The 135,671-nt window shown below is 40.3% G+C and overlaps 4 protein-coding genes and 1 long non-coding RNA gene across 7 annotated transcripts; 2 read left to right on the top strand and 3 right to left on the bottom strand.

The window, feature by feature from the left end:
- Positions 1–15,554: 15,554 nt before the first annotated feature.
- LOC113000197 (uncharacterized) lies at positions 15,555–60,084 on the top strand (the record flags this gene model as incomplete). Its single annotated transcript, XM_026126873.1, has 4 exons — positions 15,555–16,007; positions 58,770–58,925; positions 59,260–59,475; positions 59,968–60,084. Coding segments are annotated over 4 exons (942 nt in total), but the record flags the coding sequence as incomplete, so codon positions are not given.
- A 3,319-nt stretch (positions 60,085–63,403) lies between these two features.
- Positions 63,404–68,220, top strand: LOC100783814 (GTP cyclohydrolase 1). The gene is made up of 2 exons (XM_003552057.5): positions 63,404–63,971; positions 66,288–68,220. The coding sequence occupies exons 1-2, from the start codon at positions 63,761–63,763 to the stop codon at positions 67,478–67,480; spliced, it is 1,404 nt and encodes a 467-aa protein (XP_003552105.1). The 5' UTR covers positions 63,404–63,760; the 3' UTR covers positions 67,481–68,220.
- Positions 68,221–69,011: 791 nt separating this feature from the next.
- Positions 69,012–74,071, bottom strand: LOC100783278 (uncharacterized). Of its 3 annotated transcripts, none has more exons than XM_014771189.3 (9): positions 73,859–74,071; positions 73,652–73,721; positions 72,767–72,982; positions 71,859–72,040; positions 71,474–71,639; positions 71,184–71,395; positions 70,037–70,162; positions 69,830–69,933; positions 69,012–69,339 (listed from the first exon to the last, which is right to left on the bottom strand). In XM_014771189.3, exons 1-9 carry the CDS (start codon positions 73,884–73,886, stop codon positions 69,169–69,171), a joined length of 1,275 nt encoding a protein of 424 aa, XP_014626675.1. In that variant the 5' UTR covers positions 73,887–74,071; the 3' UTR covers positions 69,012–69,168. The 3 variants fall into 3 exon arrangements, with proteins under 3 accessions (XP_014626675.1, XP_006602478.1, XP_003552104.1); XM_006602415.4 differs by having other exon boundaries at positions 71,474–71,654; positions 73,652–73,715; positions 73,883–74,069; XM_003552056.5 differs by having other exon boundaries at positions 71,474–71,654; positions 73,859–74,068.
- A 9,888-nt stretch (positions 74,072–83,959) lies between these two features.
- Positions 83,960–96,303, bottom strand: LOC121173987 (uncharacterized). Its single transcript, XR_005889577.1, has 3 exons — positions 95,872–96,303; positions 95,680–95,785; positions 83,960–84,231 (listed from the first exon to the last, which is right to left on the bottom strand). It is a non-coding gene; the product is annotated as an uncharacterized lncRNA (long non-coding RNA).
- Positions 96,304–113,489: 17,186 nt separating this feature from the next.
- Positions 113,490–116,660, bottom strand: LOC100782744 (chloroplast envelope quinone oxidoreductase homolog). The gene is made up of 4 exons (XM_003552055.5): positions 116,460–116,660; positions 115,521–115,662; positions 114,845–114,936; positions 113,490–114,354 (listed from the first exon to the last, which is right to left on the bottom strand). Exons 1-4 carry the CDS (start codon positions 116,523–116,525, stop codon positions 113,665–113,667), a joined length of 990 nt encoding a protein of 329 aa, XP_003552103.1. The 5' UTR covers positions 116,526–116,660; the 3' UTR covers positions 113,490–113,664.
- Between the last annotated feature and the right edge of the window lie 19,011 nt (positions 116,661–135,671).

Genomic DNA, 135,671 nt, shown 5'->3' with positions numbered 1-135,671 from the left:
TCCGAAAAAGGGTGAGAATGGAGGATTTCCTTGAGGGTCCACACTTAGGCAATCATGAAACGCAACTCCAAACTCGAAAGTGGAGGACACATGAACAGCGCTAGGCAATAACATTCATGGGGCTCCTAAAAAGGGTGAGAATAGAGGGATTGCCTTGAGGGTCCGCACTTAGGCAATCATGAAACACAGCTCCAAACTCGAAAGTGGAGAACACATGATCAGCGCTAGGCAATGACATTCATGGGGCTTCGAAAAAGGGTGAGAATGGAGGATTGCCTTAAGGGTCTGCACTTTGGCAATCATGAAACACAGCTCCAAACTCGAAAGTGGAGGACACATGAACAGCGCTAGGCAATAACATTCTTGGGGCTCCTAAAAATGGTGAGAATAGAGGATTGGCTTGAGGGTCCGCACTTAGGCAATCATGAAACACAGCTACAAACTCGAAAGTGGAGAACACATGATCAGCGCTAGGCAATAACATTCATGGGGCTTCGAAAAAGGGTGAGAATGGAGGATTGCCTTGAGGGTCCGCACTTAGGCAATCATGAAACACAGCTCCAAACACGAAAATGCAGGACACATGAACAGCGCTAGGCAATAACATTCATGGGGCTCCGAAAAAGGGTGAGAATGGAGGATTAGCTTGAGGATCCACACTTAGGCAATCATGAAACACAGCTCCAAACTCGAAAGTGGAGGACACATGAACAGCCCTAGGCAATAACATTCATGGCGCTCCGAAAAAGGGTGAGAATGGAGGATTGCCTTGAGGGTCCGCACTTAGGCAATCATGAAACACAACTCCAAACTCGAAAGTGGAGGACACATGAACAGCGCTAGGCAATAACATTCATGGAGTTCCGAAAAAGGGTGAGAATGGAGGATTGCCTTGAGGGTCTGCACTTAGGCAATCATGAAACACAGCTCCTAAACTCGAAAGTTTAGGACACATGAACAGCGCTAGGCAATAACATTCATGGGGCTCCGAAAAAGGGTGAGAATGGAGGATTGCCTTGAGGGTCCGCACTTAGGCAATCATGAAACACAGCTCCAAACTCGAAAGTGGAGGACACATGAACAGCGCTTGGCATACATTCATGGGGCTCCGAAAAAGGTGAGATGGAGATTGCTGAGGATCCGCACTTAGGGAATTCATGAGACACAGCTCCAAACTCGAAAGGGGAGGACACATGAACAGCGCTAGGGAATAACATTCATGGGGCTTCGAAAAAGGGTGAGAATGGAGGATTGCCTTGAGGGTCTGCACTTAGGCAATCATGAAACACAACTCCAAACTCGAAAGTTTAGGACACATGAACAGCGCTAGGCAATAACATTCATGGGGCTCCGAAAAAGGGTGAGAATGGAGGATTGCCTTGAGGGTCTGCACTTAGGCAATCATGAAACACAACTCCAAACTCGAAAGTGGAGGACACATGAACAGCGCTAGGCAATAACATTCATGGGGCTCCGAAAAAGGGTGAGAATGGAGGATTGCCTTGAGGGTCCGCACTTAGGCAATCATGAAACACAGCTCCAAACTCGAAAGTGGAGGACACATGAACAGCGCTAGGCAATAACATTCATGGAGTTCCGAAAAAGGGTGAGAATGGAGGATTGCCTTGAGGGTCCACACTTAGGCAATCATGAAACACAGCTCCAAACTCGAAAGTGGAGGACACATGAACAGCGCTAGGCAATAACATTCATGGGGCTCCTAAAAAGGGTGAGAATAGAGGATTGGCTTGAGGGTCCGCACTTAGGCAATCATGAAACACAGCTACAAACTCGAAAGTGGAGAACACATGATCAGCGCTAGGCAATGACATTCATGGGGCTTCGAAAAAGGGTGAGAATGGAGGATTGCCTTAAGGGTCTGCACTTTGGCAATCATGAAACACAGCTCCAAACTCGAAAGTGGAGGACACATGAACAGCGCTAGGCAATAACATTCTTGGGGCTCCTAAAAATGGTGAGAATAGAGGATTGGCTTGAGGGTCCGCACTTAGGCAATCATGAAACACAGCTACAAACTCGAAAGTGGAGAACACATGATCAGCGCTAGGCAATAACATTCATGGGGCTTCGAAAATGGGTGAGATGGAGGATTGCCTTGAGGGTCCGCACTTTGGCAATCATGAAACACAGCTCCAAACTCGAAAGTGGAGGACACATGAACAGCGCTAGGCAATAACATTCATGGGGCTCCTAAAAAGGGTGAGAATGGAGGATTGGCTTGAGGATCCGCACTTATGCAATCATGAAACACAGCTCTAAACTCGAAAATGGAGGACACATGAACAGCGCTAGGCAATAACATTCATGGGGCTCCTAAAAAGGGTGAGAATGGAGGATTGCCTTGAGGGTTCGCACTTAGGCAATCATGAAACACAGCTCTAAACTCGAAAATGGAGGACACATGAATAGCGCTTGGCAATAACATTCATGGGGCTCCGAAAAATGGTGAGAATGGAGGATTGCCTTGAGGGTCCGCACTTAGGCAATCATGAAACACAGCTCCGAACTCTAAAGTGGAGGACACATGAACAGCGCTAGGCAATAACATTGATGGGGCTCCGAAAAAGGGTGAGAATGGAGGATTGGCTTGAGGGTCCGCACTTAGGCAATCATGAAACACAGCTCCAAACTTGAAAGTGGAGAACACATGAACAGCGCTAGGCAATAACATTCATGGGGCTCCGAAAAAGGGTGGTTGGCAGGACCAAACGGTCTACCGGGTTCTTCCACCTTAAAGGCAAACATGCTTTTTGTAAAGAAAAATAAATCATTCGCAAGAGCACCATATCTTAGAGAAACAATATACTTGTGCCACGGGTAATTTTCCTTGTAACCGAGAATGAAGGGTAGGATGTCAACTTTTAGCTTTTAAATGAACATGCAGGGGAAACATCGGGCTAAGCTTAAAATAAATCACTCATAGTGTATAAAACTCACAAGGCAAGTGTTTTATCCTATTCCTAAACCATAACTGCACCACGACTCTATTTTGCACACGACTTCCTATCAAATCAAAGATCAAACGTACGATCACGGACCAATAGGATTTTCTCGAGGGTGGTGTTTTTGGAGAGGAAGCTGGGTGTTTCAGTCTTTTCCTCTTTGTTCATGTGGGGTGGGATATTGCCAGTCGAGAATGATTTCGAGTGGCAATCTGGCTTGAAGAATTTCTTTCCTCTTTCTTTCATTAATTGAGAATTGCTTCTTTTCCCTTTTCACTTCCCTTCGACCTTCGACAGGGAATCTTTCCTCTTTTTTTTTGTTCTTTTCTTTATTTTCATCTTTTTTCTTTTTCTCTCTTTCCATTTCTTCCTTTTCTTTCTTTTCACTTCTCCTTCCCCATCCCTTTCTTTGGGAAATCGGGTTTTAGCATTCTATTCGCTCTCCCTTGAGGAGATTCCGCTGTCCTTTGCTTCGGGGGAAAGAATGAGGATTCCATTTTTTATAGGCCAAGGTTCAAAAAGGTCTAAGGTTGTCTTTCAATGGGGTCTTTTATCGTGTGAACCCAATCTAGATATCTGGGGCGAAACAAATTTGGGTGTCAAGGTGTCGATTTTGGGACGAGCTTCCATATTGTTCCATAAGGCACGCGTGACAATGATGATTTGAAAACAACGTGCAAAATTAGTCATGGCTACAGCCAGGTGGGCACTCAAGCATCCTGTTTATGGCATTGTGATACTACGGTTGGGAATTTACACAGACAGACCCAACGTTTCCAAGTTATGTTCTTTCATCAGTTCAATGAATTCATCCATCCTTATCTCGGTTCATTCCGGAAAATAAACTCTTAGCATCAGTCCCTTGTTTCCAGAAGATGCGTTTGCTCTTTACGAATGATTTATACTTCTTAACTATAACATGTCGACCTTCGCGGTCTTTCTTTCTTTTTCCTTTTTGTTTCATTTTTATATATGTTCACTAAAACTATACACCTATGGTCCTTTATGAGGAAAACCTTTCTTTGTGCATCTATATTTTTATACATGACAAACTTTTTCTGTACACGCATTAGAACTCTTCTCTTTACGTCACACGGTTTATATACAAACCCTATTTACATTCAAAGATTTTTTCATTTTTCCCAACACACACTTATAGTTCACACAAAAGTTTCTTCATATACACTCGTTGCTCACACACACAAGAATTCCTTTCCACGCATCATTTACACACAAAGACCTTCTATACACATTTTCCTTTTACATATATGTATAGATAAAAACCTTTTTTCTTTTCTTTATGAACATGACTTTTATTCACAACGCTTCTTTCTTTTTATTAGGATTTTTGGTTCATTTTATTTTTTAGGACGACATTCCTAAATGAAAAACTCTACACGGTTCCGGAATTCTAACAAACACTATTGATAACAATGAAACAAGTACCGACGTAACAACTCAAACGATATGTATGTACAAAACAAAAGTCAAAACATGAAACAAACGTTAGTCCCTTAGTCAAACAAAAATAAGATGATATGTAACAGAAAAAAACAAATGGAAACATAAAGAAATATGGATCAAGGAATCTCCCAATCATGTGGCCCCGCTCCCTCCTAAGAAATCAAGTAAATCGGTCATCTCCTCGTCCTCGCGAGCCTCATCTGCCTTGTCGGGAGCCTCTGCTGGTGCCTCTGCTGGCGCCTCTCCTGCCCGGGCCTTAGGCCAATCTCCAGGCCATGCGACCTCTGCCCTGAACTGGTCCGGAGTAAGGCACGGAAAAGAAGTAAGGCCCTGGCTCTACAGGCTAAGACTCATCTGATAAAGACAATCATGGGTCTGTACATGTGCCCGGTGGTTGGCCGCCTGCTGGCGAACCAAATGCCGCAAATACTGCTCCATATCAAACAATCCGGCTGGACTGGCCTGATGAGGTGGCGGCGCGTCTGAGGCCTGTGGAGCATCCCCCTGGACCTGTCTCTGCGTGCAATACTTCTCAATAAAAGCTCGGGTGATGGGCGGCCGAATCACCTTGCTAGGTGCGACGGGGACGCCGAACGACTGGCAGAGTCCTGTGATCAAGGCGGGAAATCTCAGGGCTCTATTGGACTTATCCGGGTCCAGAAGGTGCCTGGTAGGCGCCATACCTGCAAATATATAGATGGCATCAGCGATTAGCTGAGCCATGTGAATGCTCATCCGCGTCAGGATGGCGTACACCAGCTGACACTTCGGCAGGGGGAGGTCGGAATTATGGTCGCTGGGCTGGATGTTGCTGAGCAGCAAAGTCATCCAGATCTGAGTCAGGGGGGTCATGTTGGTGCGCATGATCCGCACCCGTCTCCCGGCAGCAGTCCGGGCAAAATCCTGCCCCGGTATACATAGCAACTGGGCGATGGCCTCCTCATCGAACCCATCGGACCGGTTCCTCCTCTGGCCATACTCGCACTCCTGGCCCTCTTCCAGCACTAAAGGGTATCCCAGGAACTGGCCGATAGCATCTGCATCAAACGGGATCCACTGACCCCTCACCCAGGACCTCATATCTCGCACGCCCTCCTCTGTAGGCCAAGCATTGGCATAAAATTCGAGGACTATGTCTGGATTGAACTTGGCCATGGGGGTGACCAGTGATGCCCACCGCCGGCGAACTATCTCCTCCTGGAAATCGGTATACTCATCGTCCCTGAGCTGGACGCGTCGCTCCCGGAGAAATGACCATCCCTTGATGGCCTCGAAGCTCTGCTGGTGTTCAGCGCTCCTAAAGCGGTGACTATCATACTCGGGAGTGGAACTAGTTCCTTCGGCCGCTTTATCCTTCCTGGATCTCTTTGAGGCAAGTTTCCTCGGGGCCATTTCCTGCGAGAACAAACATTTAAAAGTTAGTTTTACAAGATAACGCTTATCTTAACGCAAAAAGGTCGTGCTAATCCCTCTGATTTAGACCAAACTCATGTAATCCATTTATGCACACGTGTATGTGTAGAAAATATCCTATTACTCATGTCAACATGCAAGAACATCCAACATATTCTAACTGCCATACACCTATATACATTCTGAAAAAGAAAACACACTTTCATGCTCAAAGTGTTGCGTCAAACTTTACACCTAATTTATATCCTGAACATTTTCTATTTACAAACTACCTACATATGTTTGAAATATATATCATACAAATTTTTTTATTGTTTCATTCACATTTATCCATATTGACAAGCTATTTACATTATGCACACACTTGCATTCAAAAGGGAATTCCGTGCTATCATACATTCATTTAGGAAGACAATCATTCACACTTTGCTAGGAATTTCATGCTCCTTATATTTACCTATGTATACATACTATTGCAAGGCTTTTTCCACGCTACCTCTATGTAAAGTATCAAACATGGGGCAGCCCAAACTCGAGCAAAAATTCTCACAAGCAAGTCCTAATTTTCATGTTTTTCTAATTCTAAAACCAAATTTTGGATTCCTAGCCATAAGCATGTTTCCTTGCATTGAAGCTACATGTTTGGGTTCCTAAGCTTGTAATTGCATTTGGGCACCTACTTTGAATCTCCTATGTTGTACCTACATATAAGAAATAGTTCCATTCTCCCCATTTTACAAAATCATATTCATACATCATTGGGGCATTTCACCGAGCACTTGGTGGGCGCACGTTTCAACATAAATTGCAAGAGAATGGGGACAATGTGGCATGCCCCATTGCTTCAGAATACAGCATAGGCCTAAGGCCTTCTCATTCAAATCCTCAACTCAAGAAAACAAGCATAAAAACAAACCAAAAATGCCCCACAAATATATGCACATTCTCACAATTTGGAGCACCAAAAGATGAAGAAAATATACCAATGGGAAGCTAAAAACATCAAGGATTGAATACTTACTTGTTGGAGTGAATTATAACACCAAAAATGAAAGCAAAAGGCAACCAAAGGTGGCTTGAGGGAGCAAGAACCGCAAGCCTTCGTGTTCTTTCTTTTGAATGAGGGGGGGGGGAGTTTTTTTTATGCCAAAACGCTCCCCTCCCTCGTTTTTATATTTTGAATGCAGGGGTTGCTCGCCCAGGCGAGCTAACCTGCCATTCTTTTTTTTTTTTTTGGAGGGGAACATTAACCATGTCCCCTCCTTCCTTATGGGTTAGCGTTTGCCCACTTGAACCTACTTAAATTAGAATTAGGTGTCGATTACTTATTTAAAACAAACAATAGTAAAAGAAACTGCGAACGCAAAGGATACTGGGCTGCCTTGCAGCGACGTTCTCTGTTTGTTTAGCGCCGGGAAGGGGTGGCGCTTGGTCAGTCGCGATCCTATCCTTCATTCGCTTCCATCCCTAAGTACCTGCAAGTAAGAGCCAAATGATATGCGACCAGTCGTGACCGGTCATTGTCTTACCTTGGTTGATTTCTGCCATTGACTTGTCTTGACTTCTGACCGTGGCCTGAGACGATTCTGCTCCTTGCTATCACAAGATATGCATGTGCATGTATGAATGTTTCTAATGCGATGATTTAATTTTAGTGAAGGCTGGTTAGATTCAATTTTAAATAAGCGTTTGGGACACCCCATACACCGAGCGAAGAGGGCTCAAGCTATAACAAATCTAAAACACAAGGTATGAAACCAAAGGGAGGACTAAAACCTCACCCATCTTTTCTTTTCAAAGAAACGAGACAAATACAGTGAATGGGAATCCCTAGAGGAAACCAAAAGGAACGAGAATAACTCAGAAATAAAAAACATGCAACAGTCCTCTCGATTGCCCCAGATTTCAAGCGTAATATCGTTTAACTACATCGGAGTTCACGGGCGAGGGCAACTCCTCGCCATCCATGTGGGTGAGTATCAGAGCACCCCCAGAAAAAGCTCTTTTCACCATGAAAGGTCCTTCATAATTCGGGGCCCACTTGCCTCGATTATCTTTAACAGCGTGGGACATCTTCTTCAGCACGAGGTCCCCCTCGTTGAACTTGCACAGGCGTACCTTTTTGTCGAATGCGTTCTTTATCCTTCGTTGATACAAACGCCCATGGCTCATGGCGGCCAAACGCTTACCTTCAATAAGGTTAAGTTGGTCGTAGCGTGCTTGAGCCCATTCTGACTCTTCTAGGTCTGACTCCGCCATTATCCTCTGAGAAGGGACCTCTACCTCAAATGGGAGTACTTCCTCCATCCCATAAACCAAGGAATACGGCGTTGCCCCAGTAGAAGTTCGCACCGAGGTTCTGTATCTGTCATACCCTAATTTCGTCCGGGGACCTTTGCTTGATGACATGCGACCATTCTTTGGTCCTCGTGAGGTGCTTGGCACCCATCATTAGGCGATTTGTGAAATTCCAGGACATGCCGAAAAACCAAAAAAATATTGATGCAGAATCCGTAAGTTTCCGTGACACACCGGAAATCAAATGGAAGCATCGTTGCATAATTAAGTGAGGTTCCGTGTCGCCTTCTTAAAAACGTGCGTTGGGGCATTTTGCTACCCCTAGACGTCGTATCTAAGAAGGGGACAAATTCCCCGGACCCCCGCATTCCTAGATTGCATCTGTGTCATATGCATTCCATCATGCATTCATCCATCCCACCCATGAGATATCGGAGTTTTGATTTGCACCAGCTTTTGTCTCACTTTAGTAAGCATGGGAACAAATCAAACCAGCAAAAGGTTCTACCAAGTCAAGGTCAAAAGCCTAGATACCACCAGCATCAAGGAATTAGGGCGGTTGATGGAACCCCTCCAAATGCAAGCCTTCCGCAAGACTTACGGAAAGATCTTAGAGTTAACCATAGCAGAGGTGTCCATAGAAGCCATTGTATCACTTACCCAATACTACGACCAGCCTTTGAGGTGCTTCACATTCGGAGACTTCCAATTAGTACCGACCATTGAAGAATTTGAGGAAATTCTAGGATGTCCTCTCGGGGGAAGAAAACCATATCTTTCCTCCGGGTGTCTCCCCTCTTTGAGCAGAATTGCAACTGTGGTCAAGGATTCAGCAAGAGGTTTGGACCGCATAAAACAGACTCGGAACGGCATAGCGGGCCTACCACGGAAGTACCTAGAAGACAAGGCAAGGGGTATGGCCAATCAAGGAGACTGGGTCCCGTTTATGGATGTGTTAGCTTTGCTAATTTTCGGGGTTGTCCTCTTTCCAAACGTGGATGGTTTAGTAGACCTAGCAGCAATCGACGCTTTCCTTGCCTACCACCATAGCAAGGAAAGTCCGGTGGTAGCTGTCTTGGCAGATCTATTTGACACATTTGACCGAAGGTGCGAAAAGAGTAGCGCACGGATCATCTGTTTCTTACCCGCCCTCTGTGTTTGGTTGGTTTCGCACTTGTTCCAACAAGACACAAGACATCCGTGTCCGCTCCTGAGCCATCGCTCGTGTACTGAAAAGAGGAGAATAGATTGGGACCAGCTCTTGGCCGGGATAGGAGGTAGAACAATCAGTTGGTTCCCCCGATGGAAGGAAGGAAAAGAAGGAGTCCTTTTCTCATGTGGAGGATACCCAAACATTCCGCTCGTAGGAACGAGGGGTTGTATTAACTACAATCCCACGCTCGCTATAAGACAACTAGGGTACCCCATGAGGGGAGCACCGACGGAAGAAAGCATGTCTCCTTTCCTTGTGAGGGATCTCGGAGCACAAAATTCCAAGACTATACAAAGAATCCATAAGGCATGGGAAACCCCGTTAAGAAAAGATCAAGAGCTTAGAGGCATTCGTAATGGCATCATTGGTGGGTACCACGAATGGCTGAAAGTTCATATACGAGGTTTAGATTGGCTCGCCAAGTTAAAAGTCGTCAGCGAAGAGAGTTTTGAAGCACCGGAAGAGGACGAAGAAGTCCAAGCTCTCAAAAGCGAGTTAGGAGAGGCAAAACTTGCCAAGGAGAAGTTCAAGTTGGCCGCTACACACGTCCGGAAGGAGTGTGCCGGGTTACGGGAAGAGAATGCAATTACCGCAAGAGCCCTCGAACAAGAGACCAAGAGGGCTCGCAAGGAAGAGTATGGCCGGAACAAATTTCGCGGAGCTCTATGGGGTAGCAATAGTGAACTCAAGTTGCGGAGGGAAGAAAGAGACCAGTCGCGAGCCCATAGCATGGTTCTGAAAGAGGAGTTAATTGCTTGTTCAAGGTCCAAAAGAAGTTTGTCTCAGCGTTTATGCGAGACGGAGACCAACATGCTAGCTATCATCGCCAAGTACCAAGAAGAGTTAGATCTAGCCGCGGCCCACGAGCATAGGATTGCGGACGAATATGCCCAAGTATACGCGGAAAAAGAGGCTAGAGGAAGGGTGATCGACTCTTTACACCAAGAGGCAATCATGTGGATGGATCGGTTTGCTCTTACATTGAACGGGAGTCAAGAACTTCCCCGATTGTTAGCCAAGGCCAAAGCGATGGCAGACACCTACTCCGCCCCCGAAGAGATTCACGGGCTTCTCGGCTATTGTCAGCATATGATAGACTTAATGGCCCACATAATTAGAAATCGTTAGGAAACTTGTAAGGTCTCTTAGACCTTGACTAGATATGACTTCCTTTTTGAAATAAAATGAGTTGGTCCCATGTTTCTACTCCAAAAAGCTTGTGCAAATCAAATCACTCCTACATTTCATCTCTAGCATGCATTTTCTTTCTTTACCCACTCCTCACGTTTGGTTTTTTTAGGGAAAAACACCATAACTAAACGCGCCGCAAGGGATCCCTATCGCACCAGATCCAAATCTAGAACGATGGGTGATCAAGAGGAGACGCAGGAACAGATGAAAGCCGACATGTCGGCTCTGAAAGAACAAATGGCCTCCATGATGGAGGCCATGTTAAGTATGAAGCAGCTCATAGAGAAGAACGCGGCCACCGCCGCCGCTGTCAGTTCGGCTGCCGAAGCAGACCCGACTCTCTTGGCAACTACGCACCATCCTCCCTCAAACATAGTAGGACGGGGAAGGGACACACTGGGGCACGATGGCAGCCCTCACCTGGGATACAACCGAGCGGCTTACCCTTATGGATTGCCGCCCAACTATTCGCCACCCGTCTTGCAAGAAGATGCGGGCCACATTGCCTCTCCCGTCCATGAAAGAGAACCTCCTCAGCAGCCCGACGAAATCCATAAAGACCCTCAAGATTATGCTCGAAGGGATGTCGAGTTCTATCCCCCGATCCCCGAAGGGCCGGCACCAGGCACGTTGCCTCAACCCAACATCGCAGCTTCGCCAATAGTTTTGTCCATGGAAGGGCCGCCCCCGGCAACTGAAGAAAGGAGGAAGCTCGATCTCCTTGAGGAAAGATTGAGGACTGTGGAAGGATTTGGGGACTATCCGTTTGCAGACATGACGGATCTTTGCTTAGTACCCGATGTTGTTATTCCCCCGAAGTTCAAAGTGCCGGACTTCGACAAGTATAAAGGGACGACTTGTCCCAAAAACCATCTCAAAATGTACTGCCGTAAGATGGGCGCCCACTCTAAAGATGAAAAGCTGTTGATACACTTCTTTCAGGATAGCTTGGCCGGAGCTGCGGTAGTGTGGTACACTAATTTGGAAGCTTCCCGTATCCGTACTTGGAAGGATCTGATTATCGCCTTCCTAAGGCAGTATCAGTACAATTCTGATATGGCTCCTGACCGTACTCAACTGCAGAATATGTTCAAGAAAAAGGGTGAAACCTTTAAAGAATATGCGCAGCGATGGAGGGATTTGGCAGCACAAGTAGCTCCTCCCATGGTTGAAAGAGAGATGATCACCATGATGGTAGACACTCTGCCAGTATTCTACTATGAGAAGCTAGTGGGTTACATGCCGTCCAGCTTTGCGGATCTGGTGTTTGCCGGGGAAAGAATCGAGGTTGGATTGAAAAGAGGAAAGTTTGATTACGTTTCCTCTACAAACGCGAATGCCAAAAGAATCGGGGCAACAGGGGCAAAAAGGAAGGAAGGAGATGCCCATGCCGTCTCTTCAACACCCGCGTGGGTCAAACCCCAGCAAACATCTCATGGTACCCATCAGTACGCGCAACATCACCCAAGCTTCTCAGCTCATGCTGGGAACGCCTCTAGTTCAACACCCGTGCAGCCTAAGGCACCCACCCAGAGGGAAGCTCCCCAAGTTCCAACTCCGAACACGACTCGGCTGGCCGGTAATTCCAACACGACAAGGAACTTCCCTCCGAGGCCATTGCCGGAATTCACCCCGCTCCCAATGACGTACGAAGATCTTCTACCATCCCTCATCGCCAATCATTTGGCCGTGGTAACTCCCGGAAGGGTCCTCGAACCCCCTTTCCCGAAGTGGTATGACCCTAACGCAACTTGCAAGTACCATGGGGGTGTCCCGGGGCATTCTGTCGAAAAATGCTTGGCCCTTAAATACAAGGTCCAACATTTAATGGATGCCGGATGGCTGACTTTCCAAGAGGATCGGCCCAATGTAAGAACCAACCCGCTCGCCAATCATGGAGGGGGAGCGGTTAATGCAGTTGAGTCCGATAGGCCGCACAAGTCTAAACCTTTAAGGGATGTGGCAACCCCTAGGAGGTTTATCTTTGAGGCCCTACAAAAGGGAGGTGTGATTCCCCATAGTGGGTGTAAGGAGGATTCCTGTCTGCTGCATTCCGGCGAGATGCATGACATGGAGACGTGTTTGGAAGTAGAGGAATTGTTACAGCGGATGATAGATCAAGGTCGATTGGAAGTCGGCATTGAAGGAAAAGAAGAGCAGCATATATGCATGCAATCTACGGAGGGGAGCGGTGTTGCGAAGCCCAAACCTTTGGTGATATACTTCACTAAAAGCGCAACTTCGCAAAAGCCCGGACACCCCTTAATGGCCAAACCTGTTCCTTTCCCGTACCAAAATAGTCACGCGGTCCCATGGAGATATACACCTCCGGGGAAGAAGGAAGAAGAAGTCACTGACGTCAGCTCGCTGTCAGCTAAAGTAACAAATATCACTGGACTGAGTGGTGTGACCCGTAGTGGTCGTGTGTTCGCACCTCCGGACCTACCAGTCCAACCCGCCGACGTCAAGGGAAAGGGAAAAGTGGTGGAGGAACAAGATGGCGAAGCACCCCACGCTTCGAATAAAGATATTCCAGCAAAGGGGCCCCCAGAGAAAAAGGATGGTAGAAAGGAGGTGTCGCTAGAGGAAGCCAGTGAGTTCCTTCGGATAATTCAGCAGAGCGAATTCAAGGTTATCGAACAGCTCAACAAAACCCCGGCTAGGGTCTCGCTGTTGGAGTTACTTATGAGCTCCGAGCCTCATCGGGCTCTGCTAGTAAAAGTGCTGAACGAGGCTCACGTGGCCCAAGATATCTCGGTAGAAGGTTTCGGAGGGCTGGTCAACAATATCACTGCCAACAACTATCTTGCCTTCGCCGAAGAAGAAATCCCCACCGAGGGGAGAGGGCATAATAAGGCTTTACACGTATCAGTCAAGTGTATGGACCATATCGTAGCCAAGGTGCTCATCGATAATGGTTCCAGTTTAAACGTGATGCCTAAGAGCACTTTGGAGAAATTACCATTCAATGCTTCCCACTTAAAACCAAGTTCAATGGTGGTTCGGGCCTTCGACGGCACTCGCCGAGAGGTTAGGGGAGAGATCGATCTCCCAGTACAAATAGGCCCTCACACCTGTCAAGTCACCTTCCAAATAATGGATATTAACCCCCCCTACAGCTGCCTGTTGGGGCGCCCGTGGATCCACTCAGTGGGAGTTGTGCCTTCTACACTCCACCAAAAGCTGAAATTCGTAGTGGAGGGGAACTTGGTCATCGTGTCAGGCGAGGAAGATATTTTGGTAAGCTGCCCATCCTCCATGCCTTATGTGGAAGCCGCAGAAGAATCGTTAGAAACTGCTTTCCAGTCTTTTGAGGTGGTCAGCATTTCCTCCGTGGACTCCCTCTTTGGGCAGCCTTGTCTGTCCGATGCAGCGGTAATGATGGCCCGAGTTATGTTGGGGAACGGTTATGAACCCGGGATGGGTTTAGGAAAAAACAACGGTGGCATAACTAGCCTGATAAATACCCAAGGAAATCGTGGGAAGTATGGTTTAGGCTATAAGCCCACTCAGGCGGACATGAAAAGAAGCATCGCGGGAAGGAAGAACAATGGTCAAAGTTCGCGTTGGAGACAAGAAGGTGAAGGAAGCCCGCCCTGCCACATAAGTAGAAGCTTTATAAGCGCGGGTTCGGGAGACAAAGGTCAAGCGTTTGCGATATGCGAAGATGGTATTCCGAGTACTTTGGATTTGGTACGACCATGCCCTCCTGATTTCCAGCTGGGAAATTGGCGAGTGGAGGAACACCCCGGCATTTACGCAACAAGCATAATGTAAACCTTTACGGTTTTAAAAGCTCTATAGTTGGGCCTAGGCTTTAGAGTTTTTCCTTTTGTTAAGGCTTTGTGTCTTTTGTTTTTGAATTTATAATACAAGGATCTTTCTTCATCTGTTCCTGGTCTCTACCCATTCTCATTCATTTGCATGTTTACTTCTTTTTCTGAAACGGCAGATCCGATGACGAGTCCCCCGAAGGTACTAATACCTGGGACCCGTCTATCAACTTCGAGCAAGAAATGAATCAAACGGAAGATGAAGGAAATGAGGATGTGGGACTTCCCCCAGAACTAGAAAGAATGGTCGCCCATGAGGACCAAGAAATGGGGCCTCATCAAGAAGAAACAGAGCTAGTAGACTTAGGAATTGGCAGTGGGAAGAGGGAAGTAAAGATAGGTACAGGTATCACCGCACCTATCCGTGAAGAATTAATAATCCTGCTAAAAGACTACCAAGACATCTTTGCTTGGTCATACGAAGATATGCCCGGTCTGAGTTCTGACATTGTACAGCACCGATTACCTCTAAATCCCGAGTGTTCCCCGGTAAAACAGAAACTGAGGAGGATGAAGCCCGAAACATCCTTGAAGATAAAAGAAGAAGTGAAGAAGCAATTTGATGCTGGATTTCTGGCCGTCGCTCGGTATCCAGAATGGGTTGCCAACATCGTACCAGTTCCTAAAAAAGATGGGAAAGTACGAATGTGTGTAGATTATCGGGACCTGAATCGGGCCAGTCCCAAGGACAATTTTCCTTTACCACACATCGATATCCTCGTAGATAACACGGCCAATTTCGCTTTATTTTCCTTCATGGACGGTTTCTCTGGTTACAATCAGATAAAGATGGCGCCCGAGGATATGGAAAAGACCACTTTCGTCACCCTGTGGGGAACGTTCTGTTACAAGGTGATGTCCTTTGGACTCAAGAATGCTGGGGCAACTTATCAACGGGCCATGGTAGCTTTGTTCCATGATATGATGCATCAAGAGATCGAGGTCTACGTGGACGACATAATTGCTAAATCTAAATCCGAGGAAGAACACCTTGTCAACCTGCGGAAATTGTTCGAAAGGCTTAAGAAATATCAATTAAGGTTGAACCCCGCTAAGTGTACCTTTGGGGTCAAATCAGGGAAATTGCTTGGTTTCATTGTAAGCCAGAAAGGGATAGAGGTAGACCCCGAAAAAGTGAAGGCTATCCTTGAGATGCCAGAACCCCGTACAGAGAGGCAAGTCCGAGGTTTCCTGGGGCGCTTGAATTATATTGCCAGATTCATATCGCAGCTCACCGCCATTTGTGAGCCGTTGTTTAAACTCTTGCGCAAAAACCAAACTGATCGGTGGAATGAGGATTGCCAAGAGGCTTTTGGAAGGATCAAAAAGTGCCTAATGAATCCTCCCGTGCTTATGCCACCAGTACCTGGAAGGCCTCTCATTTTGTACATGACAATCTTGGACGAGTCAATGGGGTGTATGCTGGGGCAACATGACGAATCCGGGAAGAAAGAGCGCGCTGTTTACTACCTAAGTAAGAAGTTCACGACCTGTGAGATGAATTACTCCTTGCTCGAAAGAACGTGTTGTGCTTTAGTATGGGCATCCCATCGCCTAAGGCAGTACATGCTGAGCCATACTACCTGGTTGATATCCAAAATGGACCCGGTTAAGTACATCTTTGAAAAGCCAGCCCTCACAGGACGAATCGCCCGGTGGCAAGTCTTGCTATCTGAGTTTGATATAGTCTACGTCACCCAAAAGGCGATAAAAGGAAGCGCTTTGGCAGATTATTTGGCTCAACAGCCTCTTAACGACTACCAGCCCATGCATCCGGAATTCCCGGATGAGGACATCATGGCCTTGTTCGAGGAAAAGTTGGACGAAGATCGGGACAAATGGACCGTATGGTTTGACGGAGCGTCAAACATTCTAGGTCATGGCGTTGGGGCAGTGTTGGTCTCTCCGGACAATCAATGTGTACCTTTCACAGCCAGGTTAGGATTCGACTGCACCAACAACATGGCCGAATATGAAGCATGTGCCCTAGCCGTCCAGGCAGCAATTGACTCCAATGTCAAACTACTCAAGGTGTACGGCGACTCAGCGTTGGTAATCCATCAGCTGAGAGGGGAATGGGAAACTAGAGATCCCAAGCTGATACCCTACAAAGCCTATATCAAGGAATTGGCTAAGACTTTCGATGAGATCTCTTTCCATCATGTTCCCCGCGAGGAAAATCAAATGGCGGATGCACTTGCTACGTTGGCATCTATGTTCCAGCTAACACCGCACGGGGACCTACCCTACATTGAATTTCAGTGTCGTGGAAAACCCACACATTGTTGCCAAGTGGAAGAGGAACGGGACGGAAAGCCTTGGTATTACGACATCAAGCGATATGTCGTAAGCAAAGAATACCCGCCAGAGATTGCCGACAATGATAAAAGGACATTGAGGAGGTTGGCAGCCAGTTTCTTCATGAGCGGAAGCACACTGTATAAGAGAAATCACGACATGACACTCCTGCGGTGTGTGGATGCCAAGGAGGCAAATCACATGATCGAGGAAGTCCATGAGGGCTCGTTTGGAACGCACGCCAACGGGCATGCTATGGCCAGGAAGATCTTAAGAGCAGGTTATTACTGGCTTACCATGGAAAGTGATTGTTGTGTCCATGTGAGGAAGTGCCACAAATGTCAAGCATTCGCAGATAATGTCAATGCCCCACCACATCCTCTGAATGTCATGTCTGCCCCTTGGCCCTTCTCCATGTGGGGAATAGATGTCATCGGGGCCATTGAGCCCAAGGCCTCGAATGGTCATCGCTTCATCCTCGTAGCGATAGATTATTTCACCAAGTGGGTCGAGGCGGCTTCCTACACCAATGTCACGAGGAATGTGGTGGTCAGGTTCATTAAGAAGGAGATCATCTGCCGATATGGTTTGCCAAGGAAGATTATCACGGACAACGGCACCAACCTGAATAACAAGATGATGGGGGAAATGTGCGAGGAGTTTAAAATCCAGCATCACAATTCCACACCCTACCGGCCAAAGATGAATGGATCCGTGGAAGCAGCCAATAAGAATATCAAAAAGATTATCCAAAAGATGACTGTGTCATACAAGGATTGGCACGAGATGCTCCCATTCGCGTTACACGGTTACCGGACTTCAGTGCGAACGTCAACTGGGGCAACGCCGTTCTCATTGGTATATGGGATGGAGGCGGTGTTACCGTTTGAGGTAGAAGTCCCGTCATTAAGGATCTTGGCAGAATCCGGATTAAAGGAATCAGAGTGGGCTCAAACACGCTACGATCAGCTCAACCTCATTGAGGGTAAGCGCTTAACGGCCATGAGTCATGGGCGCTTATACCAGCAAAGAATGAAGAGTGCATTCGATAAGAAAGTACGCTTACGCAAGTTCCATGAGGGAGACCTTGTGCTAAAGAAAATGTCCCATGCTGTCAAGGACCATCGAGGGAAATGGGCCCCGAACTACGAGGGGCCTTTTGTTGTGAAGAGGGCTTTTTCCGGAGGAGCCCTGGTGCTTACCAACATGGATGGCGAAGAGCTACCTTCACCCGTGAACTCCGATGTCGTCAAACAATATTATGCTTAGAAGCTGGGGCAATTAAGGATGTCGCTGCATGTTCTTTATCTTTATGCATTTTCTGGATTTCCCCCAGGGATTTCCTGTCTGTTGTATCTCTCGTTACAATCTTTCAAAGGAATGAACATGGATTCAAGGCTTTTAGTCCTCACGTTAGTTTCACACCTTGCGTTAATCTGTGATCGCCTGAGCCCTTCCGCTCAGTTCATGGGATCCCCCAAGCGCTTAATTAGAATTGAACCTGAACCAACTTTCCCTAAATTTTCTGCGTTTGAAAAACATTCATGCATACGCATACGCATACGCATGTATATTGTTGTGGTAAAACAGGGGCAGGATCACCTTGGGCTACCTTCTGGAGTAGAGACAAAACATGAACGGCAGAAACCAATCAAGGTAGGGTAATGCCGCGGTCAAGATTGGCCATACCTGGTTGTTTATTACTTGCAGGTACTTAAGGACGAATGCGAGCGGGGATGGGGTCACGACCGACCGATCGTTGCCCTTCTCTGTGCGAAACAAGCAGAGAATGTCGCTGCAAGGCAGCCCCGTATCCTTTGTATTTTGCAGCTTTCTTTTACTATTTGTTTGTTTCAAAAAGAAAAAATATAATAATAAAATAAGTAATCAACGCCTAATTCTAACCTAAGTAAGTTCAAGTTAGGCAAGATGCTAATCCATGAGAAGGGAGGGGACATGGTTAATGTTCCCCTTAAAAAAAAAAAAAAAAAAAAAAAAAAAAAAAAAAGTGCAGGTTAGCTCGCCTGGGCGAGCCACCCCTGCACCAAATTATAAGAATGACGAAAGGGGGGCGTTTTTACATTCAAAAACTTCTTTTCCCCCCCTTTCAAAAGCCATACCCACGGGATTGACGAGTTTGCAGCCCCAGGGTCATCCTTCTTCGCATTTTTTTGATTCCGTTTTGCGCTTTTGTTCATCACCAACAAGTAAGTGTTCCATCCCTAAGCTTTCTAGCTTTTCATTGGTGTATTTTGATCTCCTTTTGGTGCTCTAAATTGTGGGAATGTGCTCAAATATATGGGGCAATTTTGGTTTGTTTTCTTGCTTGATTAGGTTGAATTAGGGGTTGGTATGGGATGGCCCTAGGCCTATAATGCATTTTGAAACAATGGGACATGCCACATTGTCCCCGTTCTCTTGCTATTGACGCCTAAATGCGCGCCCACCAAGTGTTCGGGGAAATGCCTCAATGGCATTAGCGCGTGACTTTTGTAAGGAAACAACCCATGGGGTATTTTGGTTTGTGCATATTTTCTATTTTTGGAATATGTATTCATTCCCGAAAAAGGCTAGAGTAATTGCCCCACATATACCCTAGGCCTAGAAACTAAAATTTTATGCAAAAAGAACACAAAAGGAGGTGCATATTGGGTAAAGTTACCCTTTTTGGCCAGCAATCAGCTATGGGCCACACTACAATAATTTCCCTACGCCTAGATGTTTGGGAATTTTGCTCGTCATGAATGTGTAGGTTTAGAATAGGTAGCAAAATACCTTTGGCAATTTACACTTTGGGTATGATAGCAAAATACTTGGATGTATGTGCATATAATTTTTGGTAGTCAAAATGTCTCACAAAAAATATACATAAATATGTTGCATGTTATGTAAAGAAAATACATTACAAAAAAATGTATACCCTTTAATTTGAATACAATTTTAGTCAGCAAAGGAAAATATACTTGAATTTGCATGCGGCTTTAGGTAGCAAAAACTTGAAAAGAGCATGGAATGTAGCACCTTATTGTGTAGATAGTCAAGATTCATCATGAAGTTTGTGTATGTATAGGTATTAGAAATACCAAGATGTGCACATGTGCAATTTTTGGTACCCCAAAATGCTTTGAGTATGCATGTATGTAAATTTAGCCAAGGAGATGTGTGTGATGTAAGTAACAAATACACCTTGGAAGTACGTGTAAATAATCTAGGTAACGAAGCTGCCTTGATTGTATATGGGTGCATTTTTCTTAGTTAATAGAATGTCTTGTACAAGAGAACGTTCGTAAGGAAATATGCGCATAAGCTTGCTCTAAATTTACATTGATGTTTGTATTTATGGGAGGAGGTTATATGCCATTTTTGCTTTAAGAGTAGTGTCCCACTGGTAAAATTAACTTTCCAAATGTTTGCCTTCGCAGGAATGGCCCCGAGGAAGCTTGCCTCAAAGAGGTCCAGGAAGGACAAGGCGGCCGAAGGAACTAGTTCCGCTCCGGAGTACGACAGTCACCGCTTTAGGAGCGCTGTACACCAGCAGCGCTTCGAAGCCATCAAGGGATGGTCGTTTCTCCGGGAGCGACGCGTCCAGCTCAGGGACGACGAGTATACTGATTTTCAGGAGGAAATAGGGCGCCGGCGGTGGGCACCACTGGTTACCCCTATGGCCAAGTTTGATCCAGAAATAGTCCTTGAGTTTTATGCCAATGCTTGGCCAACAGAGGAGGGCGTGCGTGACATGAGATCCTGGGTTAGGGGTCAGTGGATCCCGTTCGATGCCGACGCTATCAGCCAGCTCCTGGGATATCCGATGGTGTTGGAAGAGGGCCAGGAATGCGAGTATGGCCAGAGGAGGAACCGGTCTGATGGGTTCGATGAGGAGGCCATCGCCCAGCTGCTATGTATACCGGGGCAGGATTTTGCCCGGACTGCTGCAGGGAGGCGAGTGCGAATCATGCGCACCAACATGACCACCCTGACCCAGATATGGATGACGTTGCTCCTCAGCAACATCCTGCCCACCGATCATAATTCCGACCTCCCCATGCCTAAGTGCCAGCTGGTGTACGCCATCCTGACACGGATGAGCATCCATGTGGCTCAGTTGATCGCTGATGCCATCTATATTTTTGCAGGTATGGCGCCCACTAGGCACCCTTTGGACCCAGATAAGTCCAACAGGGCCCTGGGATTCCCCGCACTGATCACAGGACTCTGCCAGTCGTTCAGAGTCCCCGTTGCACCTACCAAGGTGATTCGGCCGCCCATCACCCGGGCTTTTATTGAGAAGTACTGTACCCAGAGACAGGCTCAGGGTGATGCTCCACAGGCCGCAGGCGCGCCCCCACCACCTCATCAGGCTGGCCAGGCTGGGGCATTTGACATGGAGCAGTATTTACGGCATTTGGTTCGCCAGCAGGCGGCCAACCACCGAGCACATGTACGGACCCATGATTGTCTGTACCAAATGAGCCTTAGCATGCAGAGCCAGGGCTTCGCTTCTTTTTCATGCCCTACTCCAGACCAGTTCAGGGCAGAGGTTGCATGGCCCGGAGATTGGCCCGAGGCCCAAGCAGGAGAGGCACCCCCAGAAGCTCCCGGCGATGGAGAAGAAACCCACGAGGATGAGGAGATGGCCGATTTGCTTGACTTCTTGGGAGGGAGTGGAGATATGTGACTGGGAGATCCCCAGATTCATGTTTTCTTTCATATTTCTTTTATCATTTTTATTCTATGACTTGAGAGACTAATGTTTGTTTTTGTTGTTTCGATTGTCATTTGTACAGCGCATACATTTTTGATTGTCATTTGTACAGCGCATACATTTTTGTTTAGATTGTTGCGTTAGTATTTATATATCATTACTATCGATGATGTTTGAAACATCGTCCAAAAGTATATATGTAAAATAAACAAAAAAAAATCATGATAAAAATAAAAATAGAAAAGAAAAGAAAATGAAATAAATAAAAATAGAAAAGAAAAGAAAATGAAATCAAAGAGAAAGCAAGTAAGGAAAAAAGGTAGAAAAAGAGAAAATAAGTTGTCTAGCTAAAAACCGACATGCTTTTGAAAAGAGATGATTTCCAACTCTTCTTCGAAAAAATTCATTGATCATAACCGATTTTTGAAGAGAAAAAAACGTGTCTACACCTGAAGGGTGAATGCTGTGAAATTTCCCCGGACGCCCGAAGTGGACCCGGATGAATGCACAAATTGATAAAAGAACATATTTTGGAAACGTTGGGTTGACTAAAATAGAGGAAATGAATCCTGAGCCCTAGCATCACATGACCATAAAAATTTGACACTTGAGTGTCCGCATAGGTGCATGCATGACCAGTTTTGCATAAAATTTCCAAATCATCATTTTTGCATTTGTGTCATGGAAATAATGTGGGGCATCCCTTTTTATCCTTGAACCAAACCAAACCCTGACATGTATCATGTCTAGCCATTCTACAAGCCTTGAGCCAAAATCCTGACTCACCATAAACCTTACCCTCGGAAGCAAAAAAAAAAAAGAAGGAAAGGGAATTTCCAATCAAAGAGAAAGCAAAAAAGGAAGGAAAGGAAATTCCCAATCAAAGAGAAAGCAAAAAAGGAAGGAAAGGAAATTCCCAATCAAAGAGTGGGAGAAAGAGAAAAAAGAAAAGAAAGGAGATTCCCAATCAAAGAGTGGGAGAAAGAAAAAAGAAAAGAAAGAAAATTCCCAACCAAAGAATGGGAGAAAGTAAAAAAGAAGGAAGCTCCTGGTCAAAGAAACCAGAAGAAATGTGCAGAGAGGTCTTTGGACCAGACAATATCTGAACAGTACAGAATTGTCACCAAATGAACAAAAAGAAGGAAAGGGAACCACGACCTAAAATAGTCTTCTCCCTTTGATTACCAACCAAAATCTCGTGCGCTAGCGACTTTTTTTCTCGCCCCGCACTAAACAAAAACAGGAAAAAAAAAGAGCCAGAAAAATCAAAAGCCAAAAAACACACAAAAGCCGAAAGAAGAACCCACCAAAAGAACCCATTCCCAAGGGAAGTCCTATTGATCCATGATCACGCATGTAATTTTTGATTTGATAGGAAATAATTTGCAAAGTCAATTCATGACATATCTATGGTTCGGAATTAGGATGAAACACTTACCTGTGCGAGATTGATACACTTTGAGTGGATTTCTTCTATTTTTTTCGAACCCTGTGTTTCCTCTAAATGGTCATTTAGAAACGAAATGCTAACATCCAAAATCTCATTTATGGTTATGGGAGATTTCATCAGCAGACTCTCCTTCCCCGGTAGACGCATTGTTTTTCACTCAAAAAAGCATATGCTGCTCTAAATCAGTTGGAATATTTGTCTCTTTGCTAAAGCATGTTTGCATTTTAGTGGAGAAAACACCGAGACTTTTCCCAGTCTCACAAGTTATCCAGAACTACGTAGGTCTGAGTTCCTCATTGGAGGATACGTAGGAGCAAGAGCCTCGCTTTTGTCGACCACACCGCCTTTTGTTGCCATGACTCAAGAGCTGGTAGCCCGCGGAGACACCTTACGGTTATCCGCACCTCGTCATTCAGTGACCCCAAGTGTGATTCACGAGCAGAGACCAATATGGTCATCTGCGCCCTTTCCGGAGATGTCAGCATTTTCCGATGGAGACTTTTCAAGTTTCACAAGTTATCCAGAACTACGTAGGTCTGAGTTCCTCATTGGAGGATACGTAGGAGCAAGAGCCTTGCTTTTGTCGGCCGCCCCATAATCTTTGTCATACTGACCATGAGGTCATGTGACGTACACCCTTGTATCATCCAGAGGCGGCGGGCCCGATGATATGCGGAGATACCTTACGGTTATCCGCACCCTTTTGTCATCCAGAGGCGGCGGGCCCGATGACAAGCAGAGACCAAGTTTGGTCATTCTGCACCCTTGTATCATCCAGAGGCGGCGGGCCCGATGATACGCGGAGATACCTTACGGTTATCCGCACCCTTTTGTCATCCAGAGGCGGCGGGCCCGATGACAAGCAGAGACCAAGTTTGGTCATTCTGCACCCTTGTATCATCCAGAGGCGGCGGGCCCGATGATACGCGGAGATACCTTACGGTTATCCGCACCCTTTTGTCATCCAGAGGCGGCGGGCCCGATGACAAGCAGAGACCAAGTTTGGTCATTCTGCACCCTTGTATCATCCAGAGGCGGCGGGCCCGATGATACGCGGAGATACCTTACGGTTATCCGCACCCTTGTATCATCCAGAGGCGGCGGGCCCGATGATACGCGGAGATACCTTACGGTTATCCGCACCCTTTTGTCATCCAGAGGCGGCGGGCCCGATGACAAGCAGAGACCATGTTTGGTCATTCTGCACCCTTGTATCATCCAGAGGCGGCGGGCCCGATGATACGCGGAGATACCTTACGGTTATCCGCACCCTTTTGTCATCCAGAGGCGGCGGGCCCGATGACAAGCAGAGACCAAGTTTGGTCATTCTGCACCCTTGTATCATCCAGAGGCGGCGGGCCCGATGATACGCGGAGATACCTTACGGTTATTCGCACCCTTTTGTCATCCAGAGGCGGCGGGCCCGATGACAAGCAGAGACCAAGTTTGGTCATTCTGCACCCTTGTATCATCCAGAGGCGGCGGGCCCGATGATACGCGGAGATACCTTACGGTTATTCGCACCCTTTTGTCATCCAGAGGCGGCGGGCCCGATGACAAGCAGAGACCAAGTTTGGTCATTCTGCACCCTTGTATCATCCAGAGGCGGCGGGCCCGATGATACGCGGAGATACCTTACGGTTATTCGCACCCTTTTGTCATCCAGAGGCGGCGGGCCCGATGACAAGCAGAGACCAAGTTTGGTCATTCTGCACCCTTGTATCATCCAGAGGCGGCGGGCCCGATGATACGCGGAAATACCCGAGTGGTTATCCGTATAAACATTCTTTTGCTATCTGTAAGACAGAACGCTTGATAGCATGCAGAGGCTGACATAGTCTTCTGCACCTTTTGTTCCTCCGGGAACAATAAGTCATTTACATGCGGAAATTTCATGGTCACCCGCGACTCTCGTCAACCGAGAGGAGCGAAATTAGTGTCATACACTGATTTTCGTCCGGGGACCTTTGCTTGATGACATGCGACCATTCTTTGGTCCTTGTGAGGTGCTTGGCATCCATCATTAGGCAATTTGTGAAATTCTAGGAGCGACAAGTCATGGTCACCCGCGACTCTCGTCAACCGAGAGGAGCGAAATTAGTGTCATACACTGATTTTCGTCCGGGGACCTTTGCTTGATGACATGCGACCATTCTTTGGTCCTTGTGAGGTGCTTGGCACCCATCATTAAGCAATTTGTGAAATTTTGGGAACAGCAAGTCATTTGCATGTGGAGATTTTATGGTCACCTGCGACTCTCGTTAAATCGAGAGGAACGAAATTAGTGTCTTATCTTTACTTTCCTTTTATCTCCAATAAAAGACAAGTAAAGAGGGGCAACTGTCATACCCTAATTTCGTCCGGGGACCTTTGCTTGATGACATGCGACCATTCTTTGGTCCTCGTGAGGTGCTTGGCACCCATCATTAGGCGATTTGTGAAATTCCAGGACATGCCGAAAAACCAAAAAAATATTGATGCAGAATCCGTAAGTTTCCGTGACACACCGGAAATCAAATGGAAGCATCGTTGCATAATTAAGTGAGGTTCCGTAACATTCCGTAAGTTAAAAAGGGGATGATTATGTAATCCGCAAGGTTCCGTAACATTACGGAAAGAAAACAAGTATCGTTACGAAATTCGTAAGTTTCCGTAACTTTACGAAAAAAGAATCACCAAAAAACAGCAGAAGGGGGTGTACTTAGTAAAAATGGGGGTGCAAATAGCACCCAGGCCCACTTGGGCCCTCCAGAATATTCCTCCAGAAGGCGGTTGCTTCTGGAGGAAGCAACCTGGCTCGCCTGGGCGAGCTGAGCTCGCCTGGGCGAGCTGGGCGGCAACCACCTCCCCTATTTTGCTATAAATAGGGGAGGAAGTGAAGAAGAAAAGGGTTCAGCCCCTTTGGCACTTCTCTCTCTTTCGAATTTGCTTGGAAAAATTGTTTCCGTGAAGAAAATCTAAGCCGAGGCGCTTCCGAAACGTTTCCGTAACGTTTTCCGTGAAGAATTTCGCAAAGGTTTCAACCGTTCTTCGACGTTCTTCATTCGTTCTTCATCGTTCTTCGATCTTCAACGGGTAAGTACCTCGAACCAAGCTTTTCGATTCATTCTATGTACCCGTAGTGGTCCACATTGTGTTTCGTGCATTTTTATTCTCGTTTTGTTTACTTTTTATACCCCCTGTTGACGTGCTTAAGCCATTTTACTTAAGTCATTTCTCGCTTAACTTAAAAATAAAATAAACTTCCACCGAACGTTTGAATTGTATTATCCGTTAACTTCGGTTAAAATAAATTCCGACCGTTCGGTCGTGCCGTAACCACATTGGAAATCAAAAAGAGGTAAAAAATAATATAATAATCAAAAAAAACATCTTTTAGCAAAATAAAGCGGAAAATCAATCGGACGTTTTCTCTTTGGGATTTCTCATTCTTAATCGAATTGATTAATAACTAAAGTGAAACTAAGGCTAAAATCAACTCGCCTAGTCAAGCTCGTCCATAAAAATAGGCTTTTGAAGTTTGGCATTTCATTTTCTCACTAAGTAAAATGGATCATTTTTAAGGTCCAACGCCTTAAAATGATCACCTCTTAAAGTAAAAAAGAATCACTTGATAAGAAAGAACTACGTAGGTTTGATTTTCTCATCCCAAATTGAGGAATACGTAGGAGCAAAGGGAAACACCCTTGTCGACCACAAAAAGAGAAAATATAAAAAGGGTATAAAGGATATAGAGACATAAAAAGGGAACATAAAAAATCAAAGTCATGTTTGCACATTCGATTAAAGGCTGCCGTCCCTTGGGGCGGACGTATGGGGTGCTAATACCTTCCCCGTGCGTAAAAACAACTCCCGAACCTTTCACTTAAAAGTTCGTAGATCGCGTCTTTTCCGGTTTTTCCGACGTTTTCCTCAAATAAACGTTGGTGGCGACTCCGCGCGTATTCCTTTCGTGGAACACGCATCCCGCGAGTCACGCGTCGCCCTCCCGCCGAAGGGTAGGTTGCGACAGTATCCATGTAGGGCGAAAGGCAACATCTCATGCCAATCTTTGTATGACACTGTCATCTTTTGAACAATCTTCTTAATATTCTTATTCGCAGCCTCTACAGCCCCATTCATCTTTGGCCGATAAGGGGTAGAGTTATGATGCTGGATCTTAAAGTCTTCGCACATCTCCTGCATCATCTTATTGTTCAAATTGGTGCCATTGTCAGTAATGATCTTCCTGGGGAGTCCGTATCGACAAATCAACTCCTTCTTTATGAATCTAACTACCACATTCCTTGTGACATTAGTATAAGAAGCTGCTTCGACCCATTTGGTGAAGTAATCTATCGCCACAAGAATGAAGCGGTGTCCATTCGACGCTTTGGGTTTGATGGCCCCAATGACATCTATTCCCCACATGGAAAAGGGCCAAGGGGCGAACATAACATTCAGAGGATGTGGCGGAACATTGACATTGTCCGCGTATGCCTGACATTTATGGCATTTCCTGACATGAGCACAGCAATCGCTTTCCATGGTGAGCCAATAATAGCCGGCCCTAAGAATTTTTCTGGCCATAGCATGCCCATTGGCATGTGTCCCAAAGGAACCCTCGTGGATCTCCTCAATCATGAAGTTCGCCTCTTTGGCATCTACGCATCGTAGGAGAGTCATGTCGTGGTTTCGTTTGTACAGGATGGTACCACTTACAAAGAAACCAGTAGCCAATCCCCTCAACGTCCTTTTGTCATTGTCAGAAGTCCCTGGCGGGTATTCCTTGTTCTCGACATACTGCTTGATGTCGAAATACCACGGTTTCCCATCCCGCTCTTCCTCTATTGCATAACAATATGCCGGCCTGCCTTGAGATTTGAATTCGATGTACGGCAGATCCCCGTGTGGGGCAAGTTGAAACATGGATGCTAGGGTGGCTAGTGCATCAGCCATTTGATTCTCTTCTCGAGGTATGTGGTGGAAGGAAATGTTGTCAAAGTACTTGGCTAACATCAAGATGTGAGTTTGATAGGGTATCAACTTCGAATCCCAAGTTTCCCATTCTCCTTTCAACTAGCGTATCACCAAAGCTGAGTCTCCATACACCTTGAGTAGTTTTACATCAAAATCAATGGCCGCCTGAACCCCGAGGGCGCATGCTTCGTACTCGGCCATATTGTTGGTACAATAAAAACCTAGCCTAGCCGTGAAAGGAATACACTGATCATCCGGGGATACAAGGACCGCTCCTACTCCGTGGCCCAAAGCATTGGATGCCCCATCGAAGCAAACAATCCATTTGTCTATGTCCTTGTGCGTCCGTTTTTCTTCAAACAGGGCCATGATATCTTCATCTGGGAACTCGGGGTGCATCAGTCGATAATCCTGGAGGGGTTGCTGGGCCAAATAATCTGCTAAGGCACTTCCTTTTACTGCTTTTTAGGTGACGTAAACGATATCGAATTCAGATAATAGTACCTGCCACCTAGCGATTCGTCCCGTGAGGGCCGGTTTTTCAAAGATGTATTTCACGGGATCCATTTTGGAAATAAGCCACGTGGTATGGCTGAGCATGTACTGCCTAAGCCGATGTGATGCCCATACCAGAGCACAACACGTCCTTTCCAGCATTGAGTAATTCATCTCACATGCGGTAAACTTCTTGCTCAGATAGTAGATGGCTTGCTCCTTTTTCCCATAATCATCATGCTGACCCAACACGCACCCCATAGACTCGCCCAACACGGTCATGTACAGGAAAATAGGTCTTCCTGTTACAGGTGGCATGAGCACCGGGGGATTCGCGAGACTCTGTTTGATCTTCTCGAAGGCCTCTTGGCAGTCGCTGTTCCATAGGACCGCCTGGTTCTTACGTAATAGCTTAAAAATGGGCTCACAGGTAGGGGTGAGTTGCGAGATAAATCTCGCGATATAATTCAACCTGCCTAAAAACCCCCGAACCTGCTTCTCCGTGCGTGGTTCTGGCATTTCAAGGATGGCCTTCACTTTCTCAGGATCTATCTCTATCCCTTTCTGACTTACGATAAATCCTAGCAACTTCCCCGACTTCACCCCAAAGGTGCATTTGGTTGGGTTTAGTTTTAATTGGTATTTCCGCAACCTTCCAAACAGCTTACGCAAATTGACAAGGTGTTCGTCCTCAGTCCGAGACTTAGCAATCATGTCATCTACGTAGACCTCTATTTCCTTATGCATCATATCATGGAACAATGCCACCATGGCACGCTGATAGGTTGCCCCAGCGTTTTTCAACCCAAAGGCCATCACTTTATAGCAGAATGTCCCCCATAGGGTCACGAAAGTGGTCTTCTCTACATCCTCGGGTGCCATCTTTATTTGATTATACCCCGAGAAACCATCCATAAAAGAGAAAAGGGCAAATTTGGCTGTATTATCTACCAATATGTCAATGTGTGGCAGGGGAAAATTGTCTTTAGGACTGGCTCGGTTTAAGTCCCGGTAGTCTACACACATTCGAACCTTGCCGTCCTTTTTCGGGACTGGGACAATGTTGGCCACCCATTCCGGGTACCGCGCCACGGCTAAGAAACCTGCATCAAACTGCTTCCTTACTTCTTCTTTAATTTTTAAAGACATCTCGGGTCTCATTCTTCGTAACTTTTGCTTAACCGGGGAAGACCCAGGATTCAAGGGCAACTTATGCTGCACAATGTCGGAATCCAGATCGGGCATGTCTTGATATGACCCCGCAAAGACATCTTGACACTCTTGAAGAAGGGTTATTAAGCCTTGACGGATAGGCGCGGTCATACCAGTTCCTACCTTCACTTCTTTCTTTTCCTCTGTGGTCCCCAAGTTTACCAATTCGGTTTCTTCTTGGTGAGGCTTCATTTCACGTTCTTCCTGAGCGACCAACCGCTCCAACTCTGGTGACAGGACGTCCTCTTCCTCTTCCTCGTTTATCGTTTGGCTTATATCTCGATCGAAATCGATTGTCAAACCCTCGTTGTTAGGATCCTCAAAGAATCGACCCTCATATCTATACCAAACAAGACAAAAGAAACAAAAAACATGCAAAATGATATGAGAAAGGGTGGTACTGCAAGAACAGATGAAACAAGATCTCTTTGTTTATTTAATGAGGTAGGTTTCACAAAACAAAAGAGAAAGGAAATCTATAGGCTCTAATTACATTGAATCAGTGGTATAGACTTCTGACTGGCTTATCACGCGCCAGTTCCCCACATGGGAATCGGGGTGGCATGGTTGCACAAAACATGGTGGGTCTTGAGGGAACTCCTCTTCTATTGCTGCCACCTCCTCCTCGGACACCATTCCAGCGCTGGTGAAACACTGGCTAATACGGCCGGGCCATACCCTATCCGTCCGAAATCTTGACGGCACGTTCCTCCTCCCTGGCATCCCGGGTTCATACCCTAATCCATACTTGTATGGATTTCCCTTGATATCGACCACGTCAGCATTCCCGAGGCAGTCCTTTCCTAGACCCATTCCGGGCTCAAATCCGTTCCTGAGCATAACGCGCGCCACCATTATGGCCGCTTTGGAGAGAAAAGGTAGCGACGAACTTGGTTCCACAGAGGCATAGCTCACCACTTCAAAGGATTGGAAAGCCGTTTCCAATGATTCTTCCGTCGCTTCTACGTATGGTGCGAAGGAGGGGCAGCTCACTAACATGTCCTCTTCACCCGACACTATCACTAAAAGTCCACCCACTGCGAACTTCAATTTCTGGTGAAGCGTTGAAGGGACCACTCCCAGGGCATGAATCCACAGTCTTCCCAAGAGGCAGCTATAGGCGGGATTTATATCCATTACTTGAAACACCACGTTGCAAGTGTGGGGGCCTATCTGAATGGGAATGTTGATTTCCCCCATCACTTCCCGCCGAGTACCATCAAAGGCTCACACCACCATCGAGCTTGGTTTTAAATGTGACGCACTAAAAGGAAGCTTTTCCAAAGTGGTCTTCGGCATTACATTTAAGCTCGATCCATTGTCGATAAGTACCTTTGCGACAACGTGGTCCATACATCTCACCGACACATGTAGAGCCTTGTTGTGTCCTCTCCCCTCAACGGGAATCTCTTCTTCCGCAAACGCAATGTAGTTGTTGGTGGTTATATGATTAACGATGCCTTCGAAACCCTCCACTGAGATATCATGTGCTACATGGGCATCGTTAAGGACCTTCATCAACAGCGCACGATGAGGCTCGGAGTTTATGAGTAGTTCAAGCAAAGAGATCCTTGCTGGAGTTTTATTCAGTTGCTCGACTACCTTAAACTCGCTTTGTTGGATGAGGCGGAGGAACTCTTGGGCCTCTTCCAAGGTCACTGTTTTTCTTTGAAGACCTTCTTTCTTTTCGGCCCCTCTTCCCACTGGAGGATCTACTTCTTTCGAGGGGGTGGCTACGTCTGTGGGCTCTTGGACCATGGGCGCTTTCCCTTTGGAGTGCAATTCCGCCGGGTGAGGGGAAGCGAACACCCGACCACTGCGGGTTACACCACTGAGGCCGGTGATGTTGGTTACCTTAGCTGATAGGGAGTCAACTTCGGTTGCAACTCTTTCGCTAGACGCGGGAGGGGTATACTTCCACGGAACGGCCTTATTACTTTGATATGCAAATGGCGTTGGCTTGGGCGCCGTCCAGGGGTATATGGGTGTGGAGCCGGTCCCTTTCCTAGTAAAACATATCACTAGGGCCTTGGGGGTTTGAGGAACCTTCTTCTCTTCCGACTGCATGCAAATTTGTGGTTCTTCCCTCCCTCCTATGGACACTTCAAGCTGCCCCCAGTCCATGAGTCGTTGAAGCAAATCTTCTACCGCGGGATAGGTTTCCATGTCGTGCGACTCCTCGAGGTGAAACAAACATTCATCCCTTTCATCTCCACCTCAGGAGACCATGCACGCCGCTTGCAGTGATTGATAGATGAAGCATCTAGAAGTAGCTATGTCTCCTAATCTCTTTGCCCGCGATGGCCCATCCTCTTTGACGGCGCTTACGCTAACCCCTCCATGACTAGCTAGCGGGTTGGTTTTAACATTTGGGCCTTCCTCCTGAAACGATAGCCAGCCGGCACTAAACAGGTGCTGCACCTTATACTTGAACGGGATGCAGGAGTCAATATTGTGTCCAGGAACTCCACTATGGTACACACACTTGGCACCCGGGTCATACCACTTGGGGTAGGGTGGCTGGAGAACCTTTCCGGGTATGGCCACCACCAAATGATTCTCCAATAATGAAGGCCATAACTCGAAGTATGCCATGGGAATAGGAGGGAAGTTGTCTTTCGGGGGCGGGTGCTGTGCATATTAATAGATCGCGCCGGGGGCTGTATTATTAACTGGCCGGGGTGCGGCTGGAGCTGTGCGTTGGGCCGGCGCTCTTTCTGCTGCAGGTGGTCCTTTTACTTGAGTCGGGAGGGAATTCCCGACTCGGATTAAAAAATTTGGGGGATTGGGCTGGTATGAGCTTTGGATATTTTGGGGTGCTTTCATCCATGTTGGGGCAGTGGTGACCGCGTGGGCATCTCCTTCCTTTTTCCTCGCGCCCACTACTGGGGCTCTTCTGTTGTTGTTGGGGGCCATATTGGCAGCATATTCGAACTTGCCTTTTCTCCGGCGAAGACGAGATCCGCACAGTTAGCTGGCATGTAGCCTATCAGCTTTTCATAGTAGAACGTGGGTAATGTATCTACCATAATTGTGATCATCTCCCTTTCCGTCATGGGCGGTATGACTTGGGCTGCGAGATCTCTCCATCTTTGGGCATATTCCTTAATGGACTCGTGCTCTCGCTTAGTCATACTCTGAAGCTGGTTCCGATCGGGAGCCATGTCCGTATTGTACTGGTACTGCCTAATGAAGGCAGTTGCCAAGTCCTTCCATGATCGGATCTGGGAAGCTTCCAGATTGGTATACCATGCTATAGCTGCTCCGGCCAAGCTGTCTTGAAAGAAATGGACCAACAATTTCTCATCCGCAGAATACGCCCCCATCTTTCGGCAATACATCCGAAGATGCCCCTTCGGACATGTCGTCCCTTTGTACTTATCAAAGTCCGGTACTTTGAACTTGGGAGGAATGACGATATTGGGCACGAGACATAAATCCGCTAAATCCGAGAATGGGTAATTGCCAAGGCCCTCCACTGCTCTTAACCTCTCTTCAAGCGCCTCAATCTTTCCCTTATCTTTCGCGAAGGGAACAGATTCTTTTACGGGTGAGGGTGAGGCCAGGATATGGCGGACTATGTTCGGCTGGGGTAGTTCATGTGGGGACGGATCTTTGAGGTGGAGCAGGGGGCCAAGATAGGTATCTCCTTCCCCATCGTCTTGCCCGGGATAGTCTTCATAAGGTGGGAGTTGCCCCTCGAAAGTAGGGGCTTGGCTTAAATCTTCCGGGGTGGCACGGGGGGTGAAGTCTGGAGGCAGGCCATAAGGATAAGCTTGCGGACTATACCTTCGACCGAACACGGCCGTGTTTCTGTCTAGGCCCGGATTCAAGGCGGGCTGCAGCACTGGCTCCGCTTCCCCAACTGTACTGGAGGCGGTTGCCGTGGCTTTATCCTCTATGGTTTTCTAGAGTTTTAACATGACCTCCGAGATGGAAGCCATTTGATCTTTTAAGGCCAATAGATCGGCCTTCATCTGTTCCTGCACGCCCTCTTCATTATCCATTTTTCTGGATCGAGTGTTATAGGGGTGCCTTGGTGTTTTCTTAGTTATGATGAAATTCCTAAAGAAATAAACAACGGTGAGTATGTCACCAAAACATGAGTATGCAAATGGATGATCGGAGCACTTGGATCCACCCCAAGGTTTTTAAGATAACATGATGAGTTCAGAACTTCTCATTTTATAAAAAGAACAAAGCTTTCATCTAGCCAAGATTATACAAAAGGTGTTACAAGAGAACCTAACGATTCCTAATTATATGGGCCATCAAATCTATCATGTGTTGACAGTAATTGATTAGCCCATGAATCTCCTCGGGGGCAGCACACACTTCGGCCATGGCTTTTGCTTTGGCTAATAGACGAGGGAGGTCTTGACTTCCATTCAAGGTCAAGGCGAACCTATCCATCCACATAGTCGCTTCTTGATGCAGTGCATCAATCACCCTCCCCCTTGCTTCTTTTTCGGCATACACTTGTGCAAAATCCTCCACTAGCTTTTGTTCATGGGCCATGGACTGGTTCAATTCTTCCTTGTATTGCCCTATGATAGCCAGCATGCTTTGCTCCGTGGCTTCCAAGTGCTGAGCCAAACTCCTTTTGGACCTCGTGCAAGCAACTAACTCTTCTTTTAAGATCATGCCATGCACCCGTGACCGATCTCTCTCCTCTCTTCGGAGCTTGAGCTCATTGTTGCTACCCCACAATGCTCCTCGGAATTTCTCTCGGCCATATTCCTCCTTGCGGGCCCTTTTGGTTTCTTGTTCAAAGGCTCTTGCAGTGGCCGCGTTTTCCTCTTGTAACTCGGTGCACTCCTTCCGGATGTGTGTAGCAGCTGATTTGAACTTCTCCTTGGCGAGCCTTGCCTTCCCTAGCTCCAATTTTAGGGCTCGGACTTCTTCATCTTCCTCCGGAGCTTCGAAGTTCTCCTCATTGATAACTTTCAATTTGGAGAGCCAATCTAACCCTTGCGCATGAATTCTTAGCCATCCATGATAACCTCTGATAACGTCATTTCGGATGCCCCTAAGCTCCTTGTCTTTCCTCAACGGACTTCTCCACGCCTTGTGGACTCTTTGTATCGCCTTGAGACTTTGCGCGCCTAGATTCCTCACAAGGAAAGGCGAGAGACTTTCTTCGGTTGGCGCTCCCCTCATGGGATACCCTAGCTGTCTTATGGCGAGTGCGGGATTATAATTAATACAACCCCTAGTCCCTATCAGTGGAACATTAGGGTAGTCCCCACACGAGAAAAGAACTCCTTCCTTGGCTTCCTTCCAACGAGGAAACCAATTGATCGCTGCCCCCTATCCCAGCCAAATGTTGGTCCCAATCGACTCTTCCCTTTTCGGCGCATGAGCGATAGCTTTGAAGCGAACACGGGTGTCTCGTGTCTTGTTGGAATAGGTGTGAAATCAACCACACACAGAGAGCGGGTAAACAACAGACAATCTGCGCACTGTTTTTCTCACACCTCCGGTCAAAGGTGTCAAACAAATCTGCCAAGATAGCCACCACTGAACTTTCCTTGCTATGGTGATATGCGAGGAAAGCATCAATGGCGGCTAAGTCTACCAAACCGTCAACGTTCGGAAAGAGGACAACCCCAAAAATCAGCAAAGCTAAAATATCTACAAACGGGCCCCACTTCTCTTGGCTCGCCATATCCCTTGCCTTACCTTCCAAGTATTTCCGAGGCAGGCCCACTACGCCTTTCCAAGTTTGCTTCGTGCGATCCAACTCCTTTGCTGAATCACCAACCACAGCCGCAATCTTGCTTAAGGAAGGAAGAAAGCTGGAGAAAAGATACGGTTTTCTCCCCCCAAGAGGGCATCCTAATATTTCCTCAAACTCTTCAATAGTTGGTACCATTTGGAAGTCCCCAAACGTGAAACACCTCAACGGCTGGTCATAGTATTGGGCGAGGGATACGAAAGCTTCCGTAAATACCTCCGCTGCGGCCAAATCTAGAATCTTCCCGTACACTTTACGGAAGGCTTGCCTTTGGAGAGGTCCCATCAATCGTCCCAATTCCTTAAGGCTAGTGACATCTAGACTTTTAACCTTGACTTGATAAAACCTTTTGCCGTTTTGATTTGTCCCCATCATTTACCTAAAAAAGGGGTGGATCAAGACTCCGACATGAATGATGCGATGCGTATGCATGAAACGGAAAGAAAACAAGAAAAAGGGGTAATTCATACATACGAGACCGCAGAGACCCAATTTTAATGCTACGTTTTGGGCATGATGGCGCCTCAACGTAGTATTAAAAAGGTTACGTATTACTCTAAAGAAACCAAACATCACTAGCAAAAACTATAAACCAAAAATGCATGAGAACGAATGGCACAGGAGCGTGTTTGCTCTTTGCCCCTATTTGGAAACCTATAGGACAATATCTAGGGGTCTCTAATAACTACTCCCCAACAATTCATAACTCACACGGCTGTTTTCTAGAGGTATCATCACTCAAAATAACAATATTGTGGCGGTATGGAATACCAGCGACAACACATTATAAAGAGAGAAAGCTCTAGACGAGGTTTCACCATTATCAAGCAAGTCGGAGACCTAGCATGATAATAGATTCACCTCCACTCCTTAAATTCCCATGAACCCGGGTATAGGGCCCCTTTTTTTACTCAAACCCGTGGGTGCTTAGAATGCAGTGTAAAGAATGCGAAATAGACAACAGTTATTTACATTTTACACAGTTCAACCAATGCACACACGAAGTTTCATAAATCCACAATTCCTTAAAATAGGCCTAACTCACAAAAATAGTCCCCAGTGGAGTCGCCAACTGTCGCAACATGCCCTTTTGCAGGCGAGCGAAGGCGAGGCTCACGGGTGCGCTTTCCAAAGGAGGAAAGATGCGCGGAGTCGCCACCAACATTTATTTGTGGAAAACGTCGGGAAAACCGAAGGAAACCGGTCAAAATGAAAAATTCTAAGTTCGGGAGTTGTATTTACGCTTGAGGAAGGTATTAGCACCTCTCACGTTTGTCTCAAAGGACAACAGACTATTTTTTAGAATTGTGGAAATTGTGTTACCTTAACTTTATTTCTTTTTATTTTTTGAGGTCGACAAAAGCGGGGCTCTTGCTCCTACGTACCCTCCATCGAAGAGGAAATCAGACCTACGTAGTTCTTTCTTATGCGAGAATCAAGTGATTCTTTTTACTTGAAGGGTGATCATTTTAAGGCGTTGGACCTTAAAAAATGATCCATTTTACTTAGTAAGAAACTGAAATGATAAACTTTCAAAAACCTATTTTTGTGGACGAGCTTGACTAGGCGAGTTTGATTTTAGCCTTAATTTCACTTTAGTTATTAGTCAATTCAATTAAGAATGAGAAATCCCAAAGAGAAAACGTCCGATTGATTTTTCGCTTTACTTTACTAAAAGGTATTTTTTGATTATTATATTATTATTTTACCTCTTTTTTTATTTCCAACGTGGTTACGGCACGACCGAACGGTCGAAATTATTTTAACCGAAATTAACGGATGATACAATTCAAACGATCGGTGGAAATTTATTTTATTTTTAGTTTAAGCGAGAAATGACTTAAATAAATGGCTTAAGCACGTCAAAAAGGGGTATAAAAAGCAAATGAAAACGAGAATAAAAATGCATGAAACAAAATGTGGACCACCACGGGTACATATAATGAATTGAAAAGCTCGGTTTGAGGTACTTACCCGTTGAAGACTGAAGAAAATGAAGAACGAACGATGAATCTTGAAGAACGGTTGAGAATCTTCGCATAATTACTCACGGAAACGTTACGGAAACGTTACGGAAGCGCCTCGGCTTGGATTTTCTTCACGGAAATAATTTTCCTCAGCAATTTCGAGAGAGAGAGAAGTGCCAAGAAGGCTGAACCCTTTTCTTCCTCACTCCTCCCCCTATTTATAGCAAAATAGGGGAGGAGCTTGCCACCCAGCTCGCCCAGGCGAGCAAGGTTGCTTCCTCCAGAAGCAACAGCCTTCTGGAGGAAGGATCTGGAAGGCCCAAGTGGGCCAGATTGCTATTTGTACCCCCCTTTTTACTAAATGCACCCCCTTCTATTTTTTTGGTAATTCTTTTTCCGTAACGTTACGAAACTTTACGAATTTCGTAACGATACTTATTTCCCTTCCGCAAGGTTACGAATCCTTACGGATTATGTATTTACTCTTTTTTTAGCTTTCGAAGAAGTTACGGAAACTCACGGATTGTGCAAAACACCTCTTTACGATTTTCGTCACATTACGGAATTTTCACGAATCGCGTAAGCCTGCTTCCTTTTGATTCTCGGCACGTCTCGGGACTTCACATATTGTGCAACAAAGGGCGCCAAGTATCTCGAAGCGGCCAATCAAAGGTTGTATATCATCAAATAATAATCCCCGGACGAAATTACGGTATGACACATGTGCATACTTACCTATGTCATGACGGCACAGACCAACTGATACATCTGCAGGGCGAGATTGGCATTGTGGTCGCTAGGTAGAATGTTGCTAAATAGCAACGTCATCCATATCCATGTAAGAGTGGTCATGTTGGTGTGCATGATCCGCACTCGTCTTTTTGCAGCGACACGGGTGAAATCTTGCCCCGATATGCATAGTAGATGCGTGACAGCCTCCCTCTCTGGATGTGCTCGCACAGTTGGTCGCCCTCTAATATCCGGGGTGGCCCAGGAACCATTAAAAGGAAACTACTGGCCCCTTAACCGGAGCGCAAGTCTCGGTGAAGCATCTAAGGGCAAAGGACCTTATATTCTCTTAAGGTGTGGATATGGAGCACACTGAAAATGAGGACGCGTAGCCCTCTAAAGGCGAGGGCGTGCAGCCCTCTGTAGGCGAGGATGTGCAGTCCTCTGATGGCGAGGACATATAGTCCTCTAAAGGTGATAGGTACTAGTACCCAAGGGTCCACCTTTATGAGAAAGCAAGAGATCGACTCATCGAGAGGGACGGTCATCCAAAAAGATTGGACACGAGATGTAGGAAATCTATGCAGTTAACATGATTTTTAGGGATGCAGACGCATGCAACCTTTGTCGTGAAATTTGGTAATGCTGACCTCATATGAAACAATGCAATGCAATGGAAAGTTGTACAATGTTCATGACATTCTTTCCCTATTTTGTGATTTTGATTTTGATTTAATTTTTTTGGAAAACACAGATTGATTGTCCTTTTGAAAAAGGTGATAATTCATGCAACCTTATCCTATCTTTTGCAAATCTCTCCGGGAACTCCCTCAGAGTGTATGTTCTGTTTGATTTAGTCACTTGACCATTTTGGAGTGACGGCAATGGAGCCGTTTGACGTTTAATCAATCTATTGAAATTACAGGGTTTGTCTCCCCCCCCTTTTTTTTCTTGTTTAAAAACATCGATGGGTGAGGACTTTTGATCTGCCACTATGTTCACTTGAGGCTCATGCACAATGCCCCTTATTGCCCTAGTGTAAGGCTTTGAGGTACCAATTGTTATCTTTCATCATGACCTTGTAGCTGGGAACCTATTGGGTGAGAACTTCTAATCTGCCCCTAGGTTCGCTTGAGGTTTTTTGCATGGTGCCTTTCATTGCCCCAGTGTAAGGCTTTCAGGTACAATCGTTGTCTTTCGTCATGACCTTGTAGCAAGGAACCTATTGGGTGAGAACTTCTAATCTGCCCCCAGGTTTGTTTGAGGTTTATGCATGGTGCCTTTCATTGCCCCAGTGTAGGGCTTAGAGGTACCAATTGTTGTCTTGTTTTCACAACCTCGTAGTGAGGAAGAATGAAAGAAGCAGTTGATTCTTGCAAAAAGAATTTTCCAAGGACAAGAAATAGTTGAAGGATTTTTCAGTTGATGGATTTAAGTCAAATGACTCCTATGTAGAAGCATGATGTTTTGATGTCTTGATGATGCTAAAGGATCAAGTGCTTCTAAGTTTTATTCAAGACAAGAATCCAAGAAAATCAAGATATATGATCAAGTTGATTTCTAGAATCTTTAGGAAGAAGTTTCCAAATTGAAAAAACAAAAGGTTTGACCAAAGAATTCTATCATTTCAAATTGAGATTTGCTCTCTGGTAATCGATTACCAGTAGCTGAAAAATGTTTATAACAGTCACTAGAAATTTGAATTCAAAATTTATAACGTGTAATTGATTACACATGGACGATAATTGATTACCAGCAGTTTATTGAACGTTTTAATTCAAATTTTTAAAACCTATAATCGATTACACAAGTCTTGTAATTGATTACCAGAGGGAATTTTCAGAATATAATTTCCAAGAGTCACATCTGTTCAAATGGTTTATGAATGGCCATCAAAGGTCTATTTATATGTGACTTGGAAACACAAATTTAAAGAGAGCTTTTATTGCCCAAAAAGTTTCATCCTCTCAAAAGATTAAGAGAGTTTTTCTGAACTGAAATGTCTTATCCCCTCAAAAAGATTCCTTGGTCAACCACTTGCATATTTAATAAGGAATTTTGATTGATCTTCATTTTACAATCCATCTCTTTTAAGAGAGATTTCTTCTTCTCTTCTTCTTATTTCTGAAAAGGGATTAAGAGACCGTGGGTCTCTTGTTGTAGGGGATTCTTGAACACAAGGGAAGGGTTGTCCCTGTGTGCATTGTTAATCCGTAAAGAGAGAGTGAAAGTTTAATTGGGGAATAATCTTCGTATCTTAATTCAACCCCCTTTTTTTTTCTTAAGGTAACTGAGGCCATTTGTCCAACATCCTATTCTTGATAACTCACTTCTCTCTAAAAAGACAAACTTTCTGGAATGATAAAATGAGGTCACATGAACGTCTTGAAAACACAGTCAATCAAATGCTTTTTTTTTTCTTTTTCTTTTTGAACCCTTTTTTTTATTTTTATTTTGAAATTTATTTGTTTCGAACTTTACTTGTTGTTTTACGGCAACCCCACCAACGTGCAAGACGAGTAATCTCTGATTGAATGGTCTTGGAAGTCCAAACTCAGGAGCACAGGTCGCTTGAGCAAATAGACCAATGGCTTGCACCCAATTCCGGTGAAAGAAAAATCCTTATGAGTCATTAGAGACATCTAACAACAGCTTTTAAAATTGCCCCATGTGTGGCATCTCTTGTCAATGACAGGATTTACACGCGATTCTCCTCAAATTTCAGCCAGCCCACATCAATTAGACCTTGCACCTTACGCTTCAGGGCCCTACAATGCTCAATGGAACGCCCCGGGGCTTCTCCAAGACAAGCACACGTTGCGTTCGAGTCGTATTCTCGGAGAAATGGAGGTTGACGAACCTTGGCTGGGGTTATGGCTAACATTGAATTATCAAGTAGATATGGGAGCAAGTCAGCATAGGACACCGGAATTTGGGTGAATTCTACAGGTTTTTTTTTCGCTGCAAAACTCATTTCTTGGCGGGTGTTTTGGTTTGTGCTAAAGGTGGTGTTTAGCATTGGTAGGTGGGTTTTGTGGTTTGATTTAGGGATGGCTTTTATGGATAACTGGGTGGTGGGTAAGGAGATGGGTTGTTATTGGTTGAGTAATGACATTGTTGGGTTGGTGGGAAACTTGGCCATATAGGAATGGCAGCCACAACATGGGTTTCTCCCTCATTCTCATCCTCTTCATTTGCCCCAGCTTTTATCAAAGCAGGATGACCAAATTTGCCTCTTTTCAGACCCACTTCGATCCTTTTGCCGGCGAAGACCATATCCGCAAAGCTGGAAGGTGTGTAACCCACCATTTTCATAGTAGAATACTGGTAATGTGTCTACCATTACGATTATCATCTCTCTTTCCATCATTGGGGGTGCCACTTGGGCTGCCAAATCCCTCCACCTTTGGGCGTATTCTTTGAAAGATTCGTGCCCCCTTTTTTGCACATGTTCAGTAATTGCATCCTATCCGAAGCCATTATACTGACACTGCCTAACGAAGGCAACCACTAGGTCCTTCCAAGAATGGACTCGGGAAGGTTCCAAGTTAGTGTACCAGGCAACAACTACCCAGTAAGACTTTCTTGGAAGGAATGTATCAGCAATTCCTCATCTTTTGTGTATGCCTCCATCTTCCGATAATACATCTTTAGATGGTTCTTGGGGCAAATAGTCCCCTTGTACTTGTCAAAGTCCAACAACCTTGAACTTGGGAGGGGTGATGATATTGGGTACTAGGAACGACTCTTCTAGGTTAGCAAAGGCATAATCTTCACCTCCTTTAATGGCCCTGAGCCTTTCCTCTAGATGATCCAACTTTCCCATTTCTGCCATAGCATGAGGGTTTTTACTTGTTGTGGAATGCAAGAGGTGTAGCTAGGGGTGATACTGAGGGCCCTCCAAAGGGTTTTGTAGGGGTATACCATCAATTGCCTGCCCTTCAGTGGCATATCCGAGGCAAGGCTCGAAGTCGGCTAGATTGTGGTGGGGCATTTCATGTGTCTCACCCATGGGTTGAGAGACATGTGCATGATCAGTTTGGGGTTGTCGGCTCTCAATGAGTATCGGAGTGGAGTTATTGACATTCTCACTGGGAGTGTACGCTACATTGGGTGGTGTATAGTTGGGAGGCAAGCCATATGGTGGGAAGGCATGCTTGTTTTGAATTTGCACATAATGGGGGCCGCCCGTACTTCCCAAATCTTTGCCTACAATAGCTGAGGTTGGATGATTCATTTGGTTGAGGCCAGATGGGGGCATCGGGTTTACCTTAGCAACAGTGCTGGTAGCGGCAACTGCAACCGCATTGGCTTCCATTATCTTCTTCATGCTTATCATGGCTTCCATCATTGTGGCCATTTTCTCTTTCATGGCCTCCATGTTGGCCTTCATCTGCTCTTGTACCTCCTCCGCTTTACCCATTACTCTAGCTCTAGCACAGGTTCGGTAAGGGCACCGTAAAGCATTTTTTTTTATAGCAATGATTAAGTTCTTTTTTTATTTTATTTTTCAAGGAAAGAATGTAATGAGCAATGCAACCAATGAAAAGTATGGATGTACGCGAATGATGCATAGTTGAAGTATTGCGAATTTTTACGCAGGACATAGGGTTGAATCAATTTAGATTTTCAACATGGTCCATGACATCTTTGTCAAGGTGAAGCTGGAAGTAACAAGGATATCAACAATCCTAAACGTGTTTGGCAGTAGACGAAGATATGATGTAACACGATCCATCTTTTGCCCCAATTTTGCAAGATGGTTACTTCCATGCTTCAACTTGACTCAATGAACCTTTTCGTAAAAGCGCGAGCTTGGTTCAACCCCATAACCCAGGGAATGGCAACTTTGATCGCCAATACTTCAACAACATTTCATAGGGATGAAAGACTCTAGAATACGCATGCTATGCATGGAAAATGTAATTATGAGATTGAGATGCCTGAAGAGACATCCTTTCTTAATTAACCACGCATTAGGTACCATGCTCAATCATTTTGTTTTGTTGTTTGTGTTTTTTTTTTAAATTTTAGAAATGGGTTTATGATCCCAACATGATTGGCTCATGGTACCTAACACATGCAACTAAGAATGCATCATGAATTTTCACTTTTTTTGTTTTTGTTTTGTAGAGGAAAATACAAGGATCATGTATGAGCAAACATGTAGAACAAAAAGTATGTTGAACGCATATGCATGATGATGCAATGACTCATGCAAAATGGGAATGTGATAACGGACAAATGCAGGAACGATATGTTCATTATGATGCTGAAGAGATGTTTATGCGGTGCATGATATGAATGCATTTACGGACACGAGGGCCCGGAAAATCATCTCTCCTTACTACGCATTTGGGGGCGCAGTGCCCCATGTGTGCAGTTAAGAAGACGATATGGATCTTTCGACTTCCCACGACAAAATACGAGACCCACATACAACGCATGTGTGACGGTATGATGCAGATGCGCATGCATGAAACGGAAAGAAAACAACACAAAGGGGTAATTCACACATACGAGACTGCAGAGATCCAACTTTAATGCTACGTTTTTGGGCATGATGGCGCCTCAACGTAGTATTAAAAAGGTTACATATTACTCTAAAGAAACCAAACATCACTAGCAAAACTATAAACTAGTGCTATTTACCAAAAAATGCATGAGAACGAATGGCACGGAGTGTGTTTGCTCTTTGCCCCTATTTGGGAACCTATAGGACAATATCTAGGGGTCTCTAATAACTACTCCCCAACAATTCATAACTCACATGGTTGTTTTCTAGAGGTATCATCACTCAAGATAATAATATTGTGGCGGTATGGAATACCAGCGACAACACATTATAAAGAGAGAAAGCTCTAGATGAGGTTTCACTATTATCAAGCAAGTCGGAGACCTAGCATGATGATAGATTCACCTCCACTCCTTAAATTCCCATGAACCCGGGTATAGGGCCACTTTTTAACTCAAACCCGTGGGTGCTTAGAATGCAGTGTAAAGAATGTGAAATAGACAACAATTATTTACATTTTACACAGTTCAACAAATGCACACACGAAGTTTCACAAATCCACAATTCCTTAAAATAGGCCTAACTCACAAAAATTTCCCCAGTGGAGTCGCCAACTGTCGCAACATGCCCTTTTGCGGGCGAGCGAAGGCGAGGCTCACGGGTGTCTTTCCAAAGGAGGAAAGATGCGCGAAGTCGCCACCAACGTTTATTTGTGGAAAACGCCGGGAAAACCGAAGGACAACAGCCTATTTTTTAGAATTGTGGAAATTGTGTTACCTTAACTTTTATTTCTTTTTATTTTTTGAGGTCGACAAAAGCGGGGCTCTTGCTCCTACGTATCCTCAATTTGTGATGAGGAACTCAGACCTACGTAGTTCTTTTTATGCGTGAATCAAGTGATTCTTTTTACTTGAAAGGTGATCATTTAAAGGTGTTGGACCTTAAAAAATGATCCATTTACTTGATAAGGAAAACTGAGATGATAAACTTTCAAACCCTTTTTTAGTGACTTTTTTGTGGACGAGCTTGACTAGGCGAGTTGATTTTAGCCTTAGTTTCACTTTAGTTATTAGTCAATTCGATTAAGAATGAAAAATCCCAAAGAGAAAACGTCCAATTGATTTTTTCGCTTCATTTTACTAAAAAGGTATTTTTTGGATTATTATATTATTATTTTACCTCTTTTTTGATTTCCAACGTGGTTACGGCACGACCGAACGGTCGCAATTCATTTTAACCGAAATTAACGGATGATACAATTCAAATGATCGGTGGAAATTTATTTTATTTTTAGATTAGGCGAGAAAACGACTTAAATAAACAGTTAAAGCACGTTAAAAACGGAAGAAAAGAAAACTGAAAGTAAATGAAATTAAAGTGAAAGTACACAAAACAAGAAATGAATTGAAAGTCTCGGATTCGAAAACTTACCCGTTAACGAACGAAGAACGGATGAAGAACGGTGAAGAACGACGAAGAATGATGAAGAATTTCCACAGAATCGCTTACGGAAGCACTTCAACTCGATTTTTCTTCACGAAAACGTGTTTTTTGCCCAAAATAGCCGAAATGCATAGCCAAAGGGGTCTTGAACATTTTGAAACAGCTCCCCCCTCCCCTATTTATAGAAAAAAAAGGACGTGCTTGCCGTAGAGACTTAATGAAGAAGATTTCTAAGCGCACCCAAATTACTAAGTTCACCCCCCTTTTCGTATTTTACGAAAAAGTTACTGAAGCCTTACGGAAGTGTTTTCGAATTTGATTTTCATCTTTTTTCTCTTCCCTTTCACCAATGTTAAGTGGAATATGCTTACCCAAGGTTTTCGGAAATTTTACGGAAGTATTACGGAAGCCGGGGAAGCCCCAGAAACCATTTTTCAAAAATGTGGAGGAGCTTGCCGCCCAGTTGCTTCCTCCTTAAGCAACCCAACTTCCAAAATGTTCCGGAAGGGCCTAGATTTGAATTGCTATTTACACCCCTATCTTGATAAGTTCACCCCCCCCCTTTACCTTTTTTGGTGATTCTTTTTCTGTAACGTTACGAAACTTTACGAATTTCGTAACGATACTTATTTTCTTTCCGTAAGGTTACGGATCCTTACGGTTCATGTATTTACTCTTTTTTAGCTTTCGAAGAAGTTACGGAAACTCACGGATTGCGTAACAACACCTCCTTTTGGTTTCCGCCACATTACGGAATTTCACGGATCGCGTAAGCCTGCTTCCTTTTGATTTTTGGCACGTCCCGAGACTTCACATATTATGCAACAAAGGGTTTCAAGTATCTCGAAGCGGTCAATCAAAGGTTGTATATCATCAAATAATAATCCCCGGACGAAATTAGGGTATGACACCTGCATTTTTTTTTTAGGGAAGACATATGTATAGCTCTCTATGGGTCATCGTTCGCTTACTCGAACCCCCTTAGGGTAGATTAGGCATCCAATATTTACTTTAAAGACACAACAGTAATAACTACTGGGAATTTAAAGGATACTAGGCTGCCTCCCAACGGTGCTTTCCATTTGTCCAAAGCTGGGCAAGGGACGACGATCTATCGGTCGTGACCCTAGCCTCTACTTGCGTCCGTCCCTAAGTACCTGAAAATAGGAAACGACATCGCGCAGCAAACTGTGGCCGTGTTACCATTTTACCTTGATCGGTTTATGCCTTTAGCCCCATCTCGGCATTTGACCACTGCCTAAGACGATTCTGCTCCTGTCATAAGATAATAAAATATGCATGTGTATGCGTATGCATGAACTTTTTTCAAATGCAACAATCTTTTTAGTGAAAGCTGGTCAGGTTCAGTTTTAATTAAGCACTTGGGGCATCCCATGAGCTGAGCGAAAAGGCTCAGGTTATCACAAACTGCACATGGTTTAAAGCACAAAGTGAGGACTGAAGCCTCAATCCCATGTTCTCTTCTTTTAAAAGACTGTGACGATAAAATTACAGCGGACAGGAATCCCTAAGGGAAACCAAGAAGAACACACAAAAATAAAAGAACATGCAGCGATTTCCTCAATTGCCCCAAATCCTAAGCGTAGTATCGCTTGACAACATCGGAGTTCACGGGTGAAGCTAACTCCTCGCCATCCATGTTGGTGAGCACTAGAGCCCCTCCGGAAAAAGCCCTTTTCACAACGAAAGGCCCTTCGTAGTTCGGGGCCCACTTCCCTTGATTATCTTCAACAGCGTGGGATATCTTTTTCAGCACAAGGTCTCCCTCATGGAACTTGCGTGAGCGCACCTTCTTATCGAACGCGTTCTTCATCCTTTGTTGATACAGGCGCCCATGGCTCATGGCCGTCAAGCGCTTACCTTCAATAAGGTTGAGTTGGTCGTAGCGTGTTTGAGCCCACTCTGATTCTTCTAAGCCTGATTCTGCTAGTATCCTCTGGGAAGGGACCTCTACCTCAAATGGGAGTACCGCTTCCATTCCATAAACCAAGGAGTGCGGTGTTGCCCCAGTAGAAATTCGTACCGAAGTTCGGTATCCATGCAGGGAAAAAGGCAACATCTCATGCCAATCTTTGTACGACATTGTCATCTTCTGAATAATTTTCTTAATATTCTTATTGGCTGCTTCCACGGCTTCGTTCATCTTTGGTCGGTAGGGCGTGGAATTGTGATGCTGGATTTTGAAATCCATGCACATTTCCTGCATCATTTTGTTATTCAGATTGGTGCCATTGTTAGTAATGATCTTCTTAGGGAGGTCGTACCAACAAATCAGCTCCCTCTTTATGAATCTGACCACCACGCTCCTCGTGACATTGGTGTAGGAAGCTGCTTCGACCCATTTGGTGAAATAATCTATTGCCACGAGAATGAAGCGATGACCGTTCAAAGCCTTGGGTTCGATGGCCCCTATGACGCCTATCCCCCACATGGAAAAAGGCCAAGGGGTCGATATGACATTCAGAGGACGTGGCGGAGCATTGACATTGTCCGCGAACGCTTGACACTTATGGCATTTCCTTACATGGGTGCAGCAATCGCTTTCCATGGTGAGCCAGTAATAACCCACTCTCAGGATCTTCCTGGCCATAGCATGCCCATTGGCGTGCGTTCCAAACGAACCCTCGTGTACTTCCTCGATCATGTTGTTCGCCTCTTTCGCATCCACGCATCGCTGGAGGGTCATGTCATGGTTTCTCTTATATAGTATGCTCCCACTGATGAAGAAATCGGCTGCCAATCTCCTCAATGTCCTTTTGTCGTTGTTGGAAGCCTCTGGTGGCTACTATTTGCTTTCGACGTATCGCTGGATATCAAAATATCAAGGCTTACCGTCTCACTCCTCTTCCACCTGACAACAATGCGCTGGTATGCAACGACGCCAGAACTCAATGTATGGTAGGTCCCCGTGCGGTGTTAGCTGGAACATGGACGCCAAAGTGGCAAGCGCATCCGCCATCTGGTTTTCCTCTTGGGGAACATGATGGAAGGAGATCTCATCAAAGAAATCAGCCAACTCCTTGATATAGGCTTGGTAGGGTATCAACTTGGGGTCTCTAGTTTCCCATTCCCCTCTCAGCTGGTGGATCACCAGTGCTGAGTCCCCGTACACCTTGAGCAGCTTGACATTAGAGTCAATTGCCGCCTGGATGGCCAGGGCACACGCTTCATACTCAGCCATATTGTTGGCGTAGTCAAACCCCAGCCTGGCTGTGAAAGGTATACATTGATTGTCCGGGGAGACCAATACTGCTCGAATGCCATGGCCTAGAACATTTGACGCCCCATCAAACCACACGATCCACTTGTCCCGGTCTTCGTCTAGCTTTTCCTCAAACAAGGCCATGATGTCCTCATCCGGGAATTTGGGATGCATGGGTTGATAGTCGTTGAGAGGCTGCTGAGTCAAATAATCTTCCAAGGCGCTTCCTTTTATCGCCTTTTGGGTGACGTAGATTATGTCGAACTCGGATAGCAAAACTTGGCACCGGGCGATCCACCCTGGGAGAGCAGGCTTCTCAAAGATGTACTTAACCGGGTCCATCTTGGATATCAACCAGGTGGTATGGCTCAGCATGTATTGTCTTAGACGGTGGGACGCCCAGACTAAAGCACAACACGTTCTTTTGAGCAGGGAGTAGTTCATTTCATAGGCCGTGAACTTCTTACTCAAGTAGTAGACAGCGCGCTCTCTCTTTCCGGACTCGTCATGTTTCCCTAACATACATCCCATTGACTCATCCAAAATCATCATATATAAGATGAGAGGCCTTCCGGGTACCTGCGGCATAAGCACGGGAGGGTTCATGAGACACTGTTTGATCCTTCCAAATGCCTCTTGACAATCCTCATTCCAATGGACAGATTGGTTTTTGCGTAAGAGTTTGAACAATGGCTCACAAATAGCGGTGAGCTGTGATATGAATCTAGAAATATAATTCAAACGTCCCAGGAAACCTCGGACCTGCCTCTCAGTACGGGGTTTCGGCATCTCAAGGATGGCCTTCACCTTTTCAGGGTCCACCTCTATCCCTTTCTGGCTCACGATGAAACCTAGCAATTTTCCTTATTTGACCCCGAAGGTGCACTTAGTAGGGTTTAACCTCAATTGATACTTCCTAAGCCTTTCGAACAACTTCCGCAGGTTGACAAGGTGTTCCTCCTCGGTCTTAGACTTGGCAATTATGTCGTCCACATAGACTTTGATTTCTCAATGCATCAATGCATCATATCATGGAACAAAGACACCATAGCCTTTGATAAGTTGCCCCGGCGTTCTTGAGTCCAAAGGACATCACCTTATAATAGAACGTCCCCCACAGGGTGACGAAGGTAGTCTTTTCCATATCCTCTGGCGCCATTTTTATCTGATTGTAACCGGAGAATCCATCCGTGAAGGAAAACAAAGCGAAATTGGTCGTATTATCCACGAGGATATCGATGTGCAGCAGAGGAAAATTGTCTTTGGGACTGGCTCGATTCAGGTCCCAATAATCCACACACATTTGTTCCTTCCCATCCTTCTTAGGGACTGGTACAATGTTGGCAACCCATTCAGGGTACCGAGCGACTGCCAAAAAATCAGCGTCAAATTGTTTCTTTACCTCTTCTTTTATTTTCAAGGATGTCTCGGGCTTCATCCTCCTCAGTTTTTGTTTCACCGGGGAACACTCGGGATTTAGAGGTAATCTGTGTTGTTCGATGTCAGAACTCAAACCGGGCATATCTTGGTACGACCAAGCAAAGATGTCTTGGTAGTCTTTTAGCAGGGCTGTCAATTCTTCACGGATGGGTGCGGTCATACCCGTGCCTATCTTTACTTCCTTTTTCCCATTGACGGTTCCTAAGTCCACTATTTCTGTCTCTTCTTGATGACGCCCCATTTCTTGGTCCTCATAGGCGACTATCTTCTCCAACTCCGGGGGAAGCCCCACATCTTCGTCCTCTTCATCCTCCGTCTGATCCGTTTCTTGCTCGAAATTGATGGTCGGGTCCCAGGTATTAGTACCTTCAAGGGACTCGTCGTCAGATCTGGCATTTTAAACGTAAAGAAATAAACATGCAAATGAATGAGAATGGGTAGAGATGTTGGAACAGATGAAGAAAAATCTTTGTATTATAAATTCAGGAACAAAAGACATAAAGCCTTAACAAAAGGAAACTCTAAGGCCTAGGACCAACCGTAGAGTTTAAAAGCCACAAAGGGTTACATTATGCTTGTCGCGTAAATGTCTGGGCGCTCCTCCACTCGCCAATTTCCTAATCGGAAACCAGGAGGGCATGGTCATACCAAATCTGACCCACTCGGAGAACCATCTTCGCATATCGCAACGACTTGGCCTTCGTGTCCTAGACCCGCGCTTATAAAGCTCCTACTGATGTGGCAGGGCGGGCCCCCTTCGACTTCTCGTCCCAATCGTGAGCCTTGACTTCCGCTCTTTCTTCCCGCAACACTTTTCCTTATGTCCGCTTGTGTGGGTTTATAGCCTAACCCAAACTTCCCACGGTTTCCTCTGGCACTTATCAGGCTGGTTCTGCCGTCGTTGTCCTTTCCTAAACCCATTCCGGGCTCGTAACCATTCCCCAACATCACCCAGGCCACCATTACTGCCGTATCGGACATGCAAGGTTACCCAGAGAAGGAATCTACGGTGGCAATGCTTACCACCTCAAAAGACTGGAAGGCTGTTTCTAATGACTCCTCTGCGGCTTCCACATATGGCATAGAGGACGGGCAACTCACCAAGATGTCTTCCTCGCCCGATACGATAACCAAATGCCCCTCTACTACGAATTTCAATTTTTGGTGGAGTGTAGAGGGAACGACTCCCACCGAGTGGATCCACGGGCATCCCAAAAGGCAGCTGTAAGCTGGGTTAATATCCATTATTTGAAAGGTAACCTGACAGGTATGGGGGCTTATCTGTACAGGGATGTCGATCTCTCCCCTAACCTCTCGGCGGGTGCCGTCGAAGGCATGGACCACCATGGAACTTGGCTTTAGATGGGAAGCATTAAATGGCAATTTCTCCAACATGCTTTTGGGCATTACGTTTAAACTGGAACCGTTATCGATGAGCACCTTGGCCACGACATGGTCCATGCATTTGACTGATACATGCAAGGCCCTGTTATGCCCTCTCCCCTCGGTAGGGATTTCTTCTTCGGCGAAGGCAAGATAGTTGTTGGCGGTGATGTTATTGACGAGTCCTCTAAAGCCTTCTACAGAGATATCTTGGGTCACATGAGCTTCGTTCAAGACCTTTACTAGCAAAGCCCGATGAGGCTCAGAGCTCATGAGTAGTTTCAAAACAGAGACCCTAGCCAGGGTTTTGTTGAGCTGCTCAATGACCTTGAACTCGCTTTACTGAATAATACGGAGAAACTCGCTTGCTTCCTCTAGCGACACTTCCTTCTTCCACCATATTTGCCTTCCCTTTAACATTTGCGGGTTGTGTCGGCAGGTCGGGGGGTGAAAACACGCGACCGCTGCGGGTCACGCCGCTCAGCCCCGTGATATTGGTTACCTTGGCTGACAATGAGTTGATGTCGGTGGCCTCTTCCTTCCTTTCACTTGGAGGTGCATACCTCCACGGGACTACATGGCTGTTTCGGTATGGGAAAGGAACAGGTTTAACTACCGAGGGGTATCGAGGCTTCTGGGGAGCTGTGTCTTTGGTGAAATATACCACCAAAGGCTTAGGCCTTCCAAAACTTCTCTTATCCGCGGACTGCATACATATATGCTGCTCTTCCCTCCCCTCATCGCTGACTTCCAGTCGGCCTTGATCTATCATCTGTTGCAAAAGGTCCTCCACTGCTAAACATGTTTCCATGTTATGTAGCTCGCCGGGATGCAACAAACAAGAATCCTCTTCATGCCCACTGTGGGGAATTACGCCCCCCTTTTGTAGGGCCTCGTAGATAAACCTCCTGGGGGTCGTCATGTCCTTTAAAGGCTTAGACCTGCGCAACCTACCCGACTCGACGGCATTAACTGCTCCCCCTCCATGATTGGCGAGCGGGTTTGTTTTCATGTTGGGTCGATCCTCTTGAAACGTTAGCCATCCGGCGTCTATCAAATGTTGGACCTTGTATTTAAGGGCCAGGCATTTTTCAGTGGAGTGGCCCGGGGTTTTCCCATGGTACGCGCAAGTTGCGTCAGGGTCATACCACTTTGGGAAAAGAGGTTGGTAGATCTTCCCGGGAGATATCATAGCCATCTGGTTGGCGATGAGGGACGGCAAGAGATCTTCGTACGTCATTGGGATCAGGGTGAATTCTGGAATTGGCCTCGGGGGAAAGTTCCTCATCGCGTTGGAACCGATGCCAAAGTGGGCATTGCCGACCGAGCGAGTCGTGGTTGGAGCCGGAGCTTGGGGGGCCTCCCTCTGGATGGGGGCGGGCGCTCTAGGCTGTACGGGTGCTGAATTGGAGGAGTTCCCGGCGCGAGCTAAGAAGCTCGGATGATGTTGCGCATACTGATGGGTACCATGAGAGTTCTACGGTGGCTTGACCCATGTGGGCGCCGAAGTGACGGCATGGGTATCTCCTTCCTTCCTTTTTGCCCCAGTTGCTCCGATTCTCCTAGCATTGGTACTTGTGGAGGAGACGTAATTGAACTTCCCTCTCTTCAACCCTACTTCGATTCTTTCCCCGGCGAATACCAAGTCCGCGAAGCTGGAAGGCATGTAGCCTACCAACTTCTTATAGTAAAACACTGGCAAGGTGTCTACCATCATGGTAATCATCTCCCTTTCGACCATGGGAGGGGCCACTTGTGCTGCCAGGTCTCTCCACCGCTGAGCGTACTCTTTAAAGGTCTCACTTTCCTTCTTAACCATGTTCTGCAGCTGAGTGCGATCGGGAGCCATATCGGAATTGTACTGATATTGCCTAAGGAAGGCAATAATCAGATCCTTCCAAGTACGGACGTGGGAAGCTTCAAGATTAGTGTACCAAATGACCGCGGCTCTAGCCAAGCTATCTTGGAAAAAATGCATTAACAACTTTTCATCCCTAGAATGCGCCCCCATCTTTCAACAATATATCTTGAGATGGTTCTTAGGACAAGTCGTCCCTTTGTACTTGTCGAAATCAGGTACCTTGAATTTTGGGGGGATGACGACATCCGGTACCAAGCAAAGATCCGCCATGTCCGTGAACGGATAGTCGCCAAAGCCTTCAACAGCTCTCAAGCCTCGATGAGATCGAGTTTCCTTCTTTCTTCCGCCGCCAGGGGTGGTCCCTCTATGGACAAGAATATTGGTTGTGCTGTGGGGTTGTGCTAAGGCAATACATTGGGTGTCGGCCCCTTGACAGGGACCGGAGGGTAGAAATAGACATCCCCTTGGGCATACTCTCGATGATCCTCGTGAACCTCGTCGGACTGTCGAGGAGGCTCCCCTTCAAGGATGGGGGAAGGGACATGACCCGCGTCATCATGCATGACTGGCGGCATGTAATTAGGTGGTAATCCATAAAGGTAAGCCACCCGGTTGTATCCCAAATGGGGCTTGCTGGTGTGCCCCAGTGTGCTCCTTTCTCGTCCTACCGCATTTAGGAGAGGATGGTGCGTGGTAGCCGGGAGAGTTGGGTCTGCTTCGGCAGCCGAACTAACAGCGGCAGCGATGGCCATGTTTTTCTCCATGAGTTGTCTCATTCCTAACATGGACTCCATCATGGAAGTCATTTGCTCTTTCAAAGCTAACATGTCGGCTTTCATCTGTTCCTGCGTCTCCTCTTGATCACCCATCGTTCTAGATTTGGCTATGATGCGATAGGGATGCCTTGGGGCGCGTTTAGTTATGGTGTTTTTTCCTAAAAAACCAAACGTGAGGAGTAGGTAAAGAAAAATGAATGCAGGCTAGAGATAAAATGCGGGAGTGATTTGATTCGCACTGATCTTTGGAATAAAAACATGGGATAAACTCATTTTATTCAAAAAGTTATAACTAGTCAAGATCTGAGTGACAATACAAACTTCCTAGCGGTTTCTAATTATATGGGCCATTAAGTCTATCATATGCTGACAATAGCCGAGAAGTCCGTGGATCTCCTCGGGGGCGGAGTAGGTGTCCGCCATTGCTTTGGCCTTGGCTAGTAATCGGGGAAGTTCTTGACTCCCGTTCAAGGTAAGAGCAAATCGGTCCATCCACATTATTTCCTCTTGATGTAACGAGTCGATCACCCTTCCTCTAGCCTCCTTTTCCGCGTACACTTGGGCATACTCGTCCGCCACTTTGTGCTCGTGGGCCGTGGCTAGATTTAGTTCTTCTTGGTACTTGCTAATGATAGCTAACATGTTGGTCTCTGTCTCGCATAAACGCTGAGACAAGTTTCTTTTGGACCTTGAGCAAGCAGCTAACTCCTCTTTCAAGACCATGCAATGTGCTCGTGATTGGTCTCTCTCTTCCCTTTGAAGCTTGAGCTCACTGTTGCTGCCCCACAAAGCTCCACGAAATTTGTCACGGCCATGCTCTTCCTTGCGAGCCCTCTTGGTTTCTTGTTCAAGGGCTCTTGCGGTAGCTGCATTTTCTTCTCGTAACCCGGCACACTCTTTCCAGACGTCTGTCGTGACCAACTTGAATTTTTCTTTGGCAAGTCTTGCTTTTCCTAGTTCTGTTTTTAGAGCTCGGACTTCTTCATCCTCTTCCAGAGCTTCGAAGTTCTCTTCGTTGATAATCTTTAACTTGGAGAGCCAATCTAACCCTCGTGTACGAACTTTTAGCCATTCATGATAACCGCCGATGATGCCATTACGAATGCCCCTAAGTTCTTTATCTTTCCTTAGCGGGCTTTCCCACGCCTTATGGACTCTTTGTATAACCTTGAAACTTTGCGCGCCGAAATCTCTCACAAGGAAAGGAGACAGGCTTTCTTCTGCCGGTGCTCCTCTCATGGGGTACCCTAACTGTCTTATAGCAAGTGCGGGATTGTAGTTAATGCAACCCCTCGTTCTTATCAATGGGATCTTTGGGTAGTCCCCATATGAGAAGAGAACTCCCTCCTTTCCTTCCTTCCATCGTGGAAACCAGTTGATTGTTCTGCCTCTTATCCCCGCCAAGTGTTGGTCCCAATCTACTATTCTCTTTTCGACACACGAGCGATGGCTTCGGAGCATACATGGATGCCTTATGTCTTGTTGGAATAGGTGCAAAACCAACCATACACAAAGAGCGGGTAAGCAGCAGATGATCCGTGCACTACTCTTCTCACACCTTCGGTCAAATGTGTCAAATAAGTCCGCCAAGATAGCCACTACCAGGCTTTCTTTGCTATGGTGATATGCAAGGAAAGCATCAATTACGGCTAGGTCCACCAAACCATCCATGTTTGGAAAGAGGACAACCCCAAAGATTAGCAATGCTAATACGTCCATAAACGGGACCCACTCCTCTTGATTCGCCATATCCCTTGCCTTGCCTTCTAAGTACTTTCGTGGTAGGCCCACTACACCATTTCAAGTTTGCTTTACACGATCCAATCCTCTCCCCGAATCCCTGACCACAACTGCAATCTTGCTCAAGGAGGGAAGAAATCCGGAGAAAAGATACGGTTTCCTTCCCCCAAGAGGACATCCTAGAATCTCCTCAAATTCTTCAACAGTCGGTACTAATTGGAAGTCTCCAAACGTGAAGCATCTCAAAGGCTGGTCATAGTATTGGGTGAGTGATACAACGGCTTCTGTGGATATCTCTGCTATGGTCAAATCTAAAATCTTTCCGTACGCCTTGCGGAAGGCTTGCATTTGGAGAGGTCCCATCAACCGCCCCAACTCCTTAATGCTGGTGATATCTAGGCCCTTAATCTTGACTTGATAAAACCTTTTTCCAGTTTGATTTGTTCCCATGTTTACTAAAGTGAAACAAAAACCCAGTGCGAATCAAAACTCCGACATCTATCATGGGTGGAATGGATGAATGCATGAAGAAATGCATATGACATAGATGCATTTATGAATACGGGAGCCCGGGAAATTGTCTCCTTTTTAGATACAACGTCTTGGGGTAGCACGATGCTCGACGTATGTATTTAAGAACGTGACACGGATCTTCCGTTGGTTTGCCAAAGAGAGGGGATCAAGACAGAACCCGTGCATGATGCATATGCGAAAGGCACAACATGGGGATGTACATAGTACGACAATATTCACAAACAAATATAATCAAAGGGGTACACAGCATTTGACTATATGCATGGCAGTGTGAAAAAATGGCACACAGCGTGCTTGCTCCGTGCCCCTATTTTAGGAACCTACATTGGAGAGAGCTAAAGGGGCTTTTTAGTGATAATTCCCAAGGTGGTCTTATCTCTCTTGATGGTCTCTGGAGGTATCATCCCCTTCGAAGAACATATTGCAGCAGTAGGGACTACTAGCAACAATATGTTATCAAAGAGAAAAACTCTAGATGAGGGTTCACTGTAATCAAACAAGTCGGAGACCTAGCATGATCACAGATTCACCTCCACTCCTTATGTTCCCATGAACCCGGGTATAGGGCCCTTTTTCAACTCACCGTGTGTGCGAATAGTGTTGGTGTTTGTGTGCATCAAATGAATAAATATTTACCTCATGCATACATTTAAAAAAATACACTAAAGGCATCCAAAAGTTATATACAAGAACACAAGAGAAATAAAGGGAAACCAACAAAGGAGAAAGTCATGATAACATTGCATAAGATTAAATGGCCTAACTTTCTAAAAACAATCCCCAGTGGAGTCGCCAACTGTCGCAACCTACCCTTCGGCGGGAGGGTGACGCGAGACTCACGGGTGCGTGTTCCAAAAAGGGAATACGCGCAGAGTCGCCACCAACATTTATTTGAGGAAAACGTCAGAAAAACCGGAAAAGACGTGGTCTACGAACTTTAAGTGAAAGGTTTGGGAGTTGTATTTACGCATGGGGAAGGTATTAGCACCCCACACGTCCATCACAAGGGACGACAGCCTTTAATCAAATGTGCAAACATGACTTCAATTTGTGTTATCTTCCTCTTTTTTACGTTCTTATGTCTTTTTATGCCTTTTATATTTTTTATCTTTTTGTGGTCGACAAGGGTGTTTCCCTTGCTCCTACGTATTCCTTAATTGTGATAAGGAAATCAGACCTACGTAGTTTTTTTAGAACTAAACGTTGGTTAAATTGCTTTTATTCCTTTTTTGCAAGATATATTTTTATTGAATGAAAGGTCATTTAAGGCGTTGGACCATTAAACGATCTTTCGATTCTTTTGAAAGGAGAGAAAACATTAAGGCATTGGGCCATTAATGATCTCTTGTTTATTTTTTGAAAGAGGTAACAAAGCTATGTGTTGATTTTAAGCTTTTTAGAAATCCACGTTTAACCAATAAAAGCGGAAAAGACCATTTCAAGGCGTTGGACCTTAAAAATGGCTTTTTAGGTGATGACAAAAGTTTGATTTATGAATTGATTTTAGCCTTAGTTTCACTTTGGTTATTAGTCAATTCGATTAAGAAAGGAAAATCCCAAAGAAAAACGTCCGATTGATTTTTTTTTATTATTTTACTAAAAGATATTTTTTGATTATTATATTATTATTTTGCCTCTTTTTTTGTTTTAAACGTGGTTACGGCATAACCGAACGGTCGGATTTCATTTTAACAGAAATTAAAAGACATTACAATTCAAATGATCGGTGGAAATTTATTTTAGTTTTTGATTAGGCGAGAAAATGACTTAAATAAATGACTAAAGCACGTCAAAAGGGGGTACAGAAAGTAAATGAAATAAAAATAAAAGCACACAAAACAAGTGGGGACCACTAAGGGTACATAGAATGAATTAAAAAGTTCGATTTCGGGAACTTACCGGTTGAAGACCGAAGAACGACAGAAAATCTTCGCGAAATCACCCACGAAAACGTCTCGGAAGCGTTACAGAAGCGCCTCGGCTTGGATTTTTTTTACGGAAATAATTTTTCTCACTAATTTTAAGTGATCCTCATATACCAGGAGGGTTGAACATTTTTGTTCTGCCCTCCTCCCCCTATTTATAGGAAACAGAGGGAGAAGCTTGCCACCCAGCTCGCCCAAGCGAGCTAGGTTGCTTCCTCCAAAAGGCATTGCCTTCTGGTGGAACTTCCTGGAAGGCCCAAGTGGGCCTGATTGCTATTTGTACCCCTCTGTTTACTAAATACACCCCTGCCTTTTTTTGCTGATTCTTTTTCCGTAACGTTACAGAACTTTACGAATTTCGTAACGATACTTGTTTTCTTTTCGTAATGTTACGGAACCTTACGGATTACGTAATAATCCCTTTTTTGGCTTCCGGAATGTTACAGAACTTCACAAATTGTGCAGCAATGCTTCCTTTTGACTTCCGGCATGTTACGAAACCTCACGGATTGTGCAACAATGCTTCCTTTTGACTTTCGGCATGTTATGGAACTTCACGGATTGCCTAACGATGGGTGCCAAGTACCTCGAAGTGATCAAATAAGGGTCGCATCCCAACAAACGGATGGTCCCCGGACGAAATTAGGGTATGACAAGGTGGTTTTAGGATAGGAAACTTAAAGTTTTTTTTGGAAAATCTAGTGATTGTTCATCACAACACAAGCTATGCTTCAACAACACAACCCATGCTCCTAGGTTTCTGATGAATGTCCTTGTTGTTCATATGAAGAATAAGTCGTGCTCCTTCAACACTAGTCATGCTCCTTCAGCACTAGTCGTGCTCCTGGGTTTGAAGTAGGTCGGGCTTCCCAACCATGTTGTTTTGCACCCAAACCAAGCATGGTCTGTGCTGATAAAAACAACTAATAGTTTTTTGTCCATTTCTTTTTCCTACATTCTTCTATGCAAGTTCATGAAGGGCTCTTCCTCAACTACTGGTTCTAGCACAAGGGCCAAGGTGTCCGGAGGATGTTCTATCTTTCCATGCGAGTTTCAACCACCTCCTCAACAGACACCACCATAGCAAGGTTGTTGTCAACAGGCCATTCGTCACCCATCTCCATCACCATCGCCATTCACCACATGCTGAAGAGCTTGAAGGTGAAGCCCTTGATCCATAGATTTCGGCCCAGCTTGTCGAGCATTATCGGCAGTTGTCCATTTTTCTGATTCATCCCACTCGCCTATTAGACATGGCCACCTTCATAGCTCTTGGAGCACAAGAGCGACTAATGACTTACATCTATGCCTTAGGATGGGGGACTTGGCATTGATTGATGAGCCCACTTATCGTACACCCATTCTGGAGTTCCTAGCCTCTTACTGAAGGTGTCAGTGTACTATTTCCTTACCTAAGGAGGATCCGCAGACAATTTGATATGATTTCCATGACCCTTATACTAAGTAAATGGTGTCTTTTTTCATGATGGGCCAGAAGCATCACATGACATTAGTAGAGTTTAATGTCACTCTGGTTTTTGAGACAGATGCCTCCATCCTAACTAACGGAGATCGTCAAGCAAAGTTGAGGGCCCATGAAGGATATGCATGGGCTAGCACTTGGAAAAAGATCACAGGCCAAGGCCGTTACAATGCACAACTCTCCCAAGGCCAATTAGATTCGAGACCCTATTCTTTAAGCTACTCACAGGTGGCTTTCAGGTTTCATTCATGACCGCAAGAATAATGATGGGGTGGTCACAACTAAAGATGCCTACTTGTCTATTATATGACCAAAGGACATCAATGTAATGTTGGCTATATGTACCTCCAAACTGGCATGGATGTGGGCAAGAGGACCTCCAAACTACATCAAAGCTGCAACATCATTGGTTCTTTTATTGTCAGGCTAGCACGCCACCTAGGTTATGACCTTGACACTAATGATACCCAACATGTTCCTATGTTTGTCTTTCACCATACTACACTTCTGAGCATTGGTTGCATTTTTCAAGAAGGCAATGGTTATGCCTTCATTGAGCATGCACCCCATCAACAGTAGCCACCAACTCAATAGCAGCCTCCAAGAGCACCACATTAGGACACTGATATGGAAGACTAGCCTTAGGACCATTCAATGGAGGAGGCCCACTATCAGGAGCCTTAATTTCAGCAACCTCCTTTGCATGCTTTTGATATATAGGGCCTCTGCAGCTACTTAGATGAGATAAGGGCTAGGATTTTTGGCCGTCTTGATCAGATGGAAGACCGCTTCCAATCTCATCATGCTGATCTGGCTACTTTACTCGATGGCATGTAGGATTGGATGGACACTCACTAGGCAATAGCTCAAACTCGTTTGGATGCTTATGATGCCAGATTGGATGGATTCTTTCAGCACCAACATCATGGAGGTGCACCCCCCTCTTGAGGGGGGTTTTATCTTTATATTTTTCATTTTCTTTCCTGTCTCCATGCACTTTCCCTTTGTTTTATTTTTCATTCTATATGTTGTATGTATGCACTAGGACATTGCATTTGGGTTGTTGTAATACAGTGGGCGTTCGTGACCTGTCACTTCACTCACAACTTGATGATATTTTTTTATGACCTTTATGTGATTTTCTATTTTTTACTCTACATTGGTTTGTTGTTAATTTTTAGGAATTCATTTTGTGTAAAACACTTTTTGAAACTTTTTGTTTTGAACTTACCACTTCAATATAAGACTTTTCCATAGAGGTAAAACACTAGCAAAAAAAGTCATGTATGAGAAGTCCCTTGAGCTTGAACCAGTTAGATAAGTTTTGGGCCTCACCTTGTTGTTTGTGTGATGTATGGTCCACTTGAGTTGTTATGTACTTGGTTTATCTTGAAATACATATCATTGAGTGATTTTCATGTGTGCACTGAACTGAGTGAGACAATTCTTAAGCTTTATTCTTAAACTCAAAATGTTTGTTTTTACCGATACATTTATCTCTTAGAAATTGTTGTTTGACTTAATTTTCATCTCTTTGACGTAATTGATAAACAATTCGCAAACTAAAGATAAAATCCTCAAAAAAATTTAGTTTATGTAATATGAATTATTTAAGAAAATAACTAGTCTTTAAGGTATAATATCCAAATTTTTAAATTTATAATTTATTTATAACTAGTCTTTAAGATACAATATCTAAACTTTCAAATTCATAATATCTGGGTAGAATTTATTTATCCTTATGTCAATGCATATTTTACACATCATCAAACAAATAGAAATCAACAATCACACCAGTTTTTCATTACAAAACTTTATGTTTTTAATAGTTCCAATTGCAGTCAAAAATTGATTAAAATATACCTTTTATATTATACATATATTTCAGGTAGAAATCAGTCATCAACACCGTGGATAGATACTAACACTGTTGTTATTATTACTCCAAATTTATATTTTAAACATGCATTATTTTTTAATTTACAAAAAGTTTTCAATCGTTCACAATGGCAGGTTGATCCATCTGCATGCATGCTATTTGGATGAGTGCTAATCGCTGGATTTGGTGATAATGGCACGCTGGGTCAGTGTAGTGCAATACGTGTTTTGTGAACCCACAAGGTGTCGTCTCTATGCATAAGGCAATATTCGGTAGCGTGAAAAAATAAAAAATAAATATTAAAATTTGATACGAGTGACTTACTTTTATAATTTGTTTTAATTTAAATTTTCATCTCAATTTTCATTTTAATACCTAAGTCCTCGAATATTTTCTTATGCAGTAGTCCAATGTATACGCTAAGATTCGAGTTCTTATCTATGGATGTGGGTGTGGGGTAATTTTGTTGTCTTTTGCTGGTTATAGTACACATACTCATGACACATTGGATTTTTATTGGCTGGATAGTATACTTGTCCTCATTTTAGTACTTCTTACACGGTTAATGAAAACAATAATTTAATTGCTGACAAAAAAAAATTAGTATATTTTATTTACAAGAATTATTAACGAGTATTTTTAGAATATTGATTAAAAAATTAAAAAAATATATTCAAAAAGTCATAATTTTTTTTTCTCAATTTCAATTTCTTAACCCTTATCTAAGTACACTATTTAATATTTACTTAAATTTATTAGGCTTAAATATTGTTTTAATCCATCATAAATATTCATTTTTTGTATTTAGTCTATAATAAATTTTTCCTTTGGATCGAATATTTAATATTTGAAAATTTTTGTCTTAAGTCTCTGTCGTTAGTCTGAAACCATTATCTGTCTATGTGGCCGTTAACCGGCCACGCAGGTATGCCACATGTGGTGTCACATGTAACCTTTGTCTAGGTGGAATTACACATGGAAAAAAGTTTTTTTTTTAAAAAAGGTAAAAAAACAACGTCATTTTATATGTGTAAAAAAATTCCTTTTCTCTTTTTTTTTTTCTTTTCCCAATCTGCTACCCCTTTCTCTGTTGAGCCTAAATCCCAATCTGCTCCTACTCATTGCTGCCACTGCGAAGGTGTGCATCTTGTGCGAATATTAGTAAGGATCAACATCAGAAGAAGAATAATGAATCCATTGATTTGCACACAGCCAAAAACCAAGAGGAAAAGAAAGTCAATTAAGGGAATTTTCTTTTCATGGTTATTCCATAAAATAACATATAGAAAAAAAATTGAGATGGAGCCCAAATTTGTCCTAGGATTCAAGCTAAAAACCATTACTAGCCCACCTTTATAAAACAAATTCTTCAAATTCTTGGATTTAACTCCGCTCTCCATAGTTACCAAAGCAGCATTCATTGGTGTTGAGTTCAAGATCCAATGGCAGTTGCCACGAGAGGAGGCAGAGGTGATTCTAGTTTTTGTAGCTTGTTCTCATTTCAGATCTTCATCTCTGTCACATTTTCTCTTTTTTTACCAACAAGGACAAGGTGTGGGAGAAGGAGAGTCAATGTAAAGAGAAGAAGAGGACAAAGCCACCATGTTAGATCTGAAAAAAGAAATCATGGAAAAAAGAGAAAGGGGAGTGGATCTCAGATCTGGAAAAAAAAAACCATGTCGAGAGTGAAGCTATATCTTATGGCGGCGACATCGACATCGACATCGACATCGACATCGACATCGACATCGACAGGAAGAAGATGAAGTGGTTGTCTTCGGAGTCCCAATCGTCAGAGAATAAGTCCTTGGCTGGAGATAGGAGACCATGGAGTGGATTGGAACAAGTCTAGAATACATTAAAACGATGTCATTTTCTTTGTTATTTTAAAATAATCTAACTTGTATAAACAGCAATAACAAAAATTACACGTGACACGACACATCATACTCTTACATATCCAGTATCCAGTTAACGATTACGTAAACCGTTGACGATTACGAACTAATAGCAGGAACTTAAGGCAAAATTTTTGAAATATTAAAGATCTAATCCAAAAGAAAAATTTATCAAGAATCAAACAAAAAATATATATATTTATGATGCACAAAAATATATTTAAGTCAATTTATTATCTTTGTTACGTAGACTTTGTGTTGATGATTAATCGCGGGAGTAACACGTTTTATTTACTTTTGTTTAGACAAAAGAAAAATGGCATCCGATCAGCATGCACTAAAATGGAATAAAATTCTTGCTTTCTCATGTGTGTCCCTACCTAAGCACTTTTGATTTATAGCCTCTCTTTTTAGTATTTATTTATTTATACTTATTTTCTTCTTATTATTATTTCCCACTCCACTCAACTCGTATTATTTATTGGTTGGTTATTATTATCCCCGCTATGCGTGCCATAATCTGACACCGATCTCTGCCACCCTTTTGCATTTGCATGCCCTTCTTCCTATTTCTGATTTTTTTTTTCTTTAATAATTCAAGGAAACTGGGTTGTTTGAAGATTTGGATTTGTTGTTGAAAAGTTGAGCACTTTTTTGTGTCACAAGTTTGATTTTTTGGGGTATTGAGAAGGTTGTGAATTATTTTTTATAATTCTTCTTTTTTTGCGGTGTTTCAATGGGGTGTGTGATTGATGGGCGTTTCACTGTTGAGATTCAAAATGGAGTGAGCAATGGTTGTGGTGAAGTGGGTTTGTGGAATGATGGTGGTGGTGCCATTGAGGATGCTGTGAAGGTTTTGTTGGAGGGTCTAGGGGAAGATGTGAACAGGGAAGGCCTTAGAAAGACACCACTTCGTGTAGCCAAGGCCCTTCATGAAGGAACCAGAGGTGAGCGACATGCTTTACCCTTCAATTTTGTTTGATATAAAAAAGTGTTTTTGAATGGTGTGATGAGTGTTACAGTTCTTCCCCTTTGCAGTGTTGTGTGAGTAATGAATATATTTATTGAGTAGTGATTAAGGCACACCCCATTTTGGGGTGTGTACTAGATGGATAGAATACATGGATAGGAAGAAAAAAGAAAAGGAGAAGAGACAAAGTGATGGATGTGACCTGATGGTAAAATGAGTGTATGAGCATAGTTATTGATATATTTTGTGACCTGATGGTAAAATTTGGATGAATGGATCTAAGGTCATTCATGTCAGTTAACTGGATATATGGAGAATTACTTAAGACTTTCTTTTGCCTGGGAAAATGGTTAAAGAATAAAGAAACAACTGGTTACAGTTAAGGATATTCATTTGTCTTTTTTTTTTTTCTTTTTCTTTGATATGTAAGAATTGAAAACAAGTATTAGGGGGTTTACAATAACTTACACATCATGCTCAACCAATTGAGCTAGATCCCCTATTCATTGTCTTTTATTATTTGATGACAGTCAAATTTGGTCTATTCTAATGAGAACCTTTTGTAAAGTTTGTCTTAGTCCTTTTTATAAAACTTCCTCCAAATTGTGTACTGCATCAAAGCCATCAATTATTTTTATATATTTTGTTTTACAAAATTATCCTTAAGTCGAGATGTATTATTTTATTAGGTGGGAAATAATTAAGAGAATAGTATCCCTATGGTTAAAGAATAATTCTGGACGAATACTATAAATTCCACTAACTAAATCAACTAAATTTATTAATTTTATGAAGTAATTAAAAGAATTTTATCAAGATGTAGCGTGAGTTTGCATTCACATTTGAAACTTGCATATGCTATAATTTTCACGTCAAATGAATAAAAGGACACAGAAGCTACACTATGTTGCATCTGGCTGATGCGGATCCATTCATTTCAAACACATGGTCAGACATACGGGAAGTATTTGTTATTTTTCTAAAGACTTTCTGCATTCTGAATTACTTTTACAGTACACTATCTGTTTTTCCTTGCGGGTAGGAATGCCCTGCTGATGAAAAGGATAAACCTGGGTACTGAGTAGTACTGACTATTAATTCATCTTGTTAGCTTTCATCTTAATATTCCTTTTTGGAAATAGAAAACCATAGTGAACTTATAATTTCTTTATTCTATTTTTTTGACTGTCGATACGAACAACTGCATCACAAAGTCTCAGACAGTCAATCATTCAGGGTTGGTTTACATCTTGTCTCAGAAAATCTTAAGTGCTTAACCATACATATATATGAAATGCTTCCATATTCTGTCTACTGTAATAAACTTGTTTGATCTCCTGAGATCTTCCCTCAGTTATATATTGCAGAGAAGATATTGGTTGGTTATTTCTTTATCTTACTTAAACATTTCCAGCCTGGCACATGGTTAGGCAGTCCTACACAGCTTTTGGAGAGGGATAATAAATAGTTTATGGAAAAATGTTGATGTGTTGCTGTTAAGCCAGTCTCTTCATTACAACAAAGTATTTGGCATGCTGTTCTTTGTCAAGTTTTTGAATTACTTCAATTCATTTATTCTTTCAGCTACATTGCTTATGCTTTTTTTGTTTATCTGCTTCTGTGAATGTCATGGCCTTGGTTTGGTCACCATTGTTATGTAAATATTATCATTTTCAAGCTTGAAGTAGATTGTTTTTGGTCATTCTTCTTTTTCTTAGGGTAGAATTACTAAAGAGATAATCATTTATTTCATTCATGAATCATGACGATGCACCAAGTACTGGGCTGAGCATGTTTTTCTTGGAAACTATTCATAAGTCCATATGTTTTGAAAGACAAATATTTGGTCAAAAGGGTATCTTGAATTCCATGGATGCAGTTGCTAGATGCATTTTCTGTGTCTCTCTTGTGCTCACTTTTGCATTTCTTCTTTCTCCATGCTGTTGGGGACCTTTATTATCTGCTGACATTGCATATTACAGTTGTCAAAGTATGCATGCACATTTATAGGAGAGATAGAAGGTTTTTGGAATCCTATTTCCATATTTTTCTGCATTATGTAATCACCCAAGAATAATGATTTTATTCCATAACAATGTTTTGTGACCTTAATGCACTTGCTGTAAATGAGAAGTGTATTTCTTCATTTTTGGTTTGTTGCTTTATATGCTTAACCTTTCTCCATAATTTCCTACTTGAGTATGTCACTTTAGCTCTGTATTTAATTAATAATTTTATCTTATTTTCTTGATTAATATCATTACCAATCATAGGGAGATGTATTTTCTTCCAGGTTACAGACAAAAGGTGAACGACATTGTTCAAGGTGCTTTATTCCCTGAAGCTGGTCTAGATAATAGAGTTGGTCATGCAGGTGGAGCAGGTGGACTTGTGATTGTTCGAGATCTTGACTTGTTTTCCTATTGCGAGTCCTGCTTGCTTCCATTCCCGGTCAAGTGTCATGTGGGTTATGTCCCCTCTGGTGAAAGAGTTGTTGGTTTAAGCAAGCTCTCTCGTGTTGCTGATGTATTTGCAAAACGACTTCAAGAGCCTCAGCGTCTGGCAGATGAGGTGTGTTCTGCTTTACATCAGGGAATAAGGCCAGCAGGTGTTGCTATCATACTTCAATGTTCACATATCCACTTTCCAGACATAGAATCAGTCTTTCTTGACTCAAATTATCAAGGGTGGGTGAAGATACTTGTTTCTTCAGGTTCTGGGGTTTTTGAGAACAAAAATGCAGATGTATGGGCTGATTTCTTTGGTCTTCTTAAATTTAGAGGCATCAATATGGATAAAATTCATTTTAGAGGATCATCTGATCCATGCTGGTGTCCTTCTCAGTCTTCTCTCTCTGCCAAAGTTTCCTCCAAAATAGGACCAGTCAATCCTGTAATGGTTACTGCAGTAGCTTCAGTTATTGAATCTTTGGGAGAAAATCCTTTGAGGAAGGAGCTTATAGGGACTCCAACTAGATTTGTGAAATGGTTGATGAACTTTCAAAAGAGTAACTTTAATATCAAGTTGAATGGTTTTCTTTGTGATGGGATAGATTCTTTAAATGTCAATGAGGATGTTAACATCAACAAAAAAATAACCTCTGAGTTGAACATACCTTTTTGGTCACAATGTGAGCATCATTTGCTTCCTTTTCATGGTGTTGTTCACATAGGATACCTTATGTCTGACGGATTCAATCCTATCTTAAAATCGCTTTTACAATCAATTGTACATTTTTATGGTTTCAAGCTCCAAGTTCAGGAAAGGCTTACCAGGCAGATAGCTGAAACCATTGCCCCACTGTTAGGTGGAGATGTGATAGTAGTTGTAGAGGCAAGCCACACGTGTATGATTTCGAGGGGAATTGAGAAGTTTGGAAGTAGTACGGCTACTATTGGTGTGTTAGGACATTTTTCAACCGACCCTACTGCAAGGGCATCATTCTTGAAGAGTATTCCATATCCTACATCATCTGGGGAGCAATGACTTGTGTTTGAGCTCACTTTAAATAATTTAGCACTATTTCAGGTCATTCTCTCCACTTTGTAATTTCAGCGTCAGCAGTTCAGCTACCTAAGCATGGATAAATTCAGAAGATATCCTTTCCATGGATAATCTTATGCTTTTCAGTTCCTCGAATTTTTGTTTCAGTGTCAGATTTATGGTCAGAATTTGTTTGATGATTGATAATCACATCATTATCTTTCTGTCTTTCTGAGTCTTTTGCATGATCCCTTAAGAATAATAGAGGGTATTTGTCCAGTCCAGATTTACATAATGGTAGACTCTTCCCCTAGAATGTTAACCATCTACCCTTAAAGTTATTCTTGATGTTCACAAAGGGCAGGGTTTAAACTGGTTGCTCTGCATGCAAATGCTTTGGTGCTTTCAGGCTGTTGATTTGCAGATAGATTCTGAAGCTGTTTTTTTTTTATGTTCTGAAGATAATGTTATGGGGTGGAGAATAATTCTAAGAGATTCGGAGGTTGGTCAATTCTGGCTAGAGGATAAGGATTTCTCATATATATCGAGAAGGAAATGCTTGTGTGGATGCTTTGGCCAATTTGTTTTATGGCTTGCAGTCGGGGTTTTATGATGTATGAGCAATCTCCTGCTCTCAGTCAGCTGTTGCTTGCTGACAGTAGAGGAGTTGCTTCTCCTTGCACTATTTATGTCGTAGTGTTCTTTTGCCCCGTTTAATACAAAAAAAAAAGGCTTTGGTGTGATTCTGACTGGTTCCAAAAGCATTGTGAGTGCATGTTTAAAAATTCATTTTGAGAAGGAAGGAATCACATTTAGGATGTTAAAGTTATAACTATTAAATTTTGAAAATTAAATTTGAAATGTGAATATTTTCTTATGAAAAAACAGTTCTACTATCACGAAATATGAGCTACTCAATTCAACTTATAAGCAACGGGTAACATAACTACAAAACCCCTTTATAAGAGAAGAACAAAAGATAAGTACAACAAAAGAGAATGAAATTATTGATTTTTTTAATAAAAAAATAAAAATGGACAGTTTTTGGCATGCTTTTCAACACTAATTTATGTGATTCCTACTAAATATGAAGGGACTTCAACTAATTAATTAAATCCACTTAAAACTAACCTAAAAATAACCTAAAAATAATAAGTATCTAACAAGTCATGTTAAAAGGAAAGTGAAATGTTTACTTCAGAAAGAAATGAAATATATAACTTTCATATGTCAATGTATATTTTTTTAATGATTTTTTTTTACCTCTCTTCATAATGGAGTTATGTTAACAAAACCACTTTTTTAAAGGATCGCACAACACACCATTAACTGCTTCCAATTATTATTATTTTTTTTAAAAAAAGTATTGAACAATTTTATATTTTGATAAAATATAATGTATGTATTTTTCATAAAACATTTATTTTTATTTCCTTAACTATTGCTTAAGAATGTTTGTTTGCTAGCATTTGCCTTTTTTCTAAAAGATTGTTTCCGCTCTAAATATTAACCGCATATTATCATGAAATAACCATTGCAAAGAACAAAAAACAATTAATCACCCACATGCTAAAGGGTTCCCAATTCAACAGTAACCAAACACTTCCTTAATTACAAGTCTTTTCACCCAACTCCATTACGGACTAAATAACCATTATATATGTACAAGCCATGTTTACAAATGTTTATAGCTACCATATGTGTCGAATTTTATGCCACTCTATTGGCTTGCTCTTGGGAACTTTCTGTTTTGGACGTGGAAATTGAACTCTTCTATTTTCAGTATTTTGGGCCCAGCCAATCGCGATTCCTATTCCTAGAATCAGCAAAATCATGTACAGTGACAGAGACATTTTATGAACCTGCAAGCACCATCAGTTAGCAAAATATCAACATAACATGCAAGAATGATCGAAAATTCCTATTGCAAGAGTAATAAATAGGATTTTGAGAAATGAAAAAATAGAAACTATTAAACCAAAAACAAAAGAATTTAATATATTAAAATCCTAAAACATAAAAAGCATTTATATTTTCTTGTTTAACTAACGTGGGATGGGATTAATAATAAATTCATTGCAATATGCAAGTAATATCAACCTAATAAGTTAAGACTAAAAGAAGACCATGAATCATTAGAAATTAATAGAAGCACACAACTTAGTATATTTGAATGACAAAATCTACAGAGAAGATTATATCCAATCTTATCAACTTAAAAAGCTGTAAAAATATACAATCTGGAAACATGGTAACATAATTAAAATCAGATTGAAAAAAGAACGATAAAAGTTCATAATTTTGTTATGAGCCTGTAGCTAATAGCTATAAATTTGGGGAAATAATGCATACCTTATCCATAACCTTGCTTCTCTGTGGAAAATGTCTGTCGGCATGTGCAAGACTATATCTTAGCATTCCAATTATGGCAGACTCAGTTGCTGGACAATCACAGTCTGCAGAATAGATAAGTTGTTGAATTTCTGTGAACTTAATGACATCAAAGAATAATATTCAATAAAAGGAAAGGTGTCAAGGTGATTAAATTAGAAAGGCTACCTGGGATATCAAAAATTTGCTTGGTGGGTGGAATTCCCAATAACGTTCCCAAATGTTCACGAACAAGAGCACGCTCAGAGAACGAAAGGAGATCCCCATGAGTGAAAACAAGTACAGGTTTGTCATCTGTAGTGCAGGTATGAGAAATAAACTATCAGATTGACTATATATAGAGAATAGTAATTTGATCCGCAGAGTATATAAGATGAACAGTGGAGAGATATGAGCACTATTTTCAATGAACATCAAAAGCAAATAGTATACAGTCCTTTATTTACACAATACATTATGCAAGAGCTATTACACCAGCACTGCAGAGAACTTTGAACAACCCAAAATATTTTGTACAGACATAGATGGTCAGTCTTTCATAAAAGTTCGAACAATATAATGCAATTTTTTTAAAATGTAACTCGTGTGAACAAGTGACTTGAATATCTACCGGAATTGCCTATTTAAAAAGCAATATTAATTGTAAATGGCAAGAAACAAAAACATTGTGAGCCTTCCAAGTTTCAGAGAATATCTTACAAGACTCAAACATTTAATCGAGTGGAATAGATTAGATGGAAATCAAAAGTAGTCATGATATTCTTTTTCACAATTGTAGGTTTTATAGTACTAGGATTGTGTGCCACATGAAAGAAACTGGAAAATAAAGCTGAAAATTTGATCTATTCACACTATAATTCACTCTCTGCTATTGATATAAACTGATATCAATAACAGAAATCTTGTATTTACCGTATACCTCTCAGAAAGGAAAATGAAAAGAGAGAAACAAAAATAAAGGCAAATACAAGGGTCCAGTGTCTTCCCTGTCCAAAGGTCCCAACTCGCACTCAGTTTCTGCCTCCCTCTCTCTTCCTCTCCTATCACATTTTATCAAAGTGACAAAATACCACTTTTTCCATACTTTGTCTCTCCTCTTGCCATGTAAGCATTCAGTTATAAGTATAGTGAATATTTCCTCTTTCACATTCCTTAAGCAAGACAAACACAAAATCATGTGTATTTCATATCAAATTCCCACAGCATGAAGCAGATGATAATGCAAAATTCTGAATCAATGTGCAGTTGCATCAAACCGAAATTATTCTGACACTATCTATAAAAGGGGAAACACAGAAACTACTTCTGCAAATACCTTTAAATGACAGGAATGGGCAATTGAAAGTAGAAACAATTGATTGAACACACTGTGTCTCCAAAGCACCATCATTCTCCATTGCTTTCAGAACCAAAAGACCATTAACAACATATATTACAAAATTAACTTTTCTGGTCTTACTGGATAAGTAACCTTTCTTGTGAGCTTTCCCCTTCAAACTTTTCCTCAATCTCTGATTATCTGTTTTCCTGACAGGTGATTCGTAGAATTTTATTTAAAAATTAACATGAGTAAATGCGGAAATAAAGTATATTAAATATTCAAACCTGACAACAAGCTCTCCATGGTGAACACCTTTTGTCATCCAACTCTTCAGCATTCTAATATTCTCATCTTTTTCTGAGTTATCCGACAAACTACGTGTATCATACAGACAGATAGAATTTGAATATCTTGGAATCATATACTCCTGGAGGAAGGATGTTCCGTCCCCTAAAAGTGAATTATCTGGCATCAGAAAGGAAATTTCTAAGGTGAATGAACAGCGATTTATCGTCATATACAGAGATATATACTACAATGAAATGCCCCTAGTAGGGGGAGGTAGGGCTAAGCGGAGCAAAAAGGGTTTTCCATGAGATGGGAAATGAAAACTATTAGCCCTGAAGTTATTTCTTCAAATTGACATCTGAATTGAAGTGTTAATTATACATGATTCTTGTGCTCTTGCTGGTGCAAATCTGTCATCCTCAACCACCTTAGAGATTCTATTTATGAGACTACTTTTCCCAGATCCTCTTGGACCAACCAATAAGAGGCATGTTGTCTTTGGCACATCATAATCACTTATCTTTAAGCCACCAGCCTTCTCAATCCATGCTCCAGGCTTATATCTGCGACAATAAAACCACAATATATTGAGGTTTGATATACACTAGCAATAACCTTACTCAAGAGCTGCAACTATGCATGCTCACACAAATATTAAAAGTTGATTTTAAAATAAACTGCACATCAATTTCAGTCACATACTTAAGGATTACAATTTTTCATCAAATGAATCATAGAAAATAAGGAGTAAGAAAGAAGAAAATTGGCAGAGGCTTGCATCCATGGAGTATAGTGGGAAGAACAAAATTGCATGCACAAAATACAAATATAAAATTAGATATTAACATTCAACAAATATTTAGGGCCTGATCAGGATGATACTGTTCTCAATTTTTTTTTCTACAACACAGTTTTCATGAACGAAGCATAGAAAAACTCCACCTCACTTGGCAATAATTAAGGAACATCATCGCTCCCTAGATTACAGAAACAAATGTGCACAGTGACTGCAATTGTGGTGCTCAACTTATGTTACATAATACAAAACAAAGAATCTGAAGTTGATGCTTTTGACTGATGTCCTTTGATACAAGAAAAATAATGAACCCCAACTCCTCAACTTGGATGGGATATTTTTATCCTTTTCTTCAATTAACTAATCAAATTTCCAAAGAGGGTGCTACAAACTTTCAATGTTCAAATATTGAATTTCAAAATAATTTAAAACAACCTGGATGGTTAACGTTAAAAAGCATATGGGTTAGTAAAACTTATGTTAAAATGAACACCTCAAAATTTTTTGTTTCTCCCTTTTCAAATCCTTGCTATGAATCTTCAATTCATCACAACATTGAAGGATTTCTTGGTAGTTAATAACCCTTCTCCTTTCATTGACTTCAAAATCAACTCTAGAAGGATGTATGATTTCTTCATCAGTTTCACTACAAGTTAACCCATTCTCCGCTTTCATTCTGTTGTCTTCATCCTGCAAGCCCAAATTATCCCTGAAACAATGGAGATCACAAAATCATCAACAAGTAACTATTAGTATACTAATGTCAACCAAGTGATGGCAAAAAGAGGATAAAGAAGTAAAGGAATTAACTTTAATCCTAGAACCTTAAAAAATGTAGTGCACCTACTGAACCAAGATGCACAGTTAAGTTTTGCAAATTTCCCCTAAAATGCCAAAATGGCATGTATATTATACTACCCTTGGTCATTGAGTGGTATACAGACACTAATTATGTTTTCTTGGCAGCTTATATTTTCTGCCCTAACAAGCACTTGCAAATTGAAAAGCCAATCACTAAAGTTGTTAGAAACATTTAAATATATAATTTTCAAATTGCAAGACAACATTGATAAATAAAGAGATCTCCCGATAAATATAATGCACGTTTAAAATTTTTGTTTGCACAAAACGTATATTCTTCTATGCATTTATACACTCTTTTTTCCTTTTGCAGAAATATTAAAAAGAAAAACGAAATAATGAATATATAGTACTTTTTAGGCATTATTATAAATCTAATCAAACAAAAATACACAGTATATTATTATTTTTCATCCTTCTGTCTTATACCAAAAACGTAGCATCACCTGAAAACAAACTTTGAGGAAAATCAAAGAATTTTAAACAAGAACAATAGCCAGTGATGATCAAAAAATACCTGAGAGCAGGTGAGGAGTGAGATGAAAGCAAGGGAAAATTCTCCTCCAAACAAGAACCTTCGTCTGTACCTTAACATTCGGACATGGGGTAATTTGATCAAACAAAAAAGAAACCTTCAAAAGAAAATGATGGAAAAAAAGATGCTTTTGGCATAACAGAGAGAAGAGAAGGAAAACTGAAAAAAAAGACCCAGAAAACCAAATACCATGAGAAACAATAGAATCCCCACCCATGTTGATGCTGATGCTGAAAATGCCTTCTGTTCATTCAATGCTTCTGGTTTTGGGGTGAAGGCATCTTTTCATCACTACTTACTACTCTCTCTGGTTTCTGGCCAAGTCAGAAGAAAAATCAAGGTGCCTTATTGTCTACGAAAATGAACCTTTCCCGTTTTTATTTATTTTTTATAAAAAGAAAAAATATCAGAAACCCACGTACACAAGTTGTTGCTGGGATATTTGTAAACCGCACCCGCAATTACCTGGATTTGGGACGGATTATGTTATTGTTGAGGTGAGATACGTGGTTGCTTATTACAAATTTGTTACATTTTTTTTTTACTGATTTTCCTCAATCTTTCTTAATTAGAAAAAATAGTGTTTTGGTACTAGTTAAAAAGATAAAAATTTAATTTATATAATTAAAATTCATAATAACTAAATATTTTTTAATATGTAAGTTAATTAAATTTATAATCAATAAATATATTTTAGGCTAAATTATAATTTTGATCCCTATAATTTTAAATCTATTTGGTTCTCCTATTTTTAAATAAGACATTTAATTTCTTCGTTTGTCAAATAAATAATTTTAGTTTTTCATAACTTAACATTCAACGTGAAAGGTTAATTTTGACTAACTTATATAACAAAGAGTTAAATAAAATATAAAATAAAAAAAAATAATCTAGATAAGAATTAAACTCATAATGTCTTATTGAAAGTAAGGTAATAAATTACTAACATATTTTCTTTTTCTAATTAAATTTATAAACATTATTTTATGAGTATCATTATTCTAAGAGTTATTATTTTTTAAATTATAAAAATGTATAAATTAAAAAAAAATTAATATATAAATCTTTTTAATTTTATTTTGAATAGTTTACATATTTTAATTTTACCAATTTATATATAAATTATTGAAATAAATTATTTTGTAAATTTATTTTAATATAAAGATTAGTTTTTCTCTAATTATATAAATCAATATAATTGCATCAAAAAGTTACTAATTATGAAAGTTATTGGAAGTTGAAAGTTGAAAATGGAGGTTGGAAGTTGGAAGGGGAAGTTATAAAAGTTGAAATTGGAAGTTGGAATTTAAAATTTAAAATTTAAAAATTTGAAATTTGAAATTTGAAATTTGAATTTTGAATTTTTTTTAATAATAGAAATTATTGTGTATAGTTAGTTGATTGTTAATTTAATTAATTTGATTTGAAATATTTGATGATTGATTGTGTTTGATTGATGTGTTATTGTACTTGTTTTTGTTTGATTAATATTGAATGATTGTTTTAATGCCTTTTGGTATCACTTGATTCTCATACATTGCAACAAGTGGTAACATCTTTCTCCTCTCTATTCATGATTTGTTTTTGATGTTGACAAAGGGGGAGAGAAAGATAAAAGATAAAATAGTAAGAAAAATTATCTATTGTTTATGAGACAATTTGTTTACATATGAAAAATATGAAATCTTCAAATGTCTCATATAAGCAATTATTGCAAAACCAAGGGGGAGTAAACTATATGCAAATAGATATTTTTTCTTTGTTGTTGCTCCTAACCTACAAGTGGTTGTCATCATCAAAAAGGGGGAGAATGTAAATCATGAAGATTTTGATGATGTCAAGAAGAATTAAGAATTTGCTTGAGAAAGGGGGAGAATGTAAATCATGCAAGCTTTGATGGTGTTGAGAAGAAATCACATGTTTGTCATCATCAAAAAGGGGGAGAATGTGAATGTATGTATACATGATTTTGATGATGTCAAAAGAAGAATCAAACAAGGCTCATTTTGCTTCAAGATTAATACAAGATTGTTTCAACAAACAAAGCCTTGATTCAAGATTTCTTCAAGATCAAGCCTTGCCTCACAATGAAAGGTTTCAAGTCATTCAAGGCACATGTAATCGATTACCAATACATGTAATCGATTACCAATGGTTTGAAAGTGTGTAATCGATTACACATCATATGTAATCGATTACCAGAGACTCTGAACGTTGGGAATTCAAATTTTAAATGAAGGGTCACAACTGTTAAAGAAAAACAACTGTGTAATCGATTACACTAATTCTGTAATCGATTACCAGAGAGGATTTTCAAGGAATATCGCCAATAGTCACATCTTATCATTTGGATTTTGAATGGCCATCAAAGGCCTATATATATGTTTGACTTGGGACGAAATTGAAGAGAGATTTTTGCTTGGCAAAAATGTCTTATCCTCTCAAAAGACAATGAGAGAGATTCCAAAAGAACTTCGTTTTCAAATGCTCTCTCAAAAGAAATCCTTGACCAAACACTTGCAAAATCTATAAGGATTCTTACATGATCTTCATTGTAATATTCTTCTCTTGAAGAGAGAATTCTTCTTCCATTCTTCTTATTCAATGAGATTGGTTAAGAGACTGTAAGTCTCTTGTTGTAAAGCATCTGAACACAAGAGACGGGTTGTCCCTGTGTGGTTCAGACTTTGTAAAGGATTTTACAAAGATAGTGGAAATCTCAAGTGGGTTGCTTGAGTACTGGATGTAGGCACGGGAAGTGGCTGAACCAGTATAAAATTGTGTTTGCATTCTCTCTTCCCTTATCTTATTTATTTTGTTGCAATCAATTGTGTCTTGCATGTTTAAAGAACATTGTTAAATTGATTGTTGTTGCTTCTTCTGCATTCTAAGCCTATCCCTCTTGAGATTATTGAGGCCACAAGGTCCAACAAAAACCTCTTACCTATTTTCAGCACAAGCTTGTTTCTATTCTCAGTCATCAAAATTACTTTATTAATACTGGCGATCTCGCTCATGACATAATTACTTATCTTTATGCACCAAAAAATCTCCTATTTGGTATGAAGGATAGGGAGTATGATGGAAGGATACTCTTGAGTCAATTATCCATATGCAATCATTAGATGCAACATTTAGATAATTTTTTTCTTTGACAAGAAATATATTCTCATCATTTAAGGTCACTATTGTGGTTGTTCATCTTGTTTCTTCTTTGGGTTAATCTAGTTAGGATGAATTGTTCTAGCCTATTGATCTCTCTTGAAGAATCTACTTGTAGACTTCTTATGATCTGATTTGCCATAGTAATAACAATTTAGTCTAGTGTGATATTTGAATCTACCTTATGATTTTCCATGGCCTTGTTATGATTCTTACTCTTTCATATATTTTTAACAATGTTGGCTTCAAAATTTTATTAAAGACTCTTTCTTTAAATATTGCCTTTTCATTCAATAATTTGAGGCTATATGAGAGGCGTTCGGAGACATGACTGGTGTAGTCTGATCCTCAGGAGTGGAAGGGTCTGCTGCCTGCTGCGGTGAGGTTGTATCTGCCATTGGTGCTGGAGGCTCAGGAGTGGCCTCAAGAGATTTCTCAGAAGTGGCTGCAGCTTCTTGTGTTTCAACCACCCTCTTCTTTCTGATCAGGGGCTCTGGAGTGGAAGTCTAAGATGACTCATCCTCCATCTGTTGTGGTACCTGAGTGGTGGGACCTTCGTCTTCCCTGTGAAGGGGAGGTTGAGTCTCGGGCCAGGCTACCCATTCATTAAACTTCTCTACAGAAGGAATAGAGTCTGGAGGTGCTATCAGTTGTAAACTTTGTAATAAAACAATCTGCCCCTTATGTATGCTTCGAAGCATGGCTTCAAGAAGTTGAAAGTCTGCAGAAGGTGGGGTAGAAAAAGCTGCTGAGGTACGTGCTGGAGGAGGAGCTGCAGATGTGGAAAGAGCCTCAGCTAGCCTTGCCCTCGCTCTCCTGGCCCCTCTAAATAGTAAATGCCAGATCATCAGGGTTCCAATAGTTCTTCCTGATATAGGCCAAGTTAATGACCGGGCTCAAGCATTCGAAGACCAGGCTGTCAGAAGCAACCCCTCTGGACCTACATAGAGCTGTGATAAGAGTAGGGAACCCAAGTCTAGAGGAGTTAGACTGGACCATAGATGTGATCTGGCATGAGATGAGAGCTCCTACATTCATGTCCAGCTGAGAGGCTAGGCCAAAGATTAACCTAGCTCTATCTACAGTCAAATCCGAGGTGTGGGAAGTCGGAGCCAAGTTGGAGTATGAGAGAACACTCCAAACCTTAGCAAGAGTTGTTAGATCTTTCCTGAGGATCTTCCCAGGATGGCCTTCAACATTTAAAACAAACCCTCAATCGGGTATACACAAAGCAACCTCAATCTCTCTGATATCAGTGGGCATCCTGCAGTATCTGGAGTAAGCGGGTAAGATTCTCCCTCAGCTAGTACCATAGGTGTCTCCAGGAAGGTGTTGAGGCTGTCTGCATCAATTCTTATCAAGTGGCCTCGGATTCTGACTTGTTTTGGTGAAGGCCCCTCGGGGCTGTAGAGGTTGGCATAGAACTCCTTCACCAAGGCTAGATCGATGCTGCTGTCAGCTAAATTGGTGAGGCGCTTATAGAAGTTACGCCTCTCCAATTCAGCCTTGAACTCATCCAAATCTGTATGGTATATTTCTACCTTTCTCTCAGCTAGTATATGTCTTCCTAGCACATTATCTGTATATCTGGTTCAGGCCTCGAAAGAGTGGAACCTTCTTGTGTCATATTAAGCTGTGGGCCTTGCACCAATGCTCTTTCTTTTTTTGGAAGACATCTGCAGACAAAGGAATCAAACATTTGATCAGGACTCAATTTATTAAAAATCAAAAACTGGAAAATAAAACTGAAAAGGACACTGGCCACTTAGCAAGACATGGTCCGCTTAGCTGGCCTTTGTAGAAAAACACTACCGCTTAGCGACATGTGGAGCCACTTAGCGGAAATTGCAGAATTTTAGTTTCTGCAGAATTAGCTTAGCGGGAAAGCCCCCGCTAAGATAAACATCTGCCGCAAGGATATGCGCTAAGCTCCTTAAAGGCTGCGCTTAGCGGCACCAACTCTTCAAAAATTCCACTAAGTGTTGGGAGCTTAGCGAGCGAAGCTCGCTTAGCTCAGTGGATGCTGCAACCAATCGCGCTTGGCCTAGGAAAGCATGGCTTAGCGCGCGACTATCAACAAAAAAATTGGTTAAGTTACTTGGGCTTAGCGATTCAGCCTCGCTTAGCCATAGGTAGTTTAGCAAGAGGATGAGTGTTCATCCTCAAAAGATGAACTCGCTTAGCGCGATAAGCGCGCTTAGCGAGTTCTTCAGAGAAACACTTACATACAATGAGTATTGATGAACTCGCTTAGCGCAGCATGCTCGCTTAGCGAGTTCATCGCATTTTCCAGAAAACACAGTTCGTTTTCTTGCACTATTCAAGCCTCTAAAAGGTATATCAAACATGCAATGTGGGCGTTATACTCGATACAATATATAAGCGTATATAGCCCTAATTTTAAACTAAATCTAACAAAACATAAAAACCCTAAAAATCTAAAACTACAGTTGAAGTCTTCTACCCTAAAGTTAAGACAAGAAAAAGAGAAAAAGAATCAAGGAACTTACTTGGATGGTGTATGGTTGATGCTTTGAAGTTGAAAATGCACAAAGAAAGCACAAATGCAAAATGTGAAAATTTTTGGAGAGAGAGAATGTAGAGACAAAGTTTCCGAAATCTGGCAAATGTGAGTGTAACTGCTGTTACACTCACTTAAGCAGTTTTTCGATACTCTCGCTTAGCGGACCGCTGCGCTAAGTGAGCCAGAGAGACGTTTGGTTTCTCAACGAGGCTTGCTTAGCGGACCCGCGCACTTAGCCGACGTTTCAAATTCAAAATTAGTTTTTTTTTTTATTTTTTTTAACACACAAACTTGGCTTAGCGTGAGGATCAGACCGCTTAGCGAGGTTTGCAGATCTGAAAGCTGCAACTCTTGCTAAGCCAGACTCTGGATGGCTTAGCTAAAATGATGCATCTTAAGTATAGAGGAGCATGCGCTTAGCTGATAAGGACTCGCTTAGCATGCACATTATCATAATAAATCTCGCTTAGTTGCCATGATTGGCACTTAGCTTCATTGACCTCAGTTATGGCCATAAGGAATTGCGCTTGGCGACAATAGGTCATGCTTAGCCAAGGATAAGCTGTCGCTTAGCGATCCGACTGAAGCTTAGCCGAATTCAGATCGAATTGAGTTAGCTTAGCTCAACCTTGGCCAGCTTAGCAGACCAAATCAGCCTTAGATGCAAGGGTTGGGCGCTAAGCGCTTGAGACTCACGGCTTAGAGCATGAACAGAGTTGCGCTTAGCGCGAGGCTTGCGCTTAGCGAAAGGACTATTTTTCAGGAAAAAGTTTTCTGAGTTATTTTTCAGTCCTTTTTCCAAGAAATTGAAACCCTTATGTTAAACATTCAAAGATAGGCTGATATACTCCTATGTACAGATCAAACAGCAAGTTCCAAATGATTAAATGCATGAAAAACATAGATAACAAAAATTAAAAACTGGTTTGCCTCCCTGGAAGCGCTTCTTTAACATCATTAGCTTGACGCTTTTATCTCATTGGGTGATCTTATGTTTTGGTTCTTACTTTCAGAACCTCTTGACCTCCTTCCATTACCTGTAAGCAAACATTGTGTTCTGGAGCAGGCTTGTCTTCAACAAACAAATCAAAATCAATTTTCTGATCTTCAAAACCTAGCTCCAGCTTCCTCTTCCCCATATCAACTATGCATCTTGCGGTCAACATGAATGGCCTTCCCAATATTACAGGGATGTCAGTATCTTCAGAGATATCCATTACCACAAAGTCTGTTGGGAAGATAAAATGTTTTACTCTGACCAACAACACATATTTAATTACTCCATATGGCCTGGTAATGGAGCAATCAGCTAATTGTAAAGTCATTCGAGTGGGCATTATTTCCAACTCTCCCAATCTTCTGCACATGGAGAGTGGCATCAAATTGATACTAGCTCCTAGGTCAATAAGAGCTTTTACCACATTGACTTCTCCAATTGAACAAGGAATAGTTACACTCCCAGGATCTTTATGCTTGGGTGGAAGGATCTTCTGGATCAGCGCACTACAATTTCCTTCCACTATCATGTTTTCCTGATGAATATATTTATGCTTGTTAACATATCTTTAAAAAATTTAGAGTAGAGTGGCATCTGCTGCAAAGCTTCTTCGAAGGGCATGGTTATTTCCAGTTTCCTGAAAATATCTAAAAATCTCGCCAAATGACGATCTTTTTCTTTCTTGGAAGGTACCACAGGATATGGTACTACCACACCTTCATCCACAGCTTTTTCACTCCTACTCTTCTTTGTATTCTTATTATTGTTTTCTTCTTTTTCATTTTCTATTTATTTTTCTACTTCTTTTTCTTTTTCTTGGTCCTTCAATTCTTTATTCTTGACCATTATTTGTTCCTCTTTTTCTTGATTACTTTCACCTCTCACCTCATTTTTCTTGCCATCAGTACCTTTTTTGTCAGCAGTTTTCTTCTTATGCACAACACTATCCTCATCCTCAACCTCCACAAACCTTTTACTCCTTGTTATCACAGCTTTGCATTCCTCCTTGGGATTCTGTTATGTATTTGCCACAAAACTGTTAGATGACTTGTCAGCTATCTGCTTGGCCAGTTGTCCCACCTGGACCTCAAGGTTCTTCAGTGCTGACTTAGTGTTTTTATGATTTGACATTGTTACCTGCATAAACTGAGTCAAGGTCTCCTCCAGCTTAGTAGTTCTCTAGAATATGTTAGGTCCTTGTTGGATTGGCCAGTTTGAAGGCATACTCTGGTCTTTGTTGAACTGATTTCCAAGGTGTGCCCTCCACTGCCCTTGTTGATTATAGGGACCCTGCTGAAAGCCTGAAAATCCTACTTGAGTATACCCTTGTCGCTGTTGATTTCCCATATAATGAATTTCTTGAGTGTTTTCTTCAGTGGGAATACATTGGCCTGTTTCATGAGCCTCACCACAGATGGTACAACCCGTAACCTGCAAAACAGAAGAGTGTGTAGGTTGACCCATAGACATCTTAGTTGGCAGCTTACTAAGTGTTTCTGTTAAAATCTCAAGTTTCTTAGAAATAAACTTGTTCTGTGCCAATAAAGCGTCATGTGATGATAGCTCTATCAAGCTTTTCTTCGTGGGTTGGTGGGTTCTGTCTCGTAGAATGGCATGATCACTGGCTGACATGTTCTCAATTAGCTCAGTTGCTTCGTTCGGGGTCTTCAGTTTTATCTTTCCCCCTGCAGAAGCATCTAACAGCTGCTTGGTTTGTGGTCTCAGTCCATCTATAAACATATTCAATTGGATTGGCTCGGAAAACCCATGAGTGGGAGTTCTTCTTAACAAGCCTCTGAATCTCTCTAATGCTTCACTTAGAGATTCATCAGGAAACTGATGAAATGAAGAGATTGCAGCTTTCCCTTCTGCAGTCTTGGACTCTAGGAAGTATTTCTTTAGGAACTTTTCAACAACTTCTTCCATGGTTTTCAGACTGCTGCCCTTGAATGAGTGGAGCCACCTCTTGGGTTCTCCTGCCGTTGAGAATGAGAAAAAGCTGAGCCTAATAGCTTCATCTGGTACATTGGCAATCTTGACAGTGTTACATATTCCAATGAACGTTGCTAAGTGTGCATAGGGATCTTCATCAGGTAATCCTTGAAATAAGTTCCCCTGTATTAAATGAATTAAGGAATATGGATAGTTGATGTTGTTAGCTTGTACTTCAGGACGTGCAAAGCTGGTGAAAAATTGTGGTACTGAACTACTTGAATAATCCTCAAGGGTAATCCTCTGGTCATGCTTTTCTGCCATGGTAATGACTTCAGGTAATTGAGTGGCAGATTCCCTTGATGATGGTGAATCAGGTGATAATAAGTCAGAGAAATGAGTCTCCTCCTCAAGAATGGATGCAACCGTTCTGTCTTGCAGAAGTTTCCTTCTCCTCTCGACCTTGTTCCTTCGCAATGTAGCTTCAATTTCTAAGTCCAGAGGAACTAAATTGCCTGTGGGAGATCTATGCATATACAATACTAATAGAACAACGGTTATCCAGTTAAACAAGAAAAGACAAATAGGGATTAATAACAAATATTCATAAAAACAATCAAAGAATAACAAATAAAGAATAGACACCTAAAAACGAGCTAACTTCCCAAATAAAAAGAAGTTCCCCGGCAACGATGCCAAAAACTTGTTCGACTTCCGACAAGTGCACCGGATCGCACAAGTAGTATAAAACGGTAAGAACAGAGTATCGAACACTCGGGGAACTTGTGTTATTTGGTAAGCTATTTCAGCAAATAGGTGTCTGGTGTGTAAAGGTAAGTGTGAATATGAACAGGTGTATAAACTATCTGTGCAAAAAGAAAGAAAATCACGCGAGAGAAATGATGTGTAAAAACAAGTAGAGAACACGCTGGTCTTCCTAATAGGTGCCTGATGCTAAAAAGATATTCTCTATCTAACAATGCTCATGTGTTCTTATGGTGTCTCCTGAGATACTAAACCCTAATTCCTCATGATAGTTTAGCCTAATCCTGATTAAGCATCGTCCGCAGATTCCTCTTGTAAGACTAAACTAAACCAAGACCGCATTAAGACACACATACTCAACTAAATTATCACACCCCGATTCCTCGTGAAAGCACGACAACTCAACCCTGCACTATCAAGGACTTTAGAGTCAGACCAGTTTCCACTGTTGAATGACCCTAAAAAAGCATGCATCTACATGATCAAGGTAAAGACATACTAGAATGAAAAGCAGATAGCATAGAGAACACACAAAACATCATTAAATAGATAGAAATATATTTACATCAGGTACCTATAGGGAAGATCCAACAGAGGATTTAGCTTTCCATACCAAGAAGCCTTCTTAACAAAAAAGAGAAGAACAAGATGAAAGATTGAAAAAATACAAGTGGTGAGGATGTCTCCTTCACCTCTAGGATCTCACAATCACTCACAAACTCATCTCAAGCTCTAAAACCGGCTCCTGTTTCAAGCTCTGGTCTCTGCAGATCTTCACACAGCAAAATCTCTCTAAACTCTCTGGAACTTGGACCTTTCTCTCTCTAGAAACCCTAGACATGCAAAGCTCTGAATCCCAGTCCAAACTCCCTTTCTAAAATCTGATTTCAGGTTTAAATAGGTGGCCTTGTTCGTGCTCGTGCGCTTAGCGCACTTATGGACCGCTTAGCGCATGTTAGTGATTTTTGGCTTAGCGCGCCTTTCTTGCTTAGCGGATGAACTGAAGTGGTGCGCTTAGTGAGATGAAGTGGAGCACTTAGCGAACCTTTACAACTCATTTTCTTCCAGAGTCTTCCTCGCACTTAGCCCAGGAGTGTTGCGCTTAGCAGACACTCTCTAAGCCAACATATTGGCTTAGCGAGAAGGTGAAAAACAACACTTTCCAAATCTTGCCTAATTAACCTGAAATTGAGAGAAAATGATTATTAAACACACAAAATGAAAATAATAAGTATTTATTACCTATACTTAACAAAAAGTACTTATAACACTACAAAATAACCATAAATTGGGAGAGTTTGATACAATTTATACAAGTTTTATACACAAAAGTTAGTCGTTTTCACCAACTAACAAATCTCCGATCATCTTTCTTCCTTCTCCCTTCTGCTGCCATTCATTTTCAAGAAGCAAAGGACTCCATTGATGAAGAAGACCCAAGGCCTACAAGCTCCATATGGAGCTACATCATGTGGTATCAAGAACACCTTCGTCTAGGTGATGTTCTTTTTCTTCCTCTATCTTTTTGTTCAGTCAATTCACTTTAATTCCTTGTTCTTCATCTTATTCTCCATCTATATCCTCCATTGTCTTGTGGTTTTCTGTTGTTTAGAGTAGATTAAAAAAAAAGAAATTGATTAAATCTTAGATCTACACTTGTTCTTGCATTTCTATGGTTCAAATTTTATAGATCTACTCTTGAATCATGTTTTTGTGTTGATTTTAGGTTCTATCATTTTTCAGTCATAATCTTCTTGTGCTGAACCTTTAGATCTAAATTTTATTCCAAAATATTGATTAGAAAAAAAAAACACAAAAATCTAAGTGTAAATCACTTAATCCATGTTGTCTTACAATCATTTTAGTCATAATAATTGTCACATTATGTTCTAAGTTTGTGTTGAATTTTGATTTTGTTGATTGAATTCTAGATACATTTTTTCATGTATTCTTGTCATTCTTAGCCTATCTTTTGAATTTTGAGTCTAATTCATGCAGGTTATTTAGTTCATAACATGTTTGAAATCAATTCCGAGAAGTAGTCTTGTTGTTGAACTTTGTTTTGTTTTCTAAGTTTCCTATATGATGCCTATAAAAAAATTGAGTTGTGGTGCTGAGTTGTGGCTGGATTTGTGAATCAAAATAAGTCTTAAACTCTCTTGAATTGTTTTATTCAATACATTTGAGCATAAGCAAACACAAATTGTAATTATCCAAGCCTTAAGCAACATAAACACTACTCTTGATTTCTAGGTTGAAATCGTTGGTGCTAGCAGCTTGAACATACGAACTTGTAAAAATTATTGGGAATTGGTAACTATGAATTTTGAGCTGATATTTTTACTGAATTTTCTAGACATATGGAAAAAAATTATAAAAAATAACCAAGTGATTTGGATAAAATTAAAAAATAAGAAAAATCACACAAGTTGGCAGGAAAATTAGTGTCCAGAAAAAAAAAGTGAAAGGGAAGTGTGCTTGTTGTTTTGGCTCGAAATTTGTTCAATAATGGGTGCTTATTTTATGCCAATCTTAGTTCTGAAATTTAAATTGAAAATTAGTGTGAAAACAAGTGCCAAAACTAGAGGTTTCTTGTGTCTTAGATTTTTAGTTTTTTTTTACTATACTCTAGAACCATTCTAGGTTTCTCTTTGAGTCCTAGCTTGCTTTTATGTGCTTTTCATTGCTTTAATTGTTGAATAATCCTTGAAAATTTCTCTTGTTAAAACTCTATTATTGGTTTAGCTTTCATTTCATTTTTTGGTCTTTGGTTATTGCTTGTCTCTTTGTTTCCTTGTTTGTGAGTTGCCATATAGGGAATTGGAAAGGAGGATTGGTGCCATCCCTTGAAGAATTTGAGTCAAGAAGCAAGGGGCCAACTACCTTAAGAGCTATTGGACTAAGAAGCACTCCAAATTGAGTGAATCACCAAATAGAGAACAACCACCAAAATTGAGGACCGTTTTGTAATTTTGTAATTGGCAATTTACTTACTTTCATTACTTTCAAGTTTTGTAACAAAAAGGCCTTTCATTGGAAGTGTGTTGGGAGCCTCCAATAGGTTACCAAACTTCCATTTGTGTGTAATAATTTTAAGCAATTTTACCTTAGGATAGTGAGTGTTTTGTTGGGAACCTTAAATCTGGCCATCCATACACTCTTAGGATCCGCCTAGTTTACATTTCTTGCACTTTAATTTCTTTCTTACTTTCATAGCTTATTTTCTTTACTAGTCACACCTAGTTTATCGTGTAATTACAAAATACTTTCTTCTTGCTTATCACACTTATCTTGAGTTCTTTTGAACCCTAACTTTTACCTTTTACAAACCCCTAACAAGATAGAACCACAACTTAGGAACCAACATGAGTCATCATTCATCTAGTGTTAATGGTGAGGGTACTAGTCATAAGGATCCTCTATCTAGAATCTTAGATGAGTTGAGTTCCCTCAAGTTATGGAAAGAAAAACTAGAAAGAAAAGAAAAAGGAAAAGAGAGGGTAGAAATAAATCAAGATGAGAGAGAACAAATAAGAGAGGAAGAAAGAAGGAAAATACTAAAAGAATTAAGAAAATAAAAACATGCCTCCTATAGTAGCCATGACCCTTGCAAGAGCCTAAGTGAAGAACTTAGTGATTATTATGAAGGAAGGGATAGGTCACATCTTAGACCTCACTCCCATAGGAGAGAAAAGGAAAGAAAGTGATGCAATCCTACCCCGCAAGGGCATTGGATAGAAAACTCCAAGTAGATTGGGCCAGAGATGCAAGAGAAGGCCCTAGGGTTCTTATGAGCCTTAGGGTAGATTTCGGGCCCATGGGCTAAGTACGAGCCCGCTTATCTTTGTAAATATTAGATTAAGGTTTCATTATTTTTGGGCCTTGTATTTAGGGCTCCATAATGTAGGTAGGGTACCCTAGAAATATAGGATTTTTCAGCCCTTGTATTTTAGGGCACCTAGACTAGTTTTTGTATTAGGGGTAGTTTTGTAATTTCACATGCACTAAGTGGATATTTGATGTGTGTGGTTGGAAATAAATTTAATTGAATTGGTAGAAGCCCAATCCAATTAAATTTTAGAGGGGGAGGTGAGCATTTGCTTACTACACCCCATTGCCACATCATATAGTCACACTTTGTGCATGTCCTTCATGCTTTTCATGCCTCATGACACCTAAGCACACTTAGTGGAGAATCTTGGAATTGATCTTGGATTAGTGGGCTGAACCATAACTAAAATTCACTAATCATAATTAGTGAAATTTTGGCTCCAAAGTTTGGCTCCACAAATTCAATTTCAAATTCAAGTGAAATTTGAATTTCCCTCCAATTTTGTGTGACACTTAGGCTATAAATAGAGGTCATGTGTGTGCATTTTTTTTGAACTTTGATCATTTGAATATTAACTTCAGATTTCAGAGCTCTTTTGGAGCACAAAATTTCGTGCTCTTCTCTCCCTCTCCCTTCATTCATCTCCTTCTTCCTCCAAGCTCTTATCCATGGCCTCCTATGGTGGTGAGCTTCTTCTAGACTCATCTTCTCCTTGAAGTGGCGTCTCCTCTCTCTCTTCCTTCTCCATTCCACTGCCATTTATCTTCCAAGAAGCAAAGGAATCCATTGATGAAGAAGATCCTAGGCCTACAAGCTCCAATGGAGCTTGCATCATGTGGTATCAAGAGCATCTTCATCTAGGTGATGTTCTTTTGCTTCCTCTATCTTTTTGTTCGGTGAATTCTCTTTAATTCCTTTTTCTTCATCTTATTCTCCATGTATATCCTCCATTGTCTTGTGGTTTGGTTCTGTTTAGAGTAGATTAAAAAAAAAATAAACCGATTAAATCTTAGATCTACACTTGTTCTTGCATTTCTATGGTTCAAATTTTGTAGATCTACTCTTGAATCTTGTTTTTGTGTTGATTTTAGGTTCTATCAATTTTCATTCATAATATTCTTGTTCTGAACCTTTAGATCTAAATTTTGTTCCAAAATATTGATTAGAAAAAAAAAACACAAAAATCTAAGTGTAAATCACTTAATCCATGTTGTCTTAGAGTCATGTTTAGTCATAGTAATTGTCACATTATGTTCTAAGTTTGTGTTGAATTTTATTTTGTTGATTGAATTCTAGACACATTTGTTCATGTATTCTTGTCATTCTTAGCCTATCTTTTGAATTTTGAGTCTAATTCATGCATGTTATTTAGTTCATAACATGTTCTAAATCAATTCCTAGAAGTAGTCTTGTTCTTGAACTTTTTTTTTGCTTTCTAAGTTTCCTACATGATGCCTATGATGAAGTTGAGTTGTGGTGCTGAGTTGTGGCTGGATTTGTGAATCAAAATAAGTCTTAAGCTCTCTTTAATTGTGTTATTCAAGATAATTGAGCATAAGCAAACACAAATTGTAACTATCCAAGCCTTAAGCAACATAAACACTACTCTTGATTTCTAGGCTGAAATCGCTGGTGCTGGCAGCTTGAACATACGAACTTGTATAAATTACTGGGAATTGGTAACTACGTTTTTTGAGCTGAAACTTTTACTGAATTTTCTAGACATCTGGACCAAAATTATAAAAAAAGAATCAAGCGATTTGGATTAAAGAAAAAAATAATAAAAATCTCACAAGTTGGCAGAAAAATCAGTGTCCAGGAAAAAAAAAAGAAAAGTGAAAGGAAAGTGTGCTTGTTGTTTTGGCTCAAAATTTGTTCTATAATTGGTGCATATTTTATACCAATCCTAGTTCTGAAATTTCAATTGAACATTATTGTGAAAACAAGTGCCAAAACTAGAGGTTTCTTGAGTCTTTTTTTTTAGAGTTTTTCTACTCTACTCTAGAGCCATTCTAGGTTTCTCTTTGAGTCCTAGCTTGCTTTTTGTGCTTTTCATTGCTTTAATTGTTGAATAATCCTTGGAAATTTGTCCTGTTAAAACTCTATTGGTTTAGCTTTCATTTCATTTTTTTTTGTCTTTGGTTATTGCTTGTCTCTTTGTTTCCTTGCTTGTGAGTTGCCATATAGGGAATTGGAAAGGAGGATTGGTGCCATATCTTGAAGAATTTGAGTCAAGAAGCAAGGGGCCAACCACCTTAAGAGCTATTGGACTAAGAAGCACTCCAAATTGAGTGAAACACTAAAGAGAGAATAGCCACCACAATTGAGGACTTTTTTCTTTGTAATTTTGTAATTGAAAATTTGCTTTGCTTTCAAATTTTGTAACAAAAAGGCCTTTCATTGGAAGTAAGTTGGGAGCCTCCGCTAGGTCACCCTACTTCCATTTGTGTGTAATAATTTTAGGCAATTTCCCCTTAGGATAGTGAGTGTTTTGTTGGGAACCTTAAATGAGGTCATCCAAACACTCTTAGGATCCGCCTAGTTTGCATTTCTTGCACTTTAATTTCTTGCTTATTTTCATAGCTTATTTCCTTTACCCTCCATTGTCAAACTGCCTAGATAGCTTGCCTTTTACTAATTAGTTTTTACCTTATCTTTCACACCTCTTTTAGTGTTTATTTTGGCTAGTTTCAACCATAGTTTATTTTACCTTTTGTTTTCAAACCCCCAACAAGAAAGAACCATAACTTAGGAACCAACATGAGTCTTCATTCTTCATCTAGTGTTAATGGTGAGGGTTCTACTCCTAAGGACCCCTTGTATAAGATATTAGATGAGTTGAGATCCCTTAAGTTGTGGAAAGAAAAACAAGAGAGAAAAGAAAAAGGTAAAAAAAGAGTGGAAGAAATAAGTCAAGATGAAAGAAAGAAAATAAGAGAGGAAGAAAGAAGAAAAATAATGAAAGAAATGAAAAGAGAAAAACATGTCTCCTATAGTAGTCATAACTCTTGCAAGAGCCTAAGTGAAGAACTTCGTGACTATTATGAAGGAAGGCATAGGTCACATCTTAGACCTCACTCCCATAGGAGAGAAAATGAAAGAAAGCCTCAAGAGGTTAACATTAAACTCCCATACTTCCATGGGAAGGACAATGTAGAGGCCAATTTAGATTGGGAAATAAGGGTAGAGCAACAACTTAAAAGGAAGTCTACTTCAAAATCTTATGGCTCTCACTCTTATCCAAAGAAAGACCAAGGTCAAGGAATCTTAGGGGTGAGACCTTCTAAGCCCAAAGATGATAAGGGGAAGACAATAGAAAAGCAACCCCTTAAGGCTAGTATGCAAGAGAAGACTAGCTCCATGAAGTGCTTTAAATGTCTTGGAAGAGGACACATTACTTCTCAATGCCCCACCAAGAAAACCATGATTATGAGGGGCCAAGACATTTATAGTAGCCAAGATGAGGCTACTACTTCACCTTCCTCTAGTAAAAGTGAAGAAGCAAAAGGGGAAGAATCTAGTGAAGAGATCTACCCCCAAGAAGAAGGACAACCTTTAATGGTTAAGGAGGAGTGTAAGGAGGTAAGTGTCTCCTCCAAGAGGTTAGCTAAGAAGGAAAGACATTTTGAAATAAAGACAAATATTAAAGAAATTTCCCTTCTTAGACAACCTCCACATTTTCTCCTTTGTAAAAAGACACTTGTTAGCATTGCCACATCTCTTAGGCTTGAGTTTATTCCTCAAGTAAAGGAGTTGTTGGATGAGGGTTTGCTTCGCAAGAGATTAAATCCTTGTGCTTTGTTGGTGCCCAAAATAGGTATTATTAGGCACCAAATCCCTAAAATAGGTGGTGTGATGAATGCTTTGGGTGGTGCAACACTCTTTTGTAAAATTACTCATGCACCCAACATCTTCATGATTTGTGTACATAGGGACTCATTAGGTAGGTTTGTTCTTATTTTTAGTTTCAATACAAACTTAGGCACTCATATGGGACACCTTAGGTTTGTCATACTTTTTGGTAGGAATAATCAACATGAAAATACAGAAAAAGGTATGTTCTATTGCTTTACTTTTCTTAATTTTTTAAATTGTGATCAAAGGGTTCCCATGAACCCTAAGAGAATAAAGGTCATTCCTGAGTGGCCTGCTCCACCAAGTGTAAGAAAAATTTGGGGCTTCCAAGACTTAACAAACTTTTACAAAAGGTTTGCCCCATATTTTTCTATACTTGTAGCACCACTCATTGAGTTGGTGAGGAACCATGTTCCTTCATGGGAAGATGCCCAGGAAATGAGTTTCCAGACCTTACCTTACTTCAACATACTAAACACCACTAATACATATGTTTTTGTTCTTTTTACAGGTGTTGAGGAAAAAAGCCCAGAGTTTCAAGAACCTCGGGATTTGAGGTCAAATCCTTTTCAAGGGGGAGGGAATGATGCAATCCTACCCCGCAAGGGCATTGGATAGAAAACTCCAAGTAGATTGGGCCAGAGATGCAAGAGAAGGCCCTAGGGTTCTTATGAGCCTTAGGGTAGATTTCGGGCCCATGGGCTAAGTACGAGCCCGCTTATCTTTGTAAATATTAGATTAAGGTTTCATTATTTTTGGGCCTTGTATTTAGGGCTCCATAATGTAGGTAGGGTACCCTAGAAATATAGGATTTTTCAGCCCTTGTATTTTAGGGCACCTAGACTAGTTTTTGTATTAGGGGTAGTTTTGTAATTTCACATGCACTAAGTGGATATTTGATGTGTGTGGTTGGAAATAAATTTAATTGAATTGGTAGAAGCCCAATCCAATTAAATTTTAGAGGGGGAGGTGAGCATTTGCTTACTACACCCCATTGCCACATCATATAGTCACACTTTGTGCATGTCCTTCATGCTTTTCATGCCTCATGACACCTAAGCACACTTAGTGGAGAATCTTGGAATTGATCTTGGATTAGTGGGCTGAACCATAACTAAAATTCACTAATCATAATTAGTGAAATTTTGGCTCCAAAGTTTGGCTCCACAAATTCAATTTCAAATTCAAGTGAAATTTGAATTTCCCTCCAATTTTGTGTGACACTTATGCTATAAATAGAGGTCATGTGTGTGCATTTTTTTTGAACTTTGATCATTTGAATATTAACTTCAGATTTCAGAGCTCTTTTGGAGCACAAAATTTCGTGCTCTTCTCTCCCTCTCCCTTCATTCATCTCCTTCTTCCTCCAAGCTCTTATCCATGGCCTCCTATGGTGGTGAGCTTCTTCTAGACTCATCTTCTCCTTGAAGTGGCGTCTCCTCTCTCTCTTCCTTCTCCATTCCGCTGCCATTTATCTTCCAAGAAGCAAAGGAATCCATTGATGAAGAAGATCCTAGGCCTACAAGCTCCAATGGAGCTTGCATCAGAAAGCCTCAAGAGGATAACATTAACCTCCCATACTTCCATAGGAAGGACAATGTAGAGGCTTACTTAGATTGGGAAATAAGGATAGAGCAACAACTTAAAAGGAAGTCTACTTCAAAATCTTATTGCCCTTACTCTTATCCAAAGAAAGACCAAGGTCAAGGCATCTTAGGGGCGACACCTTCTAAGCCCAAAGATGATAAGGGGAAGAGAATAGAAAAGCAATCCCTTAAGGCTAGTATGCAAGTGAAGACTAGCTCTATAAAGTGCTTTAAATGTCTTGGAAGAGGATACATTACTTCTCAATGCCCCACCAAGAAAAACATGATTATGAGGGGCCAAGACATTTATAGTAGCCAAGATGAGGCTACTACTTCACCTTCCTCTAGTGAAAGTGAAGAAGTAAAATGGGAAGAATTTAGTGAAGAAATCTACCCCCAAGAAGAAGGACAACCTTTAATGGTTAAGGAGAAGTGTAAGGAGGTAAGTGTCTCCTCCAAGAGGTTAGCTAAGAAGGAAAGTCATTTTGCAATAAAGACAAACATTAAAGAAACTTCCCCTCTTAGACAACCTCTACATCTTCTCCTTTGTAAAAAGACACTGGTGAGCACTGCCATACCTCTTGGGCTTGAGATTATTCCTCAACTAAAGGATTTGTTGGATGAGGGTTTGGTTCGTAAGAGCTTAAATCCTTGTTCTTTTTTGGTGCCCAAAATAGGTATTATGAGGCACCAAATCCCTATGATAGGTGGTATGATGAATGTGTTGAGTGGTGCAACCCTCATTTGTAAAATCACCCATGCATCCAACATCTTCATGATTCACATATATAGGGACTCATTAGGTAGGTTTGTTATTTTTTGTTTCAATACAAACCTAGGTGCTCATATGGGACACTGTAGGGTTGTCATACTTTTTGGTAGGAGTAATCAACATGAAAATATAAAAAGGTACATTTTATTGCATTACTTTCCTTAATTTTTTAAATGTCGATCAATGGGTTCCCACAAACCCTAAGAGAATAAAGGTCATTTCTGAGTGGCCCACTCCACCAAGTATAAAAAAAATTTGGGACTTCCATGACTTAACAATCTTTTACAAAAGTTTTTCCCATATTTTGATATACTTGTAGCACCACTCATTGAGTTGGTGAGGAACCATGTTCCCTCATGGAAGATGCCCAGGAAATGGGTTTTCAGACCTTACCTTACTCCAACATACTAAACACCAATAATATATATGTTTTTATTCTTTTTACAGGTGTTGAGGGAAGAAGCCCAGAGTTTCAAGAAGCTTTAGATTTGATGTCAAATCCTTTTCTAGGGGGATGGAATGATGCAATCCTACCCCTCAAGGGCATTGAATAGAAGACTCCAAGAAGATTGGGCTAGAGATGCAAGAGAAGGCGCTATGGTTCTCATGAGCCTTAGGGTAGATTTCGGGCCCGTGGGCTAAGTATGAACCCACTTATCTTTGTACATATTAGATTAAGGTTTCATTATTTTTTAGCCTTGTATTTAGGGCTCCATAATGTAGGTAGGGTACCCTAGAAATGTAGGATTTTGTAGCCCTTGTATTTTAGGGCACCTAGACTAGTTTTTGTATTAGGGGTAGTTTTGTAATTTCACATGCATTAAGTGAATATTTGATGTGTGTTGGGAAATAAATTTAATTAAATTGGGAGAAGCCCAATCCAATTAAATTTTAGAGGGGGAGGTGAGCGTTTGCTTGCTACACCCCATTGCCACATCATATAATCACACTTTGTGCATGTCCTTCATACTTTACATGCCTCATGACACCTAAGCTCACTTAGTGGAGAATCTTGGACTTGATCTTGGATTAGTGGGCTGAACCATAGCTAAAATTCACTAATCATAATTTGTGAAATTTTGGCTCCACAAATTCAATTTCAAATTCAAGTGAAATTTGAATAGAAATTCAAATTTAATTTCCCTATAATTTTGTGTGACACTTAGGCTATAAATAGAGGCTATGTGTGTGCATTTTTTCAACTTTGATCATTTGAGAATTACACTTCAAAGTTCAGACCTCATTTGAGGCACAAAATTTCGTGCTCCTTCTCTCCTTCTCTCTCCACTCATCTTCTCCTACCTTCAAACTCTTATCCATGGCTTCTTATGGTGGTGAGCTTGTTCTTGACTCATCTTCTCCTTGAAGTGGCGTCTTTGATCATCTTTCTTCCTTCTCCATTGCGCTGCCATTCATCTTCAAGAATCAAAGGACTCCATTGATGAAGAAGATCCAAGGCCTACAAGCTCCACATGGAGCTACATCACTATCATGTGTAAAAGACTCACATTTGAGGGGGATATTTTTGGAATACAAGTGTGAGGTGAAGTTTTACATTTGATAGGAGTGAAAAGGTTGAACACCATATAAGTGAGGAAAAGACCTATAAACCTGAGCTTTAAAAGATTTTGGATTAAAGTGTGGTGTCAAATTCACTTATATGGTTTACTCGGTAACTCATTAGTGTAAATTTTCTAGTGCTTAGCCACCCAGTTGCAGAACATTAAGGCTCATTAGTTATATTATCTTAAAGAAGAATTTACAAGAAGAAGTTCTAGTCTAAGACTTATCACCCCGAGAGAATGGAAAAGATTACAAGAGCTTAGAAGGATTATGTTTGCAATATAAAAATTCTCTTGCTCTTCAAATCTTTGGTTTTTTATAGGCATCTTTAAAAACATGGTTGTTGTAATACTAGTGTTTGTTCATCTTTCTTTAACTTCAATATAGTTTATAAGTCAACGTTGGGCATTTAATGCCCTATAAATTTCTTTTCTCCAACTTGTCACTCTGATTAAAGCACTTTGTTTATCATCCTTTTCTTGTACTATTGTTGTGCTACATATGAAAAATATTCTATTGTGCATATAAGTATGCTATTGTACTCTGACAAGTAGGTGCGTCTTTTTAAGACAAAAAGTGAGTTGTTTATGTTTGACTTTCATGAGACTTCCTTGATACACTTTTATTCATGCTTCAGGTCGTGTGTGTTTTGTTCCTACAAGGTGATTAGACTATGCACATATATTTCATAAGTGTAAGTATAATAAAATGTTACATTTTGCTACCATCTTACTAAGACAATTGTTTTTGTCTGTCTTATAAAAATGTGTGTTGTCTTGTCGACATGTAAGACTTATTTCCTTTTTATGAGAGCTTATTGTCTTATAAAAACATATTTTGTTTGTTTAATCAAAATACTTAAAGAGTTGTAAGATGTCATTTGTCTAACAAACCTTTCATTAGGTTTTATACATTGATATTGGATGCTAATTTGGTATGCATTGAGTTTTAGCTTATGGAAGTTAAACAAATTCAACCCTTTTACATCTTTTTCTCACATTGGCTTGACCAAATGTACTTACCAAAATCTGGAGTTGATCCACGTAATGTGGACGTGGCCAAGAATAGCTCCACGATCTCGCATGTCGGGCTGTGAGTACCCTTTGGTAAGAGGACATGAGAGGGGGCCTACAAAACAAAAGATTTTGATGCTCAAGTAAGTATGTGAGTTAGGTGAGAATGAGAGATGAAAAAGGTGAGATAGAACTTAGTACTTATAGAGTGGAGTAGGAGCTTTGGGTCCTTGTTTGTAGGGGTTGCTACGGTGGTGTAACAACCCTTGGAGATAATTGCTAGCTTGTAGATAATAATAGCTTACAAATATTGTGCATCTTATAGATAACTAGCTACCTGCCACTTGATAAGGAAGTTGCAATATTATCATTAATATTCAAATAATGAAGTGCTTAAAGATAACATGTTAGTTTGGGAGCCTGATTGCTAAGGGCGATGTATCCGTGCTCTTGTGCTAGGGTTGATATAGAGGGCTGACGTGTGTATTAGAGAGCCACGTAGTTTGCCACATCCACTTTGTGGGCCCTGTGATCGAGGCCGTACCCGAATCAAATAAACATTAAAAATGCAGTATCTAGGAAGTGATCCTAGGTCGTCTCCCAACAAACAATGGTCAACCAAACATTCATAACAGATTGTAATAAAACAGTAATGAATTGGGGGGTTGTTTATTTTTGTAAATTAAACAGCAAGTAAATTTTAATTATAAAATATCAAAATTAAAACACGTTGTTTCCCCTTGATTCACAAGCAAGTCTCTTATCCTAGGTTACGAGGATTTATCCTTTATCAGTTCAACCACTTAATATAATCCTAAATTAAATTACTAAGCGAAATTTAACATAAGGCATTCATTATGTGATTAAGCAACACATACACCAATTAATCATGAAAGAAACTGATCATTAAGCATGAACGTAAATTAAGCACAGAGACAATTAATCAAGCACTAAGCATGCATGGATTAATAGCAACAAATACAGAGTAATTGGTGAAGAGGAAAAACTAATCAGAATTCAATAGTAATAATAAAACCTCAAAGAGAGTTGTGCTTGATCCTTAAGAGAAAACAACGCTGGAGACTTAGCCTTCCATTAATCAATAGCAAACGAAATTGTAGTAGAAAACTAGAATTATTCTCCAAAACGAAAAAAAGCTCAAAACAAAAGATAGAGTCAAAACAAAAAGAGAGAGCTAAAACTAGAACCTTGGTGTTGTTATATAGTTCTCAGCCCCAAAGCTTACAAATTTGTTTTAAGTCCAAGCCCATAAATAAAATAAAATCTAGATAAGATAAGATAAGATAAAATCTAGATGAAATAATATCTAGATGAAATAAAATCTAGATATGATAAGATAAGATCTAGATGAAATAATATCTAGATGAGATAAAATCTAGATATGATAAGATAAAATCTAGATGAAATAATATCTAGATGAGATAAAATCTAGATAAGATAAGATTTGGTAGAATAAAATTGTCTGCTCTCTTCAAGTCCAAGCCCAATTCCGGATTCAAGCCTAATTACTTATAATTCTCCTGAAATTAAATTAAAAACACAAAATTAATCCAGTAGGCCCAAATGATAAAACTGCATAATTAATTTGACAATTAAGGCTAATCAGTAATTAAAATGGTGACAAAAAGGGTTAAGAAATATGAGAAAATGACGACATATCAAATCCCCTCACACTTAGCCATTTGCACTCCTGGGCAAAAAACAAAAAATTTAGCAAGGGACAAATCTAGAGACATTAAAGAGAAACAAACAGAAACAACAACAATTACATATTTCTCAATGAATCTCAAGGAATGAAAAGAATGGGTAACATGCAACACGTAAAGAGTTAAAGAGTCAAGGCCGTCATAAAAATCATCCAAGCATCTCAAACATGACAAGATAGTAAATCAGCTCAAGAATGAAAAGTGATAAAGCCTCACAAGATATACACTCTATCTCTCAAGTGTCTAGGCTACTGTTTACTCTCAGAGCACCCATGAAAACAAACACCACATAGACTTGGCAAGACTCTAAAATTGAAAACCACATCACAAGCACATGCACATGAGGATCAAAAGGTCTTCTAAGGTTGTAATGGGGCCAAGGACAAGGTAGATGAAAGTATGGGATGGTAGCTAAAACTCAAAGGAATAGAAGAGCAATGGGGAATAAGTGGGAAGTAAGAAAAAGTAATAAACCCCATTCCGCTGCCATTCATCTTCCAAGAAGCAAAGGAATCCATTGATGAAGAAGATCCTAGGCCTTCAAGCTCCAATGGAGCTTGCATCACTATGTCTGACCATCCTTCTCATCTATCAGCGGAAGCACTGGAGTAGTTGGAGGAGAAGTGTCCACAGCTAGAACTGGTGTAGTCGGGTCCTCTGGCATCTCTAGAAGAAGAGTGGAGGGGTCTGCTGCAGGCTGGGGTGAGGGTAGGTTTACCACTGGTGCAGAAGGCTCTGAAGTAGCCTCAAGGGATCGCTCAGGAGTGGTAGCAGCTACCTGTCTCATCTGTGTCTCGTTTGCCTCTTCTCCTATATCAAATGGCTCTGGGATGGTGGCCTCAGATGACTCATCCTTCATATGTTGAGGTACCTGGGCTGTGGGACCTTCATCTTCCCTATGAAGAGATGGTTGGGTCCCAGGCCAGGCTACCATCTCATTAAACTGCTCTACTGAAGGGATAGAGTCTGGAGGTGCCACCATCTGTAAACTTTGTAGTAAAATGATTTGTCCCTGATGAATGCTCTGAAGCATAGCTTCAAAACACTGAAAATCTGTCTGAACTAGGACAGAAGGGGCTGCTGAGGTGGATGCTGGAGTAGGAGCTGCAAAAGTAGAAGGAAGCTCAGCTGGCCTTGCCCTCGCCCTTCTAGCCCCCCGGATAGAAACTGTTAGATCGTCGGGATTCCAACAGTTATTCCTGATGTAAGCCAAGTTAATGACTGGGCTCAGGTGCTCAAAGGTAAGGCTGTCAGAGACAACCCCTTTGGCCCTACATAATGCGGTGATCAGAGCAGGGAACCCAAGTCTAGAAGTGTTAGAATGGGCTATAGAGGTCATCTGGCCAGAGATCAGTGCTCCTATGTTCATATCCAAGTGAGAGACTAGGCCAAAGATCAGCCTAGCTCTGTCCACTGTCAGATCAGAGGTATGTGATGTGGGGGCCAAGTTGGAGTATAAGAGGACACTCCACACCTGAGCTAGTGTAGTCAAATCCTTCTTGAGAATCTTCCTAGGATGGCCCTCAGAGTTCAAGATGAACCCTCGGCCAGGTATGCATAAGGCAGCCTCTATCTCTCTGAAGTCTGTAGGCAACCTGTAGTATCTGAAGTATGCGGGTAGAGTCTCTCCCTCAGCTAATACCACAGGTGTCTCTAGGAATGTGTTGAGACTGTCAGCATTAATCTTCACCAAATGACCTCTGACTCTGGACTGCTTTGGTGGACGGTCCTCAGAACTTCCTCTCAGGTAAAATGTTTCTCCCCAGAACATTATCTGTGTATCTGGTCCAAGCATCTAAGGAGGAGAATCTCCTTGTGTCATACTAAGATGTGGGCCTTGTACCAATACTCTTTCTCTTTCTGGAAGCCATCTGCAGACAAAGGAACCAAACAATTAATCAGGACACAAGTTATTCAAATTTCAAAAATTGAAAAATTAAACTGAAAAATATGTTGGATCGAGTGACCTCAAAATAATTAAGAAGGGGGGGTTGAATTAATTATTCCTAAACCTTTACTAATTAAAAATTACTTTTCTAAGGCTTTTACTAAATTGTTAAGAGAATGGGGTGTAGAAGAGAAACTTAACAGAAAGTAAAAGCGGAAATTAAATGCACACGGGTTGAGATCATACTGGATTCTTCTCCTATCTTCTTCTGTCCACTTATCTCTAGGTTTTTGGGTTGTAGTGCTTGTGCTTACATCTACTATAGTGGGTATGTGTGGTCCTATTTCTATTGCTTCCCAAATATTTAGATCTATGGCTTCAATGAATATCTGCATACGGGTTTTCCAATAATGGTAACCCTCACCATTGAAAATGGGTGGTCTGTGAATGGAATTTCCTTCAGAAAACAAGGGATTTGAAGACGCCATGAATCTTGAAATTGTTAAACTTTCTACAAGAAACCTGCTCTGATACCACTTGTTGGATCGAGTGGCCTCGGAATAATTAAGAAGGGGGGGATTAAATTAATTATTCCTAAACCTTTACTAATTAAAAATTACTCTTCTAAGGCTTTTACTAAATAGTTAAGAGAATGAGGTGTAGAAGAGAAACTTAACAGAAAGTAAAAGTGGAAATTAAATGCATAGCGGAAAGTAAAAGAGTAGGGAAGAAGGAAACAAACACACAAGAGTTTTTATACTAGTTCGGCAACAACCCGTGCCTACATCTAGTCCCCAAGCGACCTGCGGTCCTTGAGATTTCTTTCAACCTTGTAAAAATCCTTTTACAAGCAAAGATCCACAAGGGATGTACCCTCCCTTGTTCTCTTTGAAACCCTAGTGGATGTACCCTCCACTAGAACTGATCCACAAGAGATGTACCCTCTCTTGTTCTCAGTCAAACCCAAGTAGATGTACCCTCTACTTGTACCACAAAGGATGTACCCTCCAATGTGTTAAGACAAAGATCTCAGGCGGTTTAACCTTTAATACTTTGTGAATGGGGATACAAAAGAATTCTCTGGCGGTTAGTCCATTGAAAACTTTTGTATAAGGGAATGGGAAGAATCAAAAGAATTCTCAGACTGTGTCGTTTTGAATTCTTTGACAAGAGAGAAGGCAGACACAAAAGAATTCAGGCGGTTAGTCCTTGGCGAATTCTTTTTGGCAAAGGGAGAAGAGATGAAAAGAATGAATAGCATAAGTTTTCAAGGTTTAGAAAACCAGAAAACTTTGGAAAGCTTTTGGCACAAAGAAGAAGAAGAAGTTCAAAGAGATTCAAGGCTTGTAAAGGATTGTATAAGATTGATTGGAAAAAAGTGTATTCAAGATGATTGAAATGCAAAACAAAGCCTTGCTTTTATAGACTCTTCATGTCTGGTCAAGACAACCATTTAGAAGAGTTTTAACTTTTAGAAAAACTTAAAACCAATTTGTAAAAGTCAAAAACCATTTGAAGAGTTACATCTTTTGATTTATTCAGAAACAAACACTGGTAATCGATTACCAAATCAGTGTATTTGATTACACAAAGCTTTTATGTGAAAGGATGTGACTCTTCATATTTGAATTTGAATTTCAACGTTCAAAAGCACTGGTAATCGATTACCAAAACATTGTAATCGATTACAACTTTTTGAAATTAATTGGAACGTTGTAAATTCAATTTGAAAACTTTTTCAAAACAATTTTGCTGCTGGTAATCGATTACAACAATCCGGTAATCGATTACCAGAGAGTAAAAACTCTTTGGTAAACACGTTTTGAGGAAAATCATGTGCTACTCAATTTTTGAGAAAAACTTTTCATACATATCTTGATTAAGCCTTCTCTTGATTCTTGAATCTTTAGTCTAGAATCTTGATCTTGATTCTTGAGATCTTGAGCCTTGAATCTTGATTCTTGACTCTAAACTTTCTTCTTGAGTCTTGAATTCTTCTTGATTCTTATCTTGAACTCTTGAATTGTTCTTGATTCACTTGAGTTGTTCTTTGATTAATCTTTGATTCACATGAGTTGTTCTTTGATTGATCTTTGAGCTTTTTGTCATCACCTTTGTCATCATCTTTTGTTATCATCATTGTTATCATCAAAACACCTTTGAATCACCTTTGATTCACCATGAAGCTTTGCTTCTACAAAAGTCACTGGCCGCTTAGCGAGACATGGCCCGCTTGGCCGGCCTTTGCAAAAAAACACTACCGCTTAGTGACATATGGAGCCGCTTAGCGAAAGTTGCAGAAATTTAGCTTCTGCAAAATTCGCTTAGCTGGACAGCGCCTACTATGCTGAACATCTACCGCAAGGATATGCGCTAAGCTCCTTAAAGGCTACGCTTAGGGGCACCAACTCTTCATAAATTCCACTAAGTGTTGGGAGCTTAGCGAGTGAAGCTCGCTTAGCTCAACGGATGCCGCAACAAATCGCGCTTGGCCCAGGAAAGCTCGTCTTAGCGCGTGGCTATCACCAAAAAGTACAGCTAAGTTACCTGGGCTTAGCGATTCAGCCTTGCTTAGCCACAGGTAGTTCAGCAAGAGGGTGAGTGTTCATCCTCACAGGATGAACTCGCTTAGCACGGTCAGTGCGCTTAGTGAGTTCTTCAGAGAACGCTTATATACAATGAGTACTGATGAACTCGCTTAGCGTAGCATGCTCGCTTAGCGAGTTCATCGCGTTTTCCAGAAAACCTAGAAAATGCAGTTCGTTTTCTTGCACTTTTCAATCCTCTAAAAGGCATATCAGACATGCAATGTGTGCATCATACTCAATACAGTATACAAGTGTATATAGTCCTAATCTTAAACTAAATCTAACAAAATATAAAAACCCTAAAAATCTAAAACTACAGTTGAAGTCTTCTACCCTAAAGTTTAGACAAGAGAAAGAGAAAATGAAACACGGAACTTACTTGGATTGTTAATGCTTGGAATTGGAAGTAGACAATGCAAAGAGAAAGCATATATGCAAAATGTGAAACTTTTTGGAGAGAGAGAATGCAGAGAAGGAGTTGGCGAAATCTGGCAATTGTGAGTGTAACTGCCGTTACGCTCACTTAAGCATATTTCGACACTCTCGCTTAGCGGACAGCTGCGCTAAGCGGGCCAGAGAGATGTTTGGTTTCTCATCGAGGCTCACTTAGCGGATCCATGCTGTCATACCCTAATTTCATCTGGGGACCATTGTTTGATGGCATACAACCTTTGCTTGACCGCTTAGAGGTACTTGGCACCCATCATTGCACAATACGTGAAGTTTTGTAACATGCCGGAAATCAAAAGGAAGCATTGTTACATAATCTATGAGATTCCGTAACATGCCAGAAATCAAAAGGAAGCATTGTTACGCAATCTGTGAGGTTCCGTAACATTTTGAAAGCCAAAAAGGGGATAATTACGTAATCCGTAAGGTTCCGTGACATTACGGAAGGAAAACAAGTATCGTTACTGATATGAACCCTCATGGCACAAGGGCTGACTTAGGATCGTCTAGGATTAAACCTTGATGAAAAATGCGGAAATTGATTAAGGAAAGGATGGAAAATAAGGTGGTTAATCTCGTGGGTCTTAATAAGGTGGTTTCTGGCATAAAATGGATGAATGGGATGGTAAAACGTAGGTTAAGTGGTGGCTGGACAGAAATATAGAAATGGAAATAACGGAAGCTACAGGGCTCCAAATGAGGTGATTCCAAAACGAGGTGAAAGATCTCGTTTTGAAATTCAATTTAGGATCAAGAATCACTTAATTTGAGTGTGTGAAATGGGAGTTATGGTCACGAGATAATTTTGGGCAGAGGTGGATTTTCTGGAATTGTGGTTTGAAAGAACAAGGGTGGAGATGATAGGAAGGAAAGAATCACTCTTTCCAGCGAGGGCAACACACAAAGGTTGTGAAAGTCCTTTGATACAGCCAGGGTGTTCTTGAATCACTCAAGAATTTAGGAGAATCACTCTCACTAAGATAAAAGAGATAAACTCTAATTTTCTGAATAAAACTCAACTTCTGTTTATTGATAAAATGGTTCAGCTTATATAGAAGCTTTACAGCAGATTTTAGTAATGACCCACTAACCTAGAATTAAAATAACTTAATGCCATTAACCTAGGGAATTAAAAAAAACTTAATGGCTGAGTGTAACTGAAATTGTGGCAACCAAAAGTCACCCCCAACAGCCAACAAGTCAGCCACCATTTGGTCTCCCAAAAGGCTGATGCCTAGGTTGCCAATTGGGCCCTTATTACAACTTGAACTAAACCTAACTAAAGCCCTTTTAGTTGATTAACCCAAAACATATTTTTGGTCAGCCAACTTTACAAGGATTGGGCCATTATTTAGACAGACTAAACACTCTAAAATTGAAACAAAGTGGTGTCATTTAGTCCTCCTCCATTTGGGCCATGATACAACTCACAACCTTGGACTTTTCTCCTTGAAACTTGGGCTTGTATTCAAATAGTATGGACAACACTTGTTGAAGAGCTTCCTTGGCTTTCCTTGCTCTAGCCCTTGTCATAGGTCCTCCAAGTCCTTCAAGTGGATCCTTGCCCTTGCTCTTGGTCATGTCCTCATCAGTTACGGAATTCATAAATTTATGTAATGTTACGGAAAAAGAATCAGCAAAAAAGACAGGGGGTGTATTTAGTAAACAGGGGGGTGCAAATAGCAACCAGGCCCACTTGGGCCTTCTAGCTTGCCTGGGCGAGCTGGGTGGCAAGCTCCTCCCCCATTTTCCTATAAATAGGGGGAGGAGTGAAGGAGAAAAACGTTCAGCCCTCCTGGTATCTTGGGATCACTTGAAATTAGTGAAAAAAATCATTTCCGTGAAGAAAATCCACGCCGAGGCACTTCTGTAACGTGTCTGAAACGTTTCCGTAGGTAATTCCGTGAAGATTTTCCGTCGTTTTTCGTTTGTTCTTCGTGTTCTTCGGTCTTTAACCGGTAAGTTCCCGAAATCGAGCTTTTTCAATTCATTCTATGTACCCAAGGTGGTCCCCACTTGTTTCGCGTACTTTTATTTTCATTTCGTTTACTTTTCGTACCCCCTTTTGACGTGCTTTAGTCATTTATTTAAGTCATTTTCTCGCCTAATCAAAAAATAAAATAAATTTCCACCGATCATTTGAATTGTAATATCCGTTAATTTCTGTTCAAATGAAATCCGAACGTTCGGTCGTGCCGTAACCACGTTGGAAACCAAAAAAGAGGTAAAATAATAATATAATAATCAAAAAAATATCTTTTAGTAAAATAAAACAAAAAAATCAATCGGACGTTTCTCTTTGGAATTTTTCTTTCTTAATTGAATTGACTAATAACTAAAGTGAAACTAAGGCTAAAATCAACTCACAAAATCAAGCCTTGTCCGCAAAAATCACTGAGAAAACATTTTAAGGTCCAACGCCTCAACTTTTCTCACCATGTAAAAATGAATCATTTTAAGGTCCAACGCCTTAAATGACCACCTTCCAAGTAAAAAAAAGAGAATCACTTGATTCGCCCCTTTTGAAAGAACTACATAGGTCTGATTTCCTCTTCGATGGAGGGTACGTAGAAGCAAGAGCCCCGTTTTTGTCGACCTCAAAAATAAAAAAGAAATAAAAGTTTAGATACATAATTTCACACAATCCTAATCTAAGGCTGTTGTCCTTTGGGACAAACGTGAGAGGTGCTAATACCTTCCTCAAACGTAAAGATAACTCCCGAATCTGGAATATTCTTCATGACCGGTTTCCTTTAGTTTTTCTAACGTTTTCCTTTCAATAAACGTTGGTGGAGACTTCACGCATTTTTCTCCTTTGGAAGACGCACTCGCGAGCCTCGCCTCGCTCACCCGCAAAAGGGTAGGTTGCAACACACGCGCTTAGCCGATGTTTCAAATTCAAAATAAGTTTTTTTAACACATGTTTGGCTTAGCATGAGGATCAGACCACTTAGCGAGGTTTGCAGATCCAAAAAGCTGTAACTCTTGCTAAGCCAGGCTTTGGTTGACTTAGCTAAAATGATGCATCTTAAGTATAGAGGAGCATGCGATTAGCTGATAAGGACTCACTTAGCACTCACACTGCTGCAATGAATCTCACTTAGATGCCATGACTGGCGCTTAGCTTCATGGACCTCAGTTATGGCCGTAAGGAATTACGCTTAGCGACACTGAGTAGCGCTTAGCCAAGGATAAGGTGTCGCTTAGCTATCAGGTTGAAGCTTAGCTGAATTCAGATTGAATTCGATTAGGCTCAGCTTGGCCATGGCTAGCTTAGCGAAATGAATCAGCCTCAGATGCAAGGGTTGGGCACTAAGCGTGTGAGACTCGCGACTTAGCGTATGAACAGAGATGCGCTTAGCGCAAGGCTTGCGTTTAGCAAAAGGACTGTTTTTTTTTCCAGAAAAAATGTTTTCTAAGTTATTTTTCTGTCCTTTTTTCAAGAAATTGAAACCGTTATGTTAAACATTCAAAGATAGGCTGATATACTCCTACGTACAGATCATACAGTAAGTTCCAAATGATTAAATGCATGAAAAAAAAAACAAAGATAACAGAAATTAAACCTAGGTTGCCTCCTAGGAAGCACTTCTTTAACATCATTAGCTTGACGCTTTTACCTCTCTGGGTGATCTTATGTTTTGGTTCTTACTTTCAGAACCTCTTGACCTCCTTCCATTACCTGTAAGCAGATATTGTGTTCTGGAGTAGGCTTGTTTTCAACAAACAAATCAAAATCAATTTTTTGATCTTCAAAACCTAGCTCTAGCTTCCTCTTCCCCATATCAACTATGCAGCTTGCGGTCAACATGAATGGCCCTCCTAATCTTACCTACTTCCATTTGTGTTCAATAATTTTAGGCAACTTCCCTATAGGATAGTGAGTGTTTTGTTGGGAACCTTAAATGTGGTCATTCGAACACTCTTAGGATCTGCCTAGTTTACATTTCTTGCACTTTAATTTCTTGCTTACTATCATAGCTTGTTTTCTTTACTAGTCACACCTAGTTTATGTTGTTAATGCATAATACTTTCTTCTTGCTTATCATGCTTATCACGCTTATCTTGAGTTCTTTTGAACCCTAATTTTTACCTTTTACAAAGCCCCCAACGAAAAAGAACCACAACTTAGGAACCAACATGAGTCATCATTCATCTAGTGTTAATGGTGAGGGTACTAGTCATAAGGACCCTCTATCTAGAATATTAGATGAGTTAATTTGCCTCAAGTTATGGAAAGAAAAACTAGAAAGAAAAGAAAAAGGAAAAGAGAAGGTAGAAATAAGTCAAGATGAGAGGGAACAAATAAGGGAAGAAGAAAGAACGAAAATACTAAAAGAGTTAAGAAAAGAAAAACATGCCTCCTATAGTAGTCATGACTCACGCAAGAGCCTAAGTGAAGAGCCTAAGTGAAGAACTTAGTGACTATTATGGAAGAAGACATAGGTCACATCCTAGACCTCACTCCCATAGGAGAGAAAAGGAAAGAAAGCCTCAAGAGGCTAACATTAATCTTCCATACTTCCATGGGAAGGACAGTGTAGAAGCTTATTTAGATTGGGAAACGAAGGTTGAGCAACTCTTTGTTTGCCATTATACAAGTGAGGAAAGGATGGTTCCTTTGGCTACCCTTAGCTTCCAAGGGTATGCACTCTATTAGTGGACTTCCCTTGCTAGGGAAAGAAGGATTCATGGGGATCCTCCAGTAAAGTATTGGAATGACTTGAAAAGTGTCCTTAGGAAGAGATACATCTACTCTTACTATGAAAGGGAGCTTATGGACAAGCTCCAAAGTCTTAGACAAGGGAGTATGAGTGTTGAAGAGTATAGGCAACAAATGGAACTACTTCTTTTGAGAGCTGAGCATAGGGAGGAGGAAAGAACAAGTATTGCAAGGTTCCTTAGTGAAGGACAAGGTTGAGCTCCTTCCATATAGGGACCTAGATGACCTAGTCCAACTTTGCATAAGGGTAGAGCAACAACTTAAAAGGAAGGCTACTTCAAAATCTTATGGCTCTCACTCTTATCCAAAGAAAGACCAAGGTCAAGGCATCTTAGGGGTCGTACCTTCTAAGTCCAAAGATGATAAGGGGAAGACAATAGAAAACCAAACCCCTAAGGCTAGTATGCAAGAGAAAACTAACTCTATAAAGTGCTTTAAATGTCTTGGAAGAGGACACATTGCTTCTCAATGCTCCACCAAGAAAAATATGATTATGAGGGGCTAAGACATTTATAGTAGCCAAGATGAGGCTACTACTTCACCTTCCTCTAGTGAAAGTGAAGAAGCAAAAGGGGAAGAATCTAGTGAAGAAATCTACCCCCAAAAAGGGGACCTTTTAATGGCCAGAAGGCTTCTAGGAGGCCAATCTTGTGACTTGACCCAATCTCAAAGAGAGAATATTTTTCACACAAGGTGTAAAAATTTTTATAACACATGCTCTCTCATTGTAGATAGTGGTTCATGTTGCAATTGTTGTAGCACAAGATTAATCTCTAAGTTGAACCTTGCTATCACTCCCCATCCAAAGCCTTACAAACTTTAATGGCTCAATAAGCAAGGGGAGATGATAGTCAATCAAAAAGTGAAGGTGCCCTTCTCCATTGGAACATATAAGGATGAAGTGATTTGTGATGTAGTTCCTATGGAGGCAGGACACCTTTTCTTAGGTAGGCCATGGCAATATGATGGGAAAATCATCTATAATGACCTAACTAATGAGATAACCCTCACCCACCTTGGAACTAAGTTTATGTTGCATCCTCAAACACCTTTCCAAGAGGCCAAAGATCAACTAACTATGAAAGATAAGATGGACGAGGAAGAAAAACTAGAAAAACAAAAGAAAAAAGAAGGATAGTAAGGCCTTGTCTTCAAAGGCCAAGGGGAAGGAAAAAGAGGAAAAGGATTCCTACAAGAAGATTGTTAAAAAGGAAAATCATTTTGCAACAAAAGGTGATATCAAAAGAGCACTCCTTCTCAAACAATCCTTCTACCTTTTCCTATCAAGGAAAACCTCCCTTAGCATTGCCACAATTCCTACATTTAAGACCTTACCCCCAAAGGTCTAAGAACTCTTACATGAATTTGGTGATATATTTTCCAAAGAGATACCCCTTCGGCTACCTCTTCTTAGGGGAATAGAACACAAAATAAACTTAGTCCCAAGAGCAAGCCTTCCTAATAGGCCAGCCTATAGGACTAACCCTCACTAGACTAAGGAGATAGAGTCTTAGGTTAAGGAATTGTTGGAGAAGAGTTGGGTCCAAGAGAGCCTAAGCCCTTGTGTTGTGCCAGTGTTGTTGGTGCCCAAAAAGGATTGTAAGTGGAGAATGTGTACAGATTGCAGGGCCATCAACAACATTACTGTAAAGTATAGGCACCCCATTGCTAGACTTGATGATTTGCTTGATAAGTTGCATGGTGCCAATATCTTTTCAAAAATTGATCTTATAAGTGGTTATCACCAAATCAGGATGAAAAAGGGTGATGAGTGGAAAACCGCTTTCAATACCAAGTTTGGTTTGTATGAATGGCTAATGATGCCTTTTGGGCTCACTAATGCACCAAGCACCTTTATGAGGCTTATGCATCATGTCTTCAGGGATTTCATAGGTAGATTTGTAGTTGTTTATTTTGATGATATTTCAGTGTACACTAAAAGTCTAGATGATCACTTAGGACATCTAAGGCAAGTTCTTTCAGTTCTTAGGAAAAACACTCTCTATGCCAATATAGAGAAGTGTACCTTTTGTGTAGATAATATAGTTTTCTTAGGATTTGTAGTTGGTAGAAATGGGGTCCAAGTGGACCCTGAGAAAATCAAGGCCATCCAAGAATGGCCCACCCTAAAAAGTGTAGGAGATATTAGGAGCTTCCATGGGTTAGCAAGTTTCTACAAAAGGTTTGTTCCTAATTTCTCTACATTTGCATCACTTCTCAATGAGCTGGTGAAGAAGAATGTGGCATTCACTTAGGGTGAAAGACAAGAGCAAGCCTTTGCTTTGCTCAAAGGAAAGCTCACTAAGGCATTTGTTCTAGCTCTTCCTGACTTTTCTAAAACTTTTGAGCTAGAATGTGATGCCTCTGGAGTTGGTGTAGGAGCTGTATTGTTGCAAGATGGACACCCTATTGCTTATTTTAGTGAAAAAATTCATGGTGCTACCCTCAACTACCCCACCTATGATAAAGATCTTTATGCCTTAATAAGAGCCCTCCAAACTTGGGAACATTACCTTGTTTCCAAGGAATTTGTCATTCATAGTGATCATGAATCACTGAAGTACATTAGAGGGCAAAACAAGTTAAACAAAAGGCATGCAAGATGGGTAGAGTACATAGAGCAATTTCCATATGTTATCAAATACAAAAAAGGAAAAACAAATGTGGTAGCTAATGCCCTCTCTAGGAGGCACACATTGTTTTGCTCCCTAGGAGCTCAAATTTTAGGATTTGATAACATTAGGGAATTGTATACTCCAGATGAACAATTCTATCCCATTTATGAGAGTTGTGGGCAAAAGGCCCAAGATGGATTCTATTTGGCTGAGGGGTATTTGTTCAAAGAGGGAAAACTTTCATACCCCAAGGATCCATCAGGAAATTACTTGTGAAAGAGAGCCATGAGGGTGGGCTCATGGGCTACTTTGGGATAAACAAGACCTTTGTCTTACTTAAAGAAAATTTCTATTGGCCCCATATGAAGAAAGATGTCCATAAGAATTGCACTAATTGTGTGGCTTATTTACAAGCCAAGTCTATGGTGATGTCTCATGGGCTATACACACCCTTACCCATCCCATCTGCACCCTGGTAGACATTAGTATGGATTTTGTCCTTGGGCTTCTTAGAACCCAAAGAGGTATAGACTCTATCTTTGTGGTGGTGGGTAGGTTTAGCAAGATGGCATACTTAATATCATGCCACAAGGTAGATAATGCTTCTCACATCTCAAAACTCTTCTTCAAGGAAGTTGTGAGAATCCATAATTTGCCTAGGACCATTGAGTCAAATAGAGATGCTAAGTTCCTTAGTCACTTCTGGAAAACCTTATGGGTTAAGCTAGGAACTAAGCTTCTTTTCTCTACCACTTTCCATCCACAAACTGATGGGCAAATAAAGGTAGTGAATAGTCTCTATACACCCTTTTAAGGGCTCTTCTGAAAAGCAACCATAAGTCATGGAATGAGTATCTTCCTCATGTAGAATTTGCCTACAATAGGGGGGTCCATAGAACCACCAAGCAATCCCCTTTTGAGGTTGTTTATGGGTTCAATCCTCTAACACCATTAGACCTAATTACCCTCCTACTTGACACTTCTTTTATACATAAAGAAGGAGAATCTAGGTCAGAGTTTGTAAAGAAGTTTCATGAGAGGGTTGGGAACCAAATAAAGAACCAAACAAAGGTGTATGCAACTAAAGGCAATAGAGGAAGAAAGGAGCTAGTTCTTAATAGGGGGGGACTGGGTTTGGCTCCATCTTAGGAAGGATAGATTCCCTACTAAGAGGAAATCCAAGCTTAGTCCTAAAGGTGATGGACCTTTTCAGGTCTTGGAAAGGATCAATAACAATGCATATAGGTTGGACCTTCCATAAGAGTATGGAGTCAGCACCACTTTTAACATTTATGATTTAATTTCTTTTTGCAGGTGGAACCAATAGATTTGAGGTCAAATTCTCTTCAAGGGGGAGGGGATGATGCAATCCTCCCTAGGAATGGACCAATCATCAGAACCATGAGCAAGAGGCTTCAAGAGGATTGGGCTAGAGCTGCTAAAGAAGACCTTAGGGTTCTCATGAATCTCAGGGTGGTAGATTTCAGAGCCCATGAGCCAAGGTTGGGTCCACTTTTCTTTGTAAATATTAGAATAAGTTTTCCTTTTTTTGGACCTTGTATTTTGACCATTTTAGGTTTGTAAGGTACCCTACAAATTAAGGGTATAAGTTAAGGGTACCCTAGTAGTATAGGGTTTTAGCCTTGTATTTCAAGGTATTTTGAGTAGTCTTTGTAGTATGAACTTGTTTTTTGTATTTTCATGTATTTTGAAATGGGGTGAGCTTAGCTTATTGGAGGGGTGTGAGTAGCCCTCCCCCCCCCCCCCCCCCCAGCTTTTCAAGAAAGCTTTCTTCCTTGCTTCCCAAGGAAGCTACCTTCCTTGCCTCTCAAGGAAGCTTCCCATTATATTTTCATGTATTTTGGCATGGGGTAAGCTTAGCTATTGGAGGGGTGTGAGTAGCCCCCTCTAGCTTCTCAAGGAAGTTTTCTTCCTCTAGCTTCCAAGGAAGCTACCTTCCTTGCTTCTCAAGGAAGCTTCCCATGTGTTAGGCTATAAATAGAAACATGTGTAACACTTGTCATAACTTTGATGAATGAGAAACTTGTGAGACACACTTTAAAGTTCAACTTATCTTCCTAATTTCTTTCCTTCCCACGCCCCCTCTTTCTCTTATTCTCTTCCTCCATTGAAGCTTCCTCTCTAAGCTTATTATCCTTGGCCCTCTCTTGGTGGTGAAGCTTCTCCTTCCATGGTTTATTCTCTAGTGAATGACACCTCTCACCTCTTCTCTTTTATCTTCCGCTGTAACTTCATGACTGAAAATCACCATTGAAGGACCTTAATGAAGCTCAAAGATTTAGCCTTCATAGAAGCTTCTCAAGCAAATTTCCATCATCCTCTATAAATCAGCTCGTAGATATCTACACCAAAGCTCTCATGCCTGGTCCTTTCTAGTTTTTGTATTCCAAACTAGGAATGTCTGACATCCATTCTTAGCTTGAGGGGTGCTCTTAGCATACATTAGCTTGAGGTGGTTAGTTCCTAATCTGATCATATAACTTGAGTTAGAATTAGTTAGTTAATTACAAGTTAACTATTCTAGCAACTAACTATATAACCAATCGTAGTGACTAATCATTGTAAGCTAATCTCATTCAATAATAATTCATCAATGACACATGAAAGTTCTTTGAGTATTGTAGTAAGTAAACAGGTACTACTATATATTATGATTGGGGTGAAATTACCACCTTTCTCTTGTGGATCTTTTTTTCCTCTTATTTTCCGGCAATATATGCTCACGCTCACAATGACAATCGATTTAAACAGATGGATAGCATTGTACCAAGAAAAACAGATAGATCGTCCATATATGTTGTCCAAAAAACACTTATGCAATAATTCAATTGTTCGAATCCTTGATAGCAAAATGTGAACACTTTCGTTTGTTATTACTTTATCCAAGAATGCATATACTAATACATACATATTCTTCTAATCATAATTCCATTGCTCAAATAATCTTCTCTTTGGCAAATTACCAGAATTCAACTGATCCATGTTTGTCGGCAATCAACAATTGAATCCATTGTTTCTTACAAATGCTTCATTTGATTTACTTATTTTTATATAAATTTAAGGCAAAGACTTATAAGATTAATGAAAAAAAATTATTACAGTTGTTATGATTTTATTTAAAATTTACTTTTGATATTTTGAAATGTAAAATTGTTTATTAAATTATTGTTATTAATTTTAGGCTTGTCATTTAGTTAGTTAGGAGGTTATTCAGTTAGTGAGTGAAGTGGATGATGATATATATAAATTAGATACTAAATGATAAGTACCCAATGTGGGGCTAGGGCACCAACTACTTCAATACTCCACAGAACATCCCATACCATTCTAAACCCTCCACCGATCAAACCGGTAACCAACTCTGATGCCCATTGATAAGCACCAAGCTAGTTGGGAAACTCTTTCTTAAAAGCTAGTTGTTATGGTGGAAGAACCAAGCACTTGAATACTCCACCAAACATCCCAATTCCTTGATGTGGGACTTAAACACCCCCGTATTGCCCAAGTCATTATCATATGTTTAAGTGTGTTTGACTAGGTCACAAAAGTTGTACTTCAGAGTCCAGATAAACCAAAAAATTTAGGAAAGGTATAATTCCGACATGTCAAGGAAATAGAAATGCTAATGGAGATTCCATGAGCAAGAATTATACCCCAAGACCTTTATCGTTGAGGCAGAGAAATCCTATCAAGTATCAATTAAACCAGCATTCACTAGCTTAGTCGTATCGCACATCACCTGATTTATTTAGATTAATTTATATAAACACTCAAACAAAGCCTAACCAAAATCAAAGTAGTTCATCCTTTCCGGAATATTTCTTCACCATCACTAATCAGTACATAACATGATTCTTTCCAAATGGATTCAGACCAATTCAATTGTTACAGTATGTAGGGACACAACAAATGATATTCGTCTCATGTCATACCAAAGTAAAACTGCAAGGTATTCCTGAATCAATTCACATACTATGCATATCTAGAACTCAATAATTATCTTCCCAGTTGCATGGCCAGTAATACTCTTAGCCCAGGCATCTTCAGCCTTGGTTAGAGGATATTTGGAGTCCACAACTGTTTTAAGCTTTCCTTCCTTGACTAAATGAATAAGATGTTGAAGGTCCTCACCTTTAGGAAATAAAAGCAAAGGCACAAGTTGCTTTTTGGAGAAGGTAAGTTTTTTCAGAGCAAATGTCAGCATTGAAGCAGAGCTTGGAGTTATGTCTACAACCTTTCCAGTCACGGTCAAGTTAGGCTCAAAGGTGGACCATGGAAAGCCCATTGCACAGTGAATCACAGCATCATATTTCTTACCAGATGGACTCTTCAAAGCAGCGCCATCTGGGGTCTTATAGTCAATTACCTCATCAGCCCCTAAACTTTTCACCAATTCAATATTGCGAGCTCCACATGTTGCTGTCACATGAGTGTTTCCTAGCTTTGCCAGTTGGACAGCATAGTGACCAACACCACCTGATGCGGCAGTGACCAAAATGCTTTTCCTTTCACCACTCCCATCAAGTTTTATCCCTATGGATTTGGTGAGAGCTTGAAGAGCTGTCAGACCTGCTACAGGTAGGGCAGCACATTCAGATGCTGAGGTTTCTGATGGTCTTGATGCAGTGACACTCTCCTTAGCAACCGCAAACTCAGCCAGTCCTCCGCCATTCTAGCATGATAAAATTTCATGATCCATATAACATGTCTTTTATTGATGAGGCTGGTTGATATTGGTAACAACTTTGCCTTATTCCATCATGTGTAATCAAGTCAAATGCAAGAATCATATACCTTAAATACAAACAAGTATTTTTTTTTTCCTGATTATAATTTAAAATTAAGACAAAATCGAGAGAGTATAAATTTAATTAGGATAACTTCTGTAATAAATCTTTTTGTTTTGCCACAAAATGCCAGAATTCAACTTACACATTATGCTGATAGACAATTTTTTGCAAATACCTTCATCATGTACGTAAGTACACAAGTACCGAAGTAAAACAAGGAAGATTTCATCATGAAATGGAAGATCTAAAATTTCCTAAGAATTCTCTTTCAGAGGAAAGTCTTCAAAGAAATTATTTATTTATAGAAGAGATTAGATACTACTATTTCAAGTGGACAGGAGGAAGAAAAATATAATACTCATGATAACTTACAAATGGGTTAACAATGGCTACCACTTTGTCACCAGGTTTGAACTTTTGGACACCTTGACCAACCTCTGTGACCTCTCCAGTTATATCAGTGCCTATCAAAATGATACTATCAAAATATTTGGAATACATAAGATAAAGTCAAACTAAATGATTCGATAAGCTTTGTTGTAAACTATATTGTACAATTATCATTAAAATCCTGTTTCAACATTGGAAGACTACAATATCAAGTTCAATGCATAGTATATAATTGAATTAAAAAATGCTTCATGTTTTTTGCTCTTGATTCCAGATCTTTTAGTTGAATAGGGAAATTGCAAAATAAGATCTATTGCAATTTTACATAACCCGTGAAAGCCTACTATATCAGTAAATGCTTCAATTTAACTGTCATATATTGGCAAAAGTAGTAATGAACTATGAGATCAAGAAGAAGACATTGATACTGCAGTAATAGACAGTATTTTCAGAGAACATAAGATCATCACATACAAATTCCACTCATATATAGACAGATATTCATCAGATTCTTGTCAAAGATAACTGCTTGAAAACATTTCTATAAGAAATTGTCATAGATTTCTGCAAGTGAACATGCCCTGCTTAACTCTAAGATACTACAATGTCTACGATAAAGATGAATATCTAAACAACAGAGAAAAGGAAAGTAAGCTACCAGGTATATGTGGGAACTTGCGAGGCAAAAGTGGCCACAACATGCGTTTCTGTACTTTCCAATCAAATGGATTTATACTAGCTGCTTCAACCTTAATCAAAACCTCATCTTTGCTGGGAGTAGGTATGGGAACTTCAACATGCTGAAATAGGTATAAATTATAAACATGCTTTCTTAGCACAGAAGTTAAAATAAAATGCATTTCCCACGTCAGATTGAACTTTTTCTCAGGTAACATTAAGGGCATACGGTTAAATTTGATATAATGCTAGTTAAAGATAAATCTGCGGAGAAAGAATCTCATGGACAAGGAGCAAAAGTGCCACTGAAGATTTATCCAATTTGGTAGTTTATTTTAAATCAAAAAAGTTTATTCTTATCCTCAATAAAAGATGGGAGTTTATGAAAGAGAGGAAAAGGGTATAAGTCTCTTCTCTTCCAAATAATTGATCATTAACACACTGCATTTGATAGGCAGGCAAAACAAGCACATTCGTATAAAAAAAGGGACATCATATAAAAAATTTGGGATTCTTACCAACTACCAAAAGGGACATCATATAAATTTGCAGTTGGTAGGAATCCCAAAACCAACAATAGTCCAAGGACATTCTATAAAAAAGGGACATCATATAATTCAGTAAATTTTGATAACAAAGTAGATAATCCCACAATTTCTTAGACGAAATCAGATTTAGTTTGTTTAGGAGAACAAATTCTAATTAGATTACACTGGACCCCATATGTCATAGTTTAGTCCATGATTATGAAGTGTTCCCTTTCTCTCTAACACACCCAAAAGTTCAAAACAGAAAAGATGATTAAGGCATCAAAACACCTTTTGGGCCAATAATCACTCAACACAATATACAACTCAATAAAAAGCAACATGAGGATATTATAAACACCCATCAGAGAGAGAGAGAGTTGATAGAAAACCTTTAAGCCAGCAGGTCCTCCACCGTAGCTATCATACTGAACCGCATGCATGAGTTTCTTCCCCATATCCGCAGTTGAGAATGTGAGAAACTATCAGTAGAAGTTGTTGATAATTTGGGTGTGGAGTGTGAAGTAGAATGTAGAGACTTGGAGAAAGAAAAAGGAACTTACCTAAGGCTGACTTGTGAATAAGAAGAAGACAAGTGGTAGCATCGCATCCATCAATGTTATTTCCCGCGACAAACCAAGCATCCCACCACCTCGCATAGGTTATTCCGCGATTATGACCAAAATTTCGTACCTTGCAAATGTTACATTTCCTGTACGCATGCATATAGGAATACTACAATAATAATATCTATTTATAATATATAAAAGTTTGTGAGAGTCATAACAAAATTAATGATATGAAAGAAAAAGAATTTATTAATATCATATTGTTATGTCACCATAATTTAGAAGAAGAAAAATATTTTATGTTTTATGTTACTATATTAATTTAAAATAGCATCGGTCAGTAGGTATTGATATATTTTAATAAAATCAATAATTTCTCTTGATTAATAATAATTTAAATTATTTATAATATTTAATTTTACATATTAAATTAATGTGAAGGAAAAATTATTAAATAAAATAAATGTATAAGTTTACACTAATTTAATATTATTATCTATGAATAATTTTATTTATTTTTATAATTAGTTACTTTAAAATATATTTATGAAAAAATAATAATATCCAATGTTAATTATTTATTAATATGAAAAAAAAATTATTTAAACTATTTGAAAAAATATAATATGAAAATATGTAAAAAATATAAAATTATATATATATATATATATATATATATATATATATATATATATTTAAAAAATTATTAATAATTATATCCAATGTTAATTATTTAAACTAGAACTAATTAGATAAATGTAAATTAATGATAAATGACTAATAGTTAATATAAACATAAGAATTTTTATATTATTTTTATTGTAAATTTATTTTATAAACTATTTTTAAAAAAAATTATAAATGTAATAATTAAATAATAAATATTTTTGGCTTTAATTTTAGATAAAAAAACAGTTATATGTAAAAATATATGTTACAAAATTTATCGTATAATAAAGTTAATAATATTTTTTGATTTTAATTATGTTTTCTTATATAAACTTTTGTTCAATGATAAAAAACTAATTATATTTTAAATTATTTTAATATCATATTAAAATTACGCGATGAATATCATAATTACATTGATCACCTAATGTTTACAAGTGATACATTTATAGAGAGAAAGAATATTATTTTAGTAAAAAAGTTTTAATGAATAACTTATTTATTATTGTTCTTAATTTTTATAAAAAAATATTAAACATCAATCATCCTCGAATAGATGAAATAATATGATGAGAAACGTTAACCACATATGTTTTAACACATTCTTATAAATATATATAGTTTTTAATAAATGTTAAACAACAAGGGGTCGTTTGTTTCAAAAAAACATATTAAATTCCAGGAATTGCATAAAAAATGCGTTTAGTTAACTTTTAACATTCCTAAGAATAAAAGTTCTGACATTAAATTAATAAATAAAAAATAAAGTATAAAATGGAAGTTATAATGAAAATAGAAAATAATTTCTCACATTCTCATGAAAATATAACTTTTCTATCTCATTAGCATGAGAATAAACATTATGTAAACATAAGAATGTAACTTTCCTTTGAATAAAATATACTCAAAAATATTTTTTCAATAACCTTCTAATAAACATGAAAATAAATATTTTCACCTTCATATTAATAACCTTCTAATAAATTATGATAAATAAGTTTATATTAATATAATTTTATTTTTAATTATTCATAACTAATTTTAAAATATTAAAATCTAAGTTAAAATTAAAGATATTAAAAATGGTAAATTAAGAGAGATAAGAGGTTAAGAAAATCTCTAAAAAAAATACTCATTGAAGTAGCTAAAAACATTCTCGTTGAAGAATGACATATAAAAATATCTTGTTTAAAATAACTAGGGTAAATAATCAAATTTGTTATTAAAAGTGTGAGATGCTGATAAATTAAAACTATGCAAAATATGTGACATGTTATTCGCACTCTTTGCATGAAAGGAGATCCTCCATCTTATGCGGACCAACTTTTGAAGCTAGTTGGAGAAGGAACAACTAGTCAGGTGGGGGTGGAGTTTAATATGGGGAGCGGGGTCATGGATGATATTCCTAGTGTTAAAACTGTTTAATATCTAGATGGGCCTAACATTCTAGTCTCTGATTTGGAGATTATGAATTGGTCTACTCCATGGTTTAATACCTTGGTCGTTAATGTCATGGGAAGAAGGGTAAATTTTCGCTCGCTGGAGGCCAAGTTGCAGAGAAGTTGGACTCATAATGGTAAAATACAAATTATAGATCTTCCTGATGGTTTTTATCAAATAGTATTCACTAGCCAGGAGGATTATAATTTTGCTCTGTATGGTGGTTGACCACTACTTGATTGTCCAACGCTGGAGGTCATTTTTCTTAATAAATGTTGAATCTATGAAGAAAGTTGCGGTCTGGATTCGCATTCAACGTCTTTCTATAGAACTATATAATAATACCTTACTGAAAAGGGTTGGTATGAGCATGGGAAAATTCATGCAGGTTGATAGCTTGATGTCTATCCATTCTTGAGGCAAGTTTGCACGTATTTGGGTTGAGATTGATTTGGATAAACCCTTAACAACCCATATCTATGTTTGAGGGTTTAAGTTTAAGCTTCTTTTAAGTATGAAGTCCACTCAATTAATATTTTTTCAGTATGGCAAAGTGATTCATAAGAAAGACAGCTGTTCTCAAATCGTTATGCTTGGCCATGAGAAGTTGACAAAGTTTTCATTAAAGGTGGCAGCAGCGACAGTGCAGGTTTTTGGTAGTGTGCATGAAGGAGATAGGGTTGATGTCACCCCTAGTCAGAGTGGTGCGAAGGAGATGTGCCTCGCTAAAAATGCTTTGATTGAGGAAGGAGGCAATTATGGAGAGTGGATGATAGCCAAATGAAATTTTAGGAGGAAAAAAAGGAAATAGCGACAGGATCAAGGAAGATATTTCTCAAGATAGAGTCAAGAAAGATAACGAAGGAAAAAATGTTTCTCTTGGAAATATTGAATCTAGATTTACAGTGCTATCATTTGCGAGGAGTATGGAGGCATATGATATTGTTGATAATGGGGTACCCACGAATGGTCCTAACCATAACAACCAAAAGGTGACTCTTATGAACCTGAATAGAAACAAAAATGCAAAATGCAAAAGCAGAGAGAAAAGGGTAGAAAAGCTTAAGACATAGAGGGAAAACTTTGCTTATATTCTTCTTATTTCCCTTCTTTCAATACACTACATATACCTAGTTATATGTGCTCACTACTAGACAAAAGCCATTAACAGAATCCTCTAGGCACGCATAGGGAGCACCAACAAAATTATCCTAATGCACTACTGCTCATAACAGAATTGAGCACTACGACTACTAACATAATGGAGCACTACCAAATAACCAAAATTGTGCCAAAATCCCTTAAACATAATCCTCCAAGTGCTGAGGTGTTTTCTCTCTCCTAACATTCCCTGGCCCATCAAAAACACATTGTCCTCAAGGTGTTAGGAGTACAAACCATGGCTTCAAAAGTACATCAAGGATCCCAAATTAAAATGGGTGAAGGAAAATAGCTCATGCGCGAATGTAGGTTAGTGTTGCAGAAGCGAAGCCTTTTGACGGCATATATAATGGCACAAAAGGTAAGGAGGAAGGGGTGGTCGAGCTCCTTGTCCCTAACCTTGGCGGTGAATGTGATGAAGGGGAATGAGAAGAGGTCCGAGGGGAGGACGCAGCGGCTAGAGGACTCCTCACGGATCCGAGGGATGACGGTCCAGCGGCGGTCGGAGGACGCGTGGGGCATGTGGTGCTTGTTGTTGGCGGGGAGGTGAAGAGCTGGCATGGGTGCTTGGATTTGTTGCATCAGCACGGGGCATGGAAGCGGAATCGGCATGGGCGGTGGTGGTGGCGTTAGTGTTGGCATGGGTGCGTGAGCAGGGGTTGCCTGCGCAGAGGAAGAAGATGGAGGGTGTTGGCTAATTAACAGGGTATCCATTTTCAGGAGAATGACATCAAGTTTGGCAGCCATTGAGGCTTGGGTGGCGGCGCAGCGGGCAATGGCAGCCTCCAGTCGGTCAAGGATGGGGTTCTAAAGGTCAGGTTCCACCATTGGAGCTCAATGAAAGCACCAAATGTTTATGAACCTAAATAGAAACAGAAATACAGAATGCAGAAGCAGAGAGAAAATGGTAGAAAAGATTAAAACATAGAGGGGAAACTTTGCTTATATTCTTCTTATTTCCCTTCTATCAATACACTGCATATATATAGTTATATGTGCTCACTACTGCCCTTGATTGGAGATTTTAACTACACTTTATCTCTTAATGAGAGGCCAGGAAACACGAATTCTTTTGGTCGTAGAGATATGTAGGATTTACGTGATATTCTTCAAGGAGGTAATCTCTTTGACATAGGTTTTCAAGGGGACCCTATGACGTGGAGAAATGGTAGAATGGGAGTGAGGCTTCACAGGTGCTTGATTAATATAAATTGGAGGACTAAATTTCATGAGGCCTCAGTGGTTCACTTGAGATGGTTAAAGTCAGATCATCATCCTTTACTTTTGAGATTGGATGGAACTAATTATGATAATAAACATAGACAATCATTTAGGTTTGAAGTAGCTTGAAATTTGCATAAGAAGTTCCCTAGTTTTGTTGGTAACCATTGGGGGAGGGGACAAGACCTTCATTCTTGGTCAGGTACCATTAACTCTTCTTTTGAAGATCAAAAGAAGTGGAATCAGGATGTCTTTGGGTGCATTCACAAGCGAAAGAGACTTCTTAAGTAGAGGTTGGATAGGCCGGATAAAAGAAGGAATTCCACTTTTGATTCCTCCATTGATGCAGAGTATAAGATGGTGTTAATGGAGTACGATAAAGTTCTTACGGAGGAGGAGGTTCTTTGGTTTCAAAAGTCAAGAGCTAAATGGCTTTTGCTTAAGGACCAGAATACTCGATATTTTCATGGAGTCTAAATGGCTTTTGCTTGAGGACCAAAATACTCGATATTTTCATGGTGTGACAACGCTCGGAAGGCGAAAAAATAAATCATATGCTGAAGGATGATAATGATACCTGGGTGACAGAACCCCACGGGTTGAAGGAGATGGTAACAAAGTTCTATAGGGAATTATATAGTGATGAGAAAATGGTTCCTTTCCTATCCTCTCTCTAATGCTTTTCCTAACATTCAAATGGATTTGCTCAATGATTTAAAGAGATTTCCCTCCTCAACAAAGATTTATCAAATTGTGAAATTTATGGGGAGTTTGAAGACACCAGGGCCAGATGGGTATCAGACTTTATTCTCTCAGAAGCACTAGGACGCGGTTGGTGGAGACTTCTACTGAGTACATGGTGTAGAACGTGTTTCATTTCTGAAATCAGTCAAACTTTTATTACTCTCATTCCTAAAAAAGAAGAGGTAAGTTTGGTTAATGATTTTTGTAATAATCACTACTAAAAAAATAGACTTTTAACATTGGTTATTAAGGACTTTTAACATCGGTTATTAACCGATATTGAAACTATCGACATTAATTTATCAACATTAACATTAGTAGCTTAAAAGCCAATGTTATTGTAGCAAAAAACAACATCGGTTTTTTGAAAAAATGATGTTGTATTCTTTTTACCAACATCGGTTTTTTTGAAAAACTGATGTTGTCATTGAACAATAACATCGGTTTTCCAAGAAAACAACATCGGTTTTTCAAAAAAATCGGTTTTTCGAAAACCTGATGTTGCTTTATGATTTATTTTTAAATATCATATTTTTTTTTAATTAGTAACCTATAGTAATTAATTCATATCACAACTTATCGTTCAAAGTTGTATAAAAACACAAAATCAACCATGCAGAAAAAGTTATAAACAAAGTATATCAATATATCTTGCACCAAGAGTAGTTATAAACATTTCTAAACAAAATAACATATTATAAACAAAAATTTACAAATTGATAACATATTAGAGTAGTAATGTACTTTAATTACAAATAAAGCCAGAATAAAACAAAGTTAGAAGTTGCATCTGGAAACTCAAATATAATTTGAGTTCCAGGAAGCAAATTTTGTGTTTGTGCAAAATTTCTCCATCTATTTCCAATTTATGTGGTCTTCCTATGATGATTATAAACTATTCTACACTTTGTCCCTTCCAATCTGTGTTTGTGCAAAAGTTCTCCATCCATTTCCAATTTATGTGGTCTTCGTATGATGATTATAAACTATTCTACACTCTGTCCCTTCCAAGTTTAGATGGGTGAATCCTGCAGCTTTCATAAATGAGTACATGGTACTCGACACATCCTGAAATAAAAAATAAATTCATATTAGATAACTATATGATATCAGAATTTGACATACAAAGATGAGTGCTTAATTACTCACCAAACTGCTGCAATTCACTTTGTGCTCAATCATGAGGACTTTAAAATTAAGTATATTAGGAACTTGGTGGTACAAGGAGTGCCATTTAGGGAAAGCTTTTGGTTCAGAGCTACTTTTAAAGATGGTAAGAAGGAAAACACTCTTTCCATAGTGGTTCAAGGTGACCTGATGATTTCTAGTGAGTCCATAGAACTCTCCAAGTTATGTCCATCCAGCAAGTAGAGTTGGGCTCACCATATCTTGGTTATATGTGACAGAGTGTTTGTTGCCACTAGAGTGTAGCAGAAGCCAAGTAGGCTTTAGTTCACTCTTCCATCTTAAAGCAAATGACCTAATCACTTCATCGCAATGCTACATTTAACAAGCAAATTAATATAAGCAAAAGTACTATTATATATCAAGTCATGTTTATTTTAGAATAGTCTTGAAATAATTTATAACCTGATTATTAACATGAGTAATGTTGAACATTTCATCTAATTCTTTGTTAATCTCCATCATTGTGTTAGCCATTTCCTTCCAGTTTTGTTGATGTTCATCCATCGTTTCTAAACTCCATTTATAATATAAACATGACATTAATATGCATGATACATTTGACATGACTATATGATACCAATAAATCTGAACAACCAAGAATTCTCTCACTGAGCACAATCTGAACAACGGTTTATGGTGATTGACTTCTCTATGAATTAACGGTTTACTTCCTACTGGGATCTCATCGGAAAGCTTAAACTTACTCATGTCATCTCTAACAAGGGTTAAGGTTAATTCAAGGAATCCTAGAACAACTTCCTGGTTCGGCTACTAGTTAGGGGCGTCTAATATTAATCTTAGGTTTCCTCTCATCCTAAAAAGACTTCTACCCAAGAAGGATCTATAGTTATCTCTCACCTAGACATAGCATACTCTAAGGGCCATCCCCATCTAACTAAAATTCATACTAGAATGCCTAGCACGAAAGGTTATTCCCAAGGGTCTATAACAACTTTAAGATACTCCACATACTCCAACTTAACTCGAAACACACTAAGCACTAATCACCGAAACCACTACAAGAGCTAACTCAGGGTGGGAGATCCTATCCATGCATCTCATGAACACACAGGGGCATCAATCATGTCAAGACATGACCAGGTACACATAGAGGCCATGACAGGTACTAAGGTAGTCATCAGACCATCCTCAGACTTTACTTGGATTAAAGGTAAAGAGAACTAAGATCTATCTCACTAATCATACAACTATCACCGCTAATCCTTTAGATCATCTACCTTACACAAAAGCATTCACTCTCGAATCCCTCTATGCTCCGCAAAACAACGCCCTACTAACGACCTTACACTCTCTTAAGGTTTCACACTAAATCTCTTAACTACTCCTCACAACTTTCCCAACTACTCTATACGCTCTACAACTCTATACCAAACATCTCTATGGTTATAGTTTTCTATGGGTACTAGACCTACTAGATTTTCAATCTCGCACTTAGGTGGTAAACTAAGCACATCCTCAAAGAACATAGGTACAAAAATTACTAAGCTTGACTTTCTTCTAAGGTAACAAGGATTATGCCTACTTGGGTATTTCCTCTCGAAACACCTTAACATGACTGACAAAGGTGAAAATCTCTATACTAGTGACGAAACAATGACATGATGCGTTTACCCAGCAATTTAATGAGGCGTGATTGGAAGATAACTAGCCCACAATAAGACTAACACTCAATTAACTAGGAGGTAATAATTTAAATAAAGAAGGATTATCCATTTAGAATCAACAACAAATATTCAAATGAATTTGAGAGATGAAAACATGACTATATTGTAAACACATATGGAAACATCGACAATCGCTTGAAAATGACAGAATCATCAAGAAGCAAGTTGTTTAGCACAAACACACAACATAAAGAATTAATTATGCTAGGACTTACAAGTAAAATCAAATCACTTGCATTTAGCATGCGACACGAAGAAATGGGTCGTATTAGAACTGGAAGGTACAGTCAAAATAATATTTCTTATGAAATATATCTTCGTACAAGTCATCGAACTATAAGACATTAGCATCACGATGAACAAGGAATCACAAAAAAAAACCATACTATCTATGCAATCAAAGCAGAGCACCACACTACAAGCATACATAGACCTATAGGTTCCTATAACAAGTATATAGTGTAGATATAAGAAGTAAGAATTAAACAGTCACTAAGGATGTATTAAGCAATCACAAGTTTCAGCAACCACATTCATGATCACACACAAAGAAAAAAAAGGGATTAGCTCACACATGTTAACACATCAATTAAACACACTCATTCATGACACACTTGCAGGTTCAATGTTCTTGACAACATTAATACACGCATCAAGTTTTCAAGACCACTTGTGATGGAAGCTTGCTTGAGAAGCTTCTATGGAGGCTGGATCTTTGAGCTTCAGTGAGGTCCTTCATTGGTGATTTTCAACCATGGAGATGTAGCGGAAGATGAAGGAGAAGAGGTGAGAGGAGACACCATCCACTAGGGAATAAGCCATGGAAGAAGGAGCTTCACCACCAAGAGAGTGCCTTGGATAAGAAGCTTAGAGAGGAGGCTTCAATGAAGGAAAAGAATGAGAGAGAGGGGGGGCACAAAATTGAAGGAGAAAAAGAGGGAGAGAAGTTGAACTTTGAAGTGTGTCTCACAAGTTTCACATTCATCAAAGTTATGACAAGTGTTACACATGCTTCTATTTATAGCCTAGGTCACTAACTAAATGAAAGCTTCCTTGAGAAGCTTCCTTGAGAAGCTAGAGCTTAGCTACATACACCCCTCTAATAGCTAAACTCACCCCCATGCCAAAAGTCCCTATTACAAAGACTACTCAAAATGCCCTGAAATACAAGGCTAAAACCCTATACTACTAGAATGACCAAAATACAAGGCCCAAAAGAAGGAAAACCTATTCTAATATTTACAAAGAAGAGTGGACCCAACTTTGGCCCATGAGCTCAAAAATCTACTTTGAGGTTCATGAGAATCCTAGGGCCTTCTTTAGCCGCTCTAGCCCAATCCTCTTTGAGTCTTCTATCCAATATCCTTGGGGGTAGGATTGTATCATCCCCTCACCCTTGGAAAGGATTTGACCTCAAATCCAGAGGTTCTTGATACTATGGGCTTCTTCTCTCGACACCTGTAAAAAGAATAAAAACATATATATTGGTGGTGTTGGGTATGTTAGAGTAGGGTAAGGTCTGAAAACCCTTTTCATGGGCATCTTCCATGAGGGAACATGATTCCTCACCAATTCAATGAGTAGTGCTACAAGTATAAAAAAATATGGGACAAACCTTTTGTAAAAGTTTGTTAAGTCATGGAAGCCCCAAATTTTTCTTATGCTTGGTGGAGTGGGCCACTGAGGAATGACCTTTATTCTCATAGGGTCCGTGGGAACCCCTTGATCACTATTCAAAAAATCAAGGAAAGTAATGTAATAAAACATAACTTTTTCTGTATTTTCATTTTGATTATTCCTACAAAAAAAGTACGACAAACCTAAGGTGTCCCATATGAGCACCTAGGTTTGTATTGAAACAAAAAATAAGAACAAACCTACCTAATAATTCCCTATGTACACGAATCATGAAGATGTTGGGTGCATGAGTGATTTTACAAAAGAGGGTCGCACCACTCAACACATTCATCATGTCACCTATTTTAGGGATTTGGTGCCTAACAATACCTATTCAGGCACCCACAAATCACAAGGATTTAAGCTCTTACAAGCCAAACCCTCATCCAACAACTCATTTACTTGAGGAATAACCTCAAGCCCAAGAGGTGTGGCAGTGCTAACAAGTGTCTTTTACAAAGGAGAAGATGTGGAGGTTGTCTAAGAGGGAAAGTAGACTTGACCTTGGTCTTTCTTTGGATAAGAGTGAGAGCCATAAGATTTTGAAGAAGAATTCCTTTTAAGTTGTTGCTCTACCCTTATTTCCCAATCTAAGTAAGCCTCTACATTGTCCTTCCCATGGATGTATGGGAGATTAATGTTAGCCTCTTGAGGATTTCTTTCCTTTTCTCTCCTATGGTAGTGAGGTATAAGATGTGACCTATGCCTTCCTTCATAATAATCATGAAGTTCTTCACTTAGGATCTTGCAAGAGTCATGACTACTATAGGAGGCATGTTTTTCTTTTCTTAACTCTTTTAGTATTTTCCTTCTTTCTTCTTCCCTTATTTGTTGCCTCTCATCTTGATTTATTTCTACCCTCTCTTTTCCTTTTTCTTTTCTTTCTATTTTTTCTTTTCATAACTTGAGGGAACTCAACTCATCTAAGATTTTAGATAGAAGGTCCTTATGACTAGTACCCTCACCATTAACACTAGATGAATGATGACTCATGTTGGTTCCTAAGTTGTGGTTCTTTCTTGTTAGGGGTTTGCAAAAGGTAAAATCTAGGGTTCCAAAAGAACTCAAGATAAGCATGATAAGCAAGAAGAAATTATTATGCAATAACAAGACAAACTAGGTATGGCTAGTAAAGAAAATAAGCTATGAAAGTAAGGAAGAAATTGAAGTGCAAGAAATGTAAACTAGGCGGATCCTAAGAGTTTTTGGATGACCACATTTAAGGTTCCCAACAAAACACTCACTATCCTAAGGGAAAATTGCCTAAAATTATTACACACAAATGAAAGTTTGGTAACCTATTGGAGGCTTCCAACACACTTCCAATGAAAAGCCTTTTTGTTACAAAATTTGAAAGCAATGAAGGTAAGTAAATTGCCAATTACAAAGTTACAAAAAAGTCCTCAATTTTTTTGGCTATTCTCTTTATGGTGTTTCACTCAATTTGGAGTGCTTCTTAGTCCAATAGCTCTTAAGGTGGTTGGCACCTTGCTTCTTGACTCAAATTCTTCAAGGGATGACACCAATCCTCCTTTCCAATTCCCTATATGGCAACTCACAAATAAGGAAACAAACAAACAAGCAATAACCAAAGACCAAAATCTGAAATGAAAGCTAACCAATAGAGTTTTAACAAGACATACTTTGAAGGATTATTCAACAATTAAAGCAATGAAAAGCGCACAAAAGCAAGCTAGGACTCAAAGAGAAACATAGAATGGCTCTAGAGTATAGTAAAAAAAACTAAAAAACTAAGACACAAGAAACCTCTAGTTTTGGCACTTGTTCTCACACTAATTTTCAATAGAAATTTTAGAACTAAGATTGGTATAAAATAGGCACCAAATATAGAACAAATTTTGAGTCAAAACAACAAGCACACTTCCCTTTCACTTTTTTTGCTAGACACTGATTTTCCTACCAATTTGTGTGATTTTTATTATTTTTTCCTTTTATCCAAATCACTTGTTTCTTTCTTTATTATATTTTTCCATATGTCTAGAAATTTCAGTAAACATTTCAGCTCAAAATTCCCAGTGACCAATTCCCAGTAATTTTTACAAGTTCGTATGTTCAAGTTGCCAACACCAGTGAATTTAGACTTCGAATTTTTTAAGCATGGTATATTGATTGTCTTAGGCTTACTTTCAACCTTCCTATGCATGTTGAACTTACTAGGCTTGTTTATCACTGTTTTAGGAGTTCAATATTCACTTAGGATCAAAATTCAGCTAGAAATTCAATCACCAAAACTCAAACTCACAATAGACACAATCATAAGGAAACCTAAAAGTTCAAGAAAAGGTTCACAATCAAAGACTCTCTAAGAATTTTGCATGAACATGTTAAGGACTAATTAACATGCAATATTTGACTCAAATCAACTAATAGGCTAAAAGAATTTCATACACTCATGAACAAATGAGTTAGACAAAGAAACAAGAAAAATAAAATTCAGCACAACATAAGAAATCTTATGTGACAAGTTTCATGACTAGACATGACTTCTATGACAAAACTACAATAGGTGAACAAGTCACTCTAGATTTTTGAGGTTTTCTTCTACTTTAATGTTTTTGTAAGAATTTTATGGTTTAGGTTTCAGCCACAAAAAATAGCAAGACAAAACTCAAAGAACCTAAACTCAACATAATTCATGTTTCAAGAACAAGAACAAGAAATTTGAACCATAGAAAATCAAATCTAGCTTCTATAGCAAGTTTAATCGGTGGAAATTCTAAAGAATCATGTTAACAACATTTAGCACAAGACATGTGAGGAGATACATGGAGAAAAATGAAGAAACAACAATGGAGGAGAAGGTAAAGTTGAAAACTAATGGAGGTTTAAGGAGAACCTACTTGAAGCTCTTGTGCTCTGATACCACTTGATAGAAGCTTGCTTGAGAAGCTTCTATGGAGGATGGATCTTTGAGCTTCAATGAGGTCCTTCAATGGTGATTTTCAACCATGGAGATGCAGCAAAAGATAAAGGAGGAGAGGTGAGACGAGGCACCATCCATTAGGGAATAAGCCATGGAAGGAGGAGCTTCACCACCAAGAGAGTGCCTTGGATAAGAAGCTTAGAGAGAAAGCTTCAATGGAGGAAAAGAATGAGAGAGAGAAGGGGGGGAGGGCACGAAATTGAAGTAGAAAAAGAGGGAGAGAAGTTGAACTTTGAAGTGTCTCACAAGTTTCACATTCATCAAAGTTATGACAAGTGTTACACATGCTTCTATTTATAGCCGATGTCACTAACTAAATGAAAGCTTCCTTGAGAAGCTAGAGTTTAGCTACACAAACCCCCTCTAATAGCTAAGCTCACCTCCTTGAAAAGCTTCGTTGAGAAGCTTCCTTGAGAAGCTAGAGCTTAGCTACACACACCCCTCTAATAGCTAAGCTCACCCCCATGCCAAAATACATGAAAATGCTTAGCTACATACATCTCTTTAATAGCTAAGCTCACCCCCATGCCAAAATACATGAAAATACAAAAAAGTCCCTACTACAAATACTACTCAAAATGCCCTGAAATAAGAGGCTAAAACCCTATACTACTAGAATGGCCAAAATACAAGGCCCAAAAGAAGGAAAACCTATTCTAATATTTACAAAGAAGAGTGGACCCAACTGTCATACCCTAATTTTGTCTGGGGACTATCATTCATGGATACTTTTATTCTCGCTAGCCGATTTGAGCTGTTCGACACCAGTTACTGTGCAAAATGAAAGATCATTCGATGTTTTGGTCAAGGATGTGAAAATACCCAAGGGGAGGGGCAAAACAGTCATGTCAGGCATTTTTCTGGGCCCTGGCTCGCTTGGGCCCCCAAATAGCTTAGGGGTGAAGTAACCAGCTCACCTGGGCGAGCTGCAAAACCACCATGCCCCCTCATTTCCTATAAATAGGCGTGAGGGAGGCTGAGGAAGGGGTTGGACCTTCAGTACTAAGAGTATTTCTGAGAGAAATCAGAGAAAAGAAGAAGAAAGAAGAGAAAAACGAGGCCGAGGTGCTACCAAATTATGACCTTAATTGACTTCTACATCATTCTTCGTTCAATGTTCTTCATTCGTCATCCGGTTAGTATTTGTTTTAAGGATTTGGATACGGTCTATGCACCCTTAGGGGTCCTCTTTGTTGCTTTATGCATCTCCATCTCATTCTTCTACCATCAGTAATCACTTTTCTTCTCGTAAAGTAAGTTTCAACCGATCATTAATGCCGTAAATCATCTTTTTAAAGAGATTGAAAGGTAATGAATAAAACCAAGATGAAATCAGCATATAACTGAATTTCTCTTCATTAAAGTCACTTGAGATCATTTCAAGGTTCAACGCCTTAACGATTCTCTCCGCTTTTCAAAGTTTAAAACATCGTTTCAAGGTCCAACGCCTTAAACGACTTTTGTTGCAATTAAAATCAATCTTTCAAAAAACATAAAATCAATGTAACACACAACTTTCAGACTTAAAGAACTACGTAGGTCTGAATTTCTCATCGCACCTAAGGATACGTAGGAGCAAGGGCAACACCCTTGTTGACCCCAAAAAAATAAAAAAAATATAAAAAGGGAAAAGTAAATAATATTGAAGTCACATTTTTGCACACTCGATTAAAGGTTGTCATCCCTTGTGACAGGCATGTGAGGTGCTAATACCTTCCCTACGTGTAAACAACTCTCGAACCCTTATTTTCAAAATTCGTAGACCTCTTTTTTTTTTCTAACATTTTCCTCAAATAAACATTGGTGACGAGTCTGGAGACTCCATGCGTTTTCTTCATGAGAAGATGCACTTTTTCCATCTCACCTCGCCCTCCTGTCGAAGGATAGGTTACGACACCAACCTTGGCCCATGGGCTCAGAAATCTACCCTGAGGTTCATGAGAACCCTAGGGACTTCTTTAGCCACTCTAGCCCAATCCTCTTGGAGTCTTCTATCCAATACCCTTAGGGGGGGGGGTAGGATTGCATCAACTTGTATCAGCTAACGGCTTGCCATGACATCCTACCGCACTACATGAATTATAGAGATGGCTGCTCTCATAACTCGTGACTCAATAGTGGAATTATCGTATAGCGAACATTAAGGATGCAAGGCACATCACAAGCATCATTCAATCTCATTTAATCATGCAGAAGAAAATAAAAATAATAATTCAAGCATGCTCAACAAAATTACTCATAAGTAATCACACAGAGCGCACACCAGAATATGGTAAGCACATAACACACTGGCTGAAAGGTTCAATCTGCTCTGATACCACTAAATGTGACACCTTCTACCCCAACATACATATTTATATAATATCATACATGAAAATGCAAAATTAATTAAAGATATTTTATTCAATGAACATAAAAGAGTTCACGTGAGTAAAAGGTTCACATTCACATTAATCATCAAATTAAAACTTATCAAATAAGGGTATGGAAACATCTTTAGCCCAAAAGCAATGTCATCCAATTTTTACAAAAGGAAACAAGTTAAGTAGTGGAATAACATAAAGTAACATGTTCATAACATTATGGAAATAATATGGAAACCCATGTCCTAATGCCATATCCTATCAGAGTGTTGTGTCCCAACGTCTTCTAGTACGAGTTTCTTTAAAGCCATCCACCTAACCATGTGCTCCCACAAACACAAGGTTCAAGATCATCACATGATCCAAACACAAACAACACACATGGAGTGAGTTATCACATTCCTAAAGACGTAGAGATAAACAAACAAGCAAACACACACACACACACACACACACACACACACACACACACACACACACACACACACACACACACACACACACACATAATATAAGTATAACAAGCTCAACTTAGTGCAATTCGCTTCATGTTATCACTCATTGCGTAACATCACTTGTCCCAATGATTTAATCAAAAAATCATATTCCACACCTTCACATTAATCATGTGTTCAAAAAACACATCTCAAGTACAACAAAACATCTCACTCTCACACAATTCACTATCCACCATCACGTAACAAGTCACAATGATAATTACACGTGTTATGCAACAGATACACTAAGACTCAATCCTACATGCAATGTAGTACCATGTAAGTGAAAAACCTCGTCGGGCGGCTAGGAGTACATGACAAGATAGACAACCCATTGGTAAGTCAGGTCACTATCACTAGGTAAAATCATAGGGAGACAAACCAGGGTCACACTGTTTTGCGAGAATGCTCCAACCATGTAGAATTGACACATGCTTAAAGGAGTACTCAATCCGAGTGTATTTACTACTAAGGCCTCTATTAGGGTCTTTCCCTCCTGATTCAGGTCCAACCAGAAAATAATTTTGCATGCAAACTCTATCTATGAATTGTACAAAAAACATGATTCCACAAAATAATTTTAACTTGTCGGGCCTCAAAGTGATTAAACTTGTTGAGTTCCCACAGTGGATCCCATCACAATATTCGTTGAGCATTAACTCATCATTGTTAAAGGATCTTACAATATTGTGATTGTACGATTCATAGCTCATAACTCAATGCACATAACATCTCAATACACATGTATCTTACAATTCAACACATACTCAATTTATCACATACACCTAATCTCAATCACAATGTCATAATATCAAAGCAACATGTTATCAAACCTCATGAATCATATATAAATCACACGTTATTAATATATACATGGCACAAACATAGACTTTACCTATGAACTATGCAATACACACAACTACTCAATTGTTTTCAAAATCATTTTAACTCGCCGTGCCTCAAAGTGATTCAACATGTCGGATTCCCACAGTGGATCCTATCACAATACTCATCGTGCATTAACTCATCACCCTTAAAGGGTCTTATAGGTGTGTAATTGCACAGTTCATAGCTCACAACTCAATACATACAATATCTCAATACACGTATTTCACAATTCATCATATACTCAATTTATCACTTACACACAATTTCAATCACAATTTCATGACCCCAATATAACAATTTAGTAAATCTTGTCCAAAACAAAAATGAATTGTACAAAAATGCTTCTCACAACATGGGGAATAAAACCCCTCAAACAATTTCACATAATCATATCAAAATCAAGAAATAAAAAATCATAGATTCAAAAACACAAAAGAACACCAAGAGCAATCATTTTTATCAACCAATTTACATTAGGACATCAATTGACCCGTCAAACATAACAATCTCATGATTATAATCATAAAGGAAGAATTATAATCATAAACATCCCAAAATAAACCCCAATTTGGTTCTCTAAGGATCCCTACACATGATCATTCTAACCTCAATTGCGATAAACCTATCTCTTATCTTTAAGTGGGATCACGTGCGTAGTGTGACAGTGATAACCGAGTCTCTAGTGGTTCCCTAAGATTCCTCAAGCTTTTCTTCTGGTTGCTCGGCTAGGGTTTCCAAGCATTAGAGAGAAGGAGAAGGGATTGGAGCCTCAATTTCATTGTCTCCGTGTTGAATGCATTGCTCTCTCTACAGACATTATTTCCCAAATCTCAACGGTGAGAATGTGAGGAAATGAGTTCTAAAGGTGGTATCCAAATTTCATGATGATCCAATGGTTAAAAGGTTTGGGATCATATTTTTACTGAGATAGATTTGAGTGTATGCGGGAAAGAAAAGAAGGTTTTGGGAGAGGAAAAAGGGAAAACGAATTTGAGAGGAAAAAAAAGCATAGAGACGTATCGTAAATATTAAAATTGACCTAATATGTCTCTATTTATAGCTGGACTACTCTCAGCCTATTATTTACTTTATTTTTCTTTATTTTATTATTTTATAAAAAGAAACTCTATTTTACTCTTTCATTAAATAAATAACCAATTAAAATATCTCTTTATTTTCTAAAACATCATTTTACTCTATTTGCTTTCTAATGCTATGAAACCATTATTTTAATTAAAAAAAACCCTTTTCCCTCATTTATTTAATTTCTAAAAACTCTATTAATTTTTAAATAAATCTCTATTTATTTCACGAAAAAATAGGGTGTTACATGACTAGTGTTATTATTAACGCCTGGTGGATTGATTCTGGATCTACAATCCATATTGCAATTTATCAGACAATAAGCTAGGCTCACATGAGGAGGCTATTGGAACTTGCATTTTAACTTTAAGTAGTGACTTTATTTTGAAATTAAAAAGGAATTTTTATGTACCAAATTTTTCTTGAAACTTGATTTATGTTTCTAGACTCGTACCTTTTGGATATTCCTTCAATTTTAAAGACACATGGCTTAAGTTATTTTATAATGCTGAATGAGTTGGGAATCATATCTTGTCTGATGGTCTTTATCTTCTAGGCTTATAAAATTATGCTTCTTATAGTTCAATGCATGTTCAAACTGGTATTAAAAGGTGTAATATTAATTAGAATTCCTATGTTATGGCACCAGAGATTAGGACATATCTTCATTGAGAGGATTAAAAGGTTAGTAAAAGACGGGTGTCATACCCTAATTTCATCCAGGGACAATTGTTTGTCGACATGTGGATTTTTGCCGGTTACGTTGAGCTGCTTAAAGCCAATTGCCACGTGATCCATAAGATTTTGCAACATTTCGGAAGGAAATGAGCAAAAAACTCAAAATGGGGGTGAAAAGATCAATTTAGGGGGTGTTCTTCAGCCCTGGGCCCATCTTGGGCGAGCTGAGCTCGCTTGGGCGAGCATGTTACTTCTGAACTAAGCCACTAGCTCACCTGGACGAGCTGGGTGGCAAGCTCCTCCCCTATTTTGGCTATAAAATGGCATGGGAGGATGAGGGGAAGGGGTTCAGCACCCTTGGTATTCATATTTCACTTAAAATTAGTGAGGAGAAGAAGAAAGAAGGAGAAAATCAAGGCCTAGGCGCTTCTGTAACGCTTCCGTGACCAATTCCGTGAATATTCTTTGCTGTTCTTCATCGTTCGTCAATCTTCAACTGGTTATTTTTTGATTTCGAAGCTTTGGATTCATTCTATGCATCCTTAGGCGTCGATTCTTGCTTCGTATGTTTTCATGTTCGTCTCGTCTACTTTCAGTATTCTTTTTCTTCGTTTTAAGTGAGTTTTGACTGATCGTTTAAGCCGTAATCTCACTTAATCAATTTTAAAATGAAGTTTGACCGATCGTTTGCATTGTAATCTCATTTAATCACTTTCAAAATAAAATTCAACCGATCGTTTATGTCGTAACCTTGGTTAATCATCAAAAGGGCAAGTCTCAACTGGACATTTACTTTG

Source organism: Glycine max, chromosome 18, assembly GCF_000004515.6.
Source record: "Glycine max cultivar Williams 82 chromosome 18, Glycine_max_v4.0, whole genome shotgun sequence".
Taxonomy (NCBI): domain Eukaryota; kingdom Viridiplantae; phylum Streptophyta; class Magnoliopsida; order Fabales; family Fabaceae; genus Glycine; species Glycine max.
Note: the sequence above shows the minus strand (reverse complement) of the source record. Positions and strands in the feature narration are given on the sequence as shown.

Excerpts from the sequence above, each read along its gene's own strand:
- LOC100783814 (XM_003552057.5), top strand. The coding sequence starts at position 63,761 with ATGGGGTGTGTGATTGATGGGCGTTTCACTGTTGAGATTCAAAATGGA. Across the intron at positions 63,972-66,287 it reads CCTTCATGAAGGAACCAGAG|GTTACAGACAAAAGGTGAAC; the intron begins GTGAGCGACATG and ends ATTTTCTTCCAG.
- LOC100783278 (XM_003552056.5), bottom strand. The coding sequence starts at position 73,886 with ATGGGTGGGGATTCTATTGTTTCTCATG. Across the intron at positions 72,983-73,651 it reads CACTCCTCACCTGCTCTCAG|GGATAATTTGGGCTTGCAGG; the intron begins GTATTTTTTGAT and ends CCATTGTTTCAG. Across the intron at positions 71,396-71,473 it reads CATGGAGAGCTTGTTGTCAG|GAAAACAGATAATCAGAGAT; the intron begins GTTTGAATATTT and ends ATCACCTGTCAG.
- LOC100782744 (XM_003552055.5), bottom strand. The coding sequence starts at position 116,525 with ATGGGGAAGAAACTCATGCATGCGGTTCAGTATGATAGCTACGGTGGA. Across the intron at positions 115,663-116,459 it reads GAGGACCTGCTGGCTTAAAG|CATGTTGAAGTTCCCATACC; the intron begins GTTTTCTATCAA and ends TACCTATTTCAG. Across the intron at positions 114,355-114,844 it reads TAGCCATTGTTAACCCATTT|AATGGCGGAGGACTGGCTGA; the intron begins GTAAGTTATCAT and ends TTATCATGCTAG.